Raw genomic sequence first — 144,179 nt, 5'->3', positions numbered from 1 at the left:
CGGAGAGCGGAGAAGATGGAATAAGACTCCCCGGAGAGCGGAGAAGACCCCCGGAGAGTGGAGAAGACCCCCGGAGCTGACTAATAAATTATTTTAAAACCCTGTGTTGTGTGTTTATTTTATTGACATTTTTCTTCCAGGTGAATGGGTACGATGTACCCCATATTCATTCACCTAGGGTGGGGGGCCAGTATCTGGGGGCCCCCTTATTAAAGGGGGCTCCCAGATTCCAATAAGCCCCTCGCCCGCAGACCCTGACAACCAACGGCCAGGGTTGTCGGGAAGAGGCCCTGTCCTTATCAACATGGGGATCGGGCAGGTGTGGTTGTGTGAGCGCTCGCATTATGCAGTGTCAGCGAGCAGAGGGAGGGGGAGGAATCCCCCGCAGAGCTGACTGGGGATGCTCTCTCTCTCAGGAGAGACTGTTACTCCAGCGGCGGCCCAAGCAAAATACAAAAACAAAAAACACATTTTTTTTTTGGTGGGGCACAGCATAATGTTGGGGGTGTCAGTGCCCCCTCTGGCCCCCCCTAGGGACGCCTTTGCTAGCAGCCCTGTTTAGGACAAGTGCAAATGTAAAAAGCAGTCCATGGCTTGTTTTTTTATTTGTTTTGTTTATCAGGGACAACTCCCTCCATAATTATGTACAAACTACTCTTCTTCCTTCCTCCTGCACAAACTTGGTTCTCTTATTTACAGTTCCTACTGGTCGCCCCTGGTGGAACTAACAGTCACTTATTAATTCAGCAATACCCCATTACAGGCTAGGAACGTGCCGTCCCTTTTTGATAAAGTAGTACATATGGAGTGAACAGCATTTCTGCTTCCCAGGTAGACACTGAGCCCAGTTCTACTGGGCTCAGTGTCAGAAAATGTTAGCCCACCTGGCTGCTTTCTCTTCCCAGTCTTCCTGACTGACACAAACATGGAGATTCCCCAGGGCAAGGTTAGATGAAGACTTGGCACACCACTGTCTTCAAGAGAAAGCCCCCCCCCCTCCATGGTGGTCCCACAAGGGCCACCAAAAGCCTCACCTCAGCACTACATCTTCATCCTCCACCGAATCCCCTGCTGGCATGGCTCATGACTATTTAAGGCCTTTTTTTAGTTCCCTAGGGTTACTAGGGTTCAGTGGCATCACTAGGGTTGGTGTCACCCCCCCCCCCCCCCCAGGTCAGGCTAGCGCATCAGCACAGCTCTCCCCCTGTGTAATCCCCCTAATGTAACCCCCCCTGTATTCTCTCTAATGTAACCACCTGTGCAATCCCCCTATTGTAATCGCCTTAATGTAACCCCCCCTGTGCAATCGCCTTAATGTAACCCCCCTGTGCAATCGCCTTAATGTAACCCCCCCTGTGCAATCGCCCTAATGTAACCCCCCCTGTGCAATCCCCCTAATGTAACCCCCCCTGTGCAATCTCCCTAATGTAACCCCCCTAATGTAACCCCCCTCTGTATATCTCCTCTTCCTAGAGTCACAGACCTCAGATGAACGGGCTCTGTCCATATGGATGTTCCTCCTCCTAGGCTCCTCCTCCTGTTGTGGATATGCTGTGTCAGTGTGGAGGAGGAGACTAGGCTCCGTCGTTTTGAGGAATGTATTTGTTTTGATAGGCAGCCAGCACGTCTCCCCACCTGCCTGAGTGTCAATAGGCGATTGCAGTGCCAGTGTTCACGGAGGACATGCAGGCACTGTGCACTGGGCTATGGCACTCCGGAGCTGTCTGCCGCACTAAACAATTCTTACTCCTCCTTCTTTCCCGAACATTGCGGGGAGGGAAGGCGATACTCGAGTGCGCAGGGCAAGAGGGAAGAGGAGAGAGCCTCGGCACCTCTCTCGATCCAGCGCCGTGGCGGGTGTCATGCCTCTGGCGGGTGTCACCCGGGTGCGGCCAGCACCCCGCACACCTGCCTAGCAACGCCACTGCTAGGGTTGGTGTCACTTGGTGTGGTAAACCATGGTTTCACCCCCCTCACCCCTCCTGTCTAGGCTGCCCAGCACCCTGCAGGCATCGCATGGTCACATGGCGCAACCCAAACCGGCCCCTGTAAATAATAGTATAGGGTGGTATAGTGGCAGGTTAGGGTAGTATAGGATGTTATAGTGGCAAGTTGGGGTGGTATAGGGCAGTTTAGGGTGTCATATGGCAGGTTGGAGTGGCATAGGGCAGGTTGAGGTGGTATAGGGCAGGTTGGGGTGGCACGGGGCAGGTTGGGGTGGTATAGGACAGTTTGGAGTGGCATAGGGCAGGTTGGGGTGGTATAGGGCAAGTTAGGGCTGCACAGGGCAGGTTGGGGTGGTATAGGGCAGGTTGGAGTGGCACGGGAAGGTTGGGTGGTATAGGGCAAGTTAGGGTGGCATAGGGCAGGTTGGGGTGACACAGGGCAGGTTGGGTGGTATAGGGCAAGCTAGGGTGGCACAGGACGAGTTGGGGTGGTATAGGGCAAGTTAGGGCGGCACAGGGCAGTTTGTGGTGGTGTAGGGCAAGTTAGGGTGGCACAGGGCAGGCTTGGGTGGTATAGGGCAAGTTAGTGTGGCTTAGGGCAGGTTGGGGTGGTATAGGGCAAGTTAGTGTGGCATACAGCAGGCTGGGGGTGCACAGTGCAGGTTTAGGTTAGGATAGGGCAGGTTAGGACTCTCTGTAGTGACACTGTGCACTGCAGTAACTTACAACATGATTCGTGCCTGCAGATGAACACCCGGGTGGGTGGGCGGGGCTGCTGTGTCATTGCCTCTCATCTCCTTCAGCTGCGGGATCAGCCAAAGTGAAGGAGTCTGTGGGAGGAGTGGAGGAGGCAACCACACCCCCAGCTCTGCCCACCAACTCCGACTCACTCAACGATATTAGCCTGACTGAGTGAGAAGTGTTACAGGCAGCATCCCCCGCACGGCTGAGTGCCCTGCTTGCTCCACTGCAGGCAAAAAGTACAGTGTTTAGAGGCGCAGCCCCAGTGTCACCACTCTGGCGCCCCCCTGTACCCCTATAGCAACGCCACAGCCTGCCAGGCCTCAACCTGTGGATTGGCCAAAGGCCCTCAAATATTCAAGGAAACCACTCCTAGCCTCTGCTCACTATTTTCCAGAACATTCTCCAACATTCCAAAAACAGGGAGAGGCACCAGAGAGCTGCCAGGATGAGTCATCCAGCCCCGGCCTCCAATAACCCTGACCCATTTTCCATGACTCAGGTTTATCTCTGGACTAAACTATAATTTACTTCCTCTCACTTCTAGTAGCACACACTAGAGGATGCTACACTTCTAAAAGTCCAGGGCTAGTCCGAACTAAAAAGGAGCTCCAGGCTCCTTCAGAAAAAAATAAAAGTCAGCAGCTGCAAATACTGTAGCTGCTGACTTTTAATATTAGGACACTTACCTGTTCACGAATCCAGCAGTGTCTTCACCCCAGCCAATTTTTTTAATCGACTCTTGGGTGCCGCCGGCACCATTTTTTGTAAGGGAAACCGGCAGTGAAGCCTTGCGTCCTCACAGTGGGTTCCCTTCTGCACATGTGCGAAGCACGCTGTGCTTTGTGAATGGCCCCGTGGCAGGGGAATGAAGAGGGGGGCTGAACCTACGGGTGACTTTGCCACGATGAGATCAGCCAGAAGTGGATGCGGATACCTGTCAGAACCCGGTACCCCCCCCCCCCCCCAAAAGGTGCCAAATGAGGCAGCGGAGGGGGGGAGGAGGCAAACAAGCGGAGCTTCCCCTATCGGGTGGAACTCCACTTAAGGGATACTGACCAGTGATATCAAATAAGAATATCCTTACCTGGAGACAGCTAACAAGGGGTGACCTGAAACAGACAAAAGGGAGAGCCAGAATCTGCCCAAATCAAAATCTCTAGCCACCATCCTAATGCCGCGTACAGACAGTCGTTTTTTGCGATGAAAAAAAATGACAATTTTGAAAACGTCATTCCAAATGACCGTGTGTGGGGAAAATGTCGTTTTCGGTCTTCTGAAAAACGACAAAAAAAAAAATTTGAACATGCTTGAATTTTTTGTGTCGTTTTTCAAAATGTCGTTTTCTGTGTCAATGAAAATGATAGTGTGTGGGCAAAACGACGTAGAAAATGATGTTTTCAACCCGCGCATGATCAGAAGCAATTTCTGATACGGGAGCGCTTGTTGTGGTAAAACTACTGTTTAGAATGGTTTCAGCACATTCGTTCATTTTAAAAGTAATGAAGAAAAGACTGCGCTGCATTTGACACAATGCATTTAAATGCTACACAAAAATCATAGTTTGTTGTGGCTCATCTTGTTACATAGTTCTGACAACCTTTTTATTTATTTATTTTTTTATTTTGGTTAGTTTGTTTTTTAGTTTATGCACATCTCCATCTCCCTTTTTTTTATTTATTTTTGGGATGTGTAATTTATTTGATGAAATGAATACCATTTTTTATGTTTGTTATTTTGGAGTGTGTGAAGTGACCACAACCACATAATATTTTTTTGTGGAAATGACCCCTTGTTAAAGCGGTTGTAAACCGCATAAACTTTTTTTTTTTCCCCCCAAACCTGCAATGCAAAAGGCATAATAGGCTAGTATGCACCGCATACTAGCCTATTATGAAATACTTACCTCGGAACGAGGTGTGTACCCCTTACCTGGTCCACGCCGAGCAGGATGTCATCTTGCTCCGGCGTGTCTTCCGGGTATCGCCGCTCCAGCGCTGTGATTGGCTGGAGCGGCGATGACGTCACTCCCGCGCGTGCGCGCGGGAGATTTAAAATCGGCAGGGTCCGGCGATGCCGGTCCTTCAGCCGTGGATTCCCCCCTGCGCATGCGCCGCCCGCATTGCGGGGGTAATATCTCCTAAACCGTGCAGGTTTAGGAGATATTATCCTTACCTACAGGTAAGCCATGTTGTAGGCTTACCTGTAGGTAAAAGTCCAAATAGTGGGTTTACAACCACTTTAATGTTTTTCTTTTTTAAATGTGTTTGCCTACTCACTAACGATCTGTAGATATTTTCAAAAATACACATGGTCAATTTTATCCAGAACACAAAAAGACATTTATTCATGTATAAAAGGAATAAAATAAACTTAAACACATCTGGCAAAAAAAAATATAAAATAAATAAAAACAAAGAAGCCAGGAATCAAGCAAAGGAGACTCTGCTTGAATTTTGAAAGCCAAGGGTCCACCAAACAAAGAATCAAGGCTGTCCATCCCAAATTTTGGTTATTAGGGCCACCATCTCCGCACTTCTTCTTCTTTGTTTCATTTTTCCCTGCAGCCTTCCCTGCAGTCTTCCCTGCAGCCTTCCCTGCAGTCTTCCCTGCAGTCTTCCCTGCAGCCTTCTCTGCAGTCTTCCCTGCAGCCTTCCCTGCAGCCTTCCCTGCAGCCTTCCCTGCAGTCTGCCTCCTTGAGGGCTGGGTTTCTGGAGGCAAGGTTGTGGCAGGAGCCAGAGCAGACTCAGGAAGAGGAGGAGAAGGATCAGGAGCAGGAGAAGGAGCAGGAGCAGGAGAAGGAGCAGGAGCAGGAAGAGCAGAAAGGACAGGAGTGGCAATCAGCCCAAGGTCAATGTTGTCATTGAGGTTGCCCAGTGAGGCCATGCTTATGGCCTTGAAGATTATGTATTCGCAGCGCACACGCTGGCCCCGCTCTAGATTCTTCAGCTTGGCTGCGATGAGCGCTCCGAATCCCTCTTCTTCAGTCGGTTGTTCTCTGATGGCCGCAGTTGCTTGACGGAGCATGGCCTGGGTCTCCTCCTCCATTTGCATCAGTCTCCTTGTCCTTTTTCCTGGAGCGCGAAAAGGAGGGATCTGGGAGATGCAATCTCGCCGGCGGGACTCCTGTCTCCCACTGGGGCCTGCCACCTCCTGGCTCCCAGTGGGCTCTGCCTCACCCTGGCTCCTTGTGGGGCCTGCCTCCTCCTGGCTCCCTGTAGGGCCTGCCACCTCCTGGCTCCCAGTGGGCTCTGCCTCACCCTGGCTCCTTGTGGGGCCTGCCTCCTCCTGGCTCCCTGTAGGGCCTGCCTCCTCCTGTCTCCCTGTGGGGCCTGCCTCCCCCTGGCTCCCTGTGGGGCCTGCCTCCTCCTGGCTTTGCTCTGTCTGTGTATAAAAAAAAAAAGGATCATAGTTTATTTGTTGTCTTCATTAATCACACACATTTTTCATCTCATGACATATGCGAAGTGAATGCCAAAATATATTTCAAACAGGGCCGCCATCCCTAATTACGTGGCCCCTTACCCAGCTTCAGATATGTGCCCCCTGGAGCTGTGGGGGGGGGGGGCGGTGTTTGATGCTGACAGAACCTGCTAAGTAGGGTGCCTTTCTCCAAACTAGAAATGTATGGATTTTAATTGTGAGTTTGTCAAAATGTTCATTAACAAAAAAATTGTTAGATATCTGCGACCCCTTCCAGGTGTATTGCGTTTACCCCCCTAATGGCGAACCAGAAAATTACACACAATCATTATGACCTCTGCATTTATGTATGTTGTCCCCATTCTGTTTAGCCAATATTGGCTAGTGATATGTTCCCAATTTTTGCTAAAATCATCGAAAAGTTTCACCACTTGTTACCTAAATTTGACAGCATTATTATACTTTGCATTTCATTAATTAGTATTAAAATGCAATACCTGGATCCATGGGTCACAATCTGGTTCCTCCATGAAGTCTTGATCTTCATCAGATGTTGCCTGCTCTTGGCTGCAACAAAGACTGGACAGATTCCTTGGGGGAAGGGTAGACACGGATGCCCGGGTTTCGAGGTGGTCGTCAAGGAACTGCATCTGACTATAGTACCACAGGTTGGGTTGGTAGATGCTGTCAGCTGCAGCTCCAGATCTCCTCGAGGCCAGGACTAGTGACCGTTGGGTCCTGTAGGTGCCCCTAATAGAATTTATTTTATTTTTGACACTGTCAGTTGTTGCGTTGGGTTGCCTTGGGCTAACAAATGCTAGCAGGGTCTCCAGTGCTTTCTTCCTGGCATTTTTGTTTTTATTTATTTTGTTTTTGGTTTGCCAGAGCACAGGAAGTTCTTTCCATCTTTGGATGAAATCTGTGAAGAATTCTGGGTCCTTGAAGGGGTCCATTATTTCTGTATTTAAAAATTACAAAAAAAAACTAGTGTCAGTGAAGCCACTACTACTACAACAAGCTTTGACACCATATCTTCTAGCCCACAAACTGATCCACTGTTCACTAATATAAATGTAAAAACTACGTACCGTCGTATTATCCAATCGTTTACTTCCGCCTTCTTCCACAGACTGTGAACAGCGCTTACAATGACGTCGGATCCCTTTAAACCCTGCGCACGTGTGACGCCACGCACGATACCCCGCCCCTGACGTTCCGTCTTGTCCTTTACACGCCCCTTTATCTATCTTTTTTTGTGGGTGTGAGTTTTATGGAGGATCAGGACATGCCGAGAAATATGGCAAGCTCAAGCCATGAGGCAGGCCCAGGCAAGAGGAAGATCCAGGCGGAGGTACAAAGCCAAAAACATGGCATTCCAGGAGATGGTAGAGATGGTAACCATCTTCACTAAGGAGGACTATGATGGAAAGCACGGGCCTTACATGCATCCTAATAAGGTGAAGGCGGACATTATGGCTAAAGTTATTAGGAGGCTCCGGCAGAAATTTGGAGAACGCAGGAGTAAAGAACAAATAAGAAAGAGGTGGTCAGACCTGAAGAAAAGAGAGCCAGAGCAACTTCAGCGAATCAAAAGATTGATTTGAGAAAAAAGTAAGTACATTTTATGTGCCCTCATTTTAGGTGTTAAGGGCCAAATTCTCAAAAAGTCTGCGTAACTTAAATTTCAGCAGTTAAGTTACACTGACTTAAAATTTCTACCTAAGTGCCCGATCGTCAAAGCACTTAGGTAGAAATTTCAGGCCGTGTAACTTAAGTGCCGCCGTCGTAAGGCGGTCCTCCTCTCCTGGGGGCGTTTTAAATTTAAATGAGGCGCGCTCCCGCGCCGGCCGTACTGTGCATGCGTGTGACGTAATTTTCCCGACGTGCAGCGCGCGAACGTAATTAACGCCGGGCGGCTTTGAGAATTTCGACGGGACACTAAAGTTGCGACGGGTGAAAAAAAAAGACGCGCCGGGAAAACAAATAATTATAAAAAAAAATGACAGCGTCGCTCAGCATGCATTCCTGAGAGGGAGAACTCCATGCCAATTTTCAAAGAAAAAAACGGCATGGGTTCCCCCCCCAGGAGCATACCAGGCCCTTAGGTCTGGTATGGGTTGTAAGGAGACCCCCCCACGCCGAAAAATTGACGTAGGGGGTCCCCCTACAATCCATACCAGACCCGTATCCAAAGCACGCTACCCGGCCGGTCAGGAATGGGAGTGGGGACGAGCGAGCGTCCCCCCCCTCCTGAGCCGTGCCAGGCCGCATGCCCTCAACATGGGGGGGTTGGGTGCTCTGGGGCAGGGGGGCGCACTGCGGGCCCCCCCACCCCAGAGCACCCTGTCCCCATGTCGATGAGGACAGGACCTCTTCCCGACAACCCTTGCCATTGGTTGTCGGGGTCTGCGGGCGGGGGCTTATCGGAATCTGGGAGTCCCCTTTAATAAGGGGGCCCCCAGATACCGGCCCCCCACCCTAAGTGAATGGATATGGGGTACATCGTACCCCTATCCATTCACCTGGAGGCAAAAATTAAAAGTTAGTAAACACACAACACAAGGCTTTTTAAAATAATTTATTATTCTGCTCCGGATGCCCCCCCTGTCTTCGTTATTAGCTCAATTACCAGGGGGGGCTTCTTCTTCCACTCTCCGGGGGTCTTCTCCCCTCTCCGGGGGGGGTTTCTTCTTCCGCTCTCCGGGGGGGGCTTCTCCGGACTCCTGGGGGCTTCTTCCATCTTCTCCCCTCTTCCGCTGTTGACTCGGCGAACCCCGGTTCTTCTGCAGCTCTCCGGTGCCTTCTTCTTCAGCGCTGGCTGCCTGCTATGTTTGTGTGTTAGCTCAATTAGTAACAGGCAGCCGGCGCGGTCTTCTGTGACGTCAGGGTCTTCTGTTCTTCTCTCTTCCGATGTTGACTCGTCGCCTGTTGTCGCTGTAATGATGGAAGCGCGCCTTGCATCCCATTTATATAGGCATCACCGTCCCATCATGCTCCGGCAGGTACCCACGTGGTGGGTGCCTACCCACATGCACCCACCACGTGGGTACCTGCCGGAGCATGATGGGACGGTGATGCCTATATAAATGGGATGCAAGGCGCGCTTCCATCATTACAGCGACAACAGGCGACGAGTCAACATCGGAAGAGAGAAGAACAGAAGACCCTGACGTCACAGAAGACCGCGCCGGCTGCCTGTTACTAATTGAGCTAACACACAAACATAGCAGGCAGCCAGCGCTGAAGAAGAAGGCACCGGAGAGCTGCAGAAGAACCGGGGTTCGCCGAGTCAACAGCGGAAGAGGGGAGAAGATGGAAGAAGCCCCCCGGAGTCCGGAGAAGCCCCCCCCGGAGAGCGGAAGAAGAAACCCCCCCCGGAGAGCGGAGAAGACCCCCGGAGAGTGGAAGAAGAAGCCCCCCCTGGTAATTGAGCTAATAACGAAGACAGGGGGGGCATCCGGAGCAGAATAATAAATTATTTTAAAAAGCCTTGTGTTGTGTGTTTACTAACTTTTACTTTTTGCCTCCAGGTGAATGGATAGGGTTACGATGTACCCCATATCCATTCACTTAGGGTGGGGGGCCGGTATCTGGGGGCCCCCTTATTAAAGGGGACTCCCAGATTCCGATAAGCCCCCGCCCGCAGACCCCGACAACCAATGGCAAGGGTTGTCGGGAAGAGGTCCTGTCCTCATCGACATGGGGACAGGGTGCTCTGGGGTGGGGGGGGCCCGCAGTGCGCCCCCCTGCCCCAGAGCACCCAACCCCCCCATGTTGAGGGCATGCGGCCTGGCACGGCTCAGGAGGGGGGGGGACGCTCGCTCGTCCCCACTCCCATTCCTGACCGGCCGGGTAGCGTGCTTTGGATACGGGTCTGGTATGGATTGTAGGGGGACCCCCTACGTCAATTTTTCGGCGTGGGGGGGTCTCCTTACAACCCATACCAGACCTAAGGGCCTGGTATGCTCCTGGGGGGGAACCCATGCCGGTTTTGAATTTAAAAATTGCCGTGGAGTTCTCCCTCAGGAATGCATACCAAATGCCGTCGCTGGAACGGGCCTTTACAATGTGTGACTAACTTTCCACATTATAAAACCAGCCCTAGTTTTGCGCAGGCAAATTCGGAACTTACGCAGAAATCACAGTGCTGAAATGCTTTGAAAATCTGCTTAAGTCCTCATTTGCATACGCAAAGCTGCATTTCAATGAGAAATGCCCCCAGTGGCGGATGCGGTACTGCATCCTAAAATCTGACCGTGTAAGTGTCTTACACATGTCAGATTTTCTGCCTAACTTTGGAAAAAGCCTTTTGAGAATCGTTTCCAAAGTTAGGCACAGGGATACGCAGGCTGAACAGCAGTTAAGTCTGCGTATCTCTTTTGAGAATCAGGCCCTAAGTTCTTTGTGCCATGTGCTTTTTCATTCAGGTAGAATTGTATTTGGGTGAGGAAACCGCCGCTCCAGGTGAGCACCTCCAGGCAATCACTGTCTGCTCAGAAACAAAATGGGTGCTGGCAATGCACAGAATATGCGGATAGAGAAGAAGATGGACAGCCGCACTCAAAATAGTCTTAAAAAAGACGTGCTCTTTATTAACGGAAAAATTCACAGCAAACAGTCAGCATACAGCAGGGAAAATGGCTGACGCGTTTCGCATTGATCTCAATGCTTAATCATAGCTCATAGCTATGATTAAGCATTGAGATCAATGCGAAACGCGTCAGACATTTTCCCTGCTGTATGCTGACTGTTTGCTGTGAATTTTTCCGTTAATAAAGAGCACGTCTTTTTTAAGACTATTTGGAGTGCGGCTGTCCATCTTCTTCTCTATCCGCATAGAATTGTATTTGTGTGGGCACAATAATTTGTCGTAGGAGTTGTCGTTCAATCGTTGATTAAGCTAATATTAAACGACGATCTTCGTGAGAAATTGCAACATGCCTAGTTCGCATGGACAAATTGGAGTGCAATCACTGTATCAGCCACAAATAACGTATTTGTCTGATTTATGTTAGAACGAACGACGACTCATACGACCAGTTCCTGTGTTGCAAAATATGAAACTTGAGACATATTTTGTGTTTCATGTGACATCAATTGTTATCTTGTTAGGTATATGTGTACCTAAGTAGATGGTAATAATATATCTTAAAAATAGGTAGCAAAAGGAGAGTGTGCTCAGCAGTGGATTATACACACGTGGACTCTGTAGTTGTGTTTTTGTAAACGTTTCAACCCTCTAAACTTTTACCATTCTGTTTTCCCTTTCTTCAATCTCGTAGGGCGAAAGGAAGCAGCAAGGCAGGACGCAAGTTCTCAAGCCACACCCCCGAGGGATCTCGATGAAGGGGAAGCTGCCACCACATCTGGTAAAGTATCATATACCACAGATACACAGGTAATGTAGATGTAGGATAACATAATTTTAATACATGGTTTGCTTGCACATTTCAGGAGCAAGTCGTGCTGGGTCTTCAGTTGACAAGGACACTGCCCAGCTCCTCATTGCTGAAATCTGGTCCTGCAGGGAACAGAATGAAGACATCCAGATAGCAGCCAAAAAAATTATAAAAAGAGCTAAAAGGGTTGAACTACAGTTAAAAAATCTCCTGGATGTTTTGGGTAGGGTTTGATTTTTTTTTGGCTAATTTTTGGAGGATATTATTGAAAACATTTTTTTGAGAATATGTGTAAAAAAAAAAAGAAAAAATAAGTACCCCCCCCCCCCCAAAAAAAAAATGTGATTTAACCTTGATATTTAATTTTTCAAAAAAAAACAAAAAAAAAATGATTTTACCTTTATATTTAATAAAAAAAAACACCAAAAAATAAAAGTGATTTTACCTTGATATTTAATAAAAAAATACCCAAAAAAATTAAAAAGTGATTTTACCTTGATATTTAATTAAAAAAACACAAAAAAATGAAAAAATTAGATTTTACCTTTATATTTAATAAAAAAAACACAAAAAAATTACAAAAGTGATTTTACCTTGATATTTAATTAAAAAAAAACACAAAAAAATTAAAAATTTGATTTTACCTTGATATTTAATAAAAAAAAACACAAAAAAAAAAAAAAAGTGATTTTACCTTGATATTTAATAAAAAAAAAAAAAGTGATTTTACCTTGATATTTAATAAAAAAAAACACAAAAAAATAACAAAAGATTTTGTACCTGTTTTGAAACAAAAATAACATGTATATATGTGATCCTCAAAAATTTTGAACACAGAAATTTAAAAAAAAAATTATGGAGATTAATAATTGTGTGGCTTGTTATTTTAGATCAATGATGACATTATACCTAAAAATGTTAGATTTATGCTGGTAACGTATAATAAGGAAGGATATTTAGTTCATCCAAAACACATGCAACTATGATAACCTAGGACACAAATAAAAATAAAAAACATTCAAAATACTTCAAAAAAGACATTAGAATGTTTATTGCCTAAAATGTTTATTAGGTTCATTCACCCAAGATCAGGCATTGGAATGGCCCCCCTACCCATAAAATAGTCAACATAGGCCTGGCGCACTGCACGTGCGTTTTGGGGGGCCAAGCCTGGATGGCCTGCCTCATGGGCCGCCTCTGGGACATCAACTGCCTCATCAGGCAATAAGGACAAATAATTTGAAGAATGTCTTCGAAGAAAATTATGTAAAATACAACAACATAAAATAATAGTGTTCCACTTATATTCTGCCATGTTTATGGCGGTTAAAAACAAGCGAAATCGACTGGCCATGATGCCAAACGCATTTTCCACCACTCTTCTGGCTCTGGCCAGCCTATAATTAAACACCCTCCTCTCAGGGGTGAGGGCACGTTGGGGAAATGGCCTCATGAGGTGGGGACCCAAGGCAAACGCCTCATCACCTATAAAAACGAACGGCAGCCCCTCTTCATTATCCTCCGCACGTGGCAATGCAAGGTCCTCCGCCTGAAGCCGTTGGGCAAACTCGGTCTCGGCAAAGACCCCGCCGTCTGACATCCGCCCATTTCTCCCAACATCAACGTAAAGAAAGTCATAATTGGCAGACACCACCTCCATCAGTACGACACTGTGGAACCCTTTGTAATTGAAATAATAGGATCCAGAATGGGGTGGTGGCACGATGCAGACATGCTTGCCATCAATAGCTCCTCCACAGTTAGGAAAATTCCATCGCTGAGAGAAGTCTGCTGCCACAGTCTGCCATTCCTGTGGCGTGGTGGGGAACTGTAGAGAAACCAAAAAAATTGGGACAAAACATTACTAACAGAATATCTCAAAAGATTATTGGATCCTAAAAAAAAAAAAAAAGGTAATTTCAAGTATTAGGGAAAAAACAATAATATTAAGGGATCACTAAGCAGAATAATCACACCCTCTCATGGTCACAAAACTTCAAAAGGGTGAGGGGGGGCCCCCAAGATGAGTTTGTGACCTCTAAAAAAAAATGTGGCTTTGACATCTAATTATGAAAATTAGACAGTTATAAAAATAACATTGGGGGGGGGGGGGGGGGGGGCGTTTCGTTGGGCGTGCACTACAATGCTGGACCAAAATCTAGGGGGATATAGGGACTAGGCTAGGTGGGTTTGCCACTAACAAAATAACACTAAATGAACATGTTGGCTAGATAAAAGATGCATGTAGGACCAAAACAAAAATGAATACAGCATGCATGGAGACAAAGGGAACATTCCTAGCATATTATTACAAACAGGTTAATTAGGGATTGTTTTAAAAAATTAAGTCCAAAAAAAAAAAAAAGGTGCATTTAAGGGTCAGAACTTACCTTAATATAGTCCTCCTGCAAAACCTGGATTATGGCAGAACACGTCTCCGGGATTATGACGCCCATAGACTGGGGGGAGATGCCCGTAGAGAACTTCAAGTCCTGAAGACTTCTCCCTGTTGCAAGGTATCGCAACGTAGCAACTAGCCTCTGCTCAGCAGTTATGGCTTCCTGCATATTGGTGTCCTGCCTGGTGATATATGGCGACACCGAAGCCAAAAGCTGCTGGAATACGGGGTCAGACATCCGATGAAAATTCCTGAAATCATCAGGGTTATTTTCTTGGATCTCCCGCAGCAGAGGCATATGAGAGAACTGGTCCCTGCAAAGAAACCAGTTCTTGGCCCACAAAGTCCTTCTCGCCCTCCTCAAGGAACGGAGCCGGGATGCAGCACACATCCTAACAACATGCACAGCACGATCTCGGCGACGAGAACGTACCCGCAACATGGCTAGAAAACGGTCGTCAAATCAGATCTGACTCAAAATTCCGCCCTGAAGTACAGAAAGGCCTCTGAAGAACGACCTGCAAAACAGCACCGTGCACACAAGAACGCACTGCCAAAACAAATACGTCCTAAATACAAGCACTGTATCACAGATCCGACTACAAATACACAAACTGTACGACAGAAAACGAAATTTCAAACACAAACACTGAAAAGCGCGAATCGTCTCTCACCAAACTTTTACTAACACGCAGCAACACGATATCAGCAAAAGAGGCCGTCTTCCGCATGGAAATGACCCTTTATAGTTCCGTCCTACGTGATGGACGTCACCGCGCATTGCTAGAGAGTTTTCATAAAACGATGGTGTGTATGCTACGTCGTTTTTGAAAATGAAGTTTCAAAAACGTTGTTTTTTTTCATCACATAAAACGTCATTTTTTTCATCGCAAAAAACGACCGTCTGTACGCGGCATAATGCTCCAGACTTTGGAGCATGACTTTTGGTGCGACTTCGATCCAACTTTACACTCAATGGGCCAGATTCAGAACGGAGATACAACGGCCTATCTCCAGATACGCCGTCGTATCTCTGAGTGTGCGTATCTATGCACCTGATTCAGAGAATCAGTTACGCATAGATTTCCCTAAGATCCGACCGGCGTAAGTGTCTTACACCGTCGTATCTTAGGCTGCATATTTACGCTGGCCGCTAGGTGGCGCTTCCGTATAGTTACGCAATGAATATGCTAATTAGGTATTTACGCCGATTCAGAAACGTACATCCGCCCGGCGCATTTTTTTACGTCGTTTACGTTAGGCTTTTTTCGTCGTAAAGTTACCCCTACTATATGAGGCGTAGCTAATGTTAAGTATGGACGTCTTTCCCGCGTCGAGTTTTTAAAATTTCACGTCGTTTGCGTAAGTCGTTCGCGAATAGGGCTGTACGTAAGTTACGCTCATGTTTAAAGCAATGATGACTTGCAGCGTAATTTCGAGCATGAGCACTGGCATTTTTTCACGAACGGCGCTTTCGCCGTTCGTAAAATACGTCAAATACGTGGGGTCACAGTGATTTTACATAAAACACGCCCACATCATCCCCATTTGAATTAGGTGGGCTTACGCCGACAAACATACGTTACGCTGCCGTAAGAAAGGGTGCAAGTTCTTTCTGCATACGGAACTTGCGCCCTAAGTTACGGCGGCGTACCGTATGTGAGATACGTTACGGCGCGCCGACAGATACTGCTATGTATCTGAATCCGGCCCAATGGATCTAAATCACATCAAAAGTCGCACCAAAGTAATGCAGGAACATTTTCAAACAGGTGCCATTGAAAAGAATGGGCTGCGATTTGTAATGCGACTTTCGTATGACAAATTGTACAAGTGTGAATGGAGCCTACAGGATAAGTTCACCTTCGGAACAGGTGACATGTTTCAACCCATATTTAGGGTAGAACATATCACATGTTCCACCTCTCGTTGCCTCTCCTCCATTCCCCCTTCCCCTGTGACAGAGGGCAGAGGTTCTTCTCCATGCACCTGCTGTCACTTTTTGAAAACAGTGCAGCTGTGCAGGACTGTGGCCACCCAGCCATGTCATTCAGTCACAGTTTTCTGTAAATGAACAAACTACAAGTACCATCTTCCTCATCACAGATAGACTTGTATAGCTAGATTCAGTAAGAGTTAGGTTGGCGTATCAGTAGATACGCCGACCTAACTCAGAATCTGCGCCGGCCTAGGTTTAAGTGTATTCTCAAACAGAGATACACTTAAACCTATCTAAGATACGACGGCTTGCGCCGTCCTATCTTAGGGTGCAATATTTTGGCTGGCCGCTAGGTGGCGCTTCCATTGCGGTCGGCGTAGAATATGTAAATCACTAGATACGCCTATTCACGAACGTACGCCCGGCCGACGCAGTACAGATACGCCGTTTACATAACGCTTTATCAGGCCTAAAGTTATTCCATCTTATAGATGGAATAGTAATGTTAAAGTTTGGCCGCCGTTCCCGCTTCGAAATTCGAAAATTTTACGTCGTTTGCGTAAGTTGTCCGTGAATAGGGATTTACGTTGTTTACGTCCACGTCTAAATCAATAGGCCCGTGCGGCGGACTTAGCCACAATGCACACTGGGAAATGTAGGCGCACGGCGCATGCGCAGTTGCAAAAAAACGTCAATCACGTCGGGTCAAGCCTAATTATAATAAAACACGTCCCCTCAGCCGAATTTGAATTAGGCGCGCTTGCGCCCGCTGCATTTACGCTACGTCGCCGTAAGTTAGGAGGCAAGTACTTTGAGAATACAGTACTTGCCTCTCTGACTTAAGGCGGCGTAGCGTAAATACGATACGCTACGCCGCCTTAAAGTTGCGGCCATCTCTCTGAATCTGGCTACTTCAATGAACTGCGGGGATGCTGATGCATGGTCTCGTAGTACATTGACTTCTCCAGCTTACAAATAGAAAGCCTGCACAGAGGTGTGGGCTGGAGGCCAGAGGACATGTCTGCAGGAGTCCTTAGTGCACATGTGATCAACTGATTGCAGGCGCAATGCTTTCAAGGCTTCTGCTGGAAAAAACATGCACATTTTTTTTCTGCCACAATATGTACATGTATTATTTTTTCCATAAAGGTGAATTTATCCTTTAGCCCAGGTTCACACTGGGCTGCGGGAGGGAAGCCGTGCGAGTTCAGCTGAACTCGCACGATTTCACTCCCGCTGGCAGTCCCGATTTCGGCCGCGATTTTAGAGACATCTGTGCAGGTTTCTGCACAGATGTCAATGTAAATCGACGGGTGGAAATTGCAAAAAGTAGTACTAGAACTACTTTTTGAAATCAGTGCAGCGCCGCAGATGCGGCGTCGCACCTATTAGGATAGAAGCAAAAAGGTATGGACAGCCGCACTCCGATAAATGTAAAAAACAATAAAAGCCTTTAATCCAGTAAAAAAACACCGCACAAACAGAGAAACAGCAAACGGTGGGATGATATAGCTGACGTGTTTCACATTGTTATACAATGCTTAGTCACCGTTTGCTGTTTCTCTGTTTGTGCAGTGTTTTTTTACTGGATTAAAGGCTTTGGGGGTTATCCACAAAAGGGATACGCCGGCGTATCTACTGATACGCCGTCGTATCCCTGTTTCTATCTATGGAACTGATCCACAGAATCAGTTTACCATAGATAGGCAGAAGATCCGACATGTGTAATTGAATTACACTGTCGGATCTTAAGGATGCAATTCTAGGCCGGCCGCTAGGTGGCGAGGCCAGGGGCGTACCTAGAGCATTTGGCACCCGGGGCGGATCCAATATCTGGCACCCCCCCCACGTTAAAATGTAAAAACACCCCACTGTGCCCCCTGCATACCTCTGCATCCTTCAATATCTTTTTGTTACTACTGTGTACCCCTCTCCACAACTGCACCTCTGGACCCCTTTACATTACACAGCCCCCTGCATCACTGCACCCCTTTTACATTACACAGCACCCTGCACCTCTGTACCCCTTTACATTACACAGCCCCCTGCATCACTGCACCCCTTTTACATTACACAGCCACCTGCACCTCTGGACCCCTTTACATTACACAGCACCCTGCATCACTGCACCCCTTTTACATTACACAGCACCCTGCCTCACTGGACCCCTTTACATTACACAGCACCCTGCATCACTGCACCCCTTTTACATTACACAACCGCCTGCACCTCTGCACCCCTTTACATCACATAGCCCCCTGCACCTCTGGACCCTTTTACACTACACAGCCCTCTGCACCCCTTTACATTACACAGCACCCTGCACCTCTGGACCCTTTTACATTACACAGCCACCTGCACCTCTGGACCCCTTTACATTACACAGCACCCTGCATCACTGCACCCCTTTTACATTACACAGCACCCTGCATCACTGGCCCCCTTTACATCTCATAGCCCCCTGCACCTCTGGACCCTTTTACAGTACACAACACCCTGCATCACTGCACCCCTTTTACATTACACAGCCACCTGCACCTCTGGTCATGTCAGCTAAAAAAAAAAAAATCGGGATGGTGTCACCCCTCTAGTGGGTGTCACCCGGTGCGGCCCGCACCCCCCGCACCCCCCTAGCAACGCCACTGGGCGAGGCCATTGCGGCCGGCCTAGAATATGCAAATGAACACTTACGGCGATCCATGAACGTTCCGACGGGCCCGTCGCGCTAAATCTACGTCGTTTACGTCGAGTTACGCCGCGTAAAAATAGGGCCGAGTCCTATTTGACTAAGCCCTATTAAGTATGGCCGTCGTTCCCGCGTCAAAATTTTAAACTCTACGTCGTTTGCGTAAGACGTTCGTGAATGGCGCTGGACGCCATTTACGTTAACGTCTAAGCAAATGACGTCGGAGCGACGTCAGTTAGCGCAATGCACGTCGGGTAAGTTACCCAACGGAGCATGTGCAGTACGTCCGGCGCGGGAGCGCGCCTAATTTAAATGGGAATCGCCCATTTGTATTAGGAACGCCTTGCGCCGGACGGAGTTAAGTTACACCGCCGCAAATTTCCAGGTAAGTGCTTTGTGGATCGGCACCTAACTTGGGGGATTTGCGGCAGTGTAACTTAACTCTGAAATGTTAAGTTGCGCTCGGCGGCTGTGGATCTGGCCCTTTTATTGTTTTTTACATTTATCGGAGTGCGGCTGTCCATACCTTTTTGCTTCTATTTATGCTTTGTGCATTGCCTGCACCCACCGGATTTTTCTGAGTCCATACTCACCACCGAGGTGCACTCATCTAAAGCGGCGGTCTCTTTCTCGCACCGATTAGGATGGTGCCATTGCCGGCAATTTGCGGCAAATACCGCCGTTTTTACATGCGATTTGACATGCCAAATCGCATGTCAAAACGCACCAGTGTGAACCAGTACTTAAAGTTTTGGATTGTTTATGTTAATAAAACCCCAATTTGTAATCCCAGATAACTGGCCACCAATGTTGACAGGTGCTGTTTGGGTTCAATACTGGTTCATCAGAAACATCTAAGGCCTTGTACACACGAGCAGACATGTCCGATGAAAACGGTCCATGGACCGTTTTCATCGGACATGTCTGCTGGGAGATTTTGGTCTGATGTGTGTACACACCATCAGACCAAAATCCCCGCGGACAGAGAACGCGGTGACGTAGAAGACACCGACGTTCTCCACTACGGAAGTTCAATGCTTCCACGCATGCGTCGAATCAATTCGACGCATGCGCGGGATTTCGGGCCGCTGGTTAGACGTCATAACCAGCGGACATGTCCGATGAGTCGTACTGACCATCGGACATGTCCGACGGACAGGTTTCCAGCGAACAAGTTTCTTAGCATGCTAAGAAACTTTTGTCCGCTGGAAACCTGTCCGCTAGCCCGGAAAAATGTCCGCTAGGCCCTACACACGGTCGGACATGTCCGCGGAAACTGGTCCGCGGACCAGTTTCAGTGGACATGTTCGGTCGTGTTTATGAGGCCTAAGACTACAAAAAATGGCCATCCGCACACTGCCTTGGAATATAATGATCTACTCTTTGTAAAAAAAATTGCTTTATTCAACTTAGTTTCTGTCAGGTATGTACTCACCGAGGCCGAGATGCCGAGAGCGGCTCACCTTTGCGACTTGGCGCACTCCGCCCCCTGGAGGTGAGACAGAGGGAGGATGGCGCGAAGAGACACCGGTTACCAGCAGGGAAGATTAAGCTTGCTAGCAGATGAGGTGGTGCTGGGCAGAAGAAACAAGCTGGAGGGATGTCACTGAAGATAGGCAGTAGGTCCGGTACCAGAGACAGTTCAATAAGTCCAAATAAGTTCAAGGGCTAAGACTGATAGGCAAATCTGAGGTACAAGCAGAAGGTCAGGGGCTGGAGAGAGTAGCAGGTCCCAGGTGCAGGCCAGAGGTCAGGGGCTGGAGATAAAAAGCAGATACGAGGAGACAAGCCAGGGGGCAGGTCCAGGAGAGAGAGCACAGTCGTCAAGCCAATCCGGGTCAAAACAAGTTTAGGCACAGGTACAGGAAGTCTGGATAAGCAGGAGCTGACAACAAACCAGCAACCCGTCATGGGACTTGGGCTGGTTTAAATAGGCTGGTCAGGATTCTGATTGGTCCGCGCATGCGCGCACGCACATGCGCCGAAGTGCCGTTTCACCGCGCATGCGCGCTGGACGGCAGCTGGTAATATTGATTCTCTGACTGTTTCCTATCCATGGAAAAAACCCTCTAACATGTTTCGCCCAGCAGGGGATTCATTGTTAAAACCACTACTAAGCGAAACATGCTAGAGGGGATTCTCCCATGGGCAGGAGACTAAACTGAAGTCATTTTTCTCATTATATGCCAAGGCAGTGCTCTGATGGGTGCCATTTTGTGGTAGTCCTTGGTTTGGTAATGGTTATTATAGTTTAACCACTTCAATACCGCGCCATACCCGCAAGACAGCTACAACAAGGCTCTGTTGTTCTGGGGAGGCATCCATGGATGTCCTCCCAGAACATGCCTCCCGCCTCCTTCAGACACAGCTGATCACAGATCGAAGTAAAGGGCCAATCACAGCAGGCCTTAACCATCTGATCAGCTGTATCCAATTAAAGCTGATCACATGTAAACAAACTTGCCGGTTATCGGCATTCCTTTTATGCACTGTCACAGTGCAAGGAAAGGAGAGCTGGTAACCGGCAAGTTTGACAGGGCACATTTACACTGATAATCAGGGCACTGATCTTTATTGACCTGACTATTATTGCAGCCCGATCAGTGCTGCCTATCAGTGCCCTTTAGTACTGCCTCAACAGTGCCCCCTCATCAGTGCCCTTCAATGCAGCTTATTAGTGCCCATCAGTGCCCCTCATGGGCGTCCGCTCCATAGGGCAAGGGGGGGCGTTTGACCCCCCCCCCCTAGGATCGTAAGAGAAGACACTTGAAACAGTGAGAGCAGGACAGGCTTGGTAGTGCAGCAGCAATGAAACATACTGACAGCGCAGGGAGAGCTCAGATGGACTGACCCATTGCTGTGTGTCTCACTCTGTTAAATTGTAACATCCCAGTGAGTACAACCACCCCCCTTCCACAGAAATGGAGAGGCTGCATCGGCTCTGCCCCCTCCCTCCCCTCTGTTCCTGGGTACCATAGTCCATGCTCTGTACAGCCTGTGTGCTGCTCTGAAAGGAGTGTGTGGGCAGGAACATTTAAACAAGTAGCTGATAGCTAAAGACCTGATTAAACTACTACTGTGAGCATCCTGACAACATCAAGTGAGTTATCAGCATTGTCACTGTGTACTCTGCCCTCTCTCTCTCCCAAATCTTTCACTCCAGAGTCCCCTCTTTCCTCTCTTGTCCTCCAGCAGTCTTTCATTAACCCTATGCTGATAGTTGGCCCCATCATGTTCCTTTAGCCAGGGTTTTCACTTGTGTGATCATAGACATTGCATGTGATTTGCGCGGCATTGCTGTGCAAATCACATGGGATGTCTGTGCGATGCAAATTCAGCCATACAAACTGTATGGCTGAAATGGCATTTGCACCAAAACTGTGCAGGACCCTTTTTTGGAGTGGATGGGTGTTTACACCTATGCAATCCAATTCCTGCAGCATTTCCCAGTTCTCACTGCAATCTGCAAACCGATATGGGGGTGTCATTAATTTTATATTGACACCCCCGTAACAGTTTGCAAAGGGCTGCGTGAATGGCCGACAAGCAACATGCAATGCAGAAATCGCACTGGAATCGCGCCGATTCCTGCATCGCATATATGTGAACTAGGACTCAAGTGGGTTTACACTGATGTACTTTGGTTCAGTTGCAGTGCCGGTGTATACACCGATTTCCTGCATTTATCTCCATTTTCACTAAAGTCCCACAGACTTCTCTTAGATTACACATTTTTGCAACATTTTCTGAAAGCGCACCAAATGTTCTCTATACTGAATCTTTGCTTTTAGAAAACACAGTAAAATTACACAAGCTAATAGAAGTGGGGATTAAATGCAGAAAAACTGCATATACACTGCGACAAAGTCTAGGACACCAGTGTGAACCCAAAGGCTTCAGGATGCTGTGTAATGTAAAGGTGTCCAGAGGTGCAGGGTGCTGTGTAATGTAAAGGAGTCTAGAGGTGCAGGGTGCTGTGTAATGTAAAGGAGTCCAGAGGTGCAGGGTGCTGTGTAATGTAAATGAGTCCAGAGGTGCAGGGGGTTGTGTAATGTAAAGGGGTCCAGAGCTGTGTAATGTAAAGGAGTCCAGATGTGCAGGGTGCTGTGTAATGTAAAGGAGTCCATAGGTGCAGGGTGCTGTGTAATGTAAAGGGGTCCAGAGGTGCAGGGTGCTGTGTAATGTAAAGGGGTCCAGAGGTGCAGGGTGCTGTGTAATGTAAAGGGGTCCAGTGATGCAGGGGGCTGTGTAATGTAAAGGGGTCCAGAGGTGCAGGGTGCTGTGTAATGTAAAGGGGTCCAGAGGTGCAGGGTGCTGTGTAATGTAAAGGGGTCCAGAGGTGCAGGGGGTTGTGTAATGTAAAGGGGTCCAGAGGTGCAGGGGGTTGTGTAATGTAAAAGAGTCCAGAGGTGCAGGGGGTTGTGTAATGTAAAGGGGTCCAAAGCTGTGTAATGTAAAGGAGTCCAGAGGTGCAGGTGCTGTGTAATGTAAAGGGGTCCAGAGGTGCAGGGGGTTGTGTAATATAAAGGAGTCCAGAGGTGCAGTTGTGGAGAGGGCGTACACAGTAGTGACAAAGACATATTGAAAGATGCAGGGGGCACAGTCGGATGTTTTTACATTTTAACGTGGGGAGCGCGTTTTTAACCCCCCGCTAGTGGAAGAAGAAAGGATTAAATGCGACTGTGTATTGCCGCTGCCGAAGCGCCCCCCTCTTAAAAAATTTCAGCGGACGCCTATGGTGCCCCTCATCAGTGCCTTTTAGTGTACCTCATTATTGCCCATCAGTGCCACCTCATCAGTGCCTCCTCATCAGTACCCATCAGTGCCTCCCCATTAGTACCCATCAGTGCTGCCTCGTCACAGATCAAAGATCACTGCCATTACTAGTAAAAAAAAAAAAATTATAATAAAAATGCCATAATTCTATTCCTCAGTGACGCAGTGCCGAATCGCAAAAAGTGCTCTGGTCTTTGGCCGGCCAAATGGTCCGGGGCTGAAGTGGTTAATTAAAGCGGGAGTTCACCCATTTATTAAATTTTTCCCCTTTTCCCCTTAGATTCCTGCTCGTTTTGTCTAGGGGAATCGGCTATTTGTATTAAAATATGAGCCGTACTTACCGTTTTCGAGATGCATCTTCTCCGTCGCTTCCGGGTATGGGCTGCGGGACTGGGCGTTCCTTCTTGATTGACAGTCTTTCGAGAGGCTTCCGACGGTCGCATCCATCGCGTCACTCGTAGCCGAAAGAAGCCGAACGTCGGTGCGGCTCTATACTGCGCCTGCGCACCGACGTTCGGCTTCTTTCGGAAAATCGTGACGCGATGGATGCGACCGTCGGAAGCCTCTCGGAAGACTGTCAATCAAGAAGGAACGCCCAGTCCCGCAGCCCATACCCGGAAGCGACGGAGAGGATGCATCTTGTAAACTGGTAAGTAATGCTCATATTTTAAAACAACTAGCCGATTCCCCTAGTAAAAACGAGCAGGAATCTAAGGCTAAAAAGTGCCCTCTAAGGGTGAACCACCGCTTTAAGCTTTGAGAAAAAAAAAAACCCTACTGTTTGTTATGAGATTTTGCACTCCCCATCTAAGCTTAGTGTTTGATATCTCTGTACTCCGTTTGAGGAGCAGAGATTTATCAGTCATGGCCGCTAGGGGGCGGCTATCTATCAGGCTTGCGGGCTGTCTGGCAGTCCCCACCCTGTGATGTGACAAGGAGGGGAGGGAAGATACAGGTTAGGAGTCAGTCTCTTTCTACATACATAGATGTGACAATGTTATCGGGCTGCGGGACTACGCCGCTCCTCCTTCCCGAGGACAGAGGATGATGGAATACAGAGCTTTCCATAGATAGACAATAGCTGGATCCCCCACCCTTCCCTGTGTACTGAGGCTGCTGGGAAAAGATCGGAGGAGGCGAGGAAGTGCATGTCCTTTTCTCATCTGCCATTGCTTTGTGATGATCTGTGCTCCGGTGGATGTGTGGACTCGGCTTTATTATTGTGACAGCAGCCTCCTCCTGGTCTGATGGAGGGGGGCACAGTGACATGGCTGGTGAGTGGAGGTGTAGGGATCATCGGGGGTGGCACAATGGCAATCGTTGTTCTCCATCACAGGGAGTGATCTAGGTGGAGGATGATATGTCAGGCTTAGGACTATGATGCACCATCGCTGACACCCCCCCTCCCCACCACCCTCCTCACTGTTGGTCATGATGATGGCATCAGCAGCAGGAAAGGATGGCTACAACAACAGCTGTGACCTGAAGACTGCTAGACTATGGAGGGATGCCGCCCTGCGCTCTAGAAAGCTGAGGAGCAGCCTTAGACAGCTCACCCTAAACTGTGGGGACCAGGACAAGCTCATCCTCCCTGAGGACCTGGACGACGTGGAGGTGCTTAACCTAGGCAACAACTCCCTGGAGGAGGTACCTGATGGCCTGCAGAGCCTGTCTATGGGCAACCTTCATGTCCTCATCCTTCGCAGGAACAAGTTCCTTAATGTGCCCTCTGCTGTGTACGAACTGGGTCGCCTGACCGAGCTGGACATGAGTCACAACCGGTTGGGGTGTCTCACGGAAGCCGTGGGCTTACTGAGCCAGCTGAAGAAGCTGTGCCTGAGCCACAACAAACTGCAGACCCTGCCCAGGCAAATTGGCTCCTTGGTGCACCTAGAGGAGCTGGACGTCAGCTTCAACCGCATCAGCCAGCTACCTGACACTATGCAGGGCCTTCCCCGCCTTAGAGTCCTGGATCTGGACCACAATGACCTGTGCAGCTTCCCTCAACAGCTCCTGCATCTCCCTGCACTGGAGGAGCTGGACTTCTCTGGTAACAAAACGCTTGGCAGCGACTGTGGCGGCTCCTTGCCCCCCGGCATCAGGACCATGAAGTTCTTGAAGGTCTTGTGGTTGAGTAGCACAGGGCTCTGCTTCTTACCTGACTCCTTCTGTAGTTTAGGTAGCTTGGAAAGCCTCATGTTGGACAACAATAACCTCTGTTCGTTGCCCGATGGCTTTGGGGAGCTACAAAAGCTAAGGATGGTCAACCTGTCTTCAAATGTCTTTCAGGAGTTTCCAAAGGACCTACTTCAACTGCAGGACTTGGAGGAGCTGTACATGAGCCGTAACAGGCTGACGGTGGTACCAGAGGGCATCTCTAGCTTGTTTAGGCTGGTCACCCTGTGGTTGGACAACAACAGGATAAGGTATCTGCCGGACACAATAGTGGAGCTGTGCTTGCTGGAGGAGCTTGTGTTGCAAGGTAACCAAATAGCAATTCTTCCAGATAACTTTGGGAAACTGTCCAAAGTCAACATCTGGAAGATCAAAGACAACCCTTTGATTCAGCCTCCTTATGAGGTTTGTATGAAAGGGATCCCTTACATTGCTGCATATCAGAAAGAACTAGCCAATTCACAGCCGGCAGTAAAGCCAAGGTTAAAATTAGTCCTCTCAGGCCATAAGGATGCTGGCAAAACGATGCTTAGGCTTTGTCTCACCGATGGTCAGCAAAGCAGCTGTATCCTGGGAAATACAGGGATTGAGGTGACTAACTGGACAGCCGATGTAGAACGGGGACTTACATTTATTGTGTACGAGTTAGCAGGGGACCAGAGCTATGACATAATCAATCCTTTCTTCCTCTCCCCTGGTGCTCTGTGTATCCTTGTTGTTAATTTAAAGTCTTACGTTTCTACGCATTTTTATACATCTGTAGGTTATTTTCTACATTTTATCAGTGCCAAGGTACCACATGCAGTTGTATGCATAGTAGGGACTCACGCAGACTTGTGCGAGAAAAAGGAGATCGAGGAAAAATGCCTCGATATCCACCACCAGATTTCCCTGCAGGAAAAGAAGGATACGGAGTCCCTACAAAATCTGGCACAGACTGTTGACGAAGCCCTTAGCCAAAATTATGACATGCGCGCGTCGAACCCTCACGCCGCTTTTTATGGTGTTAGTGATAAGAATCTGAGGAGGAAGAAAGCTCAGTTGCAATATTTAATGAACAATCGTCTTCAGATTCTCTCCCCTGTCCTCTGCGTCAGCTGCCATGATTATTCCAACATCAGACGCTTGCGGGACAAACTCCTTTCCGTGGCCGAACACAGGGAGATTTTCCCAAACCTGCATCGAGTTCTTCCCAAATCCTGGCAAATGCTGGAAGAATTGCACTTTAAACCTCAGGAGCTCTGGCTGACTTGGTGGGACTCGGCAAGGCTAGGCCTACAAGCGGGATTGACCGAGGACCGACTGCAGAGCGCCCTGTCTTACTTACACGAGAGCGGGAAGCTGCTCTATTTTGAAGACAATGTGACTCTTAAAGAGTACGTTTTTCATAATCTGACTAAACTTATTGACATTTTGAATGTCTTTTTCCAGAGAGATGCATCTGTCCTGCTCCAAAAGCTAATGAGTGACTCTAAGGTAGATGAGTTGAGGGCCACGCAGCTTCATCATTACGTCGAAGGTTTTCTTCTTCATGGACTTCTGCCCACTCATATCATTAAACTACTGCTTAAACCGCATATCAAAACCCAACAAGACTTGCAGCTAATTCTTGAACTTTTGGAAAAGATGGGCCTGTGTTACTGTATCAATCGATCCAAATGCAAACCATTGAATGGGGCCACGGCTTGGTATAAATTCCCTTGCTATGTGAAGAATGAAGTACCTCATGCGGAAGCCTGGATCAATGGTACCAACATATCGGGGCAATCTCTAGCGGTAGAACAGCTACAGATAGAATACAGCTTTCCATTTATATTCCCTCCTGGTTTGTTTGCCCGCTTTAGCGTTCACATTAATAATCACGTTGTGCATCGCTCAGATGGTAAATTTCAGATCTTCGCCTACAGGGGAAAAGTGCCAGTTGTAGTGAGCTTTCGACCTTCCAGAGGAGCCTTACAGTCAGACGTTTTGTCTATTGCCAGCCATGCTTCATTGCCTAACATATGGACTGCATGGCAAGCTATAACACCCTTGGTTGAAGAACTGAATGCACTATTACAAGAATGGCCCGGCCTTTACTACACAGTACATGTTCTATGTTCCAAGTGCCTTAAAAGGGGGTCACCCAATCCACACACCTTCCCAGGTAAGTTTATTGTCAGCTGTATGTGTGTGTGTATATATGCCTATGTATAGTCCCTGTCTCTCTTGCATTTTGACTATAGTTGTTGATAACATTTTATCAGTTTAATTGTATATGCAGTTACACATTTGTACTGAACAGGCCTCATGCACACTGGACGTTTTTGATGTTACTGTTAGCAGTAGTGTATTTAGGTTTTGTGCTGCCCTAGGCCTGACTAAACTTGTGCACCCCCCTAATTTAAATATGACCCACCCCTTCCTGTCAAGGCCACACCCCTTTCTGTTTAAGACCCACCCTGAAATTATCGAGTGGGACACTAGTTCTTAAAGCGGATGTGCCATGAAAAAAAATTATTAAAAGCCAGCAGCTACAAATACTGCAGCTGCTGACTTTTAATATTAGGACACTTACCTGTCCTGGAGTCCAGCGCCGTCCGCAGCAGCGGACGATCGATCGCTTATCACTCTGCTGCTCCCCCCGCAAACCACGGTGAGGGAACCAGGAAGTGAAGCGCTCCGGCTTCACTGCCCGGTTCCCTACGGCGCATGCGCGAGTCACGCTGCGCCTGCCGATTGGCTCCCGATGTGTACTGGGAGCCGAGTGTTCCCAAAACACAACGGGGGGGGGGCCGCAGGAGGTGACGTCATGCCCGCAGTCTGCCCGAGACTGGTGCCCAGCGTTTTTTTTAGTTTGTTTTCTAATAACACTGAACACTCATCCTTAACAACCAGTAAATTGCAAGCCGGCCACTGCATCCTTAACGGGTGAGTCAACGGCGAACTGAATAGAAACAAAACAAATGCAAAAAAAAACTGTGTGGGCACTCGCTCACCTCCCCCCACCCCTTTCCTGGCCCATCAGGCTACTGATGTAACAAGGGTCTAGTATTGATTTTGGGAAGGGACCCCCCCCCACTCCATTTTTTTTTTCGGCGTGGGGTTGCCCTTAAAATCCATTCCAGACTTGAATGGCCTGGTATGGATTGAGGGAGATTTTTTATTGCCAGAAATTGTTTTGTTTACATTCTGCTGTCAGTGGGGAAGCCTGCTAACAGCTAACGACTCATCCATTGTTTAGGTAGTTCTAAAGCCTATCTGTTTTTTTACCTTATTGCATTCTATGCATTGAGATGAAAAAACCTTCTGTGATGCAGCTTCCCCCCCGCCCCTTTTTCTTACCTGAGCCCGATCTGATCCATCGATGTGCACGAGTGTGGCGGCTCTCGCCGCTGTCTCGCTCCTCATTGGGCAGATTGAAAGCAGCTGGAGCCATTGGCTCCCACTGCTGTCAATGAAATGCTGTGACATGGGAGCAGGGGGTGGGGTTGCGTCCCACTGTCTGTGTCAATGGGAGCGAGCATGCACAGGTGCCCCCATGGAAAGTGGTTTTCCATGGGGACACCCACTGAAGTGGAGGGGCCTGGAGCATTGACGGAGGACCCCAGATGAAGGGGATCGGGCTGCTCTGTGCAAAAGCATTGCACAGAGCAGGCAAGTATGACATATTTGTTATTTTAAGAATTTCCGTAGTTCACATTTGGCACTGTTTGGGGGGGAGTGGGTACCTGATTTTGACAGGTACCTGCTCCCACTTCCAGGTAAGATCACTGTGACAATCTACAAGCATTTCTGGCCCCTCCTCTTACCCCCTGCTGCCTTCTGGGACACGCACAGGTCCCAGAAGGATGGCAGGACCAATCAGAAAGCGCAGAGCGACTCACGCAACTTAACTGCCGGTTTCACATACTTACAATGCGGGTACCTAAACCCAAAGCCGATCGCTGGATTCCAGCACAGGTAAGTGTCCTTTATATTAAGGCCTCATGCACACTGGACGTTAAAATAATGTTATAAAAACGGCAGTAGCTTTGCAGTGAGTTTTTCAACTTTTTTCAACGTTTTTTTCAATAGCGTTTTTTTGCGTTTATTAGCATTTTTTAGCGTTTTTCCGCGTTAGCATTTTTTAGCGTTGTTTGGTTAAAGAATTTTTTTTTTCAACGGATCAAAAAACGTTAAAAAAAACGCTGGCGAGTGATGTTTTTGAGCGTTTATCAGCGTTTATTGACGTTTATCAGCGTTTATCAGCATTATAGTGTTTTTACAGCTGAAAAACGTCTCTCAGAACCCACTAGTTTTTTTTTTTTTTTACTGCTCAAAAACGCCACTGCTGATAACAGCCTATGTGTGCATGGACACATAGGATAACATGATGGAGAGTTTATTGACTATAGAAAAAAATGTCTACTGCCAAAAACAGCTGCTGTAAAAACGTCCAGTGTGCATGAGGCCTAAAAGTCAGAAGCTACAGCATTTGTAGCTGCTGATTTATTTATTTATTTTTTTAACAGACTGGAGCTCCTCTTTAAGGATGCGGCGGCCGGCTTGCCAGTCATTGGTTGTTAAAGCGGTAGTTCACCCCCCCGACACATTTTACCATCGAGACAGGCATTGTAGCGCGAGCTACAGTATGCCTGTCCCGATTTTTTTAACCCCGGACTCACCTTGTAATCCGACATCGTAGATTTCGGCTCCCGCGGGGAATGGGCGTGCCTATGGAGAGGGAGGATGATTGACGGCCGGCCCTGGCACGTCACTCTCCCCGAAGACAGCCGGAGTAGGTCTCGGCTCTTCACGGCGCCTGCGCACAGGCTATGCGCACGCGTCGTGAAGACCAAGCCTATTTCGGCTATTTCCGGAGAAGCGTGACGCGCCAGAGCCGGCCGTCAATCATCCTCCGTCTCCATAGGCACGCCCATTCCCCGGTATCTTCGATCTACGACTACAAGGTGAGTACGGGGGTAAAAAATTCGGGACAGGCATACTGTAGCTCGCGCTACAATGCCTGATTTTAAGGTAAAAGAAAAAAAATATTTTTTTTTTTGGTCGATAGGGTGAACCCCCGCTTTAAGGACGCCAGTGGCCCCACTAATGCTAATGCTACTAAATGTAGCTCACACACTGTGCTAAGCGCTGGAAAAAAATGCTAAAATATTAGGCTTTCTTCTCAAAGATTATCTGTCAATGGTATTGATTGGACATGTATAGCTAGAAGTATTTTCAGGCCTAAACAGATGTATGACTATGCTGCATTTGGGGTATATAAGGCACATGTAACATCTATGGTAAAGTGTGTCTGACGATAGTAAATACTCATGTATTCCTTTTAGGGAAAATTGACTCTACTTATGAACAGCTGCATGTCTTCCTAATAGCATCTCTTGAATGTCTTCGTTCTTTTCAGGTCAATGACCTCCAATGTATACAGTATGTTCTACATAAAACATTGCTGCAGTTCCACAAATAATAGTTTTCCTTTGACACTGTGATTACCAGTGACGCTGTTATCATGCCTGACATTGATAAGGGCTTTCTTAAAAAAAATAAAAATAAATGTCAAGCCATTTTTAAATCTGTAAATCTTTCAATATCTCTTTCATGGTTACATCTAATTGGTATATAAACTTGATAAATATGGACTTTCACGTGACTTGGTTATTCTAGACATCGTGTCGCTAAGCATAATAAACGTTGAAGCGCAGCAGATTAGTGTATGGAACCTATGTATAAATATTTAAGCCGTATACATTTTCCTGAGTGTTTGGAGGGTATGTTCATGTATAGTGCTGCCAATTACATGTAGGGGTAATAAGGTGGTGGTGCCCTACAGACCCTATGCTTTTCTTCCCCCTTCCTCAACCTTTTTACCAGCGAGGAACCCTTCAAATCATTTTTAGGTTTCAGGGAACCCCTACTAAATATATTAGACCTACGGCTCATGGTACAATGATGTGATTAGCATGCTGTAAAGAAATAAAATAATAAATAATGGGATTTACTTCATAATCATGAATTCAAACAAAACAAATTATAAAAGTACTAGTACTAGATAGAAAAGAAACATAGGTAGTGAACATTTTAGTAACCTCTTACATTGGTGGTCAGTGTAGGAGCAAGTCCTTTTGTTGGTGGTCAGTGTGGAATTTACCCCTTACATTGGCAGTCAGTATAAATGTAACCCCTGAGTTTAGAAGTGACCCTTACATTGGTGGTCAGCGTACAAATGACCCCTTACATTGGTGGTCAGTGTAGGAGCAAGTCCTTTCATTGGTGGTCAGTGTGGAAATGACCCCTTACATTGGTGATCAGTGTAGGAGTGAGCCTTTTATTGGTATCAAGTATAGAAATTACCCCTTACATTGGCAATCAGTGTGAATGTAGCCCCTTATAGTGGAAGTAAGTTTCGAAGTGGCCCTTACATCGGTGGTCAGTGTAGGAGTAAGTCCTTTTCATTGGTAGCCAGTTTAGAAATTGTGTAAATGTAACCCCTTACATTGGTGGTCAGTGTAGAATTGACCCTTACATTGGTGGTCAGTGTAGAATTGACCCTTACATTGGTGGTCAGTGTAGAATTGACCCTTATATTGGTGGTCAGTGTAGAAGTGAGCCTTACATTGGTGGTCAGTGTAGAATTGACCCTTACATTGGTGGTCAGTGTAGAATTGACCCTTACATTAGTGGTCAGTGTAGAAGTGACCCTTACATTGGTGGTCAGTGTAGAATTGACCCTTATATTGGTGGTCAGTGTAGAAGTGAGCCTTACATTGGTGGTCAGTGTAGAATTGACCCTAAGGCCCCTTTCAGACGGACGGATAGAATGGTGCTTTTAGCTGCGGATTTTACCGCAGCTAGAAGCACACAATGCTTTCCTATGACATCATTCACACACTACGGTTACCTGCGATGTTTTTCCCCGCGGTTTTGTGCGGATAGAAAAAATAGAACTGGATGCGTCCAGCTGCGAAATCCCGCAGCTATCGGCACATAACCGCAGGTAAGCTCAGTGCACTGTGTCAGCTGCGTTTGGTATGAATCTTGAGGAGGAACTCCACGCCAAATTTCAACTAAAAAACCGGCATGGGTCCCTACTACAGGAGCATACCAGGCTCTTGGGTCTGCTATGGATTTTAAGGAGACACCCCCTGTGCCGAAAAACCGGCGTGGGGGGGTCCCCCCAAAATCCATACCAGACCCGTATCCGAGCAGCAGCCCGGCCGGTCAGGAAAGGGGTGGGGACGGGCGAGCGCCCCCCCTCCTTAACGGTGCCAGGCCGCATTCCCTCAACAACCCCAAAGCACCTGTCCCCATGTTGATGAGGACAGGGCCTCTTCCCTACAACCCTGGCCGTTGGTTTAATAAGGGGGCCCCCAGATGCCGGCCCCCCACCCTAGGTGAATGAGTATGGGGTACATCGTACCCCTACCCATTCACCTGGCGCAAAAAAATATGTAAAAAAAAACACGACACAGGGTTTCTTATAGGCATTATGACTGTAAACATGGGGACCTCTCAGCAGCACAGTACTGTTATGTAGTGCAATGCTGGTCACCACTCTTCTTATAGGTGTTATGACTGTAATCCTGGGGACCTCTCAGCAGCACAGTACTGTTATGTACTGCAATGCTGGTCACCACTCTTCTTATAGGTGTTATGACTGTAATCCTGGGGACCTCTCAGCAGCACAGTACTGTTATGTACTGCAATGCTGGTCACCACTCTTCTTATAGGCATTATGACTGTAAACATGGAAACCTCTCAGCGGTACTGTACTTGTATGTATTGCAATGCTGGTCACCACTCTTCTTATAGGCATTATGACTGTAAACATGGAAACCTCTCAGCGGTACTGTACTTGTATGTATTGCAGTGCTGGTCACCACTCTTCTTATAGGCAATATGACTGTAAACATGGGGACCTCTCAGCAGCACAGTGCTGTTATGTACTGATGTAAAGGTTAAATGTATGGTATCAGACAATCAAATTTCAAAAAATGCTTTTATTTATATCTTTTTCTAAACATGTCTTCTAAATCAAACTATTTTTAAGGTCTTGGTTGCACAATTGCACATCCTGTCCAGAATCCCACTTGAGTAGAACTTGTGTGTAGTCCTTCGATATGTGATTCTAGCTGTATTACTGAGTTGGTCATGAGCCTCGTTTTTTAGCATGGATGATTTACTGCATAGCTTAAGACTAAACATTTTCTCGCTCTGGCAGCAGGCCTTAGAGATTCTTTGAATAACTTAGTGCTGGATTAAAGTCAGCTCCAGTGCAATTGCCATAGATCAGTTTAGGATCTATAAGTTGTTGTTTCCTAAATTGTCAGTGCATCTTAACAAACGCTGGTTGAAAAACTGCAGTCTGTCAAAACAGATTTTAGTTTAAATATAAGGCTCTTTGTGCATGGTATTGACGTTTTTAACACTGGATCTTCATTGAAGAAAGTTCCTGCTAAAAAAGCACTAGTGTGATCTGTATAGTGCTTATGTGCGTTAATGTTTATACCCATATACTGTAAGGGCCAGATCCACGTACCTCTGCGCATTGTTCCGTCCGGCGTAGCGTATCTCAGATACACTTCGCCGCCGTAACTTTCAGTGTATTTTCCGTATCCTGAAATAATTTGCGCCGTAAGTTACGGTGGCGTAGTGTAACTGTGTCGGCGTAAGGGTGCGCAATTCATATGGATGAGATGGGGGCGTGTTTTATGTCAATACGTCTTGACCCGACGTAAATGACGTTTTTTCTGAACGGCGCATTCGCTGTCCGTAGGGGTATCCCAGTGTGCATGCTCCAAATTAACCCGCAACAAGCCAATACTTTCGACGTGAACGTCATTCTACGCAAAGCCCTATTCGCAAACGTTTTACGCAAACAACGTACACAACGGAAAATTCAACGCTGGCCCGACGTCCATACTTAACATTGGCTACGCCTCATATAGCAGGGGTAACGTTACGCCGAAAAAAGCCTTACGGCAACAACGTAAAAAAATGCGCCGGGCGAATGTTTGTGGATTGGCGTATCTAGCTAATTTGCATACTCGATGCGGAAATCGACAGAAGCGCCACCTAGCGGCCAGCGTAAATATGCACCTTAGATCCGACGGCGTACTAAGGCCTCGTACACACGACCGAACATGTCTGCTGAAATTGGTCCGCGGACCAGTTTCCGCGGACATGTTCGGTCGTCTGTACGTCCGACCGGACAATTTCCCGGCGGACAAATGTTTCTTAGCATGCTAAGAAACATGTCCGCGGACCGTTTTCATCAGACATGTCCTGTCGTGTGTACGAGGCCTAAGACGTATGCCAGTTGGATCTAGCCCAGCTTCAGGCGTATCTTGTTTTGTGTATAGTGTGACTTTACGTGTACACGCGTATTCACACAAGTACTGACAGTACAGTAGTACAAGCTGCGTCCACGGGAACATAGAAAAACAAGTGTTTGCATTCAGATCAGTAAAAAATACATTGCCTGAGTGCCGAAATACCTTGCATTTTTGGTCCCCCCCCCCCCCCCCCCCCCGTGCAGTAGTCCCAATGTGGGTTATTTATTTTTCTGAAGAGCAAGCCGTTGGTATGTGTAATGAGCTGGCCTGCTACTTGTGACCTTGGCCAGATACTTTGGCTCATGAGACTTGGGGCAGCTTTACACTGTGGCTATGTTTTACAAAGGAGCATGCAATGAATAAAGAATCACATAATATTTTCTATTGTAGGATAAGGCCTACATGCATGTGTAAACAGCTCGGGATGTTTTTGTAACGCTGCTGATTTTCTGATGATACTGAAAAGCTCTCTTATGAATAGACTTTTTAGTTTGACAAGTAGAGCACAAAGGAATTCCGGCTGTTGGTTCTCTTGAACCTTTGAAAATGCTTTCGAGAGAAAGTTAAATGTGGACCTGTCACTCTGAATTAATGTCAGCTCATCGTGCTATAGGGCATTCTTTTATCTGTGACTGGTACTTTTGTTATGTGGCCATTGGCTATAGGTAACACGCTGTGGATGTGAGTGCATCATTTGTGATACATATTTTCCCAAGTTACCGGTTAATTACCTATAGACATAGCCCTAAACGTATACATTTTTTTTTCCCCCAGTGATATGCCCTGAAAATTACTTCTCATAAGCGTCACGGTTGCTATTTCAAGTTCAGGAAACTGCTGTTTTCTAGAGTAGTAGGTGAGAGGGGCTCCTCGATGGTGTATTTGTGTAAGGCTGGCCATTTATGCAATTTTATTGTACAATTTTTCCTTTAGATTTACCAAAACCATATCATATGAGGTCAAACCTAAACACTCGATTTGTATGCAATTGGGCAGGCCCTTGCACTAGATAGTTTAGGGTAAATCTAATGTAAATTGAATAAGAAAATTGTACAGTGTATAGCCAGCCTAACTTAGTAACACAGGCAAGCCTATTACAGGTGCCTAGGAACCAAGCAATGTGAATCTATCTTTTTATTCATAACAGATATGATTTATGAAAACTTTAGTCTCTCTTTTAAATAGCGGTTGCAAAGGGTAACAGTTCTGCTGGTGTTATAGCTTTTATTAAAGGAGTTGTAAAGGAAAACTTTTTTTTTTTGCTGAAATGACTGTTTACAGGGTATGGAGACATAATAGTTAACCGATTCCTTTTAAAATTGATTAAAAATAGATAAAAATCAATCATATAATGTACCTCTAGTTGCGTTTTTGCATGTTATCCTGCCTCTGTGCATGTACAGAGCCATAGAGCAGTGATGGTTTGGAAAATGAAACTAGAATCTCCCAGTACTATGGTCATCAGGAAACAGACAACCAGGAAGTGTCCAGAACAGAGAAGGATTACAGCAACATCAGAGCAAAAACGAACAATGAGGACATGAAACCAGGACTGCAGTAAGGTAAAGGAAGCTATTTAGCACCCGCGATTGCCGGCAATCACGGCAGGACTATGGATCTGTGTGTGTAAACACACAGATCCATGTTGATAGGGAATTTGGCGGCGGGTTATGTATCAGGTTAATGGGCCACATGCTACCAGATGCAGTGCCGCTTGCCACCCATAGCCTGCCACCAGATGCAGTGCTGCTGTCACTCCCTCTGCATGAGCCCCGTGCATAGAAGGAAAGGAGCGGAGTCACTATCTGGAGAGTGAAGATCACACCAGTCCCTACTGCTTTCCGCTGGGTGCCAGAGAAGGAGGAGGTGACAAGGTGGGTGGGGACAGCAGTGCTGCACTAGGCGCAGGCCTCGCTCCCGGTCTCACTGTCTGAGAGTAAATTGTCACTGGTTGCAAGATGCCAGGCAGCGCCGGCCCTAGCATCCAGTTCCGGAAATGTAGTTATTAGTTAGTAGGGGGTGGCTGTGTCCTCTATTTCATTCCGGGACATTGTATTGTCCGGGACCCAGGACAGACATGTCAATTGTGGGACAGTCCCGGGTAATCCGTGACACTTGGGCACCCTAGTCAGACTGTTCTAGAGTGGCTGCATTCATTATCCATGCCCACCTTATGTATGTGAATGTATCCACCCTTTCCTGCTCACCCCCAAGGAATGCACAGCTTTGTAAAGAGACACTTCAGCTCTATAGTAATTGCAGTATGTATAGAGCGTATCATGTTAACAGAAATAACGACACTAGTGGTGGTGAGATGCATGAATGGAGGATAGGGAGTGTGCACAGGACAATGGTAAGAGACCCTGCTTTGATAAGGAACTCCACCCTATTAGGTGAGTCGGTAACCTGCCACCTGAATTAACCAACGACATTGGTCATCAGGACCCCGCCAATTGCATTTTTTTAATGCGCTTTTCTTCAAGGTTTAATGTATTGTGCATTCAGAGATGATATTCTGCATACCTTGATTGTAACGAGTGGTTATTTGAGTTAATTTCTATCATCTCCAACCAGTCTACCCCATTCTCCCCTTACATCAACAAGGCATTTTCATCCACACAACTGCCACATACTGGATATTTTCACTTTTTCCGGTCATTCTCTGTAAACCCTAGAGATGGTTGTGCGTGGAAATCCCAGTAGATCAGCAGTTTTTGAAATACTCAGATCAGCCTGTCTGGCACCAACAACCATGCCATGGTCAAAGTCACTTAAATCCCCTTTTTTTCCATTCTGATGCTCGGTTTGAACTTCAGCAAGTCACCTTCACCACGTGTGGATGCCTAAATGCTTGAGTTGTGCCATATGATTGGCTGATTTAGCAATTTGTTATGTGTTTTACCAAGCAAGTGAAAAGGTATACCCAATAAAGTGTCCGGTTAGTGCAGTGTTTCTCAACTCCAGTCCTCAAGGCGCCCCAACAGGTCATGTTTTCAGGATTTCCCTCTGATGAAACGGCTGTGGTGATTACTAAGGCAGTTAAACTGATCAAATCCCCTGTGCAAAATAATGGAAAGCCTGAAAACATGACCTGTTGGTGCGCCTTAAGGACTGGAGTTGAAAAACATTGGGTTAGTGTATATGGGGCCTCTAATGCAGATCATGATCTCACCAAAGGGCCACATACAAATTGTATTATATTTAAATGCTACACAATTCTGTCAAAGGCTGAAGACGTACAAAAGGAGAGGGTCTTATACTGTGCTACAGGAGTTGTTGGAGACTGGAGTCAAGCTGTCAGAGACTGGGGACATTTTACAAGAAACTTCTAGCGATCAGCGCTATTGCAGACCCATTATAAATCAATACTCCCACTGCTGACCGATGGGACCGCACTGCAAACATCAAAGGCACTCATGCGGCCCTCGGGCCGCAGGTTGGGCACCAGGGCGCTATGTAAATCTATAGCATGTGTCAGGAGGACTTGCCATTCACTGGTGCATACTGTAATAAATCTACTCTGTTAGTCAGTTAATAGACACAATATTTGTCCATATATCTCACGGCTATGTTGGATATTGGCATAGAGTGAGCAGTTGATAATCCACCAACAATATTGTTTTTAATAAATATATATATTTACACACTGGAAATTTTATATTGCTGATATCTGAAAGTATTGCTAACTTCTACTTTTATGCCGCATACACACCATCACTTTATGTGATGAAAAAAAACTACACTTTCTGTGAAGTAAAAAATGACGTTTTTGAAACTTCAATTTTCAAAGACGAAGTTGCCTACACACCATCGTTTTTCTCACAATGTTCTAGCAAAGCGAGGTTACGTTCCACCACGTTTTACCATTGAAGCTTGCTTCATAAGTAGCTTCTGGGCATGCGTGGATGAAAAAACGTCTTAGAAAACAACGTTTTTTGCTACACACGGTCAATTTCTGTGAAGTAAAAAGTGCACTTTTGAAAAACGACACATAAAATTGAAGCATGCTTCAATTTTTTTTGGTCATTTTTTACAAGACATAAAACGACGTTTTCCCCCCACACACAGTCAATTAAAGTGACGTTTTTAAAAACGTCATTTTTTTTCATCACATAAAGTTATGGTGTGTACGGGGCATTAGTTTGGGTGGAACATCTCTTGCTTTTGTCAATAATACAATTTTCACTTTAAAGTGGATGTAAACCCAATTTTTTTATTTTTTTTATTTCACAATGTACAGTATAAGATTTCCTATCATCTGTGCCCAGTCTTGCCACACAGAGTTAATCCAGCTCTGAGCAATCCTCTTTTATTGTTCAGTGAAATAAAACGGACTTACAGAGAAAAACCTTAGTCAGTTCCGCCCCCTTGCTGTGAGTGACAGGTTATTTACATATCTCATGCAGTAGCCTGGAGACAGGCATTATTTTTTAATTCCCACCTCCACTCCTTTTCTGAAGTCATGTGGTTACTTTTCTGGAGTTTGACTGGATGTTAGTGATCATAGCCGAATTTAGTGTAAGGAATACATAGGAAAAAATGCATGTTGAAAAGGGGAGGGTGGGGAGTCTACTGGCATCACGACTCCACCCACCGAGCTCCAGACAACAGATCCACCCACAGAATCTGCAGGTTTTCCTTTCCTTGTAATAGGCAGAGGGGAAACCTTTGACAGGTAAGGATACATGCAGGAGGCATGTATATCCTTATAGATAACCACTATGGCAGTAGTTTAGAAATGATGAGAGTGGGTTCACATCCACTTTAAGGAGGAAACTTCAATGGTGGAAATACAGATATTTGAAATTGCAGATATTGGAACTTTGTTGTAACTGCTATGTTGTGGGTCCACATGGTACTGCTTCTTTATATATAAGCTTTGTAACTGCTTTTTCAGATGAATAATTCCGCGTATACACGGTCAGAATTTCCGACAACAAATATTCGATGTGAGCTTGTTGTCGGAAAATTAGACTCTGTGTATGGTCCATTGGACATTTGTTGTCGGAATTTCCGACAACAAAAATTTGAGAGCTTGTTCTCAAATTTTCCGACAACAAAAAAATTCCGACTGTGTGTACACAGTTCAAAGCGCAAAAATTCTACGCATGCTTGGAATCATTGAACTTTATTCTCAGCTCGTCGTAGTGTTGTACGTCACCGCGTTCTTGACGTTCGGAACTTTCGCCAAATTTTGTGTGACCGCGTGTATGCAACACAAGTTTGAGCCAACATCCGTTGGAAATGTATCCACGATTTTGTTGTCGGAATGTCGGATCGTCTGTACGTGGCATAATAGTGTGTTTGCACAATCGGATTTCTCATTTCGGTGGATGAAACACAGCAGCAAACGTTATCTTTCTGAGCTCGTACTCCTTTTCTGTTCTTTATTCTTAGTTCCTTTTCTCAAATTATCCATGAAAAATAAGTAGATTGGATCTGATATAGTAAAATATATTTTCTATAGCTATCCAAATATTCTCCCATAATAGGAAGAAATACCTCCCCTAGATTTTAATAGTTCCCCACTCTATTCAGAACTAAAAATAACATTTTGACTTCAGATCTACGTCCACAAGTTGTCAAGAATACAATATACAGGATATGGATGTAGAAATGGAGACAAATTGGAAAACCTAATTCCAGGGAAACAGATAAATACACAGTGGTAAATCTGGCCAGCTATTTTTATTTTTTATTTATACACTTCTAATTCCTAAAAAGCCTGGCAGTTGATGCATGCCCTAGTTAGGCATTGCATTTTCCTACATTACCCACCCATCTACAGCTTAATTGGATGAGAAAACTAGTGCCTTAAAGTGGTTGTAAACACATACACAGTGAAATGACTGGCCTCAGGTGATACACCGAGATGAAACAAATCCTCCTACCTAACTGGAACGTTTGTATCTGTTGTCTTCTCTTCTCTAAATCCAAAGTCCAGAATATTCAAGCTTGTCTGAGCTGTCGGAAAAAAGGTAACGAAGAGCTAAAGTTAGGCCCCGTACACACGACCGAGTTTCTCGGCAGAATTCAGCCAACGTATTCTGCCGAGAAAAACGGTCGTGTGTACACTTTTCGCCGAGGAAACCGACGAGGATCTCGTCGGGCCAAAAAGAGAACATGGGAAAAGTTGGCTCGGCGAGATCCTCGGCGGCTTCACAAGGAACTCGACGAGCAAAACGATGTGTTTTGCCCGTCGAGTTTCTCGGACGTGTGTACGGGGCCTTACACTCTGCTGAGCTCAGTGAGGAGAGCTCTGAGAACTGATTGGAGGGAAGAGACACACCCTCCTTCACACAGCACATAGGAGCAGAGGCTGTCAATCTGCTGGAGCTCCCTCACCTGTCACCATTTTTCGCTTGGTGTCGGAAAAACTTGTCAGAAGTGAAGAAGAGACAGAAATGACACTTGGTGCTCTTTCTTAAAGCGTGAGTTCACCCGAAAAAGTATTTTTAACATGAGGTTGAGTCTTATTTTGTCAAGGGGAATCGGGTGTTTTTTTTTTTTTTTAAATCAAAGCAGTACTTACCGTTTTATAGATAGATCTTCTCCGCCGCTTCCGGGTATGGTATTCGGGACTGGGCGTTCCTATTTGATTAACAGGCTTCCGACAGGCATCCATCGCGTCACGAGTAGCCGAACGTCGGTGCGGCTCTATACGGCGCCTGCGCACCGACGTTCGGCTACTTTTGGAAAATCGTGACGCGATGTATGCGACGGTCGGAAGCCTGTCAATCAAATAGGAACGCCCAGTCCCGCAGCCCATACCCGGAAGTGGCGGAGAAGATCGCTCTCTAAAACGGTAAGTACTGCTTCGATTTAAAAAAACTACCCGATTCCCCTTGACAAAATGAGCATCAATCTAAGGTTAAAAATTAAGTTTTCGGGTGAACCTCCACTTTAAAACAAGTACATGCTATAGTAGAGGGATATGCTCTGTTTATATTTCATGTCTGAGCGACTTTTTAAGTCTAGTCTTCCAGGATCACAAAATGGACAAAGTAATACACTTATTTTCTTCTTGCTCCTAGGCCAACTGCACATCCAAACCCACTACTCTATAATATTGGGCAGCAAACCAGAGTTTCTGGGTGGACAGTTGACCAAGGGGATTAAAGAAAATATTTGTATGCCCATTATGCTAAAAGGAGGAGCAACAATCCTTATATTTGGGATTTGTGTTAGGCCCCTTTCACTCTGGGCTGTTCGCTTTGACGGACTCCGCTTGCTCAGCAGGTATAAATCCGTTGATCCCCACTGAGCTGGTGGATGACAGGTCCGTCTCCACTCACTGTGCAGGGATGGACCTGTCAGAGCCCAGCTGTACTCTAGGGGATCGGATGAAAATGGACCGCCTGTCCGTTTTCATCCGATCTGCCAGATGAATGGAAAATAGGGTTTCCATCCGTCTGGATTTAGCGGATCGGATGTCAGCGGACATGCCACCGCTGACATCCGTCGCTCCATAGACCTGCATGGAGCGTCTGTAAAGCACCTGAAAAGACAGGTGGACCTGAACAGTGTGAAAGAGCCCTTAGACTTAAAGCGGTTGTAAACCCACTTTTTTCACTTTTACCTACAGGTAAGCCTATAATAAGGCTTACCTGTAGGTATAAAGAATATCTCCTAAACCTGCACGGTTTAGGAGATATTCCCCTCACAATGCGCCGCTGCAATTGCAGCGGCGCATGCACAGGGGGGAATCCACGGCGAAAGGACCGGTAGCCGCCGGACCTTGCCGAATTTAAATCTCCCACGCGCGGGAGTGACGTCATCGCTACTCCAGCCAATCACAGCGCTGGAGTGGCGATACCCGGAAGACACGCCCCCCCCCCCCGTTGTCTTCTGGGAAACACACTGGTCCCAGGAGACAGCGGGGACCACTGGGAACGAGCCGCGCTACTCGCGCATGCCCAGTAGGGAACCAGGCAGTGAAGCCGCAACGCTTCACTTCCTGATTCCCTCACCGAGGATGGCGGCGGGGGCAGCAGAGTGACAAAGCGATTGCTCGTCTTCTGCTGCCGACATCGTGGACGTGCTGGACGGGAAGGTGTCCATTTATTAAAAGTCAGCAGCTGCAGTATTTGTAGCTGCTGGCTTTTAATATTTTTTTTTTTTGTAGGACCTCCGCTTTAAGTAACGATTGCCTTTTATCGTTATAAATTATATACTATTTTTTCGTTCGCAAAAAAGCATCTGTAACTACTAATAAGGCAAAGTCTATAGAACTAATTAAACAGTATTAGTGCACCACTCCCAAGGAAAACATCTGTTTTGGTACACTGTATTCTGAACTAAAGACCGACCCATTTGCACAAATAAGAGGCCTCTGACTCCTACAAGAGACATCTCTTCTTTTGCGTAGACATGTTGAAATGAACTGAAGCTCCTGGCATGAGGATCGTCATCTATTTACATCTTAGTATAGCGTTCTAAATCTTTTATTTATATCATGCCTATATCTTTTGTTGGTGCATTGTTGTAGTAATGCAGTCAGTCGCGATCGAAGCAGATGCATTGATTTGGATACTAGCAATTGAAAAGACCAGCTGGAAATCTAGTTCTTCAGATGAGAAACAACAATGAAAATGGTGTCAGAACCTAGGTTATTATCTTCTCTGCATTATTCATTTCCTTCAGGTCTAGTCTTCTGGAGGCTGCCTCTAAAGATCACTTTTAGCGGAGCCTTTTATTTCTGACCTCACTTGGTGTCATGTCAGATAATCAGTCTGTGCATTTAGCTGAGCACAAAAAGAACGAACGCATTAGGAAGGCTTTTACTGTGTGCTGTATGAGTTCCCCGTGATTACAGTAATAGAGGCTGGGATAAAATGACTCATGCTGATGGGCACCACCCTGGATTTTCCCTGCCTCAGTTCCTCTACAGACTCTTTTCTTGTCACACTCATTCAGTTCCTTTCTCACAAACTAAGCTTGCCTCATTATGACTACATTTGGGTAAATGGAAAGTTGATGTAGACGTCTGAAGTGCCACAAATTCAGGTTACAAACGTGAAAAGGCTACCGTATATATTGAAAATGATCGCTGTGTGATTAAATAAGCAGCTAGCACACAAAAGTAAATATACAACCTTCAATAAGCAATAAAACAAAAAATGGTGTGCAGCGCTCAACTGTGATGAACATACAAACAATTATTTGAAAGTGATGAACAAATATAGTCCTAAAATAAATAAATCCATGATGTTATTGAGGAAATTCTTCCGTGTGTTCAAAAAAATTCCAGTGGTAGGTGTGCTGTGTTTGAAACACTCACCAGAAATCAAATAAGATCAAGTATGAAATAAAACGCACTTCACCCAGTGTGTGAAAAGTTAAGGCCCGTACACACAATTGGATATTCCGACAGCAATTGTGTGATGGACGTGTTTCGTCAGATAATCCGTCTGTACGCTCCATCGGACAATTGTTGTCGGAATATCCAACAACAAATGTTGGATGGTCATGCTCAAAAATTTTCCGACAACAAATGTGTTCCGTCGGAATTAGTCCGTCGGACTAAAATCCAAAGTACAAACACGCATGCTCCGAATCAATGCTAACCAGAAGACAACATTAGCAGAAGTTGCCCAAAGGGTGGCGCTAAAGAGCAGAAAAACCACGTTGTTTTGTGAATGTTGGCTAAAAAAGTTCTGCCGTCTGTAAGGCTGCAGGCATCCAGGATACCCAGGACACAGGATTGAAGGTTCTCTGCGCTACTTTCAGACCTGGCTTATAACAACTCTGCACACCCGTACACTCACAAAGACTGCAGGCATCCAGGATACCCAGGACACGGGATTGAAGGTTCTCTGCGCTACTCTCAGACCTGGCTTATAACGACTCTGCACACCCGTGCACTCACAAAGACTGCAGGCATCCAGGATACCCAGGACACGGGATTGAAGGTTCTCTGCGCTACTCTCAGACCTGGCTTATAACGACTCTGCACACCCGTGCACTCACAAAGACTGCAGGCATCCAGGATACCCAGGACACGGGATTGAAGGTTCTCTGCGCTACTCTCAGACCTGGCTTATAACAACTCTGCACACCCGTACACTCACAAAGACTGCAGGCATCCAGGATACCCAGGACACGGGCTTGAAGGTTCTCGGCGCTACTCTCAGACCTGGCTTATAACGACTCTGCACACCCGTGCACTCACAAAGACTGCAGGCATCCAGGATACCCAGGACACGGGATTGAAGGTTCTCGGCGCTACTCTCAGACTTGGCTTATAATGACTCTGCACACCCATGCACTCACAAAGACTGCAGGCATCCAGGATACCCAGGACACAGGTTTGAAGGTTCTGTCCCACCCAAGACACTTTGGAACCTTCAAACTCCAGGCCCCAATTTCAGAATGACAAAACCCAGAGAAAATTGACAACACAGTTTTCACCGCTCACAATAAACATGCCGGAACTTCGCATTAGGCCTTAATGAGAAAAACCTTGATTTCTATCTCCCTTTTTAATCTCACATCGTGGCAGGGCCTCGCACTGTCACACTACATATGAGTGTAGGGATTGACAGACCTAGTGCTTGATCAGATATTCCCTTCTTGTAGGCCAGGGGTGCCCAACCTTTTAAAGAGCAAGGGCCACTTAAAGCGGGTGTTCACCCTAAAACTACTTTCTAGTATTACAATGTCCCGACACATTATACAATAATGCCTATTTTGTTTTATTTTATGCTGTACATACCTCGCTACAGCTAATTCACCCGCGGCTTCCGGGTTGCGAATCCCGCGGGAGTGGGCGTTCCTAACTTGCTGGTGATTGACGTGATGACCAAAAACTAGCTCCCCCGTCGCATAAGCTGCGGCACGATTGCCGAAAGAAGCCGAACGGCGAATCGGCGCTATACTGCGCACCGCCGTTCGGCTCCTTTCAGCAATCGTGACGCAGCTTACGCGACGGGGGGGAGCTCGTTTTTGGTCATCACGTCAATAACCAGCAAGTTAGGAACGCCCACTCCCGCGGGATTCGCAACCCGGAAGCCGCGGGTGAATTAGCTGTACCTAGGTATGTACAGCATAAAAAATAATAATAATAAAAATAGGCATAATTGTATTGTAATGTGTCGGGACATTGTAATACTAGAAAGTAGTTTTAGGGTGAGCCCCCGCTTTAAGCGACTTGGTAACCGGTTGCGGGCCACAATGAGCCGAGCTGGTGGATGGCAGCCCACTCAGCTCTATAGAACCCACTCTACTCACAACACACCAAACTTGCAGGTAATAGAAGTCTATGGCTAAGTGCAGGTAACCCGCAGGTGCACCGCTCTGCACCTGTGGATTAGTTTGAAAGCAGCTCGGTAACCACTGCAGAACAGATATGAACATATATACACTGTGATTTTAGTAATAAACTTACCTTTTATAACAGTATTTTATTCTATTTTATTCCATCCCAGAGCAGGAGTTTGCGGGCCACATCAGAGGGCTCCGCGGGCCACATTTGTCCTCCGGGCCACTGGTTGGGCACTCCTGATGTAGGCCAAATAACAATAAAGCATAGAGAAAAATACATAACATATGATAAGCAGCAATAAATAAATCTGCTAATTAAACCTCACAAATCTACGTTCATATTGCTACAGGGCCAATACAAATCACCAACCTAACCAGAAAAAGTGGTAGTTAGGAAGTGGGAAAGGGTAAACCCCTACAAAGGAAGGAAGTAAAAGAACAGGGGAGGGGAAAATATATATAGCAAAACACATAAAAGGTATTGTGGTGCCCACCACCACCCACTGCTAGGAGATGCCTAGGTAGAGCGAAGGCTTCACTTTAAAGACCGGCTTTGAGGATATTTTTATTTTAAGCACGCGAATGCCGAACACTGTGCAATTGTCAGATCTTTATATGATGGTCCCCTATGAATTTAAATGCTTAATGTGTTTTGTTCAACTAGAAATGCCTTTTTTGTATAGCAAATGTGTACTTTGGGAGAGCCAGACAAAGCACTGCCTGCATGCCGATTATGGAGTGTTCTTGAGACTGGAAGCCTTTATCACTAGATTGACCTGTGATCATTCTGTAAGCCTGCACATACCAATAAACCTGCCCTGCCCCCCTGAGGTTATGCCAATAATAACCATATCTATAACTTTTTATTACCCTTGTCACGTTGCAGTTAAATGCTGTTGTATAACAGACTGATGCACGTTACAAGAGACTGCTGAGTTATAGAGAAACTGTCCAACTGGTCTATAGTTACGGGGGGGGGGGGGGGACTACTACCCAAATTGGTATAGAGGAGCTGTCCAGAGTAATGGAAAGATTTCCGCTACTTGTATTACTGCAGAGCTGTAGCATATGAGGTGAAATTACATTACATTATTACATAACTGTGCATGGAAGCTTGTCAGGGGCTGAACTTAGCAGGAGACGGTATCCACAACTTTTCCTAGGCTTGCTTTTTGATGCATCCTCTATACTAGGTAATGTAGTGATGTAATGGCCAACACTCATGGCCTGTACACACTTGCAGGATTTCCGACGGGAAAAGTTCCCATCGGAAATCCCGAGGGGAAAGCCGAGAACCTGCTTGGTCAGTCTTTCCCCCTACACACAAGAGGTTTTCCCGACAGGAAAACTGCGGTGGAGCTTTGGTCGGGAATCCCGGCCGTGTGTATGCTCCATCGCAGTTTTTCCCATAGGAAAACTGGCAAAAGTCCGCCGGTTTTCCCGGCGGGAAAAAAGTGAGCTAGTTCTCTTCTTCTTTTTTTTTTTTGGTTTTTGGGCAGTTTTCCCGTCGGAAAAACTGCAAGGAGCATACACACGGCCGGGATTCCCGGCCAAAAGCTCTCCTCACAGTTTTCCCGTCGCGAAAACCGGCCGTGTGTACGAGGCTTGAGAATGCATCAATGTGGCTAAATATTGGTGGTAGTGTTTAATTACTATCTCAATCATGGTCCTGTATATGTAATTTAAGTTGACCATACACGTATCACACTCCAGTCATTTACTGCTGAATCAGCCAAATTTCGATCCGTGGGTGACCCTGTCAGCACCAGGCCGGGCAAATATTGTCATCCGAACATTGAGTGCAGCTAATCGGCTGTAGTCATTTAATTTGATTCTCTTTGGATTTCTAGGTCTATCCATTGTTCTTATCCAATGTGCGTTCCATTGTGGTGCAGCTTTGAACAGGTCCTGCAACATATGACTGATCCTGTAGGTACGCTGATATTCAGAGGCAATATGCAACATTAGAGCGGAGTTCCACCCAAAAATGGAACTTCCTTTTTGGAATCCCCGCCCCCCCCTCCAGTGTCACATTTGGCACCTTTCAGGGGGGAGGAGTGGGCAGATACCTGTGTATTACAGGTATTTGCTCCCACTTCCGGGCATAGATCACCGCGGTGATCATGGTAACCTACGCCCCAACTGGTGCCTACTCTGTCCCCTCCGCAGTCTTCTGGGAGACGCACAGGGATCAGTGGGATCGCGCAGCACGATTCGCGGAAGCGCAGTAGGGAACCAGGAAGTGAAGGCTTCACTTCTCGATTCCCTTACCGAAGATGGCGGCAGCAGCACCCGCGAGCCGAAGGAGAGATCGGCCTTGGGTGCCGACATCGCGGGCACCCAGGACAGGTAAGTGTCCATATATTAAAAGTCAGCAGCTTCTGTATTTGTAGCTGCTGACTTTTAATATTTCAATATTATTCCCCAAAAACATTAGAAGTGACAATAAATAATAAAAATAAATGTCAAACATAGTGGTAAGGAGGGTGGATACCTTTCCTCACTTGAGTAACATTAGGTGAATGAATCATTCAATCACATGCAACAAAAAATGTATTATTTATTTTATTTCCTTGTATGTGATTGGGTATATTTTACAAATAGAATTGTCACCACATTTGCTAAGCTGCTGATTTGCCATTTATTTATGCAGTCTGTCATCCACATCCTTGCCTCACTACCATGCCAACTACTGACCTTTAACTAGCAAGCAAAGTAGGAGTGCATCCTTGTTCTAGGTCAAGTGGTCTCCAAATTGTGTCCCTTTGCTTGCCTTTATGTGGGGCCCTTGGGGGCACTATTCCTCCCACTGATGCAAGACACTATTTGCCAACTGATACCAATGATAGGGCACCATTTCTCCCACTGACACCAACAATAGGGCACTATTCCTCTCAATGATACCAATGGTGTGGCACTGTTTCTCCCACTAATACCAAATGTGGCAATGTTTACTCCCACTAATTTGCTTGAAATTTCCACTCCTGCTGGCCACAGTGCGTCCCCCCCCCCCAAAGTTTGAAGGACAATAAACTGGCCCTTTGTTTAGAAAGTCTGGAGACCCCCATTTTAGGTCAATGACCTACTAGGGCAGGCATGTCCAAAGTCCGGCCTGCGGGCCGAATGCGGCCCTTGTTCCGGTTTAATGTGGCCCCCCTGGTAATTTGTATATATATATTTTGCGGCCCCCTGGCTACTAATGATATATACTGTATTTACCGGCACTATCTCAGAGGGGAAAGGGAGGGGGCATAACAAGCGTTTACTCAGTGGCATCTGTACTAGGAAGTTCTGTCTCCTGGGCTGCCATTGGGCGACTGTTCTGTCTATCATAGAAATCAGGACTTGGTATTGAAATTTGTAATGACAGCTACCACAATTCCGTGTTCAATTGCTGTTATGCCAAAAGTAATGCCGCGTACACACGATTGGAAATTCCGACAAGAAAAACATGGATTTTTTTCCGACTGAATTTTGCCTCAAACTTGAGTTGCATACACACGGTCACACAAAATTCCGTCAAGAACACGGTGACGTACAACACTACGACGAGCTGAGAAAAATGAAGTTCAATGCTTCTGAGCATGCCTAGGATTTTTTAGCGTGGGAATTGCATACAAACGAACTTTTCTCGTAAAATTTGAGAACCAGCTCACATGAAACTTTTCTTGTCGGAATTTCCGATCGTGTGTACGAGCTTGTGTTTTAAACACTCTGGACAACCTTCTAAAAAGGAAGAACCTCATATTGGGAAGGTTTCTTGCAATGTCCTATGTGGGCCACTGGAACAGCAGGATGTAAGGGGGGAATCTATCACATTGTTTACTGCTTTTTGTTCCTCCTTACACATGGAAAGTTGTTTTTTTTCATTCAATCCTGCGGCCTGAATGAAAAAAAACATACAGATCGCCATACTTTACACATCCGATGTTAGTGCAGCGATCTTCCCTCTGAGCTATTTTGTTCTGACAGGGGGACTGTCCTCCCCCGCTTTTAACCCAGTGGCCTGAATGAAAGAAAGAGAGAAAACCTACAGATTGCCGTACTAACACATCCGATGTCAGTGCGGCCCCCCCTTTCCCTGAGCGAGGGCTGATTGGATGCTGCTTTTTAGCATGCTTTTTTTGACAGAAGTCAATTGTGAGACCAGCTTCTTTCAGACGAGGAGCTGTACACACGAGCTGAAAGTCTTCAGGTTCCTGTTGAACCTACCGTTTTTGGTCTGTGTGTACCCAGCTTTAGGGTTTTCTCCACACTGTTCTGTGGTTACCAACACAAGATTGGGGGAAAATCTTCCAAACAGAAATATTGTGAATCCTTCTTTAAATAAATTGGCCTTAGCTGAGATTTAGTCGCATCGTATCTATGAACTTTGTCTGATGTACTGTTGTTTTCAGCTTAATGGTTGGTTTGTGGAATGGCGTTGCACCAAAATGTCAGAAATTTTCTGTAAACAGTTTTACTTCCCATAAACTGTGATTATTGAATCATTATGCAGGCTGCCAAATTTCCAGCTAATTACTGAATAGGTCATGCTGTTCTTAAGTGGTCAAAGAACTCGCATTGGTTTTTCCCTTTTTGCTTAGTCAATATGGACATTAATATTTACTGTGTGTCTTGTTTTTAAGATTTTTAATTCTGGGAAAGTCCACGATTTGCTGCCAAATGGTAACAAAAGGTACAACCTACAGTAAAGTTATTTTTTAAACGATGTACAGGGAGTCCCCGAGTTATGAATATCCAACTTGCGAACGACTCCTACTTACGAACGGGAGGCTGCGTGGCCACTTTCCAACGGCGGGCACATTCGACGGAACATCGGAAAAAACGATGTATCTAATTTTCTGCGCATGCTGTTCCGACTTACGAACATATTTGACTTTTAAGTAACAAACATGTCATACTTACCTCCACTGTGCAGCTTGTTTTGCACAGAGTGGCGCCCCGATCCTTGTCTTCTGGGGTCCCTCGACGGCTGTCTCTGGTCCTCCCCGCAAGAACTCCACACATTCATGCAAGCTCCCTCGCATTCTGTGAAGTCCTTGCGGGCATGCTCCTGTGATACAGCGAGCTGCTCACTGTGACACTCGGCCCCGCCCCTCGGCGTGCCGCGTCACTGGATGTGATTGACAGCAGCGCCAGCCAATGGCTGCGCTACTTTCAATCCATCCACTCTAGCCAATCAACGGCCAGGCTGAGCGGCGAAGAGGATGTCGGGGGCCAAGCGCGGGACTTTCGAGAGGTCAGGTATGTATAACAGGGGGGCGGTATAGTCAGAAGTTTTTTCACCTTAATGCATTAAGGTGAAAAAACGTTTACCTTTACAACCCCTTTAAGAACAAACCTACAGTCCCTAACCCGTTTTCGTAACTCGGGGTCTGCCCGTATATGAAAATTAGCAAAGATATTAGCTGAATTCTGGATCTTTTTAGTGTTTCCTAAACTCCAGGAAACTCTGTCTTTGCGGTAGGGCTGTGCCCATACTTTAAGGGGTAACTGCTCATTTAGTCTAGGTGGGTGTAAAAGCACTTTTACTTTCCAAATCCTCTGCTCCCTGGGCAGATGATTCACCATCAGTAGACTGTCTCTCGGCATCATCATGACTATAGGGCTAAGGACCCTATATCAGTCTTGATGACGTCGGGGCCTTGGACCACCAGACACTGCGGCCACAGGATCGGGTAATTAAGGCCGGTCATAGACGAAGTGGATTTTTCAAATGATCAATCAATCAACGTGGGTACATTCAGTCTGCCCGTACAGGGTTCGAATCTCGGATGGTTCCTGCTGAACCAGCCAAAATTTTGAACCGTTTATGGCCGGCTTAAAGCGGATGTGCCACTAAAAACATGTATTAAAAGCCAGCAGCTACAAATACTGCAGCTGCTGACTTTTAATATAAGGACACTTACCTGTCCTGGAGTCCAGCGGTGATCGCAGCAGATGACGAGCGATCGCTCGTCACCCTGCTGCTCCCCCCTCCATCCACGGTGAGGGAACCAGGAAGTGAAGCGCTCCGGCTTCACTGCCCGGTTCCCTACGGCGCATGCGCGAGTCGCGCTGCGCCCGCCGATTGGCTCCCGCTGTGTGCTGGGAGCCGAGTGTTCCCAGCATACAACGGGGGACGGACGGAAGGTAAGGAAAAAACCCGTCCTTTGCCCGTATCGTAGGGCCGGAAGTGGGTGCAGATACCTGTCTGTAGACAGGTATCTGCACCCCCCTCCCCCCTGAAAGGTGTCAAATGTGACACCGGAGGGGGGGAGGGTTCCGATCAGCGGGACTCCACTTTAGAGTGGAGATCCGCTTTAAAGCTTTTCTATGCCCAATGGACCAAAATGTGCAGATAGGTAACACTGGTGTCCATTTACATCTGGCTACCTCTGATCCGATCTGTGAAAAGGGCGCATTCCTCTTCCATTTTTTTTTTTTAAGTCTGACTTTTTTTGCTGCACCTACTGAAAAACCATACTTCATTTTTTTCATTCAAATAAGATGAAGACACTTAACAGTGGTGTGACTGTAGGCATTCCATCCCATATGACTAATGTGGGATGACAGCACGGCTTTTCCAGAGAAATGTGGTAATCAGATTCAGCAAACTCTGAGATTGAATGTGCTTATGCAGCCAACCGTATCCCATGGCTGGATATAGTGATGTCATGTAGCCTTTCACAGGTGCAATGATGTGTTAAAATCTGTACAGTTTACAATCCATTATTGATTTCTTCTGTCTAATGCCCACCAACTAAAGTGGTCTAATTAAAATTATCATGCCGATTAGTTATATGTGATTTAATTTGGTGAATTTGAATGTTTGTGGGGCAGTACACTGTTCAGAAGAAATGTAAAGTGCGTAACAGGATTGTCAAACTCAATTTCATAGTGGGCTGCATCAGCGGTATGGTTGCCTTTCAAAGGGCCAGTTATATCTGGGGAACACTATGTACAAAGTGCAGGGTTCAGGAGTGCATTACGTACAGAGTGCAGATTTCAGGATTACGCTACATACAGAGTGCTGCTTTCAAGAATATGCTAGTTAAAGGGTGCTGAGTTCAGGAGTGCCATACCTACAGAGTGCAGAGTTCAGAAAGTGCGCTACCTACATGTAACTGTAGGGGGGCAGGGCTGGACGTGTGATGTCATTGATCGCCTTTCCCTATATCAGGGAACAGACGATCAATGACAGCACCACAGTGAAGAACGAGGAAGCTGTGCATTACGTACAGCGAGTGCAGCTTTCAAGAATATGCTAGTTACAGGGTGCTGAGTTCAGGAGTGCCATACCTACAGAGTGCCGAGTTCAGGAGTGCGCTACCTACATCGTACAGAGTGTAGAGTTCAGTATAGAGTTCAGTGGTGCGCTATGTGCATAGTGCAGTTTCAGGGGTGTCCTATGCAAAGAGTGCAGGGTTTAGGGCTGCGCCATGTACAGAGTGTGTTCAGTATCCACCTATCACGGAAGCCCTCTCTTAGTGTCTGCCTATCACGGAGGCCCTCTCGTCCTCGGAAGAGAGGGTCTCCGTGATAGGCGAACACTGAACACAGTGCCTCCTGGGAAGCTGAGTGTTTCCGCCTATCACGGAACAGAAGACGTAGAAGGCGCGGCTTTTGAAAAATCGTACGGCCGCGATTCTGCATGTCTTGGGATAAGGTAAGGGCACAGTCTGGCATGTACTGGGGCACAGTCTGGCATGTACTGGGGCACAGTCTGGCATGTAATGGGGCATAGTCTGACATGTAATGGGGCACAGTCTGGCATGTAATGGGGCACAGTCTGGCATGTACTGGGGCACAGTCTAGCATGTACTGGGGCACAGTCTGGCATGTAATGGGGCACAGTCTGGCATGTAATGGGGCACAGTCTGGCATGTAATGGGGCATAGTCTGGTATGTAATGGGGCAGAGTCTGGCATGTAGTGACACAGTCTGGCATGTAATGGTGGCACCGTGAGGCGAGGCATGACTAGTAGGAAGGGGGTAGTCTTATACGGCGAGTATATCCCAAAACCAACATTTTGGCTGGAAAATTAGGGGGTCGTCTTATACGCCGGCAAATACGGTAGGTATATATAGATAGATGGATATATATCTTAACCACGTTGACTTTTTATGTTATGTTTATTCATGAGTTTACAGGGCATGTATGTGAGCATCATCCACCTTAATCCCAAGCATATTAGAGAAGGCATTAAGGCCTTGGAAGCCAGGAAAGAAGTCATTATACGCCCGGCGGATAAAGGGGGTGGAGTGGTAATAATGGATAAAACCTTTTACCATACACAACTCCAAAATATGCTTGACGATGATGTTACATACAGTCACCTACCAAAGGACCCCACAAAAAATTATAGAACAGAACTACGTAATCTGGTGGATTATGGCTACTATATGCGAGTCATCACTAAAAAAGAAAAAGCATTCCTATGTCCCAGCTTTAACCGTATACCAACGATATATACGGTACCAAAAATTCATAAACATGCAGTTACCCCCCCGGCCAGGCCGATAGTTAACGGCATTGAATCAGTCACTTCCCGTGTAGGACAGTACTTAGACTTCTTCCTACAAACTAGCGTACAAAACACCAAGGCCTTTTTGAAAGACACCACGAGTTTTATACGAAAATTGAGAGAGGTCAGTATATCCAAAGACACTGACACTTTCCTCGTCACGGCTGATGTTTCAGCGTTATACACAAACATACAACACGACGATGCGCTGTTGGCGCTCAATTGGGCTATGTGCCAGCGGGAGGACGTACCATACACTCAGAAGAAATTTTTGAAGATGATACTAGAATTTTGCCTGTCAAGAAATTATTTTTGGTACGCAGGAGAATTTTACAGTCAAAAAACCGGTGTCGCTATGGGAGCCAAGTTCGCTCCAAGCCTGGCGAACCTCTTCATGAGTGAGTGGGAGGACAAGTGGATATATAAAAACCGACGGAGTGAACTAATTTTCTACACTAGATATATTGACGATTTATTTATAGTGTGGCAGGGATCTGAAGAGTCACTAAAAGGATTTACGACTTGGCTAAATACTAACAAGAATAATATCAAATTAGAATATAATTGGGATCTACAGCAAATCCATTATCTTGATGTACTTGTTATGAAGGAGGGAGAGAGGCTTACCACCAAAGCATACTTTAAAAGCACAGATAGAAACAGCTATATACCGGTGCAAAGTGGACACCACCCCCACTGGTTGAGGAACATTCCAAAAGGCCAATTTATGCGCATACGTCGTAACTGCACACATGATAAAGATTATGAAATACAATCATCAATTATTGCAGATCGTTTTTTGGAAAAAGGGTATAAGCATGACGCATTGGAACAAGTCAGATCAGTAGTAGGCAGGAACTCTCAGGAGACCCTCTTACAACCAAAAAATAAAAACCCTGACCAAAAGCATGAATGGGGATTCATTTCCCAATATCACGAGCAATATAGAGAAGTGGAGAATATCTTCAGGAAACACTGGAACATCTTAATTACGGATAAAATACTGAAACCAACTTTACCTGAAGTACCTACCTTTATATATAGGAAGACTCCATCATTTGGAGATCAGGTGGTTAAAAAGGTACTTGACCAACCAAAACCGTTACAGATGTTCTGGGACCAGAAAGGTTTCCATGCATGTCGACGTTGTAAAGCATGCCAACAGGTATCCACCCACCTACGAGGCCTTACGAGCTTCACGTCTACGGCAAATGGTAGACAGTTTCAAATTAAGGAATGCATAACCTGTGCGTCCACGCATGTGGTTTATGCTTTGGAGTGCCCGTGTGGCCTTATGTATATTGGCCGCACCAAACGCACTTTGGGAAAACGAGTCTCGGAGCACATATATAATATCAAGATTGGCTATGAGGATCATAGCGTGTCATTGCACTTCCTCAAAAAACATGACCAAAACCCCATAGGCCTTAAATTTTGGGGAGTAGACAAGATACACCCAAAGTGGCGAGGTGCAAATATGGTAAGGGAAATATCAAAGGCTGAAACGAAATGGATATTCCTGACCAATACATTGAGCCCTAGGGGGTTAAACATAGAACTTGACCTCAATTGCTTTATTAGTAACCATTAATAAATAAAAATCAAAGACCCCATATATTACTGTATAGCACTTTAATGTTTTTCTTCTGTTTGGCCTTTTTCCATTGGAAGTTTAAAGGGTTAAGGTCCTATTTCTCATATAAGATACACCTAGTATGAATAGTTAACCTAGTAGGTTATACCTAAGTAGCAAGGAGGTCAATCAGAGAGAATACAATCAAGACCATAGCTACTAAGGGGTAGTGTTGGTAGCCATACTCCCACCCCCCCTTTTATATTTTATATTTATTTTTATTTGGATTATTTTTTCCCCCCCTCCTCTATTTGACAGTCAAAACCGGAGTTATCAATTCTGAGAAATTTTAATTAAAATATATTTTTTGGATATTTTTAATATATTTTTTTATAAGTCAATATACAGGTTGTTTTTATATGTATATATATTTTATATCAGTATACGGGTGGGAAGGAGAATATATAAATATGGATTGAGAACCAATTCCATACTTATGATGTTATGAAAATAATATGTATTTTTGTATTTTAATAGTTTCTATTACTAATTGTTATGCTATAAGAGATAGCTAATACTGTGCACTCTCAGTTAATCTTGATGTCTGTTCTTTAAGGATACTTAGTGAGATCAGAAAGGTACCCAGTAAATTCTGACTTGCTGAGGATCACGTTTGGTGGTAGAACGGATATTTGAGTAGATAAAGAGAGCATGCAATGTGAACATTGACCACTGGGGACGCAGAGAGTTAACAGCAGGCAGAAAACAATACACGCTTAGCGTAGCTGTCAGCTGGGAACGTAACGTCAGTGAAGTCTGCGCACAGCAGCTGACAACACAGGGCTTCCCCAGTATTCAGTGAACATTCAGCCGACGTCATGTAGAGGGCGGGCGGCTTGAATGGACGGCGCTATAAATATGGTTAGTTCACGATACGTGGCCACGCCCTCTGAAGACGTGACATCCAATCACGAAACGCGTCAGGGCGTGACCACGTGATCTAATCGTCCAATCAGGTGCGCGGGATCCCGGGACTCACGGCGACAGGAGGAGGAATCCCCAGGAGCTGTACAAGTGAGACGCCTGCAAGCCGTATGATTGAGACACAGCGCCATATTTGAATTTCATTCTAGTAAGCACAACATTGAAGAGTTTTCTGTATCCTGTATAAATAAACGTTTTTACACTATGCAGAGTCTCTCTCTTATCCTTACATGATTATATGAATCTGAGCACCACCAGAGACTATCCAGTGACAGGAGAAGGACGGAGGAGAGATCCAGCTGCATTTTTGCTGAAAGACAGCCAGCGATCCGTGCCTACTGATATCATCCATCTGGTGAGTGAGGTCCCTTAGGGGATCCCTACGAGTCAAATTCTTATAACAGCACAATCATTGCAGAAGTGTTTCGCTACATTGTATTTTGTAGGACTGATGAAAAATACCCTGCGTTTTGTGCATGCTAACATCTGAGACATCCATCATTGTCTACTGATTTCAGAGCAGACTTTATTTGCATTTAGGACTGTTGTATTTAGAGCAGAACATTTGCATTGAGGACTCTGTTGTTTTTGAAGTTCCACTTAGCTCTTTCATGTGGTAATTCAATTGATATTTGGCACTGAGACTCCAAATATCTTTTTAGCAGGATGTGGTAACACATTATTGGTTTAAGCACGAGGGGCTTAGATCTAGCGCTGTTAATGTTTATTTTAATTGATGCATTAGACCATTGATTTTATAGGCATACTTGAATTTGATGTCTTGGGATAAGGTAAGGGCACAGTCTGGCATGTACTGGGGCACAGTCTGGCATGTACTGGGGCACAGTCTGGCATGTAATGGGGCATAGTCTGACATGTAATGGGGCACAGTCTGGCATGTAATGGGGCACAGTCTGGCATGTACTGGGGCACAGTCTAGCATGTACTGGGGCACAGTCTGGCATGTAATGGGGCACAGTCTGGCATGTAATGGGGCACAGTCTGGCATGTAATGGGGCATAGTCTGGTATGTAATGGGGCAGAGTCTGGCATGTAGTGACACAGTCTGGCATGTAATGGTGGCACCGTGAGGCGAGGCATGACTAGTAGGAAGGGGGTAGTCTTATACGGCGAGTATATCCCAAAACCAACATTTTGGCTGGAAAATTAGGGGGTCGTCTTATACGCCGGCAAATACGGTAGGTATATATAGATAGATGGATATATATCTTAACCACGTTGACTTTTTATGTTATGTTTATTCATGAGTTTACAGGGCATGTATGTGAGCATCATCCACAATTTTTTATTGTTAGGTGCCGCTTTTCACATTTTATTTATGTATGTCGGCGCCATCTTTACATTTTTTATTTTGCAATCTGAGGTAATCTTTGATCCATTGGTTCCTGTGGGTTATGACATATAAAAAAGAGCATTGTTTATTATGGCTATATGTTCTTAATTTTCAGACATGTCATAACGAGTGTAAACTTTGAAGGAAGAGTGATGCGTGCTTTTACAATATACGGTATTTGAACTTGAATTATTGACACAATTAAAATACATGCAGCTTAAAAGAGTGAAAATTTTAGTTCTTACGTGAGTTACCCCACCCAGCCTTACCTGAAATTGCAGCCTGAATTTTTCTCATGGGGGCACTCCCATATTAGACATTCTATGAGGTTGTTGTTTCTTCTGTTCTTGTGTTCATTTTTTTTTTCTTACCACCAATTATTATCGCACATTACCGACAACATAAACCCTTATTTTGAAGTGGCGTTTTGTTTCTTTTGAAGTTTTTTTTGTTCTTAATCCTTTCGAATTCCACCCTGTGTCTGACCTACCATGTCCAAATTGAGAATGTCATTTGTACCTTTGTGCCCCTGCTCTTTGTCTTCTCTTAAACTGTCAGTTAGAGTCGGTTCACACTGCAGCGGCACGACTTCGGGGGCGACTCTGCAAGTCGTCCTGAGGGCGACTTCAGAGGCGATTTGCAAAACGACTTCTGTATAGAAGTCAATGCAGGTCGCCCCTGAGCCGCCCCCAAAGTCGTACAGGAACCTTTTTCTAAGTCGGAGCGACTTGCGTCGCTCCTATTAGAACGGTTCCATTGCATTCAATGGGACGCGACTCGTCAGGCGGCTGAGCGTGTCGCCCCAGTGTGAACCGGGTCTAAGTGTACCGGAATTGGGAGTACAAGCAGCGAGGACGGCAAAGTAGTTGCAACTTTACCCCCTTCCTGCCCAGGTTATTTTCCGCTATCAGCGCTGTTGCACTTTGAATGACAATTGCTCGGTCATGCAACACTGTACCCAAACAACATTTTAATAATTTTTTCATACAAATAGAGCTTTCTTTTGGTGGTATTTAATCACTGCTGGGTTTTTTATTTTTTGCTAAACAAACCCAAAAAGATTGAAAATTTTGAAAAACAAAAAACGTTTTCATAGTTCGTTGTAAAATTTTGCAAACAGGTAATTTTTCCTCTTTCACTGATGTGCGCTGATGAGGCTGCACTGATGGGCAGCACTAATAGGACAGCACTGTTGGATACTGATACAGTAGGTGGTACTGATGGGTGATACTGAAGAGGAAGCACTTATGGTCACTGATGAGGCTACACTGATGGGTGGTGTTTCATCAGATTTGGCGACGCGTCAGAATGTGTAATGGAAGTGACGTTCCGACACCGCCATCTTGCTACAGCCTGCACTCCTTCATAGTAAGGATACACTGAGAAGTGGGAAAGCGGACATCTTGTTACACCCACCGGAGTTTTGCATTTCACACGTATTTTTAACAGTAAGCCCGGGTTCACACTGGGCTGCGGAAGTGATGCCGTGCGAGTTCAGATGAACTCGCACAATTTCACTCCCGCTCATCAGTCCCGATTTCGGCCGCGATTACAGAGACATCTGTGCAGGTTTCTGCATAGATGTCGATCGCGTGCCGAAATCGCAATAAGTAGTACAGAAACTACTTTTTGAAATTGGTGCAGCGGCGCAGATGCGGCGTCACACTGATTTTAGGATGGTGCCATTGTCGTCAAATGCCGCTGATTTGACATGTCATATCATATGTCAAATCACATCGGTATGAACCAGGGCTTAACTGACCTTATATAGTGAAATACAGTACTTGGAACTCCGTCTGACTGGTTACATGTTGAATTTTGAAAGCAGCAAACTTCTGTCAGATTAGCAAACCTGTGAGATCAGCAGGCTTGTCGCTGCATTTCAAATTCAACATCTAAGGCCCCGTACACACGACCAAACATGTATGCTGAAACTGGTCCGCGGGCCAGTTTCAGCATACATGTTTGGTCGTGTGTAGGCGCGAGCGGGCTGAATTCCAGCAAACATTTGCCCGCCGGGCCTTTTCCCAGCTGGCAAATATTCCTGGACGTGTTTTAAAACCGTCCGCTGGAATCCTGCCCGCTCGGACATGTACGGTCGTCAGTACAGACCTACCGTACATGTCCGAGCGCCCGCCGTCCCTCGCATGCGTCGAAGCCTTTAAATGGCAGGCCCGCCCACGTCGCCGCGGCGACGACGCGGACAGGCCCTGCGTAGTGTTTACGCGCGGACTTCTGTACGATGGTTAGTACAACCATCGTACAGAAGCCCTCTGGCAGGCATGTACGGTGAAAACGGTCCGACGGACCGGTTTCACCGTACATGTTTGCTCGTGAGTACCCGGCCTAACCAGTCAAACGGTGTTCTAAATACTGAATTTCTCTATATAAGGTCAGTTTACTGTTAAAAATAAGTGTGAAATGCAAAACTCCGGGGCGTGTAACAAGATGTCCACTTTCCCGTCTCAGTGTATCCTTACTATAGAGGAGTGTAGCAAGATGGCAGTGACGAAACGTCACTTCCGTTACACATTCTGACGGGTCGCCTAATCTGACGAAACACTGGCACTATTGGGCACTGATAGGTGGCACTGGAGGGGACTTATTGGCAGCACTGTTGGGACTGCCTTGATTATCAGTGTACATGTGCCTTTTAGAGAAGCAAGTTATCGGCTCTCTTCTTCTCTCTTGATGCTGTCAGCATGAGGAAAGAAGTGCCAATTACTGGCTTCTATTTACATCCGTGATCAACCTGATCACATGGTAAAGAGCTGATAATTGTCTCTTTACCTCAATCTGTGATCACAGTGTCCCCCGGACACTGTGATCACAGAGCACGCAGCCCACACCCCACAGCGGGCGCAATCATAAGTGGCCATAATCTATCGGCCTCCCAGAACTCGCTGGCTGCGCTGTAGCCGTCATTTGGCTATAGCGTGGTCGGCAAGTGGTTAAAGAAGAACTCAAGCTTTTCTTCCCAAAACAAGAGATACATTATGCATGTAAATGAATCAAAACCCCACTGTAAGTTTGTATGTAACTTGCCTCCTTTGGCTGTATACAGCATGTTTCTTTGCAACGTCCTATTTTCTTTTCATTTCCTGTGTTGCTACTACATCTCCCATGATCCTTTGAGCCTCTGTAGTTTCAGGGCGGGCTATGGCTAGGGTTGCCACCTCATCCCTTTAAAAAGGAACACATATTAATTACACAGGTTCTGTGGCTAATTAAGGTGGTAATTAGACTCATTTGGTGCCTTACCTGCATTAAATTAACCTCAGAACCTGTGTAATTCATATGTGTTCCTTTTTAAAGGGATGAGGTGGCAACTCTAGCTATGGCAGTCACTTGTACCAGTTCTGGGAGTTGATCTGGGTTGGTCATAAGGTTACTGTTGGTGGTGAAAGGTATCCCTCCTCCTGTGTCATTTCTATCTTGAAGTATGCCAAAGAATAATGGCTTACTGCAGTGGAAGGACTAGGAGAGGTTATTCAATTATTAATGTAAATGAATCACTTCACAGAGCAGGGCTCTGAGGGGGTGGTATCTGAGGGGCATATTTAACTGGGCAGGATTGGATTCTAATTGTCTCCATTCAATCCTGCCCAGCAGCAGCACAGCTAGCTTTCAGAACCAGCTGTGTATAAAGGTATTTCCTATTGGAATAATGCTGTGATCTGTGAGGCAGGACATGGGAGGTTTGGACTCTCCGTAAGTGTGACTGGGTGGGATTGAGTGCTAATTAGGATGTATTCAATAATTTTTCCAGCCCAGGTATGGACCTTCAGTTACAGGGCTGGAGGATGTATCATGGGGACTATAGGTGCTGTGATGATGTACTCCATTGAGATCTAATAATCCTACTGCTGCAGTAGCAGATGGGGCTTGTAGTCTTATCATTCACAGATCCCTTGACTGAATGATGCTGCTGTGGGGGATAATATGGGTGCACTATGAAGCATAGTAAGAAAGGTGGACTTGGCCTTTAAAGTGGCTTTTTCACTTTAACCACCAAAAACGCTTCAATGGACAAATGCAGCTTGCTGTAGGCACCAGTTTGAGGAGTTTCTGAGATCGTTCAGAATTTATTGCAAGTACAGTTGACCTGCTTGGGCTGCTTTTGCATCCCCATAGACCTATACACTGAGAAAAGCAAGCAAAGGCCTGGTGTCATTGACCCTAAAGAATAGGCATCTAGACATGCCCTGTTCTGCTCGTAGTGCTTCCATTAGTGCTGAGGCTTGCCCAGTCCTTTCCTCCTGCCATGCATTTCTATTGGCTAGTGAGGAATCATTCATAGTAATGGGCCAGCGCATATGTGTGAGGCAGGAGGAAGTGAGCAAACTCCAACAGTACCAGCTTTACCCAATCAGAACTGCCTTCTATTCAGTGGGAGCACCGACTCTAGGTGCCTGCACTTGTTGGCGTTTATTTTGGTAATTAAAAGGATGTAAAGAAAAAACAGTTTATTCCACTTTCAAGACTGATTCCTGAATGGGAGGGTCTGGCTCATAATAACTGTTGAATGCACTTTTTGTGTTCTGAGGAAGAAAGTTGCAGAGTCTGCATCTCTATAATTATATTTAACCCTTAAGCCTCGTACCAACGGGAATTGTGTGATGCAAAATGAAGGAAAAACATTCTGGACAGCCGCACTCCAAAAATAATTTACTTTCATTATAAAATCAAAAAAAAAAACACAAAAAGCATGCCACAGCAGACGGGGTAAAAACTGACGCGTTTCACACCAAACTTTAGTGCATATTCATAGCTTACCAAGAATTGTGTGATTACAGACTCTTGGCCTAAAATCCGAACGTTTGTACACTCCATCAGACAATTGTTGTCAGACTTTGGGATGACAAATGTTGGATGGCAGGCTTATACATTTTCCACGGAAAATTTTCTTTTATCAGGTTTTCCTTAGCTACGACTAAGGCTATTGCCGAAACGCGTCAGCAATATTGTTTTATTGTCAATCTGATGTACCAATAAATGACACTTCAAGGATTACAGTTTTGCCGGCTTTTCTAACTACTATCAGGTTTTCCTATTGGACAAAAGTCCAAAGTACAAACACGCATGTTCGGAATCAATGCTCACCAAACACGACATTAGCAGAAAGTGCCAAAAGGGTGGCTTTTAAGAGCTGAAATTTCCCGTATTACGTCACTACGTTCGTTTTTTTTTGTGGACAATTGTGTGCCGTTTGTATGCAGGACAAGTTCATGGCCGACGCCCTTCAGACAAATGTCTGACGCTTCGTGGAAAATCCGATTGTGTGTACGAGGCTTTAGGCAGTTTCCTACCAAAATTGAAACGCCTATTGCAAAGGATGCCAAAAAAGTTACTACGGTAGTAATAATGCAGATTTCTGAGAAAATCAATCAGTCAATCAGGAAATTATTTTTCTGGGGGCCTTCTGTACACCAACTGCATACAGAAGGCCTCCAGGTTGCCATTTTATTTTTTATAAAATTAAAGTGGCTTCAGTTAGAAAGGTAATATTTATTAACAATACATTACAAATTGGCTTGTGTAGCAATTCTACAAATGGAATTCCCCTCTAAGCCGGTTCTTGAAATGTTGATAGGGGGAAGTATAAAATATTAGATGGGGATGTTAACATTTAAACAGAGAATTAATGATAACTGAAATGGAACATACTTGCTTACAAACCGAGAAAATTGAATACTTTGTTTGTCTTCTGGAAATTCAATTTGAAATGTACTGAAAGTCTCACCAACAGTCAATGGAAAATCAATATTTTCCTTTTTAAGAACACTGTCCTCATAAATATTCTATTTTTCTCTTGAGCTAGTGTCTGCGGATGAGAATAGACTATTGACCTCTAAAGAACGGTGGTGGTTGATGTACATCTCTCCTATTTTCTCTGTTAAATATACAGTACCAGTTTTTATTATATATTTTTCACAAATACAAAAAAAAAAAATAGTTGTTCATCCAACCAGAAACCTTGTGAGCCGAAAACGTCCTGCACTCTCTGACTCTGAACTGTTATCAGTTAGCATTGTTCCCCGCTATCTCCTCCATGCACTACAAAACACCTCCCCTGTTATGGAGAAGAGAGAGAGAGGTTATGTGGTCCTACTTGGCTCAGTACAGTTGCCCCCCTAGGGCAGGAAGTGGGCAGATAGGATTACCAGGTTAAAACAAAGTGTAAAAAAATAAATAAACAAATGTAGTCGCAAGTTATGAGACGGGAGCGCTCGTTCTGGTAAAACTAGCGTTCGTAATGGAGTAAGCACGTTCATCACGCTGTAACAGACAGAAAAGCGCGAATCGTCTTTTACTAACACGGAATCAGCTAAAGCAGCCCAAAGGGTGGCGTCATCCGCATGGAACTTCCCCTTTATAGTGCCGTTGTACGTCACCGCGCTTTGGCTAGAGCATTTTTTAAAAACGATGGTGTGCAGGCAACATCGTTTTAATGATGAAGTTGGGAAAACTTCGTTTTTTCGACATGCTGAAAAACAACGTTTTTTTTCATGCTGAAAAATGATCGTGTGTACGCGGCATGAGATTCATTTTCTGTATTCTGCAAAAAACCTGGTTGATCCTGCTGTTCTCTATCTCCACCTTCTATTCATGTCCACAATTCAGCTAGAGATTTTGCAGACCAGTGTTGGCAACTCTGCACATGCTCAGTTTTCAGTAAGTTTCTGTTCTGAGAATTTCCTCCATATCACATCTGAACAGCCCATGTGACTATAGAGTCACACAAGTGGGTGTATACATAGTGATAAATGACAGCCCACTCCCTCCCTCCCTCCTCCATGTCCACTAACCAGCTAAACACAATGGTGGTGGGATATCACATTTTGATTAAAGGTGATATAAACCTGATTCATTAAATCTGACCTAGGCACATATACAGTATCTCACAAAAGTGAGTACACCTCTCACAATTTTGTAAATATTTTTTTAAATCTTTTCATGTGACAACACTGAAGAAATTACACTGTAAAATAAGGGGTGTACAGCTTGTATAACAGTTGCTGTCCCCTCAAAATGACTCAACACACAGCCATTAATGTCTAAACCGCTGGCAACAAATTAGCCATTTTTTCTCCCCAGTGTCCTACGACTCATTAGTGTTACAAGGTCTCAGGTGTGAATGGGAAGCAGGTGTGTTAAATTTGGTGTTATTGCTCTCACTCTCTCATACTGGTCACTGGAAGTTCAACATGGCTCCTCATGGCAAAGAACTCTCTGAGGATCTGAAAAAAAGAATCATTGCTCTACATAAAGTTGGCCTAGGCTATAAGAAGATTGCCAAGACCCTGAAACTGAGCTGCAGCACAGTAGCCAAGACCATACAGTGGTTTAACAGGACAGCTTCCACTCAGAACAGGCCTCGCCATGGTCGACCAAAGAGGTTGAGCGCACATGCTCAGCATCATATACAGAGGTTGTCTTTGGGAAATAGACATATGAGTGCTGCCAGCTTTGCTGCAGAGGTTGAAGGGGTGGGGAGTCAGTCAGCTTGTCAGTGCTCTGACCATACGCCGCACACTGCATCAAATTGGTCTGAATGGCTGTTGTCCCACAAGGAAGCCTCTTTTAAAGATGATGCACAAGAAAGCCTGCAAACAGTTTGCCTGTACTTGGCAGAAATCTTTGCCTGTACTTGGCAGAAATCCACCCACACCATGTGATTGCCAAAAAATAAAAAAGATTTGATTTCAAATGTACATTTGTATGACACCTTAAAACAGTTTATTAATAATAATTATTTATTTTTACTCTATTTCAAAGGCTGTTTTATTTTGAACATGTGACCAGGCAGCAGAGGACTAGAATGTCCTCCTGCTTATATCTCCCTGCAGACGGGCTGGGGAAGATCTGGGTCATGTGACAGCTGTATATTGCTTAGGAAAAAAGGTACTTAGATTTTTTTTTTATTATTATTTAAAATAATTACAGTGCCATCATCCATATACAGAAAGAGAAGGGACAATGTAAATTAAACAGTGTGTGTTTTAGTGTCATACATGTTTTTATGCTTTGTATTGCATTTGTGGCTCTGCCATCCTGGGTGGACATCATATGACGTCCTCGGGCCTCCCAGCCGCTAGGCACTCGGGTGCCTGGCGGCCACGATGTCCGCCAGGTACCCGTGATCGGCAGTTACAGAGCCAGGGACGTGGATCTGTGTGTGTAAACACACAGATCCACGTCCTGTTATGGAGAGGAGACCAATGGTGTGTCCCTTGTACATAGGGACACCAATCAGTCACCTCCCCTAGTCAGTCCCCTCCCCCTACAGTTAGAATCACTCCCTAGGGCACACATTTAACCCCTTGATCGCCCCTTAGTGTTAACCCCTTCCATGACAGTCACGTTTATCAGTAATCGGTGCATATTTATAGTAGGCATGTGCATTTCGTTTCGTTCCGAATCGAAATTCGGACGAATTTTTCATTATTCGGACATTCGGATGCATACGAATTCCCGAATTGCAATATTAATGAATTTACCGAATCCGAACGAACGTTTTCGATTCCGAATCGAAAACCCGCGGACGAAATTCGATCGGAATTCGAATTTTTTTTTTTGAATTCCGATCGAATTTCGTCCGCGGGTTTTCGATTTGGAATTCGAAAAAGATTATTTTTTTTTTTTTTTTTTCGAATTCCGATCGAATTTCGAAATTATATTCGAAGAGAGAATTTTCGAATTCGACCGGATTTTTCGAAATTCGGTCGAAAACGAACGATTTCCGAAAACGAATTTAACACATGTAACGAACCTAACTTAACGAAATTAATTAAATAATGAATTAAAACGAAACGAAACAAAATTTTCCCTTTTGCACATGCCTAATTTATAGCACTGTTCGCTGTACAAATCTGAATGGTCCCAAAATAGTTTCAAAAGTGTCCGACCTGTCCCCCGCAATATTGAAGTCCTGACAAAAATCGCAGATAACCGCCATTACTAGTAAAAAAAAAAAAAAATGTCATAAATCTATCCCCTATTTTGTAGGCGCTATAACTTTTGCGCGAAACAATCACTATACGCTTATTGCGAATTTTTTTTTTTCCTTTTTGCCAAAAAAATATGTAGAATTATACATATCGGCCTAAACTGAAAAAAAAATTCGGGATATTTTATTATAGCAAAAAGTAAAAAATATTGCGTTTTTTTTTCAAAATTGTCACTTTTTTTTGTTCATAGCGCAAAAAATAAAAACCGCAGAGATGATCAAATACCACCAAAAGAAAGCTCTATTTGTAGGGGAAAAAGGACGTCAATTTTGTTTGGGTGCCATGTCGCACAGCCACGAAATTGTGATTTAAAGCGTGACAGTGCTGAAAGCTGAAAATTGGCCTGGGCAGGAAGGGGGTGAAAATGCCCGGTATTGAAGTGGCTAAGTACAGTTTACCAGCACAAACTTCCTTTGGCATTTTGCATTAACATTTGACATGTATAAAAGGCTCAGAGTTTAGCAGCAGAAGATAGCTGGTAATAAGGCCAAGAGGGCATAGAGTCTGAGCAGCTGTAGTCTTTATTCACAAGGCAGGGTGAGGGGGCTACTTCATGCTAAAAGTACATTAGATGGTTACAATATGATTATGAGAGCTGTTTGTGTTGTGTTCCAGGTTATGCAGTAACTATAAAATACTGTTTGCAGACGTTGTCCTTCTGTTTGACAATGCTGAAGCAGTGTTCTGTATCAGGGGCCTTTTTGTAATACAGTAGACAGATTGCACATTTAAAAACCGGCTTGGCAACAGTGCTAGTGATACCAGTATAGCAGACTGCAGTACCCACTTACATTATACAGTAAAAGCTGTCAGCTTAGAAGTATACTTTATTTTCTGTCAAGTCATTTTGCTAGCTATCGGAAAGGCTGCAATTAAAGAGGTTTTAAACCCCCGTAAAAAAACAAAAAAAAAAGACCTGCAAGACAAAGTCATAATGAGCTAGTATGCATTGCATGAAATACTTACCTTGGAACACAGCCCTGCAGCGGCACCCGCACACCACCAACATGGCCGACATCTTCCCCAGTCTTTCTTCCAAGTTTGCGGTCTCCGACACTGTGATTGGTCGGAGCTGCGATGACGTCACAACCACGCATGTGCGGCAGCTGCCGGTCACGGCACAGGCCCTGAAGAATTTGCCCTCCAAATCCCCACCCAACACAAATCCCCCCCCCAAATCTCCTTGGTGTCCCCCCCCCCCCCCCCCCCCCAAGCTCACATGATACCACAGTGCCCAGGGCAGCCATGCCTCCTGCCCACCCCTTGTCCTGGTCCTGTTCAGGTCAACTTTGCCAGGGGCATGAAACATTGCAACAGCAGCATGTAAACACCCCTGTCCACTGCCTATTGCAGCTTAAAGGGGTTTTCCACCTTTTTTTAAGTTTATTAAAAGTCAGCAGCTACAAAAAGTGTAACTGCTGGCTTTTAATAAACTGACACTTACCTGCTCCACGGCTCCAGCGACGCGCCGGCCGGGGCTCCGCTCCTCGCCCCCCCTCGCCGGCCGGCATCTTCATTCTTAGTGTGGGCACCCGGCAGTGACAGCTTTCGGCTTCACGGCCGGGCACCCACTGCGCATGCGCGCGCGGCAGTGCACATGCGCGAGAGGCAAGGCGCCCGTCCGATTGGACAGGCGCTCGCCTACAGGGAGGGGCTGTGAAAAGGCGATTAAGCTAATCGCCTTTCCAGACCCTCGGCGGAAGGAGGAAGTGGGACAGGAAGTCCCCTTCTCCTGAAGCCCCCACCCCCCCCCAAAAAATTACATGCCGAATGTGGCATGTAAGGGGGCGAGGAGTGGGTTAAGAGGAAGTTCCATTTTTAGGTGGAACTCCTCTTTAAGAGGGGGCAAATGGCAGGCAGCAAAAACAAGGCCTTCCACTTAAGTTGAGCGTCCTTGATCATTTTACAGACTTTTTTTTAGCGCTTGTACAGGCTTTTTTGTGGGTGTTTTAGGCTTGAGGTGTTTTGGCAGTTGAACTTTATGAAATGTCTTTAGAAATTTTTGGACACATTTTTCAAATACTTTTTCGTTCGAAACTCTATCCATGGCCAGATTAAGTCTTGATCTTCATTAGTGGTTATCAGCGCACCTCACTTTACATCTGTGATGGACAGAGGTCAGTGCTGGGAAAGTGGCATGGCAGTTCAGTGCCACATACTTTGGTCTCTTGATGCCAATGGCTTGCGCTGACCTGCAATATGCCCTTCAGTAACCTCTGCTCATCAAAGTCAGTACAGCTTGGCAATTAAAAACCTTGGATCTTCAGGACTGTTCAAGGACATGCCAATGTCAGCGGTAAATGGGCATATAAAGAATAAACGTATGAGTTGCATGTAGCAATGTTGTCAGTTGCCATAATAATAACTAGGGTTGCAACAATACCACTTTTTTAAGATCGAATACATACAAGTATCAATAGTTTATTTTCAGGTACTCGCCGATACCGATTACGATACTTTTTTTTAAATGTCATGTGGCAGTGGCACTAATATGCAGAATTGATGGGCACTGATAAGGAGTGGACTGTGTTAGTAGTTTTTTTTTTTTTTACAATTTCATTTTTTACAACTTTTTTTTTTATTATTTCTTACAATATATATTTATTTATTTTACAATGCTTTCTTTTTTTTATTTGGTCAAGGGGGTGGGGAGGGGTGTGTGGACAGTGTCAGCGTTTTTCTTTTCTTTTTTTCTTTTTACAATCTTACTTTTAAATATTTATTTATTAAAAACTATTATTTAATCAACCCTGTTGGGGGGGGGGTACTTTGTGAGATATCAGGGGTCTAAACAGACCCCTGACATCTCCCCTTTGAGACAGGGAAAGGGACTGAGGACACTGATTCCCCACTCCCTTTTTCAGCAGCCTCAGCTGCATTGGAAATGAATGGACAGGAGTCAGAAGCTCCTCCCTATTCAAAAAACTGAAGCAGAGTAAACACAGTTTACTATGCTCAGTTATGAATGGACAGAGTCAGTGATTTACTAACTCTGCGCATTCAGAAAGGGAAGGAGTCGGTAAATGTCATATTTACCAGCTCCTTCCTCTGCTCTCCATCCTGACAAATATGGGGCAGGGGGAGCCAGAGAAAGACAGAGGGGTGGAGGAGCACGGAGGGGGGCCTTAGGAGCACAGAGGATGACACGGAGGGGGACTGGAGGACAGTCAGGGGTGATTGGTGCTGTGGTGGGGGGAGTTACAAGCACTGATCTCCCCATATAGATTTCAATAAAGCAGCTGACAGCCGTGGGAGGGAGAGGAGGAGAAGCGGCTGTCAGCTGCTTTATTTAAAGCCTATACAGGGAGATTGGTGCTTGTAACTCCCCCCACCGCCACACCGATTACCCCTGACTGCCCAGGTATCGGATTAGGCATTGGGTCATTTACAAATACTCGGTAATGTCACTGATACCGATACTAATATCTGTATCGGTACAACCAGGGCTTTTTTTCTCAGAGAGTGGGTGCAGGAACTCTCCCTTTTGGAGTTACCCCGCCTTCACCACTACCTAACTCCGAGCACCGTTCCTTGGTCTCACCCCCTACCCACCTCCCAGTACTGCACCTTTAATTTGTTAATGATAACAAGAAAAGCAGTAAAATAGATCCCCTGCAGCCAACAACATTAGATCCCCCGTCAACAAAAGATCCCCCTGCAGAAAGTTTCGATAGGCCATCCAGCAGCCAGCTACAATATAATTCCCCCTCAACAGTAGATCCCTCCAGGCAGCAACTGACTCTCCCAGCAACATAAGACCCACCCCAGCATAGATGCCCCGTCAGCAAAAATATAACCTCCCCAGCAACAATAGACCCTACCTCCTGCAAAAATAGATCCCTTCCATCAACACTAGATCCCCCAGCAGCAATAGACACTGTAGCACAACCCAGCACCTCTTGACATCACATACATTCAGTGCTAGAGGTGCCAGAACTGCGTTCCCACTGAAAAAAAAACCTGGGTACAACCCTAATAACCCCAGAGGAGTGCAGTGAAAGCTTACGCCTTTCTGGCCTAGGTCAGAATGATGTCCCCCCCCCCCCCCCACCCTTGTGGCTGTACATAATTCCAATGCGCATGCTCAGTGCAGCGTCATCAGGAGGCCAGTTGCCAAGACCCATAAGTAGCCTCCTGATCGCAATGCTGGACCTGGTAATGCAGCAGGTTTTGGTGGATGACAGCGAGACAGCACTGGATTCGCTGGGCAGGTGAGTATGTTATTTCACTCCACTTCAGCAAACTAGGTAAGAAGGGGTTAATATAATTAATCTCATGGGAGTAAAGTTGCTCTTTAGGGCCCTCATAGACATGACAGTCATTCAGTCTGGCCAATTTTTTTTTTTTTAACAAGATCACATGACATCATATTAGGTTACCTATCCCACTCTATAGGCCAAATGCTAGCATTAGACAGTGCTAAACGTTGAACTCTAAAAGTGTAGTATAGGAGACATGTAATGTGATATATTTCCTGAATGTCCATCTGTCCTCTTGTGTATGGGCAAGCTGTACTTCACGCCCCATAAATCTGTAACACAATGTAACATTGCCTTCAGCAAGGAGAACAAGATATGACATCACAAACTGTCAGGCACAAAAGCTCTGTAAATAGTGTAAAACTAGCTCCGAAAAGTTCACCTAACATTTCCAATGACGATCATCATATTCAGAAATCTATTGAGACGCTTCGTTTTTTTTTGTCTAGACAGTCCCTTTAAAGACTTCTTTTCCACTGCTCAGTAGATTCATAGAATTCTTTTGAAGTGATTTCACATTTTTTTATGGATTCAGTACCTAAGAATGTTTAAAGTCGCCTAAGAAGAAACCGAAAAGAGTATTGTAATACACTGCTTTTATAGAATAGGGGAAGGGTTACTGCTAAGGGCAGTGACGAGGCAGACTTTTAAGGCAAGACAAAAACCTAGCGTTTAGAAAAATATAAACTTTTAATTACAAAAATACAATAAAATACATAAAAAAAAAAAACATAGAGTATACGTTCAAATGCAAAAATTCCTTTTCGTCTACGCTTTTCGCCTTTTGGCTTCCTCAGGACGAGGTTAGGAGAATTTGACAGTGAGATATTATATATTTCATTAATCGGAATGATCGTTAGCCGTCCAATTGCACCAGGGACATTTAAGATCGCAGACGTACCATCAATATGCAGACTATAGAAGAGCTTAGTACAGCCAATCAAAGAGGAATTCCTCTATGGGACATCAGACCCACGTATATATAGTGTCCGTCAACAAGAGTAGAGTCTGGAGGTAACCAAAACCACACACAGAGAGCCGGGACCAAAAGAGCAGGGGATGAGGCCAAGATGGGGAATGTATCCAAAACGGGCAGCCACACTGCAGTATCCAATATAGGGCAAATCAAAGGGTTCAGGGCCTCTCGTACGGAAGCATATCACATGTCCCGGGGGATAGCCTGTGTATAGATGTATAGATGATGAAATACCACCAAAAGAAAGCTATATCTGTGAGAAAAAATGGACATCAAGTTTGTTTGGGTACAGCGTCGCAATTGTCAGTTAAAACGACTCCCGTATCGCAAAAAATGGCCTGGTCATTAAGGGGGCAAATCTTCCGGTCCTTAAGTGGTTAAACGAAAGAAAAAAAATTGACTTTAGTAATTATTAGGCTCCTGTCTAAATTGGCCCTGGTGTATGAATGCGAGTTAGGGACCTTAGACTGTAAGCTCCTTGAGGTCAGGGACTTATGTGTATATACAGTGGGTACGGAAAGTATTCAGACCCCCCCTTAAATTTTTCACTCTTTGTTATATTGCAGCCATTTTCGAAAATCTTTCAAGTTAATTTTTTCCCCTCATTAATGTACACACAGCACTCCATATTGACAGACAAACACAGCATTGTTGTCATTTTTGCAGATTTATTAAAAAAGAAAAACTGAAATATCACCTGGTCCTAAGTATTTAGACCCTTTGCTCAGTATTTAGTAGAAGCACCCTTTTGATCTAATACTGCCATGAGTCTTTTTGGGAAAGATGCAACAAGTTTTTCACACCTTGATTTGGGGATCCTCTGCTAATCCTCCTTACAGATCCTCTCCAGTTCTGTCAGGTTGGATGGTAAACGTTGGTGGACAGCCATTTTAAGGTCTCTCCAGAGATGCTCAATTGGGTTTAAGTCAGGGCTTTGGCTGGGCTATTAAAGAACAGTCACGAAGTTGTTGTGAAGCCACTCCTTCGTTATTTTAGCTGTGTGCTTAGGGTCATTGTCTTGTTGGAAGGTAAACCTTCGGTCTGAGGTCCTAAGCACTCTGGAGAAGGTTTTCGTCCAGGATATCCCTGTACTTGGCCACATTCATCTTTTACCTTGATTGCAACCAGTCGTCCTGTCCCTGCAGCTGAAAAACACCCCCACAGCATGATGCTGCCACCACCATGCTTCACTGTTTGGACTGTATTGGACAGGTGATGAGCAGTTCCTGGTTTTCTCCACACATACCGCTTATAATTGAGGTCAAAAAGTTCTATCTTGGTCTCATCAGACCAGAGAATCTTATTTCCCACCATCTTGGAATCCTTCAGGTGTTTTTAAGCAAACTCCATGCAGGCTTTCATGTGTCTTGCACTGAGGAGAGACTTCCGTCGGGCCACTCTGCCATAAACCCCCGACTGGTGGAGGGCTGCAGTGATGGTTGACTTTCTACAACTTTCTCCCATCTCCCGACTGCATCTCTGGAGCTCAGCCACAGTAATCTTTGGGTTCTTTACCTCTCTCACCAAGGCTCTTCTCCCCCGATAGCTCAGTTTGGCTGGACGGCCAGCTCTAGGAAGGGTTCTGGTCGTCCCAAACGACTTCCATTTTGGAATTATGAAGGCCTCTGTGCTCTTATGAACCTTAAGTGCAAAAGGATTTTTTTTTGTAACCTTGGTCAGATCTGTGCCTTGCAACAATTCTGTCTCTGAGCTCCTCAGGCAGTTCCTTTTACCTCATGATTCTCATTTGCTCTGACATGCATTGTGAGCTGTAAGGTCTTATATAGACGGGTGTGTGGCTTTCCTAATCAAGTCCAATCAGTATAATCAAACACAGCTGGACTCAAATGAAGGTGTAGAACCATCTCAAGGATGATCAGAAGAAATGGACAGCATCTCAATTAAATATATGAGTGTCACAGCAAAGGGTCTGAATACTTAGAGTCGGTTCACACTGCAGCGGCACGACTTTGGGGGCAACTCTGCAAGTCGTCCTGAGGACGACTTCAGAGGCGATTTGCAGAACGACTTCTGTATAGAAGTCAATGCAGGTCGCCCCGAGCCACCCCCAAAGTCGTACAGGAACCTTTTTCTAAGTCAGAGCGGCTTGCATCGCTCCTATTAGAACGGTTCCATTGCATTGAATGGGACACGACACGTCAGGCGCCTGTCATGTCGCCCCAGTGTGAACCGGGTCTTAGGTCCATGTGATTTCAGTTTTTCTTTTTTAATAAATCTGCAAAAATGTCACCAATTCTGTGTTTTTCTGTCAATATGGGGTGCTGTGTGTACATTAATGAGGAAAAAAAATGAACTTAAATTATTTTAGCAAATGGCTGCAATATAACAACGTGAAAAATTTAAGGGGGTCTGAATGCTTTCCTTACCCACAGTATATAAATCTAAAATATGTAAAGAGCTGCATAAATTGTTGGCCCTATATAAAAGTGCCTATAATAAAGTGTATTTAATTGCTTGTGAAGATCTTACTTGTAAACCAAAGGCCAGTAATGAGTTTCTAAATGTCAGTAGTCTAAGCATAATGAGCGTAAATTAGTAAATTACTCATACCTGCATGCTTCTGATCCACAAATATTTTTTTAAAGTGGTAGTCCCTGCTTTTTTTTTTTAGCCTTCGTTTGCTTTTTTTCCAAGGTGAAGGTTGAATCTCCTGTCATTCAAACCAGGATCTCTTTCAGCAGTAGTGGAGGTCACTGTTATTTCTATTTTCCTAAAAGGTTACAGAATGGGACAGAGAGTGATTTATATGATAAGAAAGTGTAGCGCTCCACTAGAATATTATTAATCAAAACAATAATCGACTAACTAATCGATTATGAAAATAATTGTTAGTTGCAGCCCTAATATAGAGTGTAGCTGTGCAGCCATTGATGTCTATGGGAAGCAATATGTGGCATCTGGGCAGCATTTATGTTGGACGGGCTCAGCTGCCTTTGTGCAAGGCAGTGCAACCCCTAAAGCGGACCTTACACCTGTAGAATTTTGTTGTGTTTAGGACAATTGATTATCTCATGCCTCATACACACGACCAGTTTTCCCGTTGGGAAAACTGCCATGACAGCTTTTGGCCAGGAAAACTGTCCGTGTGTGCTCCATGGCAGTTTTCCCGACAGGAAAACCAGCAGGAATCCTGGCAGGAAAAATTAGAACATGTTCTCTTTTTTCCTGCCGCGATTCCCAGCGGTCTTTTTCCCAGAAGTTTTGCCTATGGGAAACACTGCGGTGGAGCATACACACGGCCGGGATTCTCGGCCAAAGCTCTCACCGCAGTTTTTCCAACGGGAAAACCTCTGATGTGTACAGGGGGAAAGTTAGGTTCTCGGTTTTCCCCCTGGGATTCCCGGCGGACTTTTTACCGCCGGGAATCCCGATCGTGTGTACAGGGCTTAATGCCGCATACACACCATCACTTTATGTGATGAAAAAAAACGACATTTTCTGTGAAGTAAAAAACAACGTTTTTGAAACTTCAATTTTCAAAGACGAAGTTGCCTACACACCATCGTTTTTCTCACAATGTTCTAGCAAAGCGAGGTTACGTTCCACCACGTTTTTCCATTGAAGCTCGCTTCATAAGTAGCTTCTGGGCATGCGCGGATGAAAAAACGTCGTTTTAAACAACGTTTTTGCTACACACGGTCAATTTCTGTGAAGTAAAAGTTGACGTTTTGAAAAACGACACATAAAATTGAAGCATGCTTCAATTTTTTTTGGTCGTTTTTTAGAAGAGATAAAACAAAGTTTTCCCCCACACACGATCAATTAAAGTGACGTTTTTAAAAACGTCATTTTTTTTCATCACATAAAACGACCGTGTGTACGCGGCATAAGAGTTTAAAGGGGAAGATTCATCAAATGCGAACAAAAAAATTGAAAGACAAGGATGGAAATTTTTTGTCAAATCTAATGGGAACAAATACATTTCTGATCATTAGGTTTGCTCCTGGCAGAGAAAAATCAGAACTAGTCTTGTGCACATGCAACATTACATCACTACTGCAAACACCAAATTTTTTCACAAAAATCGAGACATTGATCTGGTACTCGAATGAAAAGGCAACAGAAATTAGTCCATCAAGGCCTCATTGAATGGTTAGATGACCGACTTTTTTTTTATCCAAAAGTTCGAACATAAGACCAGCATAAGACCTCGTTCACATGGGCGTACTACAGCGTACACCCATGCAAGGGCTGTGTTTGCCCTTTTGGGAAGGTGCAGGTGTTCCGTGCGTCCTCGTGAAGGCAGTCCCATTCATGTCCGTAGGTATACAGTGGCTCCTAATTTGAGAGCTGTGTGGGTGGGTGGCCTTGAATGTTCACTTTCTGCGTTCGGGGCTGTGCACCTGCATGACTGTCAAATTTGGAACAGCGGCTGTGTCCCAATTGACATGAATGGGGACTGCCTGCATGGGGATGCACAGAACACCTGTGCATCCCCGTGTGGATAAACGCGGCCCTTGCATGGGTGTATGTTGTAGTACACCTTATGTAAACAAGGCCTAATAGTGACCAAACTTAACTACCCATTTGTTTACATTTTTCACATGTGTATAAGATGGAGACAGGATTTTTTTTCCTTTCAGAAAGGATTGCTGTTTTTCTGAAATGACATTGCTGTTCTGGTTAGTTTGATTGCTAATAGTGCCTTTTGTAGAAGTGACCCATGGAGCACAGAGTCAAAATCTGGCCCCGACTGTGACAAATGAAAATCCAAATCTTTGTATTTGTATTTACATTGTATATGAAAAAGTAAAAAAAGAAAGAGTCAGTTTATTTCAGACTAGAAAAACAGGTTTACAGTAGTACCTTATCGGTTACATTTTGCTGTAGAAGATATCATAGAACAGGAACTAGTTTGGTATCACACATTAAATATTCACCTGTGTAGCTGTAGCAGTATGTTTGCACAGCATCATTACTGTTTGTACCATGTGTCCTTTGTTAACACAATGGTGTGATAGAGGTGCAAGCACAAACAAACATACTGAAGATTATAATGCTCGTAGAGTAGTTTTTTCCTGATGATAGAGGTGCAAGCATATCAAAGCATTGTAGAGGAGGTCTTTTCATGATGATAGAGGTGCGAGCACATCCAAGCATTGTAGAGGAGGTCTTTTCACAATGATGGCGGTGCGAGCACATCCATTCATTATAGAGTAGGTCTTTTCACGATGATGGAGGTGCGAGCACATCCAAGCATTATAGAGGAGGTCTTTTCACGATGATGGAGGTGCGAGCACATCCAAGCATTATAGAGGAGGTCTTTTCACGATGATAGAGGTGCGAGCACATCCAAGCATTGTAGAGGAGGTCTTTTCACAATGATGGAGGTGCGAGCACACCCAAGCATTGTAGAGGAGGTCTTTTCACGATGATGGAGGTGCGAGCACATCCAAGCATTATAGAGTAGGTCTTTTCACGATGATGGAGGTGCGAGCACATCCAAGCATTGTAGAGGAGGTCTTTTCACGATGATGGCGGTGCAAGCACATCCAAGCATTGTAGAGGAGGTCTTTTCACGATGATGGCGGTGCGAGCACATCCAAGCATTATAGAGGAGGTCTTTTCACGATGATGGAGGTGCGAGCATATCCAAGCATTGTAGAGGAGGTCTTTTCACAATGATGGAGGTGTGAGCACATCCAAGCATTGTAGAGGAGGTCTTTTCACAATGATGGCGGTTCGAGCACATCCAAGCATTATAGAGGAGGTGTTTTCACGATGATGGAGGTGCGAGCACATCCAAGCATTGTAGAGGAGGTCTTTTCACGATGATGGCGGTGTAAGCACATCCAAGCATTGTAGAGGTGGTCATTTCACGATGATGGAGGTGTGAGCACATCCAAGCATTGTAGAGGAGGTCTTTTCACGATGATGGAGGTGCGAGCACATCCAAGCATTGTAGAGGAGGTCTTTTTACGATGATGACGGTGCGAGCTCCTCCAAGCATTGTAGAGGAGGTCTTTTCACGATGATGTCGGTGCGAGCACATCCAAGCATTGTAGAGGAGGTCTTTTCACGATGATGGAGGTGCGAGCACATCCAAGCATTGTAGAGGAGGTCTTTTTACGATGATGACGGTGCGAGCTCCTCCAAGCATTGTAGAGGAGGTCTTTTCACGATGATGGAGGTGCGAGCACATCCAAGCATTGTAGATGAGGTATTTTCTCGATGATAGAGGTGCGAGCACATCCAAGCATTGTAGAGGAGGTCTTTTCACGATGATGGAGGTGCGAGCACATCCAAGCATTGTAGAGGAGGTCTTTTCAAGATGATGGAGGTGCAAGCACATCCAAGCATTGTAGAGGAGGTCTTTTCACAATGATGGAGGTGCGAGCACCTCCAAGCATTGTAGAGGAGGTCTTTTCACGATGATGGAGGTGCAATCACATCCATGCGTTGTAGTGGAGGTATTTTCCTGAAGATAGAGGTACAAACACATCCAAGCATTGTAGAGGTGGTCTTTTCCTGATGGTAGAGGTGCAAGCAAATCCAAGCTTTGTAGAGGATGTCTTTTCCTGATGATGGAGGGGTGTGCACAACCAAGCATTGTAGAGGAGGTCTTCACCTCATAAAAGGGGTGCGAGCACATCCATGCCTTGTAGAAGAAGTATTTTCCTGATTATAGAGGTGCGAGCACATCCGAACAATGTAGGTTATAATGCACATAGAGGATGTCTTTTATTATTTTCCTGATTATCGAGGTACGAGCATATTAAAGCAGTGTAGAGGAAGTATTTTCCCGATAACAGAGGTGCAAGTACATCCAAGCATTGTAGAGAAGGTCTTTTCACGATGATAGAGGTGAGAGCACACCCTTGCGTTGTAGAGTAGGTCTTCTACTGATGATGGAGGTGCAAGCACATCCAAGCATCGTAGAGCAGGTCTTCTCCTGATACTATCGGTGTGCGCACATCCAAGCATTGTAAAGGAGATATTTTCCTGATCATAGAGGTGCAAGCATATCTAAGCAATGTAGAAGAGGTATTTTCCTGATCATAGAGGTGCGAGCACATGCAAGAGTTGTAGAGGATGTCTATTCCTGATCATAGAGGTGTGAGCACATACAAGCATTGTAAAAGAGGTATTTTCCTGCCCATATAACTGCCATGAAACAAAATAAAAAACATGCTCACAAAATACGTGCTGGAATTGTTCCATTCAGTGAAGGAAAATACGACTTGTTTTTACAGCCTCTGCTGGACAATGCACTGTGTAGTTCCAAGTAAACATGTTCTGGTATTGTGCTTCATTTTTAGAACACCACAGATAAAAGTGCAGTGCCTGGTATAAAACAACAAGTTTGAATTCTGGGAGCATTTCCTGAAATTTATAAGGCCTCTTTCCTCTGTATTTGTGTGCACCAGGACAGGACTGCTACCTTTTTCCCACAATGTGTAGCAAAGATATTTTTATTAGCCCACTATTGTTATACAGTTGGACTTGCTCGTGTCTCCCCACCAGTGTGCCTTTATCAGTAAGTGAAACAAACACAAGCTCTTAAAGGGGTTGTAAAGGTTCGTGTTTTTTTTTTCACCTTAATGCATCCTATTAAGTTTAAAAAAAAAAAAAATGGCAATGACGGGCCCTCCAGCCCCCCCGTTTTACTTACCTGAGCCCGTTCACCTGCTGCGCTTGCCCCCGACGTCCTCTTCTCCACTCAGTCTGGCCGTTGATTGTCTAGATTGAATGGATTGATAGCAGCACAGCCATTGGCTCGCGCTGCTGTCAATCACATCCAATGATGCAGCGTGCCGGGGGGCGGGCCGCCGGCTGTATCACGAGAGCACGCCCGCAAGAACTAACCCCCATGGAAGAGAGCTCCCATTAAGGGGGTTAGTTCTTGTGGGGAGGAGCGGAGACAGCCGCCGAGGAACCCCAGAAAACCAGAATCGGGACCACTCTGTGAAAAACGAGCTGCACAGTGGAGGTAAGTATAACATGTTTGTTATTTTTTTGAAAAAAAAAAAAAAACGGGAACCTTTAGGCCGCGTACACAAGGTCGGACAAAACCGATGAGAATGGACCGAGGTTCAGTTTCATCGGTCCAAACCGACCGTGTGTATAGCCCATCAGTCTGTTTTCCTTCGGTCCAAAATTTTAAAACATGCAAACCGATGGTTAGTACAGAAAAGCATCGGTTCAAAACCTGCGCATGCTCAGAATCAAGTCGACGCATGCTTGGAAGCATTGAACTTCGTTTTATTCAGCACGTCGTGTGTTTGACGTCACTGCGTTCTGACCCGATCGGTTTTTGGAACGATGGTGTGTACGCACATCAGACCATCAGGCCACTTCAGCGGTGAACCAATGGAAATGGCCCGTCGGACCATTCTCATCGGTTTGGAACGACCGTGTGTACGCGGCCTTAGTGTCCCTTTAAATCAGAATTATAGTTTTGGGGCCCACAGGCGCTCCTGCTATAATGTATCTAGCAAAATCCCCTTCTCATCCAATGGGCATCCACCCTTTCCCCTTATCACCGCCACTGAAATCTTCTCCTGGTCCTCTTCTAGGTTTGCAGTCTTCTCCATTTTTTAGGATAACATAACTCTTGGGTATATTTTGTGGGAATTAACGCCCATTCACTTAATAGAACTCATAAGAGACGAGGCAGCCATCTTGTGTGCTCTCAGTATGTAGGAGGAGACCCTGAGGCCCCGTACACACGACCGAGTTTCTCGGCAGAATTCAGCCAGAAACTCGGTCGGAGCTGGATTCTGGCGAGAAACTCGGTCGGGTGTACACTTTTCAGCGAGGAACCCGTCGAGGAACTCGTCGGGCCGAAAAGAGAACATGTTCTCTATTTCCTCGTTGTTCAATGAGGAAAGTCGGCCCGCCGAGCTCCTCGGCGGCTTCCACCCTGAACTCGGCGAGGAACTCGATGTGTTTGGCACGTCGAGTTCCTCGGTGGTGTGTACGGGGCCTCAGTGAATAGGCAGATCTGGTACGGAGTGGAATGTCCGCTTTAAGATAAGGCTGGCCATACACTAATTAATATATATTTTTTGTTGTTCCGCAATCCATGATAACAGAATAAATCTACGCTGAGGCTGTTGTATTCAGACAGCCGCCGTTGGTGGTTCGCGAAGCTCATCTGAGAATTATCCGCCCAGATTTTGTAGGGTGATAGGGCGCTCACCAGGCCACCCATTGTTCCAGTTTTGTCTGGGTAATCAGAAACTGGAAATTCGATCAGTGCATGGCCAGCTTTAGTCCCTAGGTGCAGTATTAATAGAATGATATAGAACTGGAATATTCACCGTATTACCAATTTTCTGTTTTCATTTCTTTTAGGAATAGTAGAAAATGTTGAGTCTGCGTTGTACAGTATTATCAAATATTATATAATTATTGCATATCTAGCATTTCTTTATCTGTTGCTACCACAAGCTATTCCTTGCTTGAACTTTACCTTACGTGTTGTTGTGTATTCAGGTATGTTTTCTATTGTAAAAACTTGAACTGTGACCTAACTGTTATCTGAACGGTTAGTCACGCCATCTAACACAAGATGTACAGTAGCCTATAATCTATAGGCCTCATTGACACAGGCCATATCTATGCGTGCATACTGTATGTGTTAAGGTCAGTGTTTCCCCGCATGAGGTGCACTGGTGTTACGTTCATCTGCATGCAGGCATTCCTATGCGTATCTTATCGGTCGCTGGTCCCATTTTGGCAGCCATATACGTGCAGCTGTGTCCGTGTCACTATCCGTGTTCAAAGACACGTACCCGCATCTGTACAGGTGTCAAATTGAGATCAGTGGCTGTGTCTGTGCAGCTGCTGCGGCCCAGTAGACATAAAAGGGACTGCCTGCACGCAGATGCGTAGAACACCTGTGCATCTTTCACAGGCAAACAATGAATGGGACTGCCTGCACGCAGATGCGTAGAACACCTGTGCATCTTTCACAGGAAAACAATGAATGGGACTGCCTGCACGCAGATGCGTAGAACACCTGTGCATCTTACGCAGGCAAACAATGAATGGGACTGCCTGCACGCAGATGCATAGAACACCTGTACATCTTTCACAGGCAAACAATGAATGGGACTGCCTGCATGCAGATGCATGGAACACCTGTACATCTTTCACAGGAAAACAATGAATGGGACTGCCTGCATGCAGATGCGTAGAACACCTGTGCATCTTTCACAGGAAAACAATGAATGGGACTGCCTGCACGCAGATGCATAGAACACCTGTGCATCTTTCACAGGCAAACAATGAATGGGACTGCCTGCATGCAGATGCATGGAACACCTGTACATCTTTCACAGGAAAACAATGAATGGGACTGCCTGCATGCAGATGCGTAGAACACCTGTGCATCTTTCACAGGAAAACAATGAATGGGACTGCCTGCACGCAGATGCATAGAACACCTGTGCATCTTTCACAGGCAAACAATGAATGGGACTGCCTGCATGCAGATGCATGGAACACCTGTACATCTTTCACAGGAAAACAATGAATGGGACTGCCTGCATGCAGATGCGTAGAACACCTGTGCATCTTTCACAGGAAAACAATGAATGGGACTGCCTGCACGCAGATGCGTAGAACACCTGTGCATCTTACGCAGGCAAACAATGAATGGGACTGCCTGCACGCAGATGCATAGAACACCTGTACATCTTTCACAGGCAAACAATGAATGGGACTGCCTGCACGCAGATGCATAGAACACCTGTACATCTTTCACAGGCAAACAATGAATGGGACTGCCTGCACGCAGATGCGTAGAACACCTGTGCATCTTACGCAGGCAAACAATGAATGGGACTGCCTGCACGCAGATGCATAGAACACCTGTACATCTTTCACAGGCAAACAATGAATGGGACTGCCTGCACGCAGATGCGTAGAACACCTGTGCATCTTTCGCAGGCAAACACCGCCCTTTACATGGATGTGCATCTAGATATGCCCGCGTGAACTAGGTAATATTGGCACAAAATATTTAAAAAAAGTAAACCAGCATATTCTCTGCCCAGGGAAAGCTCTGCAAAAATCATAGACATAAGAAAAACGGGTACAACCCTTTTTGCAGATTAAGGCCCAGATTCTCAAAGGGCTTACGACGGCGCAACGCAATGTTTGCCGTCGTAAGTCCTAATCTGGGCCGTCGTATCTATATTACGCATAGATAACCATTAGATCCGACAGGCGTAAGGCTCTTACGCTGTCGGATCTTAAATGCAATATTTTTTTTTCGCCGCTAGGTGTTGCCTTCGTCGTTTTCCCCGTCGAGTATGCAGATTAGCAAAATACGCGAATTCCCGAACGTACGCGCGGTCGACGCAGTGAAGTTACGACGTTTACGTTAGATTTGCGACGCGTAAAGTTGCCCCTGCTATATGAGGAGCAACCAATGTTAAGTATGGCCGTCGTTCCCGCGTCGAAATTTAAACATTTACGTCATTTGCGTACGTCATTTGGAGCAATGCACCCTGGGATATTTTCCGGACGGCGCATGCGCAGTACGTTCGGCGCGGGAACGCGCCTAATTTAAATGCTCCACACCCTCAACCCGGCTCATTTGAATTAGGCGGGCTTGCGCCGGGGGATTTACGCTACGCCGCCGCAACTTTACAGGCAAGTTCTTTGTGAATAAAGCACTTGCCTGTAAAACTTGCGGCGGCGTAAAATAAATGACATACGTTACGCCGCCGCAGTTTTACGCCCATCTACGAGAATCTGGGCCTAAATGTATCAGAAAAATTTGCTAAAAGAAGAGGAGGAACAAGGGAATCCTAGGCAATGCCTTTTCAATGGATGACCTTTGAGATAAGGTCATGTAAAACGCGGGGCAAACTGCCAGGGCAGAGTGCCAGCCAAGTAATGAAGCTTGGGTGGTGAGGTTGTAAAGCTTTCAGTTTTTTTTGGCAACGCTTTATTATACAAGCTGAAGTTCGAACCTGATTTGCTACCATGCACGGCTGCACCAGATTTTGCACTCCCGTTTTAGTAAATCAAATGTATGTGTGTAATTCAGATCCAGTAGTACTCAAAGTCCAACTCTGGGCAATGGAAGAGGAGGACCCAGGAATAGAATTGCACAGAGCGCCCCCGATTCTCTTCTTCTCAAGACCCCTGCTGGCGCTCCTGGCTCCTCTATTTCTAGGTGCGCCACATAGGATACCATAGTGGCACACCTGCGGGCTCAGTCCCGAGCTGCGCTGCCTATGTTTATAAACACAGACAGTGCGGCTTGGGCCCGCCCCTCCCCCTGCCTCATCACAGGATTTGATTGACAGCAGTGGGAGCCAATGGCTCCTGCGGCTCCCAGCCAAGCCTGTGAAAGTGGGGAGAAGAGAGAGAGCCATTACAGATACAGTAAGCTTATCACTTTATAGAGTGAAGGCTCACATAAGTATCAGGGGGGTGAGGGCAAATACTGCTACCTAAACGTTTTTTAACCCCAATGAAAAATGTTTGGGCTTTAGAACCACTTTAGGGAGAAAGGTCTTGCTGTTGACGCTGTGTTACTGCATCTTACTTTAACACAGTTTTATTATTGTTTTCCCAAAAAATATATTTTTTTACTTCATTTAACAAAAAGTTTGTGTTTTCTGTGATTTGCACATTGTGTCCTTCAAGGTATAATTGTATGTGCAGCATGTTCCAAAATGCCTCTTGGCTCTCTCTATACGGCAGTAGGCAGCAGAGAAGAAGCAGGACTTGGAGCAAGCATAAGAAAATTGACAGTAGGCCTAGAGTCCTGAGCTCTGGCCTAAGGCGGCTGTCAGATGTTATTGTTGATTTCTATATTATAGGCACCTCTCCTGCAAAATGTGCTGTGGAGAAAGCATGCCACCAGGGCCAAAAAAGCTTAGAGAATAACCTAATTCATTTAGAAGAAATTGTGTAGCGCATAGAGTATGACACATGGCTCTAGCAAAAAAAAATAGTAGTTTCTTAAAGTGGAAGTTCACCAAAAAACAAACTAACTTTAAATCTATTGGCAGCCACATTCTAAAGCCATTCATACACACGATCGGATTTTCATTGGACAAAGCGTAGGACTTTTATCCGAAGGGCGTTGGCCGTGAACTTGTCTTGCATACAAACGGCAAAGAATTGTCGGCCAACAACCCCAAACGACATGTTTTTTCAGATCTTTAACCACTTGCCGCCCGCCAATGACAAATTGACGTTGGCAAAGTGGTTGTAGAATCCTGACTGGACGTCATATGACGTCCTCAGGATTCTAAGCCGCTGCGCGCCCCCGGGGGCGCGCATCGCGGCGGTCGTTGTTGCGGGGTGTCAGTCTGACACCCCGCAACACCGATCTCGGTAAAGAGTCTCTCACGGAGACTCTTTACCACGTGATCAGCCGTGTCCAACCACGGCTGATCACGATGTAAACAGGAAGAGCCGTCGACGGCTCTTCCTCACTCACGTCTGACAGACGCGAGTAGAGGAGAGCCGATCGGCGGCTCTCCTGACAGGGGGGGTTCGCGCTGATTGTTTATCAGCGCAGCCCCCCCTTGGATCGCCACATGGACCACCAGGGAAGCCCACCCTGGACCACCAGGGAAGGGCAACAAACAAAAAAAAAGTCTAAAAAAAAAAAAAAAAAAGTCTCAAAAAAAAAAAGTCTAAAAAAAAACCCATTAAAAATAAAAAAAAGATGCCAATCAGTGCCCACAAATGGGCACTGACTGGCAACATAGGAAAAATAAGTGCCGCCCCACAGTGTCCATCAGTGCCACCCCACAGTGTTCATCAGTGCCACCCACAGTGTTCATCAGTGCCACCCACAGTGTCCATCAGTGCCACCCCACAGTGCCCATCCATGCCCAGTGCCCACCTATCAGTGCCCATCTGTGCCAACCATAAGTATCCATCAGTGCCACCCATAAGTGCCGCCTATGTGTGCCCATCTGTGCCGCCTATGTGTGCCCATCTGTGCCGCCTATGTGTGCCCATCAGTGCCGCCTATGTGCCCATCAGTGCCGCCTATGTGCCCATCAGTGCCGCCTATGTGCCCATCAGTGCCGCCTATGTGTGCCCATCAGTGCCGCATACCAGCGCCACCAATCAGTGCCACCTTATCTGTGCCCGTCAGTGCTACCTCATCGATGTCCATCAGTGCCATCTCATCAGTGCCGCCATATCAGTGCCCGTAATTGAAAGAGAAAACGTACTTATTTACAAAAAAATTAACAGAAAAAAATAAAAACGTAATTTTTTTTCTAAATTTTCAGTATTTTTTTAGTTGTTGCGCAAAAAAAAAATCGCAGAGGTGATCAAATACCACCAAAAGAAAGCTCTATTTGTGGGGAAAAAAGGACGCCAATTTTGTTTGGGTACAGTGTAGCATGACCGCGCAATTGCCATTCAAAGTGCGACAGTGCTGAAAGCTGAAAATTGGCTTGGGCGGGAAGGTGTATACGTGCCCTGTATGGAAGTGGTTAAAGCCACCCTTTGGGCAACTTCTGCTAATGTTGTGTTATGGTTAGCATTGCTTCTGAGCATGCGTGTTTGTACTTTGGAGTTTTGTCCGACGCACTTAAAATGTAAACCCACTCTCATCCTTTCTAAACTACTGCCATAGTGCTGATCTATAAGGATATAGATGCCTCCTGCATGTATCCTTACCTGTCAAATGCTTCCCCTCTGTCTGTTATAAGAACTGAAAAACTGCAGATTCTGTGGGTGGGTCTGTTGTCTGGAACTCTGTGGGTGGAGTCGTGATGTCAGTAGACTCCCCGCCTCTACACTCCCCTTGTCAACATGCATTTTCTCCTGTTTATTCCTTACACTAAATGCTGCGATGATCACCAACATCCAGTCAAAATCCAGAAAATTAACCACATGACTTCAGAAAAGGAGTGGGGGTGGGAATTAAAAAATAATGCCTGTCTCAGGCTAGTGCATGAGATATGTAATATGTAAATAACCTTTCACTCACAGCAAGGGGGAAGAACGGACAAAAGTTTTCTCCCGTTTGTCCGTTTATCTCACTGAAAAAAGAAAAGAGGATTGTTCAGAGCTGGATTAACTCTTTGTGGCAAGACTGGGCACAGATGATAGTAAATCTTATACTCGACATTGCGACAGCAACAACAACAAAAAAAATTCGGGTTTACATCCACTTTAAGTACAATTGTCCGATGGAGCATACAAACGGTCAGATTTTCCAACAACAGCCTGTCCTCACACAATTCCCATAGAATAATCCGATTGTGTGTACGAGGCTTCAGACTAATCTAACACTGTAAATCAGAAATCACTATACATACCTTTTCTGCAGCTGATCCGGTCTGGTCTCCAGTGGTGGATGCTGTGTGGAAGAGAAAGCCGACAACGGCTGGGAAGTGACGTCACCCATAGACTTACAATGGGGTTTCCGTTGTCAGCTGCCTCTCCTACACACTCCTACACAGAAAAGCCGCTTTACAGGGTTTGTGGCCAGCCTTACCCTGCTATTGGGCAGCACAATGGCTTAATGGTTAGCACTTTTGCCTTGCAGTGCCTCAGTTTAAACCCCAACCAGGACACAATCTGCATAGATTTTACATATTCTCCCTGTGCGTGTTCAGCCATCCTACCGCGTTTCCCCGAAAATAAGCCCGGGTCTTATATTAATTTTGGCAACAAAAGACACAGTAGGGCTTATTTTTGGGGTAGGTCTTACCATGTAATGTGCTGTCTTCTCTTCCCCTCTCTCGACCTGCCTGTTAGGAATCCCCAGTGTGAACTGAGTTAAAATGCTTGTAAAATCTTGTAATCCACTCTATTACTGTAGTATATAATGTACAATGTGTGTATTTCTGTAATATAATTGTGCCAAATACCTTCATTATAGCGCCGCTCTGCGCTCTTGTGACCTGCCGGAGCTCTCTTCCCTGCATTTATGTTACAGAAACACACACATTGTACATTGTGTACTACTGTAATAGAGTGGGTTATAGGATTTTAAACTAGGGCTTATTTTCGGGGTAGGGCTTATATTGCAGTCCTCCTGGAAAATTACGCTAGGTCTTATTTTAGAGGTAGGTTTTATTTTCAGGGAAACAGGGTATAGGTACTCTGGTTCCTCCCATGCTTCTAGGCTCCTGTCTAAATCGGCCCTAGTATGTATGTGAGTTAGATGTAAAGCACTGCGCAAGGTGTCGGCACTATATTAAATACCTGTTATAAATACATACATTATTCTATCTATGATTTATATCACAGATAACATGGAGTTTGCATGTTCTCACTGTATGTGTGCATTTCCTCTGGGTTCTCCAGTTTCTTTTCACACTCAAAAGACATGCCGATAGGCTAAATGGATCCTGTCTAAATAGTAAGAATGTGTATGTATAGTATAGTATAGTATGTATGATTGTAAACCTTAGGTTGTTGGCTCCTCAAGGGCAGGGCCAGATGCAAATGTACGATATACAGTACTGTGCAATATAAATACCTGCAATAAATATAATAAAAAATGAACATGACATCCGGTATCTGAATAGTAGTGCTGTGGCACTAGATTGTACCTGCAGGTGGCACTGCAAGTGAAATTATATATACACCAGGGTTTGACAATTTTGCTTGGAATCTAGGAGCCAGCTAGAAAAGTTAGGAGCCAGGAACGTGCCCCGCCCCGCCAAGCTTGCACGCAGAAGCGAGCGCATACGTGAGTAGCGCCCGCATATGTAAACGGTGTTCGAACCACACATGTGAGGTATCACCGCGATTGGTAGAGCGAGAGGAATAATTCTAGCCCTAGACCTCTTCTGTAACTCAAAACATGCAACCTGTAGAATTTTTTAAACGTCGCCTATGGAGATTTTAAAGGGTAAAAGTTTGTCGCCATTCCACGAGCGGACGCAATTTTGAAGCGTAACATTATCTTTCACAATATTAAAAAAAATTGGGCTAACTTTACTGATGTCTTATTTTTTTATTTAAAAAAAGTGTATTTTTTCCCCAAAAAATGCGCTTGTAAGACCGCTGCGCAAATACGGTGTGACAGAAAGTATTGCAATGACCGCCATTTTATTCTCTAGGATGTTAGAATAAATAATATATATAATGTTTGGGGGTTCTAATTAGAGGAAAGGAGATGGCAGTGAAAACAGAAAGGGGAAGCTCCATTAGCATTGCTGGTTGTCTTGTCATACTGACGGCCACCACAAGATGGCACCAGATAACAGAAGGAAGCATAGGCCTGCAGAAGGCCGCAAAGCCGCGGCCTTAATTACCGGCCGGCATGGCCCGACGCGATTGCGCAACGGGGCACACGGAGACACAGGACCCCAGCTGTGCTGCCCCAGGCGCCAGGTCGCTAATTCTAGTCGCAATTGTGACCTGGCTCCCGGTGTTTGTCGAACCCTGATATACACGGTCCTAGTCTAGGTGCAACTGGGGTCATCTGGGAATAGCTCCACTAGAGTGAAATATCCTAGAAAATGACTTTCAAGACACTGGAACACCACCTATATATCCTTTTTTTTTTTGTAAGTGTATAAGTTTGTAGTTGTATATATTTTAATGTGGTATTAAATCCAAAAGCAAACATTTATTATATTACCAATTCTTAGATGTGGTGGCTGCATTAAGTTTTAGACTTTCTCTCTTCTATTTTCATCTGGTGATCTGGTCAGTATGTGTGTTGTTTTTCAAAAGAACAAGCTGTCCTGCAGATGTAGGAGTTATACCATTTACCACTGACAGGGGTGCTTACAATGATCAGCTTTTATTTATGTATGTAAAACCTTTATCCCAAAAGAAAAAAAGCTGTACTGATTATAAAGTGTGAGCTGGAGTTTGGCTTCAATGTGTTATGCCCCGTACACACGATCTGACCTTTGTCCGGCCTAATTCACATCGGAATTCCATCGCAGTAAAATAGAGCATATTCTCTATGTAAACTCCGATGGAATTCATCAGAATTTCCGATGGAATTACTCCGATGGGGCATACACACGTCTGACTTTTTCCATCGGAAATTCCGATCGTGTGTACAGGGCTTTAGTGTATCTAAATCTGCTAGCTCATCTAGCACTCCCCTCCCCCAGAGTGACAATGCTACTGTCCAAAGGTGCCCCTGTGCTCCTTCATACAGAGTTGGGGGCACTCTAATACAGGAGGTGTGTTGCTGGCCAGATCACCAGGTGAAAACAGAGGGGGAAAAAAGAAAAGAAAACAAATGCAGCCACCACATCTAAGGAACTGCAAAGCTGTAATACTTATATATATAAGTGTATATACAAACACGCACATGTGCATGGGTATGTGTCTCTCTTATACTATTGAAAGCCTCATACACACGATCGGACTTCCATCGGACAAATACGTGGAATTTTCTCTAAAGGGCGTTGGCCGTGAACTTGTTCTGCATACAGACGGCAGAACTTTTTCAGCCAACATACACAAAACGATGTTGTTTTTCTGCTCTTTAGTGCCACCCGTTGGGCAACTTCTGCTAATGTTGTCTGATGGTTAGCATTGGTTCAGAGCATGCGTGTTTGTACTTTGGATTTGTACTTCGGACAATTTGAGAGCATGCACAGCCAACGTTTTTTGTCGGAAATTGTGACAACAATTGTCCGACGGAGCGTAAGAACGGTCGGATTATCCGACACACAATTGTCGGAATATCCCATCGCGTGTACGGGCCTTTATGCTTTATAAATCTATTACCTTTGCCTGCAACATGGACACTCGCATTTTATTGCTACTACCCTTATTTGGCCTCGCCAACCGAAACACAGTGAATTTTTTTTGCGCCATGGGACTTCACATACTACAAACACAGAGGAAATTAGAAACCCCTGGAACAAAAATAAACTGAGAGCTGGCGACCCCCTTCACCTTCCCTTTAACCTTTGCATGTTCCAGATCCACAAGCATAGAGGTGCTAAAAATGCTGATTAGGCTCCATGAGTCGAGCAACTAATCCTGTTGCAAATGAAATGCCATTTAAATTTGGCACATGCCATATAGGCTTTCACTGTACTGTACGAGTGAGACTTCTCATCCTCTTTGCTGAGTTAGAAGGTTTCAGAATAGCGTGCAGATTTATTTTACAGTTATTCTCCATCCATGAGAACTGCACCTTTTCCCGCTCAAATCTTTCACACAGCAGCAATACTCTCAGCCATTTTTTTTTTATTTCTATAATAAACATCCCAAAAAAAAAAAAAATTCAAACAAATTTCTTCATCAGTTTAGGCCTATATGTATTCTTCTATATATTTCTGGTAATAAAAATCACAATAAGCGTTTATTGATTGGTTTGTGCAAAAGTTAACAAAATGTATGTCCTTTCCCCCCCCCCCCACAAATAGAGCTTTCTTTTGGTGGTATTCGATCACCCCTGCGGGTTTTTTTTTTGGCGCTATAAACTATTTTTTTTGTATTATTTTTTTTACTAGTGATGGCGGTGATCTGTGATTTTTGCGGCCGATAGATCGGGCAAATTTGACACTTTTTTGGGATCATTGACATGGACTATGAATACTTTTTTAAGGCACTGTATATAATGGAGAGGCTTGGGGAGTTTGTGATGGCAGGGTTGTTGCCAGCCTTTGCATAAAATCTGCTGATCATTTTGATTTGCGTTTTTTTTTCTTCTCTAAGACCTCTTTCACACTGAAGCGTTTTTACAGCGTTTTAGCATTAAAACTAGCGCTCTTAAAAACGCTCATGAAACGCTCTCCATGCATCTCAATGGACACTTTCACACTGAGTCCTGCAAGCAGCATCTTTGGAGCAGCTTTTGGGCGCTGAAAAAAAACGCTCCAAAAACGCCCCTCCTTATTGAAATGAATTGAAAAGCGCTGTAAAAACGCCTTACCCTTTCACACTGAGGCATTGCACTGGCGGGGCCTTGAGAAAAGTCCTGCAAACAGCATCTTTGAAGCAGCTTTTGGGCGCTGAAAAAAACGCTCCAAAAACGCCCCTCTCCATTGAAATGAATTGAAAGCGCTGTAAAAACGCCTTACCCTTTCACACTGAGGCGTTGCACTGGCGGGGCCTTGAGAAAAGTCCCGCAAGCAGCATCTTTGGAGCAGCTTTTGGGCGCTAAAAAAAAAAACGCTCCAAAAACGCCCCTCTCCATTGAAATGAATTGAAAAGCGCTGTAAAAACTCCTTACCCTTTCACACTGAGGCACTGCAAAAACGCCCTAAAACGTTAGGGTCTTAGCGGTGCTTTGCCAGCACATTGGGATTGCAGATGAGGCTTCGCTCGAATAACGCTGTAATAATGTTCGAAAAATGCCCCAGTGTGAAAGGGGCCTAAGGCTGCATTCACACCTGAGCGTTTCAAAGTTGCGCTTTTTTTTTTTTTGCTGCGATTTTGTACAGGTCACCAATGTAAAAAGCAGAAAAACGCCTGTAATCTGCCTCAAAGAAGCTCATGTTCTTTTTTGAGCTTAATGCCGCGTACACACGACCTCTCAAGCCTGCCTTGCATACACACGATCGTGATAAAAAATGCTCTAGCAAAGCGCGGTGACGTACAGCACGTACGACGGCACTATAAAGGGGAAGTTCCATTCGAATGGTGCCACCCTTTGGGCTGATTATGCAAATTTTTTTTCTCATAACTTGCTTCTGAGCATTCACGTTTTTTCCCCCGTCGTTAAAGCCAACCGTTTTTCACGACGAGAAAAGCAACAACGTGAAAAACGATGAGAAAACATAGAGCACGTTCTGAATTTTTAATGGCCATTTTTCTCGTCGAGAAAAATGCTCTGGAGCCTACACACGGTCGTTTTTAATGACCAATTAAAAAAATGGCATTTTTCTTGTTGTGAAAAACGATCGTGTGTACGCGGCATAAGGCTGCATTTACACCTGAGCGTTTCAAAGTCGCACGTTTTTTTTTTTTTTTGCTGCGATTTTGCACCAATGTAAACAGCAGAAAAACGCCTGTAATCTGCCCCAAAGAAGCTCATGTTCTTTTTCGAGCTAAAAGCAGAGTTCTACCCTGACATTTTTTTTTTATAATCAGACTCCTCTAAACCTATAAACATTTGGAGGGAAAAAAAATGTTTTATAATTACCAGAATCACCCTGTTGCTATGTAGTCCTCCTAATCTGCCACTTCCTGGTTCGCGGCGCTCCTCGTCACTTCCTCCCTCGCCTGTGCTCCTGTGCGTCTGTGGGCAGTACTGTGACTGAAAATCGCATTATTTCCTGACAGGAAATTAGGCAATTGAAGGCGGATCACAGCGCCGAGATGTGTTTATGTTGCCATAACAACGGGGCGGGACCTTCCTCCATTGCCGCCTGTTGTTATGGAAACTTTAGAAACAATCGGCGCTACAGCCGCCGGTGATCGAGAGGTGCATGCTGGTTATCCAGCATGCACCTCTCCTAAGCTTATCCTGGAAGAGTTATGGAATGGGCTTCACACACCCACAGTCATGATGGAAACGGCCACACCAGGAGGGACAAACCTGTGAGTGTTAAAATGATCTCTTAGCAATATCGATAATTAACTATATATAATCGTTTTTTTATGTAATAATGAATTATGCTAGGATCAATAATCATTAAAAAAAAATGTGTCCGGAACTCCGCTTTAAGGCGTTTTGCTTCAGGTGCCAAAACGCTCTGATGTGAACAGGTGCCATTAAAATGAATGGGATTTTGCTTGTTGGTTGTTTTTTTAGGCGTTTTACGAGCGTTTTATAAACTGAAAACGCTCAGGTGTGAATGCAGCCGAAAGGTGACCCCTGCTTATCCATTTTTTATCATAAGTTCAGGTGTATTGCCCAGATTTGTAACAGGTTTCAGAAAGTTTCGTTCTTTAGGTAAGCAGTGGAAGGAATACAGTGACAACTTGTGGATTAGCAGTTGTACTAAATCAAAGCGCTATGTCACATACTGTAAGAGGAGCTATGTGCCCTAGTAAGTATCAGTGTACAGTTCTCGGCGATAGCACTGTTTGCAGACGCTCAGCATAAGCTCCCTGTCATGATCTGCAGAAAGCAAAGCTTCAGCGTGATGACTGCTGGTGGAAATGTTTCCTGGCAACTGCTGCTCCACAACTGATTAACCAAAACATACAATAACCCGTGCTTGTAGATAAAAACCTTGAGATGTGTGACGACCATGTCTTGTGCTCTATAGCTATAAAACTTGCATGGTTTGCTTATTACGGAAATACAATATATATTTTTTTTTTTACACAGTAGCAGCAACACTGTATTGTTTGCCTAAAATGGGTGCAACAATTTATAATATTGTTTTTTTAACAGACTAAGCCTGGGCATATTTCTCTGCCCGTGATTGGTCTATCATACAAATAAATTACAAGCTGGCTGAAGCCATTCTGCCTCCTTATTTACTTCATCTTTTGAAGTGGACCTAATTTGAATTTCTTTATTTTTTTTATATATATAAAATTATAAATTAAATAATATTATTATTGAATAATAAATAATGTAAATAATAATAAATAATAAATGTGTATGCTAAGAAACCCGCGCTTGCTCAGATTAAAGTATGAGACGGGAGTAAAAGTAGCATTTGTAATGGAGATAACATATTTTTCAAGCTGTAACAGACTGAAAAGTGCAAATCGTCTCTCACCAAACTTTTATTTAACACGCAAACACATGAGATTAGCAAAAGCAGCCCCAAGAGTTGTGCCAGTGGAATGGAACTTCCCCTGCCGTTGTATGTCACCGCGTTTGAGAACGAGGAGATTTTGTCTTGACAGTGTGTACCTAAAGCAAGCTTGTCGAGTATCTCGACAAGCCTAACAAGGAACTCGACGAGGAAAACTATGTGTTTCGCCCGTCGAGTTTCTCAGTCGTGTGTACGAGGCCTCAGACGGCAGCATGAACAACAACCCCTTGGCCTATTCTCCATAGAACCTAATGGCAAAGCCAAGAGACAGAGTTTCCATTAAAGCAGCGTTCCGCCTAAAAAATTACTGCAGCTTCTGACTTTTAAAATAAGGACACTTACCTGTCCAAGGTGCCCGCGATGTAGGCACCTAAAGCCGATCCGTCCCCTTGGCTGCGGGTGGAGGCGCCGGCATTGCTAGTAAGGGAATCGGGAAGTGGAGCCTTGCGGCTTCACAGCCTAGTTCCCTACTGCGCATTTGCAAGTCGTGCTGTGTGTTCGGAGTGGTCAGTCTGTCTTCTGGGACCTGTGTGATAGCGGGGGGGGGCGGAGGAGGGGCCAGACATGGCATAGATCGCCTCGGATATTGCAGCGATCTTTCGCCCGAAAGTGGGAGCAAATACCTGTATTGTACAGGTATCTGCTCCCCCCTCCCCCCTGAAAGGTGCCAAATGTGACACCAGAAGGGGGGGGGGGGGGGGAGAGGTAGGTCTGGGAAAAAAATCTATTTGAATCTTGAATCGAGTTGCGAGGGCAAATCAATTCCAATTTTGATCAAATCGATTTTTTTTGTTTTTTTTTTGTCCATAGGTCGGTGCTCCGCAGACTAGGCCGAAGCAGGGGCCTCACCTAAAAAATCCTGCTCGCCGCGATCCTGGGAAAAGGCCAATTCTTTTCCCAGAATCGTGGCGAGCGTCGGGCAAGGTTTTTTAGGCGGGGCTTCAGCCGAGGTCGCGGGCTTTTCCCAGGATCGTGGTGGATTAGGCCGAAGCCGCGGCCTCGCCTAAAAACTTAGGACGGTTTCCAAACACCATAAGTAGTCCATAAAGCATACTGTTAATAGAACGGACACACATAGCATTAGCACATATGCTTTGTTGTGTAACTAATACCTTACAAAGATGCAGATATTTCATCGCTATCCATCAAGTTCAGCTGAGTAGTACACATTTGCCATAAATAGCCTAATGCGACCTTTCTGTATATGCTCCACTCGCAGGCCTGTACCTAGCTTGTTATAAGATTTCAGCAGCACATTATTGCCTTATGCACCCCTATGCATGAGACCATATAGTGTAAATTAGGGGTGTATTTACACGTCTGAAAAACACCGCTGCACCACCCATAGTAATGATCAGCTGTACGCTGACTGGTACACTGACTTACGCAGCTATACGCTGTATATTTACATATACATGCCCGGGTGTAAAAGCACACAAGCAGCTGTGTCTACCAGAATATATTCACAAACAAGTAGCTTCTGAAAATAAACCACTTACCTTTGCTTTGAAAGTGGTCACAAGCTGAAGCCAACGTAAACATTGCCGCCTGTCTGTGTCTGCCCAGTAACTGCAGACACAGACTGGGGAGCCACTTGCTCCACATATTTTCTTGATTCTGTGTTTTCAGTGCCAGAAAACTGATTTTCATGCTGTGCTGTAGTCATGTAATCATTGTAGATCACAAACTGCTGGAAGCAAGCTACCCTTTAAGCTGACCATACATGACTGAAATTTCATCAGTATCCTAAACCTCCTCCCATGCTCGTCTACAGGACTTTTCCAGAGCCTCTCCAAGCCTATGGAACTCCTTACCCCAAACTATCCATCTATCTCCTTCTCTATTAGCTTTTAGAGGATCCCTGAAAACCCTCCTCTTCAGAGAAGCCTATCCTACCCACATCTAACAACTGTATTTTAACTTTGCCCACCTGATCACCCCCCACATCTACTACCCTCTGTTCCACTTGACCCTTCCTTCTAGATTGTAAGCTCTAACGAGCAGGGCCCTCTGATCATTCCTGTATTAAATTGTATTGTAACTATAATGTCTTCCCTGATGTTGTAAAGCGCTGCGTAAACTGTTGGCGCTATATAAATCCTGTATAATAATAATAATAATAATATCCTACTGAATGGACAGAAGTTGGAGCCACGGGTGGTCCTGCACCACCTGGCTCCACAATAGTCAAATGATTAATCAAAGGAGCCTAGAAGAGGAGGAAAGTTGTCAGATTCTGTCACTGTTGGGGTATTCAAAGAGCTGTGGGTGCTGTGCCTGAATAGCTGGCAGTGCAGATTCCATCCATGTTGTTTAATGTGGATAGATGAACTATTCATTTCTCTGGTTCAGCCCAACATCTACAGTTAGCTTAGGCCCCTTTCACACTGGGCAGGGGAGGTGCGGTGGCGGTATAGCGGCACGATTTTTAGCACCGCATTGAGTTGCTGCCCTGTGATTGGCTGAGTAGCAATTTGTGTGACCATGCAAATAAACAGGTGTACCTAACGAAGTGGCCAGTGAGTGTATGTATGTAGGACACTTGTTTGCAGTTACTGTGCAGATGCACATAGGATAAAGTCCAGGGATCCCCAAACTACGGCCCTCCAGCTGTTGCGGAACTACACATCTCATGAGGCATTGTAAACCTCTGACATTCACAGACATGACTAGGCATGATGGGAATTGTAGTTCCTGAACAACTGGAGGGCCGTAGTTTGAAGATCCCTGGAAACGATGCAACATTTACCCTAATCTGGTTATAATAGCAAATCTTGTGCTAAAGATAAAATAGACAGTTCCCAGCGGCTGCTATGCTCCTAAATGATTCTTAGCAGATCAGAGAGCCCTTCATTGAAATTGCTGCCTCTCCTGCCTTGCTCATCATTACTTAGGTATGTCATCTCATGCACTCATTTGCACTAAAATAAACAAAGGCACTTTGCAGCACCTGGTGGACAAAGGTGGTATTGCACTAATTACCCCGTAATCGTTTTCTCTAATCGCTCCAAAGGTTGTGCTACGTGTTGATTTATTGTTCTCCGGTTTCTAGAACTGCCTCCTGCTGGTTTCTAATCAAGCAAACATTTAGCTCAATTAGACAAGTAATAGCAATTAAAATTGAATTAGAATATACCGACTTCTTGGTATATGTGAGACAGTAACAACAATTATTTTTAATCTAATGGTATCAAATTTGCGTAAGATTACATTTAGAACTGTAGATCCTTCGTTATTCAGTTCAGGAACAAAGCTTTACATGTCTTAACTGCAACTTTGTGCTAAACTGGTTTTTGAAATGTAGTTAGTTATGACAGGTTAGACCAGGCATATCCAAAGTCCGGCCCGTGGGCCAATCGTGGCCCGCGTTCCAGTTTTAAACGGCCCGTCTGGTTATCTGGACATATATATCTTTTGTGGCCCCTGACGATCTCCCAGCACCGGGGCCACAAAAGATATATATGCTGGCTGCCTTGGAGGGGTCAGGGAGGAGGCGAGACCATGCCGTACATACAGAAGGAGAATTTCCTGTTTACGGGCGGCCTCTGTAATAGGAAGTCCCGTCTGCCATTGGATGACTGTTCTGTCCATCAAAGGGGGCGGGACTTTCTATGAAAGAGGCCGCCGTGTAAACAGGAGATTCTCCTGTAGGTAATCTTTGAAGCTCGTCCCGCTCCCTCCCTGTCCCCTCCAAGGCTGCAGATGGATGGGCATCAATCAGGCTGCACTGATGGCAGTGGTGGGTGCTACATTCCTGGCAATGGTGGGTGCTGCATTCCTGGCAATGGTGGGTGCTGCATTCCTGGAAATGGTGAGTGCTGCATTCCTGGCAATGGTGGGTGCTGCATTCATGGCAATGGTGGGTCTGCAGATGGGCACTTGTGAGGCTGCAGATGGGCACTGACCCTTATTTTGCTTCACAAATTTAAGTTTTTTTCCGGAAACTTCCCTCTTAAAGTGAAATTAATAAATACGGTATATCCAAATAACACGCCTGAGCTCATCTCTTTACTCACACACAGCCACAAAGGCAAGAGAATTCTTGTTGGGCCGTGTATTAGTGCTCGGAGGAACACACTTAGACTGAATTTTAATGGTTCAAAGAATGTCAGGCAAAATGGTCGGCCCTCGAGCATGTTCACTTCATCAAATCTGGCCCTCTTTGAAAAAAGTTTGGACACCCCTGGGTTAGACGCTATGTATATGATTTCCGGGCACTAACGTGGGCATTCATTTGCTTTACTTTCACCCAACATTATTTCAATTTGATTATTTTACCACAATTTTTTTTTTTTTTAAGGTGAACAGTGCTACAGTTTATCCCCATGATGGAAAATGTATGCCATTATCTTTGTTAAAGCAGATTCTAGCCAAATATCGAAATACACAATTGAAACCTTTATATATGGACCGATGTACCTGCAAAAAGTCACACGTACTGCACAGCCAAGATGGTGACATTGCTCATCACTTTTGCAGCTTTGAGCGTCACTTGCCTGCTCATTGGCAAGCAAATGTACATCCTTGTCTTTTTTGTGCTCTTCTCCTTCTGTAAGCTGCCTGAGCATGTCTTCTTCCATCCTACAAAGACTGAAAAAGTCTTAGTAAGGCAGCACAGAGCAAATTAATAGAGCCTGGATGGCTCACCCAATAGCAGGACAGGGTCGGTCAGCACCCAGGGCAAGGATGCAGAATTGAACCCCTCTGTTAATACATGTCTTAGGATGGGTGTACCACCTTGTGTCTGTTCCCTCACAGACAGGGGAGGGCTGGCAGCCTTAGGTCTGGGGGGCAAGTCCAGTCAAGTGGCCCATAGAGCGTGGAAAAGTGATGGATCGAGGAAAACAGTCTAAGATTTTTCATGATCACAAGAGTCCGCACAGAGGCCCCCCTTACATCAGAGTCCGCACAGAGGCCCCCCTTACATCAGAGTCCGCACAGAGGCCCCCCTTACATCAGAGTCCGCGTGTCTGTGCAGAGAGAGAAGGGGATGTCAGCGCTGGTGTGCGCTGAGGCTGAGCTATGTGTGAGACGAGACATAGCTCAGCTCTGCAGCCATCTACCTCGGAGCTGACACAGGCACGGCTGCACAGTGGGAGGTGAGCAGCGGCCATGACCTGTGTTAACAGAGCTCCAGCAGGCATATTCCTGCACTGCAAAAACAGCATTTGGTAGTGGCGGCCAGAGGCTGTGCATAGTGTCACCAGCCCGGGGGGAGATTTCCACCCTGCCCCCCCTGCCAGCCCTCCCCTGCTCACAGATGTCTTTCAAATCGCCACCCTGAAATGCGGGTTTGAAATCCTGCGAGTTGCGCTGAACTTGCACGATTTCAAACCTGCCTCCAATGTGAACGAGGGGTCAAACCTGGGAGCTGATTGGTTTCTATGCAGAGCTTCACCAGATTTTGCACTCTCTAGTTTTAGTAAATCAACTCCAGTGTGTGTCCCGTGCCCATTATGTTGTATTTACCTGCAAACAAAGCCTGCAATATCCCCACTGGTGGAAGCACCCATCTTCACCCCTCTTCCTTTATGGGGCCGTGGACTCTGGCTCTGTGACTGGCCAGAGTCTCGTGACGTCATTCATGTGCATGGAAGCCTCCGGTCATGGCACGATCGTGCCCTTTCTTCAGTACGCATGTGCCGATGACATTGGTGCAAGCATATAAGGTAAATATCTCCTAAACCGTGCAAGTTTAGGAGATATTTCCAGTACCTACAGGTACCCTTATTATAGGCTTATCTGTAGGTAAGAGTGGTGTAATAAGATTTACAAACAACTTTAACACATTAGGCATACCTCCCAACTGTCCTTGATTTCGAGGGACTGACCCTGATTTTGAGCAATGTCCCTCTGTCCCTCATTCTCCTCATTTGTCCCTCATTTTGGTCTGATCTATATAGTTGTATATAAAATGCACTTTTTATCTATCAAAAAGTGTTTCCCAGTGCTAAACCTTTAACCTGATTTCTAAATTGCTGCATTTGTAAATTCTAAAAGCCAATATAAAGGAATAGTAGTGGTAAAAAAAAGCACTTGTGGGTTTAACCAATCTTATTTTTTTGTACAATTCTCCTTTAAGGGGGTGTGGCAAGGGGTGTGTCCTATGCCTGCCTACTTTTGCTGATAGGTGTCCCTCATTCCCATCTCAGAAAGTTGGGAGTTATGCATTAAGTGCAATAAAATAAACATTCCCCTGTAAACTGTTTGGTAAAACTCGTATCTCAGCACCTGTAATTTCCAACTTTCAATGCTTCTGCTCTTGTTCTCCCAGTGCTGCTTATAGGAAAGAGTTAACAGTGCACAGCACAGTCCAGAACCAGTTTATTGGCTTGTGGAAGAGAAAGGAACGGGAGTCATTTGCCATCCTATGCTACGGAGTTGTGTGTTTCTATTGATGCACATAGCATATGGAAACACTAGCCTAGCATGCCAGGGTGGCTCCAAAGGATGCTGCAAGAGATGGGAGCCACCATGAACAGAAAACTTGGGGCAGAGGTCATGACATCAACCTAAACCGAAACATAGGTAAAGATTAAAGGGGTTGTAAAGGTTAGTTTTTTATTTTCTAAATAGGTTCCTTTAAGCTAGTGCATTGTTGGTTCACTTACCTTTTCCTTCAATTTACCTTCTAAAAAATATTTTTCTTTGCTTGAATTTCTCACTTCCTGTTTCTCCTCAGTAAGCTGTTCTGGCTGATTAACCCTCATGGATGATGGTGGAAAGCTTACTGAGGAGAAACAGGAAGTGAGAAATTGAAGGAAAAGGTAAGTGAATCAACAATGCACTAACTTAACCACTTAAGGACCGCCTAACGCCGATATACATCGGCAGAATGGCACGGCTGGGCACAGGCACGTACCTGTACGTCGCCTTTAGGAGCCCAGCCGCGGGTCGCACGCAACCGATCGGTCCTGCGATCGGTCACAGGAGCTGAAGAACAGAGAGAGGTGTGTGTAAACACACCTTCCCCGTTCTTCTCTGTGGCAGTGACTGATATAGGGAACGACGATCGATGACGTCATGCCTACAGCCACACCCCCCTACAGTAAGAATCATTCCCTTAGGGCACACTTAACCCCTTAGCGCCACCTAGTGGTTAACCCCTTCACTGCCATTGTCATTTTCACAGTAATCACAGTGCATTTTTATAGCACTTTTCGCTGTGAAAATGACAATGGTCCCAAAAATGAGTCAAAAGTATCCGATGTGTCCGCCATAATGTCGCAGTCACGAAAAAATCACTGATCGCCACCATTAGTAGTAAAAAAAAAATTATAAATAAAAATGACATAAAACTATCCCATATTTTGTAAATGCTATAACTTTTGCGCAAACCAATCAATAAACCAATCAATAATTTTTTTTTTACCAAAAATAAGTAGAAGAATACGTATCGGCCTAAACTGAGGAAAAACTTTTATTTTTTATATATATTTTTGGGGGATATTTATTATAGCAAAAAGTAAAAAATATTGTATTTTTTTCAAAATTGACGCTCTATTATTGTTTATAGCGCAAAACATAAAAACCGCAGAGGTGATCAAATACCACCAAAAGAAAGCTCTATTTGTGGGAAAAAAAGGACGCAAACTTTGTTTGGGAGCCACGTCGCACGACCGCGCAATTGTCAGTTAAAGCGACACAGTGCGGAATCGCAAAAAGGGGCAAGGTCCTTAACCTGCATAATGGTCCAGGTCTTAAGTGGTTAAAGGAACCTGTTTAGAGAATAAAACACGAACCTTTACAACCCCTTTAAATCGGCTGCTGGTACTGTTTAATATCACTTCAAATAAAATATGTCTGCGTTCCCAAAAAGCAATTAGTTTGAGTCAAACCTGCACTGGGATGAATACACAATATATACTGTAATTGGGCTTTTGTTGTAGTTTGAAGCTGCAATGGGCCTTGAAGAGTTTAAATTTAGCTTGCACAATTTGAGAGGAAATGGCAGTTAAGTGAGCGGCATCATCCAATGACAGGTCTCTTAGTGGAAGCGCAGCCTAACGCCTTGGACCAACTTGAAAGAACGTTTAATCCATGAAAGGAAACAAATCCCAGTGATGGGAAATCATTTATCTTGTGTCACAGGAAATAATGGACTAGAACACTCTGCTTCCTGCACAGACAACTGTTCCAGGTGGCTGGGGAAATAAGGAAAAAATACCGCAAATCCTCCACATCCTTATTGTCTTCCATGGAGAATCCAGCCGGTATCATGTCAGTAAATTGTAAGAAGTTCTTATTTAATCAAGATATGAATTCAGTTGTTGGATGAGGACTAATCTGGTCCGTTTTTGGAACCTCTAAGGTAGGCTCAACCCTACATGTTACAATCTGACCATGCAATCTTTGTACCAAAACTATGTAATAGGAGGACCTACCTACACTATTAGCTAGATTCAGGTAGAGTTAGGTCGGCGTATCAGTAGATACGCCGACCTAACTCTGAATCTGCGCCGACCTAGGTTTAAGTGTATTCTCAAACAGAGATACACTTAAACCTATCTAAGATAGGACGGCTTGCGCCATCCTATCTTAGGGTGCAATATTTTGGCTGGCCGCTAGGTGGCGCTTCCATTGCGGTCGGCGTAGAATAAGTAAATCACTAGTTACGCCTATTCACAAACGTACGCCCGGGCCGACGCAGTACAGATACGCCGTTTCCGTAACGCATTATCAGGCCTAAAGTTATTCCATCAAATAGTTGGAATAGCTTTGAAATTCAGAAATTTTACGTCGTTTGCGTAAGTCGTCCGTGAATAGGGATTTACGTCGTTTACGTCCACGTCGAAATCAATAGGCCCGTGCGGCGGACTTAGCCGCAATGCACATTGGGAAATGTAGGCGCACGGCGCATGCGCAGTTGCAAAAAAACGTCAATCATGTCGGGTCAAAGCATATTGACATAAAACACACCCCCTCAGCCGAATTTGAATTAGGCGCGCTTGCGCCCGCCGCATTTACGCTACGCCGCCGTAAGTTAGGAGGCAAGTACTTTGAGAATACAGTACTTGCCTCTCTGACTTAAGGCGGCGTAGCGTAAATACGCTAAGCTACGCCGCCTTAGGCCCCGTAAACACGACCGAACATGTCCGCTGAAACTGGTCCGCAGACCAGTTTCAGCGGACATGTTCGGTCGTCTGTACGTCCGACCGGACAATTTTCCGGCGGATCGGACAGGTTTCCAGCGGACAAATGTTTCTTAGCATGCTAAGAAACATGTCCGCCGGACATGTTCGGTCGTCTGTACAGACTCACCGGACATGTCCGCTCGGCCGAAAGCCCTCGCATGCGTCGAAGTGATTCGACACATGCGTGGAAGCATTGACCTTTCAGGGCCGCGCACGTCGCCGCGTCATCGTCGCGGCGACGGCGTGGCCACGTCACCGCGTATCGTGTCCGCGCGGATTTCTGTCTGATGGTGTGTACAACCATCAGACAGAAATCTCCGAGCGTACAGTCTGTCCGTGTGTACGAGGCCTTAAAGTTAAGGCAATCTCTCTGAATCTAGCTATATATAATCAGTTTATATCCAGTATAGCGAGCCCTTGTACTATATACTTTGTACATCTACAGGAGATTGAACATTGTAATGTGCACACAGAGCTTTCCAAATTGAATCTAAAGCTAGTCACAGGCATCAGAGAGCCGGTCAACCTTGGATCAGCTGAGCGTGCATGTTTATGCCTATGAAGGAGTGAGAACAGTAGAAAGACTTCCCCAAAAATGTTTTTTTTGGGGGGAAATTAATAGCATTCAGTTACAAAAATCCAAATGAGATCATTATTTTCCCTAGCACTGTTCAGACAGTAGGTTCTGCAGGCTTTTTTCCTTTTGGATAGAGTAAGGGATGCCTATAACCCCTGTCAGTTTTGTTTTTATCCCTGTGTCCCACTTCCTGTCCCACAGCCACAACAGGAAGTCCCTCCAAAGTGAGGGAATCCCTGAGTGTCACCAGAACTATTACCTGCAATGGAAGACGTCCTTTAGTACTGCTCTGGTGAAACCCAAAACCTGGGATTTTCTTTCACTCTCGGTGATAACGGTTACTGGCACAAACAGAGAGAGTAAATCTTCTTAACGGGAACACAGATAGCAATAAAACCCTGACAGGTATTCTAATTCTTCTCCACTATGTCCAAAACTAAAACAAAATAGCTTTCAGTTCTACTCAAATTCAGCTGTCCAAGTCCCTCAGCATTTCTGGGTGCGTAGAGCCAGCAATCCAGCACTGAAGATGTGCCCACCCTGGACAATACCCTGGTGCCCACATCATTGTCTGCAGGCTCTATGGATCCTGAAGACCTGGACTGCCAATAGGAAGTGTCCAGATCATGTAGGCAAGGTAGTAATGTGAATGTGATGGACACCCAAAGAGGGACCCTGCCTCTTGTAATCAGGAACTCGCCAAAAGTGCTGACTATGTCCACCCTACCCAAGCACCCCCCGCTCCACTTATAGCTGTACTATAGCTTCCATCAATGAAAAGTACTTATGAGTGACTGTGGAGGTGATGATTGGAAGGTCTACTTCCTTCATTCATAGAGCGCTTCTCATTATGGAAACTATAGTACACCTTCTATGAGTGGAGCGGGGGGGGGGGGAGTTGGGTCAAAAAAGGCATGCATGATCTGCATACGAACCTGTTACAGGTGGTTCCATGTATATTGGCCCCCAGCCCCCACAACACCAGGAAATCACTTGGAAAGGGGGGGGGGGGGGTGCATAGGATTAAAGCGGGAGTTCACCCGAAGAACAATTTTTAACATTAGATTGAGGCTCATTTTGTGAAGGGGAATAGGGTTTTTTTTTTTAAATCGAAGCAGTACTTACCGTTTTAGAGATAGATCTTCTCCACCGCTTCCGGGTATGGTCTTCGGGACTGGGCATTCCTATTTGATTGACAGGCTTCCGACGGTCGCATACATCGCGTCACGAGTAGCCGAAAGAAGCCGAACGTCGGTGCGGCTCTATACGGCGCCTGCGCACCGACGTTCGGCTACTTTCGGAAAATCGTGACGCGCTGTATGGGACCGTCAGAAGCCTGTCAATCAAATAGGAACGCCCAGTCCCGCAGCCCATACCCGGAAACGGCGGAGAACATCGCTCTCGAAAACGGTAAGTACTGCTTCGATTTAAAAAAAAAAAACACCTGATTTCCCTTCACAAAACGAGCCTCAATCTGTTAAAAATTGTGTTTTTGGGTGTTTGGGTGAACCTCCACTTTAAGAGCCCTTTTTAATGGTGCTTTACTGTCGTTTCAACAACGCTAGCGGGGTTAAAAGCGTTGCTGCAGTGGCGCTTTGCTAACGCTTCGGCTGCACTGCCCATTGATTTCAATGGGCAATGGGCGCTTTAGGAGCAGCGTATACACCGCTCTTAAAGCGCCTCAAAGATGCGGCTAGCAGGACTTTTTGTTGACGTCCTGCCAGCGCACCGCTCCAGTGTGAAAGCCCTCAGGCTTTCACACTGGAGTGACAGGAAAGGCGCTTTGCAGGTGCTATTTTTATAGCGCCTGTAAAACAGGGTCTAAGAACTTCAAGGAACCGATCAGCCACCATATATATAAATACCATCCCTGGTGCCTGGTGCTGATTTTTCTTCTTTTTCTTTTTTTTTTAATCACTGAACTTCAGCCTGAACATATTCCTTCTGACATAGAAAAACCACATCCTAGCACATCTGCAATACATTTGATGCTGCATTATTCTTTACAGTGGCAGTCTGCTATGTGTAATGGAGTTGAATGTAGAGTAGTGTCTCAATCACTTCGGTTTGATTATCTATAACTGTAATTATAATCATATGTGTTTACAGTCTAAAATCATTATATTGTGGTGTACTAGTGGAATGATGCCACACGTTCTTTGCTATTTCTATCTCTTCTTATCCAGTGATGTTAGAATAGCTGGCCCCACTTGGCTTTTTCTACTTTTCCTATAGAGATGTGTGTGTGTATGTATATGTGTATATATAATATATATATGTGTGTGTATGTATATGTGTGTATATATATATATATATATATATATATATATATATATATGTGTGTGTGTGTGTGTGTGTGTGTGTGTGTGTATATATATATATATAATATGTGTGTGTGTGTATATATATATATATATGTGTGTGTGTGTGTGTGTGTGTGTATATATATATATATATATATATAATATGTATGTGTGTGTATATATATATATATATATATATATATATAAAATATATATATATATATATATATACATACAAACACACACACAAGTAAATACTGTTGTGATTTTCCTGAAGGAAGCAAACTGTCACTACGGGGCTACAAAAAAAGGATGCTCAGCATTTTGGGATCTGATAGAGGGTTTCCTAAGGCCACAACACAGCACTTTGTTCCGGAGGCTTTACTGTTCTGTCATAGGCTAACAGGTCATGCTTCAATATAAGCAGAGTCCTATAGTCTGTTGAGAACTGTCACAATGTATAATTTTTTGCTTGGATGCCCAGAGAAAGATTTACAGGAGTACATTTATCAAGCAAATTAGCAACACATAGGGCGGGATTTACTAAAACGGTTGCACACAGAATCTGGTGCAACTGTGCATAGTAACCAATTGGCTTCTAAAACTTCAGCTTGTTCAATTAAGCTTTGGCAATACAACCTCAAAGCTGATTGGTTACATTGCACAGCTGCATCATATTCTGTGTGCACCAGTTTTAGGGCCCTTTCACAATGGCGGACTGACCTCATCAGATCCACCAGTCTCCGTAGAGGGGTGGGTGTCAACAGACACGGGTTGAATCTTGCTGAACCGGCTGAGATTTGATCAATCTATGGCTGTCTTAACACAGACTAAGCCCACGTTCACATCGGGCTGATTGACATGTCAAATCGCATTTCAAATTGCCGGCAATGGCACCGTCTGAATCGGTGACTGTATCACCTGAAATACCTGGCTGATCCTACCTGGTTCTGCCCTCCCCCCTGTAAACTGACCATGGTTTATCATGTCTGCTGAACCCTGACACCGTGGTCAGTTTATGTGCTTCTGTCCTCCTCCCCCCTCCCTCCCTGCCTGTCTGCTCATGACAGTGCCCCTCTGCTTCCCACCCTTCCCCTCCTGCTGCTTTCATAACTGTTATGTATCCAAACAATCCCCTGTGTTTAATAAATATGTGCCCCAGTGTATGTGTTTTTATAAAAAAGAATGACGATTTCAATCTTATTTCACAGTGCCCCCCGGCGTTCACGTGACTCTTCGCCTCTTCCCTCCTCTCCTCCCCGGTTGATGTCAGCGGGAGTTCTCGGCCCCTCGCTCTGTAGTTGTCAGCCTGGGAGAGGAGAGAGGCGAGGAGTCACGTAAGCGCCTGGCGGTGCTGTGAAATAAGATAGAAATCGTCATATTTTTTATAAAGCACATACACTGGGGCACATCTTGTTATTAAACAAGATGTTCCTAACTAAGTGGCTTTACAATCACTTTAAGAGGTATATTTATAAAATTCATCCTGCGAAACTGCATATACGGTGCTATGCGAATGCTGACAAAATCAAATGTTATTAGGCTATTTTCTCTCCGGTTCAGATGTTCTTCATATATGAGAATAGCTCGAATTAATAAATACAACATTGCGGCCACTAGACGAAGCTGATGATCATAGAAAATAAATACATATTTACTAAGATCGTCAGCGTCACCCATTATAAACTGAAACCAGAGACCACCCCCAATGGTCATCAGAGAGCAAAAGAGGAAATGCAATTTTCCGCAAAGCATGTAGAGCAGGGGTGCCCAACCTTTTGAAGAGCGAGGGCCACTTAAGCGACTTGGTAACCGTTCACGGGCCACAATGAGCGGAGAAGGCGGATGACAGGTCCAAGTCCACTCCACATATGCAGAGCTGACACAGCCAGCTCTACTCTATGGGCCCTCCAATTCGATCTGCCCAGATGAAAGGGGACAGATCCGTCCTTCTGTTTTTTTGTTTTTTTTTAGCAGATCGGATTGGAGGTAGGTGAGTGTAAATGACCATAAGTCAGGTTACATCTGTGGTTCAATAGAGGTGAATGAAGGGTCTGATTGGGTCATACCTAAGTTTGCCTTCACACGGACTCGCTGTGGTTTACCAACACCAAGGGTGCAGCACAGAGCACCTGTGGCTTAGCTGTTCTTTGCCATAGACTTTTATTATATCCTGCAGGGGTGATGCACTTTCTGAAGTGCACCAAACCCCCAGGTAATAAGAGAAGTCTATGGCCCATTGCTGGTAACCTGCAGGTGCTCTGCGCTGCACCTGTGGATCAGTTTGAAAGCAGCCCAGTAACCACTGTAGAACAGATACGCCCATATATACACACTGATTTTAGTAATAAACGTACCTTTAATAACAATCTTCGATTCAAGTATCATCCGCTGTTGCTGTCCCAGGTAGAGAGCATTTGGTATCACGCTGACTGTGACAGGAGTTGGCGCTTTACAGGAAGCATCGGCTTATGCGGCTCTACTCCGCCACTTACTTCCTGTATTCACAACACTCTTGCTCTGGGATTGTGGGTCGGCAACCCACAATCTCGGCTTGCCAGAGCAGGAGGTCCTGGGCCACATCAGAAGGCTCCGCGGGCCACATGTGGCCTCCAGGCCACTGGTTGGGCACCCCTGTTGTAGAGGATATTGGTCATAGTATAAGGATCTGTGGGGGTTATTTACGAAACGCAAATCCACTTTTCACTACAAGTGCAAACTACAAGCACAACGTGCACTTGAAATTGCACTGAAAGTGCAGTCGCTGTAGATCCGAGGGGGATATGAAGGAAAATAAAAAACAGCATTTCAGCTTGCACATGATTGGATGATAAAATCAGCAGAGCTTCCCTTCATTTCAGATCTATCCCTCAGATTTACAGTGACTCCACTTTCAGTGCAATTTCAAGTGCACTTTGCACTTGTAGTTTTCATTTGTATTTGGGTGTTTTTATGTGTCACTTGATTTGTTTTGCACACGTGACATATGTCAATTAAATTCTTGCATCTGGATACTACTATTTTTTAAATAATGTATTAATAAAAACATACATTTTTATTTGTTTATTCAGTTTCTGTGTACTGAGATAGTCCATTTCCTCTTTTGCTCTCTGGTGACCATTGGGGGTGGTCAAGGATTTTCAGTTTACTACCATTATCTTCATGGGACAGCAGATGGGAAATAACCTTAATACTTTAATAAATAAATAAATAACAGACAGCAGACTACTGTTGGATGTTAAAGGCCGCGGTTATTTAATATTGGTTTCAAAATATTGTGATAAATAATATCAACAAAATACAAGAATAAATAAGCATAAAAATAATCATTAAAGCTAACCTAGCCACTACGGCTCAGGCTGCCAACACACTACCCAGCTAGAACAATTGTACCAAACTATTAAATAATCATATTTTCTTCATATATAAAGTAAATAAATATGAAATACAAAGCTAGTCCCCCTTTGCTGTTGAATAGTTTTTATATATATATATATATATATATATATATATATATATATATATATATATATAAAGGCAAAGGTGACACCACCACATAAGAAACAACCACGACAAAGATATGTAATAAAATAAAAAAGGGGGGGTGGGGCGAACACCACAGCTCCTAAGTCTTCTGAGGCGAATGAGCCTGGGCTGACGGAACCTGCTTTAAATAGCCTAAAACGGGCTGAAAATTCGCTGGTTCTGACCGGTTTGAACTTACCTTTCCCGGGCTTTCTATCCAGAACCCAGGAAAGGTCACCCAGAGGCCAAGAAGCCCGCTAAAATGCCCCAGGAGAGGTCACCCAAAGGCCAAGTGAGCCAGTTTGAACTGACCTTTCCCGGGCTTTCTACTCAGACCCCAGGAAAGGTCACCAAAAGGCCAAGCACTAAAATAGTCTCCCTCATAGGAGACCTAGAAAGAAAACCCCCCAGGGGAGACCTGAAACTGCCCCACCGTCGCTCTCCCATGAGGAAAAGGGGGGCTAGAATGCCCCTTCTTCCTGTCAATTGAGGCCTCGCAATTTTTTTCAGCCTCATCCATTGGTCCTAATTCAGTGCTTTCCTGATTTATGCTATTCTTATGAATGAGCATCCAACCTGGAGAGAAAACAGCCTATTGACATTATTATTGCCATCATTTGCACATAATGAACGTACCTTCATTTATGCAGATGAATAGCTATGCAATATTTTTTTAAATACACATTTTACTGTAAAGAGAGACTTACATTAAATATGTGAATTTAGGGCAACACCTTCATAGCAAGAAAACATCATTATGACTTGTATGACTGGAAAATGTCTTCAACGAGACACCAAATCACTGAAAGCTATGTGTATAAATCTGTGTCTGCCTTTCATCAAGTTTAAAGATAATATAGTCCATTTAAGAGATTCCCTTTTGTCTTTGCAGACAATCGTAGTTTCCATTATGCCGTTATCTTAAATGGGATTTCTGCCAGACTTCACACTCTTTTAACCCAGATTCTGCAAGGATGTATATAGAATTATTCACTTTAGCAGTCAAAATCGTAGCCTCAAGGATACAAAGCTGACATTGTGAGGACCCAATTATATATCTACTGTAAGGGTCTGTGCACAGTTTGAAAACATTTATTCTCTCCGATTTTCATAGGAGCTTCTTCCTCCATCTCCATTGTGTGGCTCAATAAAGCATTACAAAATTAGGAGCACCAAACGATCTTCTATTTAAAGTACATGTACTACCAATCACTTACATCTCATTTAGGCCCATTTACCCTGATGTGATGCAATTTGACCGCACTGTGGGTGTGGTGTGGGTTACCTGTGTTTTCCCATAGACTTCTATTATGTCCCATATCTTTGGTGCATTTTCAGAAAGTGCACCAAAACCACAGGGCATAAATAAAAGTCTATGAGAAAGTGCGGCTAACCTGCACCAAACCCAAAGGTACACTGCGCTTACACCAAACCACACCGCATCAGTGTGAAATGAGCCATAAGCTTTAATGTGCTATTGTCATTTTCTATCATTTTTAATCTTTAGCTTTCAATAAAGTAACATCTGGTGATCCTGTAATGAAGGTCCTTGTTTGGGCACTTCCTGTTTATAAGGTGACAACACTATGGGGGTTATTTACGAAAGGCAAATCCACTTTGCACTACAAGTGCAAAGTGCACTTGAAATTGCACTGCAAGTGCACTTGGAAGTGCAGTCGCTGCAAATCTGAGGGGTAGATCTGAAATGAGGGGAAGCTCTGCTGATTTTATTATCCAATCATGTGCAAGCTAAAATGCTGTTTTTTATTTACCTTGCACATCCCCCTCAGATTTACAGCGACTGCACTTCTAAGTGCACTTTGCACTTGTAGTTTGCACTTGTAGTGCAAAGTGGATTTGCCTTTAGTAAATAACCCTCTATGTCTCCCGGTTGTTCTCTTGTGTGGGATTCTGATGAAGACAACAAGTGGCCATTTCAACACACATTAATTACACAGGCATGGTGCACTGTTGTCATCGTCAAGAAAACTTACCTGAGGGATGCCATGCAGCCATTGCTGGAGTACATACATGTAGGCAAAGAGGCTACAGTGATTTGAGTCACAGAGGTGAAAACAGGTCAAAAAAGGGCAAACCAAGTATTTTATTAAAAAATCAAATTTTTATTTTTTTAAACACAGTGCTTTAGCAAGCTAAATGTTCAGTTGTACTTTATCAGGCAATACGTGGCCTAGAGCCAGTTTTAGAGCCATCCTAATGACTGCATGGTTTCGAGTTGTGCTCTTGGTACTTATCACATAAAGAATCAACTGTCTGAAGATTACCTCATAGGTATGTGCTGGAACAGTGCTTCTCTGTGTAAATAGATTAGCGATTTCAACATAAGAGGACATCCGCATACCTGTGAGGTGAGATGTAATATTAGACATGAATTGCCAATATGTTCTCTTAAAGGTACACTCCAATAAACTGAACATTTACCCTTCAGTGTTTCTTCAGGACATGGCTGTACATCACTTGTCCACTCAGCTCCTTTGTCTGTCATCTCACCATTGTAGAAACATGCCTGCTTGAAATACTGGAGCAACACTTCTAAATAGGTGCTGTGTGAAAAAAATGCATCTACTCACAACCACCAGTCCCATTCAGAACTACCTTTGGAGGTTTAGGGCCTATGCATGCATTTGCATTCTGGCACAATAAGTTATGGCATGTTGTGGTACAGCAGCCTATTATTATTCCTTTGAATAAACTGCCTACCCACCAGAACAGACCAAAAAATTAACATATACCATTTTTCGCAAAAGCAGTGTACAAAAATGCATGGTAGTGCGTTACCGTGGGTTGTGGTGCCCTACAACGCATGCGCGTTCCCTTCGTGGGATTCCAAAGAAAATGAATGGCACTGTAACATGCTAAAACACATGTATGGTGCACTAACAGCACATCTCCTAGCTGTGAATGGGTCCTCACAGTTCATGTACAGCAGGCTTTCGGAAATAGGTTTCTGCTGCTTCTGATTGGCCAAAGCGGAAATTGCAATGTCATCCGCCATATATTTTCATGGCACATGATTGCTCGTAAACCGAAGTACATTGGTGGCTTAAAGTGGAACTAAAGTCTGCAGATACCTCTCCCTTCCAGCAATACGACCATTGGATCCCTTGCCAGCCGGTAAATTGTCTGCTTCCCGACTTCCTAGTAGGCTAGAGGAGGCTCATGTGACTCCTACGAATGCACACGAAGTCATGCCAGGAATGTCCGCTGCCTCTCCACTGCAAGTGTCCACCTTGAGTAGTGGCATTGTGGGCTACCAGGAGGCACTGTCCTGAGTGGGCCTGAGTATACCTGTACTAAACGTATAACTGCACTGCCATTACTCTTATTCTTAAAATATTAGCTGTCATTGCAGTTTGTTGGCTTATGCTGTATATTTTCTGGGTTACTAACCAAGAACAAGTATGCTGATCAGGAGGTCTGACTGAACTCTGATGCCACTTAATGGAAACCTGTCCTGGGTCAGTAAACATTTTGAAGCCAGAGATGACCAGGCAACTAGTGTATTGAAATGGGCACTGCAGGTATGCTGACCAGGGAAATCAGAACAGTGATGATGGAACCCCTCATAATGGGTACAGCAGGTATGCTGACCAGGGAAATCAGAACAGTGATGATGGAACCCCTCATAATGGGTACAGCAGGTATGCAGTCACACATGGCCTTCTATCACACCCCAGGATTTCTGAAACCTGAACCTGTAAGGATTGTGGGCTCTAGCTTGCCCCATTCTACATCTCATAGCTTACTTATCACTGCAATTGGCACCTACGCTGACTAGTGGTGAAGTACAAGTGTCAGGAGGGCCAAAAAAACTGCGGTTTTAGTAGTTTGGTTACTACTTAAAGAAACAACGCACAATGGATTTTGACACTCCCGTGTAGTCTAGCAGAGGTGACAGGAGAGCACCTGGAGCTTCTAACTATGAAACTTAAATATAATTTAGCTGTTTTTCGCCAACAGTTTTGTTTCCAGGGTTGACTTCATTTTTTATTTTATTTTTGTTCAAGCTGCTTCTGCTTTATTTTCCCCTGGTAATACTACATATAACGCACTTTCTGTTTCTGGGTGGCTACATCACGCCTCTACTGTATCTATGGAGGGAGCCATAGTTGTCAACCTAAGCTGCTCTTCTGATATGGACTACAAACATGTCTGTATAACTTGGTAGTTTGCAAACGATCGCTTGCAAGGAAGATTTTCTTGGGCGCAGCTCACAGGGAGTGACAAGGACGGCATTTATGGCAAGAGCAACAGGTATTTCTGAATTTGCTGTAAATGTTCTTAGCCTGAAACAAAAAAGAAAACTAAGGCAGCCAGCTCATCTAAGGACTGTAAGCTGCAATATATTGCATTGTTGTTCTTGGGTTTAGTTACCCTTTAATATAATAACAGTTGTGCTGTGCATATTATAGTTTAGTGGTTGATCGTGTTAAATACATAGAACTGTGGACAAAGCTTGCACATCTGACAAAGCATTTATCAGTGGTTGAACTGGTCTCTTCAAAGTCTTCTCAATGTAGTAAAGGCTGGAACACAGCTGACCTCATGGACGGTCCACCTGTCCAGTATTAACTGGATGTAACCCAAGAATTAGCTCCCTTGAAACCAACAAAGCTCTTTCTTGGATAATAGCTTTCCTTCTGTAATACCCTGATCCCGAATTAGAATTAACAGCTTAAAGACTGAAACATATCCATCTCATTGAGATAATGCTTAAGTTAGGAGAGTGAATGCCCACAGTGAGTTTAGAAAGTGGTTAGTGTACAGGTTAACTACAAATTGAATTAGTTTAATTCTGAAATACTGTATAAGCAAACATAGCTGGCTACCAGATGGCACTATATGTGGCATGTAGGTACCAATGTCCTGTTACAACTTCCCACCACCACACAGAACAGTGAAACTCGGGGGTGCAAGGCCTGGGGTTAGGCTTTTGCTGTGGGAAAGGGGGCACTGCACAATATCACATGTGGGAGAAAATGTCTGGTAGAAACTTAATCCCAAGACATTGAGCCTAGGTTCACACTGCTGCGAATTCAAAATCGCGGTAAAATGCGCGATTTTACCACGATTTTGTGGCTGCGATTTTGGCCGCAATTTAATGTAAATCGCGGCCCGAAATCGCAAAAAGTAGTACAGGAACTACTTTTTGAAATCGCAGATGCGGCGTCGCACTGATTAGGACAGTGCCATTGCCGACAATTGCTGCCGATTTGAGATGCGATTTGACATGTCAAATCGCATCTCAAATCATTCCAAATCGTACCCAGTGTGAACCAGGGCTGAAAGTCTATTATTGTCACAACAATGAATAGGTGGGTTGTCAAACCTACTTGCATTACATGGAGTAATCGGCAGCTCAACACCATGATCTATACCAGGGATATGCAATTAGCGAACCTCGAGCTGTTGCAAAACTACAAGTCCCATCATGCCTATGCCTCTGGGTGTCATGATGGTGGCTGTCTTGCTATGCCTCATGGGACTTGTAGTTCTGCAACAGCTGGAGATCCGCTAATTGCATATCCCTGATCTATACAGTACACCACCTGTATCAATCACCACTGTCGGTAGATGTGCTGTAGCCTGCAGCACCAATCACCGTTTCCGCACAGCAGTCCCCACAGCTCACCCCAGAAGCATGACGAAGTCCCGACATGCTTTACCTCCCAGCCTCTACCATGTCGTGCTGTAAACGTGCCCTGTATGTAAACGTGAAAGTTAGCCAGGTACTGTGAATGCATGTGTGTGCATGTCTGTATGTGTACATGTGTGTAAGTTTATAAGTATATGTGTGTTCACAGGGCTGTACATTACTTTTACTCCTTACCCCTGCACCATGTATGTTACACACTGCTGACCCCTACACTATGTATGGTACACACTGCTGACCCCTACACTATGTATGTTACACACTGCTGACCCCTGCACCATGTATGTTACACACTGCTGACCCCTACACTATGTATGTTACACACTGCTGACCCCTGCACTATGTATGTTACACACTGCTGACCCCTGCACTATGTATGTTAAACACTGCTGACCCCTGCACTATGTATGTTACACACTGCTGACCCTGCACTATGTATGTTACACACTGCTGACCCTGCACTATGTATGTTACACACTGCTGACCCCTGCACTATGTATGTTACACACTGCTGACCCCTGCACTATGTATGTTACACACTGCTGACCCCTGCACTATGTATGTTACACACTGCTGACCCTGCACTATGTATGTTACACACTGCTGACCCTGCACTATGTATGTTACACACTGCTGACCCTGCACTATGTATGTTACACACTGCCAACCCCTGCAATCTGTATGTTACACACTGCTGACCCCTGCACTATGTATGTTACACACTGCTGACCCTGCACTATGTATGTTACACACTGCTGACCCTGCACTATGTATGTTACACACTTCTGACCCCTGCACTATGTATGTTACACACTGCTGACCCTGCACTATGTATGTTACACACTTCTGACCCCTGCACTATGTATGTTACACACTGCTGACCCTGCACTATGTATGTTACACACTGCCAACCCCTGCAATCTGTATGTTACACACTGCTGACCCCTGCACTATGTATGTTACACACTGCTGACCCCTGCACTATGTATGTTACACACTGCTGACCCCTGCACTATGTATGTTACACACTGCTGACCCTGCACTATGTATGTTACACACTGCTGACCCTGCACTATGTATGTTACACACTGCTGACCCCTGCACTATGTATGTTACACACTGCTGACCCCTACACTATGTATGTTACACACTGCTGACCCCTGCACTATGTATGTTACACACTGCTGACCCCTGCACTATGTATGTTACACTATGCTGACCCCTGCACTATGTATGTTACACACTGCTGACCCCTGCACTATGTATGTTACACACTGCTGACCCCTGCACTATGTATGTTACACACTGCTGACCCCAACACTATGTATGTTACACACTGCTGACCCCTGCAATCTGTATGTTACACACTGCTGACCCCTGCACTATGTATGTTACACACTGCTGACCCCTACACTATGTATGTTACACACTGCCAACCCCTGCACTATGTATGTTACACACTGCCAACCCCTGCAATCTGTATGTTACACACTGCTGACCCCTACACTATGTATGTTACACACTGCTGACCCCTGCACTATGTATGTTACACACTGCTGACCCCTACACTATGTATGTTACACACTGCCAACCCCTGCAATCTGTATGTTACACACTGCTGACCCCTGCACTATGTATGTTACACACTGCTGACCCCTACACTATGTATGTTACACACTGCCAACCCCTGCACTATGTATGTTACACCCTGCTGACCCCTGCACTATGTATGTTACACACTGCTGACCCCTACACTATGTATGTTACACACTGCCAACCCCTACACTATGTATGTTACACACTGCTGACCCCTGCACTATGTATGTTACACACTGCTGACCCCTACACTATGTATGTTACACACTGCCAACCCCTGCACTATGTATGTTACACACTGCCAACCCCTGCAATCTGTATGTTACACACTGCTGACCCCTACACTATGTATGTTACACACTGCTGACCCCTGCACTATGTATGTTACACACTGCTGACCCCTACACTATGTATGTTACACACTGCCAACCCCTGCAATCTGTATGTTACACACTGCTGACCCCTGCACTATGTATGTTACACACTGCTGACCCCTACACTATGTATGTTACACACTGCCAACCCCTGCACTATGTATGTTACACACTGCTGACCCCTGCACTATGTATGTTACACACTGCTGACCCCTGCACTATGTATGTTACACACTGCTGACCCCTACACTATGTATGTTACACACTGCTGACCCCTGCACTATGTATGTTACACACTGCTGACCCCTACACTATGTATGTTACACCCTGCTGACCCCTGCACTATGTATGTTACACACTGCTGACCCCTGCAATCTGTATGTTACACACTGCTGACCCCTGCAATCTGTATGTTACACACTGCTGACCCCTGCACTATGTATGTTACACACTGCTGACCCCTACACTATGTATGTTACACACTGCCAACCCCTGCAATCTGTATGTTACATGCTATCCAGAGAGTGTTGCTGGGCCCTTTCCTGGGATTGCTTTGTGATTAACTGTCAGAAGTGACTCCTCCAGATACCAGAGGAATGGCAGAGCAGTCAGAAACCACACTGGGTGCTTTGGCGTAGGCAAGTACACACTATAAAAATATGTGCTTTGTTCATTTTAGAGCTTTAAATCCACTTTAAATGATCTGTATCATAGGTATTGCAGTAACATAGTTTTATGTGCCACTCTCCCATAAGCACTATGTAGCAATGCGCATAATTTTTTATTATATGAAAGATTTGTTTGTGCAAGTAGAATTCCTTTACAGATTGAACAAGTGGTGTCTTTGATAAATTGTTGCTGGATATCTAATCTAGGCCTTGTGCCTCCAACGTGGCTTTAGGAAATAACTAGCTTTTACTGTCTGAAAAATTGATTATGATTTCACTCACAAGCCAAGAGAGAGTCAATGTTTTTTGATCTGTGCTAGGACCTTTTTTGGGGCTATAGTAGATTTCCTCAAGGCTTTTGATAAAAATGCTCGGTCCCTCTTTGGCTCTCCTGGCCCCTCTGTTGTGTTGAGTGCCCCCACAGCAAGCAGCTTGCTATGGGGGCAAGCAAGCCGAGTCATCGCTCCCTGTGTCTATTTAGACACGAAGCCCCGTTTCTGCCTGCCCCCTCTATTTCCTGATTGGCTAAGTGACTTTGATTGACTGCAGCAGGAGCCAGTGGCGCCACTGCTGTGTCTCATCCAATCAGGAGGAGAGTCCCAGACAGCTGAGGAACTTGTGGACATCGCTGGAGGAAGATGGGGCTCAGGCAAGTATTAGGGGGTGCTGGAGGGCGGCTGCTGCACACAAAAAGTGTTTTTAAAAAAAAAAAAAATTCTGACTTTACAACCATTTTATATTATATGTGAACCCTTACTTTGTAAAACAACCCATTTAGGTTGAAATAGAAGTAAATACGTGATTAGATGACCTCTGTTTTAAGCTACATAAGAGACTTCGAGAGCTGGGGGTGAAGAAGCAGCAAAACACTGATCTACTCAGTGGATGGATGTGCAGGGGAGTATGTCAGCAGAAGTGTTATCCATTAGGACAGACAGGGTGAGCTCCCAGCACAGCCAGAAAACTGACCACACTGGGATGGATGTGCTCTCATACCTGCCGTGGTCAGTTTGAAATAGGAACGCATGGGGACTGGCAGGAATACCAGGGATTTCACACAAGGGAAAAAATACAAGGAGAACAGGATACTTTCTAACACAAGTACATGGTAAAACTTACACATATCAGGATTATGAAATGTTGGGGGTAACACATGCTTTAACACAAATATCTAGATCTAACTTGGATATTATCAATGATGTTTCTTCAGCTTCTGATTGATGGAGGTTCAAGTACCTAAAATATTGTATGCAATCTTAAATTCTTCCATAACCACTTGCTGACCGCCTCACGTATGAGTACGGCGGATGAGCGGCTCTCCTGTGCCGGATAACGTATCTAGCATGTGATCTAGTACTTCCAGGTGTAGGGTGTGCACCAGCTGTGCTGTGATTAGTCACAACACAAGCCGATCAGCGGGTGCACAGTTCGAACGTCTCCTCATTCTATTGCTACAAATATTGTTTACATTACAGTAGTACCTTGGATTACAAGCAGAATTTGTTCCAGAAGCATGCTTGTAATCCAAAGCACTCTTATTTCAAAGCAAATTTCCCCATAGGAATCAATGGAAACTCAGATAATTTATTCCAGTGTCACTGCTAGTGTATGCAGTACCTCATGTGGCCAGAGGTGGGGGGGGGGCGCCAAGATGCTCAGAGAAGAGATGTTTAGAGACCGGGGGGCAGATTCATCAAGGGGATACGACGGCAGATCTCCTGATCCGCCGTCGTATCTCTGAGATCCGACGGTCGGATCTATGCGACTGATTCATAAGAATCAGTTCTGCATAGATCTCCCTTAGATCCGACTGGTGTAAGTGACTTACACCAGTCGGATCTTAGGCTGCAATCTACCGCCGGCCGCTAGGTGTCGTCGCAGTTTTTTACGCGTCGGATATGCAAATGAGGAGAACCGCCGATTCAAGACTGAACGCCCGCCCGTCGCTTTTTTTTTACGTCGTTTGCGTTCGGCTTTTTCCGGCAGGTAGTTACCCCTGCTATATGAGGGGTAGCTAATGTTAAGTATGGCCGTCGTTCCCGCGCCAAGATTAAAATTTTTACTTCGTTTGCGTAAGTCGATCGGGAATACGGATGGCCGGAATTTACGTAGCCGCCGAACGCGCCTGATTTAAATTGTACACTCCCCCTAGTCGCGGAATTTGAATTCCGCCCGGGGAGTTACGATCCGACGGTGCAATTTTCGAGGTAAGTGCTTGGTGAATCATGCACTAGCTTTGCAAAATTGGACCGGCGGATCGTAAATCAGATAGATTACGCGGATCTAAAGATCCGCTAATCTATCTGAATCTGGCCCCGGGTGTCTCCGGCGCACCCCCACCTCTGGCCACATGCGGTACTGCACACCCCAGAGGCTTGAATCCAACGCTCGCAAATCAAGTCAGGATTTTTTTAATAAAAACAGTTTGTATTGCGAAACGCTTGTAAACCATGTTACTCGCGATACAAGGTTTTACTGTACTCTAAACTGAAGAGATTAACCACTAGTCATCCGCCCGCCGTCAAAAGACGGCGGGAGGAAGACTCTGTTATCCTGGGTGGACGTCATATGACATCACACCTTTAAAAACCACTAGGGGGCGCGTCACCGAGGACCCGGTGCGTGTGCCCGGCAGCCGCGATGCCCGTTGGGCACCCGCGATTGCTCAGAAACTGAGCAGGAAAGTGGATCTGTGTGTGTGTAAACACACAGATCCACGTCCTGCCAGGGACAGGGGACCAATGGTGTGTCCCTTGTATATAGGGACAACCATCGGTCACCTCCCACAGTCACTCCCCTCCCCCCACAGTAAGAATCACGAATTAGGGAATACATTAACCCCTTCCTCGCCCCTAGTGTTAACCCCTTCCCTGCCAGTCACATTTATACAGTAAGCAATGCATTTTTATAGCAGGGATCGCTGTATAAATGTGAATGGTCTCAAAAGTGTCCGATGTGTCCGCCGCAATATCGCAGTCACGATAAAAATCGCAGATCGCCGCCATTACTAGTAAAAAAAAATAATAATACAAATGCGATCAATCTATCCCCTATTTTGTAGACCATAACTTTTACGCAAACCAATCAATATACGCTTATTGCGATTTTTTTACCAAAACAATTTAGAAGAATACGTATCGAGGGAAAAATTTTGTTTTAAAAAAAAAAATATGGATTTTTATTATAGCTAAAATAAAAAATATTGTGTTTTATTTCAAACTTGTCCCTCTTCTTTTGTTTATAGCGCAAGAAATAAAAACCGCAGAGGTGATCAAATACCACCAAAAGAAAGCTCTATTTGTGGGGGGAAAATGATATAAGTGTTGCATGACCGCGCAATTGTCAAAGTGTGACAGCGCTAAAAGCTGAAAATTGGTCTGGGCAGGAAGAGGGTGAAAGTCCCCTGTAGGCAAGTGGTTAAACACCAGCTGTCACTGGGAAATCATGTAGGGGAAATCTCTTCACCGGGCATACAGCTATAAAAACCCAACAGAGGTCAAAACCTTTTTCCATCCACCCTATACAAAATTGGTTAAAAACTAAGGCTGTCAACTGAATGGGGCCATGCCGCTGCCACAATTGATTGGTTGCAGTGTGATGGTGCAAATTCAGGGGTTTAAACGTATGGAGCAGTCTTGCTGCTGTAGTACCTGGAGATGAAAGAAGCAAGCATTCCACCAATAACTCTGGGTTGAACAACAAAAAAAACAATAATTATAATGGCAATAATAAACTACCCCTCCCATTGAGAAATTAAGCATAATAATTACAACATACTAGGCTTCTGCATTTTACTAGAATAAAATACCAATAATTGCTGTAGTTGTCTTGCTATGGTTTCTAAAATAAAAAAAAATTGCCCCTAAACTAAGGTGACCAGATTTTTAAAATGAAATCCGGGGACATATTTATTTTTTACTAGTATTGGCGGCAATCAGCGACTCTCAGCCCGCCGCCCGCATCGCAGCCTGTCAAGTCTTACTCTCCGGGCCCCGGCTACTACTGGGTGGGGAGCGGAGGAAGATCACTCTGCCAGGGAAGGCAAGGAGATATGCAGGCAGGCGGCTGGCCGGGACTTGAGCCAAGGAAGAAGAACATGCGCGCGGAGGTGAATGGGCATGCACCCGAAACTGAAGAAATATTCCCTCCGCTCCGACCAGCACATGATCATCAGATAGGGGCACAGATAATGGGAAAAAGATACCCCCCCCCCCCCTAAGCTAGTAGGAGCAGGGGGGGTGTAATTCAGATTTTTTTTATTAATTATGCACTGACTGTCCTTGAAATTGCCCCAGCCCCTGTTCAAATCCAATCCGGGGACAAAACTGGGGACAGTCCTCAATCCAGGGACTGTCCCCGGAAGCCGGGGATGTCTGGTCACCCTACCCTAAACCCACAAAGTTTATTTTTACATAGATCTATGTGCATTTCAATAGGAATAGATTTTCAATAAAGAAATATAATCTCTATTCCTTATGTCCTTAAAGGGGTTGTAAAGGTAAAAATATTTTTTTCCTGAATAGTTTCCTTTACCCTAGTGTAGTCCTCCTTTACTTACCTCATCCTTCCATTTTGCTTTTAAATGACCTTATTTCTTCTGAGAAATCCTCACTTCCTGATCTTCTGTCTGTAACTCCACACAGTAATGCAAGGCTTTCTCCCTGGTGTGGAGAAAGCCTCTTGAGGGGGGAGGGGGCGAGCAAGATGCCCACTAACACACAGCTCCTTTCTCTATCTGCAAAGTAGACCCTCCTGCTCGCCCCCTCACCCCTCACTTTCTTCACACCAGGGAGAAAGCCTTGCATTACTGTGTGGAGTTACAGACAGAAGAACAGGAAGTGAGGATTTCTCAGAAGAAATAAGGACATTTAAAAGCAAAATGGAAGGATGAGGTAAGTGAAGGAGGACTGAACTAAGGTAAAGGAAGCTATTTAGGGGATTTTTTTTACCTTTACAACCCCTTTAGTTTTGAAAATGATTGAAGAAGGTAGTCACTAATCAGAAAGCAGGCAATCATTATATCATAATTTTTCGCAGCAAAAGTAAATGGCTTAGGAGATGAGCAAGCTACATAAAAGGGAATATTAGAAAGGGCTATTGAGTTTCACTATTTGTAAGAAAATAGGCAGTTTACATGGCAACCACTGTTTACATGGTGATCAGGGTTCAGCAACATAGAAGAGTCCCTGGCCCCCACAGCCACATAGTAAAGGACAGGGATCAGTGGGACAGAGTTTAACCATTTATAAATCATAGTCTTTATGCATCTATGTTTGAGTTATAGTATCAGATCCACCGGTGTGTCATGTGGAATCTGTCAATACAGATCTCAACAGAGACGACCCGTCCATTAAGGGCACACGGGCGACGCCTCCCCTATCCTTGCCGCCGTCATACCCTATGCATGCGTCCGCCCCCTTTTAAGACACCGGGCGCATGAATTACAGCGGCGGTTGTGTTTTTTTCTGAAGCACTGATTAGAGCCAGAGGCTCTAATAATCTTCAAAATAGGGTGGACTTCGGTCTCAGAGCATTGCACTCAGAACCCACCCAAGTTTGTTAGAATAGCAAGTTAATATTCACTATTCTCACACTGAATCGCCTCTCCGTGAATCAGGAAGCGCAAGTCTGAGACACGTTTCCAGATTGGCCGAAAGGAGAAGCATTCCAATTGGCCTAGGAGGAGGAGGGAGAAGATGCACGGCGGAAGTTGCCGTGATACAGAGAAGGAGAGCCGTGGAAGGGGAAGAAGCCACAAGTCAGGAAGCGCTGCCCGCCATAGAGGGGAAGAAGAGGCCGCAGTTATGCGGAGGAGGAGAACAGGGGAAGGGAAAGCTGTTGCCTGTCAGGAAGCGCTGTCTGCCATAGAGTAAGGGCCAGGCCCCTAACCGTCCTAACTGGGGGGGTGTTTTCACGTCGAGAAAAAGGCTGGCGGAAAACACCACGGGAAAAAATAGAGCAGGTTCTAATTTTTTTGCTGTCAATTTTCTCGTCGGGAAAACTGCTATGGAGCATACACACGACCGGTTTTCCCAACCAATCTAAAAAAATGGCAGTTTTCTCGCCGGGAAAACCGTTCGTGTGTACGAGGCATACTGCTTAATGCACAAGGCCACAAGAGGACGAATAGCATGCATGGGGCGTAAATAGCTGGCGTTAGAGAGTCACAAGTTCAGCATTCAATATCCTATTGAAACAAATGAGTGTATGCTACTGTGTGAGGGTTCATGCCGCTACTTGCGTAAACCTGCAAATGCATACGGAACCCCCTGGATGCAAATTGTATACATCCAGGTTTGTATGCCCATGTGCAACTGCCAGTGTAAACCTTGGTATAAAAGCATACAGCCGTTTATTGTGGAGTAGCAGGCTGAACGTTGTACCAGTGGCTCCCTTACGCTGTGCTCTCTAGCTGTGTGCCCTCTTGCGGCCGTGCCCAAGAAGCCTGAAAAATGAGACCTGAAGAATGGAGATTCAGGCCTCGTACACACGACCAAGGAACTCGTCGTAAATTAAACATCGTTTTCCTCGACAAGTTCCTTGTTAGGCTTGTCGAGAATCTTGTCAAGCTTTCTTTGCGTACACACTGTCAAGACAAAATCTCGTCGTTCTCAAACGTGGTGACGTAAAACACGTACGACGGCACTATAAAGGGGAAGTTTGATTCCACTGGCACCACCTTTCTGAGCATGTGCGGGTTTCTAAGCATACACACGAACGTGTTTCTCGTCGAAAACCAGCCCGACGAGGAAATTGAGACTCCCGACGAGGAAAAAGAGAACTAGTTCCTCGACAGTTTTCTCGATGAAAAACACGACCGTTTTCCTCGGCAAAAAAGCTCTGCCACCAAGTTTCTTGATGGATTCTGTCGAGGAAAACGGTCGTGTGTACGAGGCCTCACTTTAATTATGAATGAACACAACCAGCTTTTTAACTTTTCAAGGACTAAATGAAATCTCCAGATGGAGTTCCTAGCTTTACGCTCCTCTGTGGAGTCCCACTGCTGCCTCATTCCACATAATGGAAAGGGATATAAAAACCCAACGTGAAGAATGGTGGTCACAGCAGGTGTGTGTACACAGGAATTCAGAGACTCTGAATTCCACAGCAGACCTTAAAGCTGAACTCCGGGCAAAAAAGCTTTCATTTAAATTTATTGTAAAATAGCCACAAAGGATACAAGTCTACTTTGTGTGCACCCAATGCCTTTGCAAACCCAGCTACAACTTGTAAAAATAGCAGTGATGTCATTACTGTGCTGTACATAACCTGTTCAGAGAGCAGAGTTGTGGAAAGGATCCAGCAGGTCCATCCACTACAGCAGTGTTCCTTAAACTGTGTGCTGGGGCAGATTTGCGGGTGTGCCGTGGGATATTTCGGGGGAGCCGTCACTGTAACAGCAGTCAGACTCCGTCAGAGTGACCGTCAGACCCCACGGGCCAGGGTGGGAGGACACGCAACGCCAGACGAAAAGTGGATCACAGGGAGCAAGTGTTTTTAGAGCATGAGGGATAGCCCAGAGACGCTCCTTTTTCAAGCTCTCCGAGCCCTGTATCTCCTGGTACCTGTGTACCAACCTCTGTGCCAGCACCACAGAAGCACCTGTGCACCTATGATTTGCCTGTATACTTCCTCACTTAAATCTTTTAAATATTATTACTGTAGATACAACTACTAACTATACTGAGTTAAAGAGGAAGTAATACGCAGAAGTGACGTCATCGCGGCTACAGCTTATCACATCGCCGGAGCCCGCGAACCCGGAAGTAACTCTGGGAAATATGTCCGCCCTGTCAGCGATGTGCTGGCACCGATTCAGGGCATCGTTCTAAGGTAAGTATTTCATAATGAGCTAGTATGCGATGCATACTAGCTCCTTATGCCTTTGTCTTGCAGTTTTTTTTTTTAGGTTTACAGCCTCTTTGAGAGTCTTAGACTTAGAAGTGTCTGTCCCCTTCTCGCTCATGACTACAGTGGGGGATTCTCTTCCCCCACACAAAAACTGTAAAATCTTTTCAGGTGTGCCGCCAAAATGTCATGGTCTTTTTGGTTGCGCCGCAAAACAAAAAAGTTTGAGAAACACTGCACTACAGGCTTCCTGCAGAAAACCACAAGAGGGGGCGGAGACAAGACCAGTCACCCTGCATAAGGAGATAGATCAGCGCAGCAGTGACCGGTCTTTATTACAGGAAACTTTTGCACAGAGACAACGTTTTACTGGATTACTCCACTGAAATGGAAGAAATACACAAAGAATATACAGACCTCTTGTATTTGGACAACATTTGCTTATCCTGGAGTTTTAAGAGAACCAAGAAGCTTGCATGCTTTCCTGCCAACAGGAAAAGTCAGTTTTAGGTGGACTGGTTAGTACAGAAGATCAGTAGTGCATATCTTATTAAATACTACAATTAAAATTCGAACTATGCTATGAAAAGTTAACATTGGCATGGGGAAGTTACTCTGAAGATTGTGAGAGTGTGCACATGAAATAATATTCACCACTAGTGAAACAATGAATAACTGTGTTACTGTAGCATATATTATAAATATGTCTTCAGTGAGCTGTCCCTCACGGGCTGTGTTCTGACCCTCCATTGCTAACTGGAATGCCAGGCTGTGGGGTGGGGGCAGAGTAGCGTGCTAAGAGGCTGGGCCAGCTGCCGGTCAGGCATCTGGGTGGATCCCGACATTATTGTTGGGAACGCTGCAGAGCCTGAACCGGCTCTGTAATGTCAGCCGGCAGCAGGCTTTAGCCCAGTACTGGCTGAATCTGGGTCACAGGCGTGCAGAACTAAGTGCACTCCTGTGACCCACAGGAGAGGTTTGGCCAAAAGAGCGTACTTCTTTTATATCCACAGTGTGGGCACAGGTGCACTTTGTCTAAGGCTAGGTTCACACTGACTGCCTTGCCCCCTGAAATGCAGGGAAAAAGGTCCTTGCTCCATTTTTGGAATCGCAGCCCGCACGGGAACTGCAATTGCAGTGGGATTAGGATTAATGGCACTCGCACCTGCGGTTTTCTGAATGGGAGGTTGATGTTGCAGGAACAGGAACCACCTGCACAGATGTGAACCTAGTCTAAAATTAGGCAGATGAAGAGATTAGTGTCCTCAGGCCTAGTCCCACATTGCTATGTGGGCACTTGGTGGGGGGAGAGCTAGGAACACCTGTGGGGGACCTGAGAAGAGGCGGATTGGGGCTGCTCTGTGCAAAATCATTACACAGAGCAGGTAAGTATAACAAAAAGTGCTGAGTACCACTTGTGAGATGAGTTCCCTAGAAGATGACACTGGGGTAGATTCAGGTAGGGGAGCGCACTGCTACGGCGGCGCAGCGTACCGTTTTTACGCTACGCCTACGTAAATTACTGGAGCTACGCTTCATTCACGAAGCATTTGCTCCGTAATTTGCGGCGGCGTTTTGTAAAAGGGGCCGGCATAAGCGCGCGTAATTTAAATGATCCCGTAGGGGGCGTGGATCATTTAAATTAGGCGCGTTCCCGTGCCGAACGTACTGCGCATGCTCCGTCGGGAAAATTTCCCGACGTGCATTGCGGTAAATGACGTCGCAAGGACGTCATTTGCTTCGACGTGAACGTAAATGGCGTCCAGCGCCATTCACGATTTACTTACGCAAACAACGTAAATTTCGAAAATCGCGACGCGGGAACGACGTGTATACTTACCATTGGCTGCGCCTCCTAATAGCAGGAGCAGCCTTACGACGAAAGCGACGAACGCAAACGACGTAAAACACGACCGCCGGGCGTGCGTACGTTTGTGAATCGGCGTGAGTATGCAATTTGCATACTCTACGCTGACAACTACGGGAACGCCACCTAGCGGCCAGCGTCAGAATGCAGCCTAAGATACGACGGCATAAGAGCCTTATGCCAGTGATATCTTAGGCTGCAGTCGGCGTATCGAGCTTTCTGAATACAGAAAGTCGATACGCCGGTGCTACTTAGCAATTACGCCTGCGTATCTATGGATACGCAGGCGTAATTGCTTCCTGAATCTACCCCACTGTTATGGACTTTTTTTTAGTTAAATGTAATTAGAGTACACTACCGCTTCACTTCTGTAATTTGTTTGGGGACCCTGAACAAAATTATTGTGCTCAAAAAGCTACTAAATAACCCATTTGTGATAAGCACAGAGTATATATACAGTATATATGTATATAATATTTATGTATGTATGGGGGTATGCATATATAATGTGCGTTTTATGTGTATATCGAGATTAAAGGACTGTGTTGGAAACGTTGCTCTGTGAAGGCAATACACCAAAAGCTGCTTTATATGCAGGAATCTATTTAAAGTTAGTGTGTTGGTGAGGGCACAGTTTAATGACATCATTCCACAATACCCAATGATGTCATTCTTACATTGATGTAGGAATATGACTGCATAGGCAGTCCTGACAAAGTCAAGGTATACTCCTGTACAAGCCGAGAAAAGTGACTTACAGTGACTAGTTATCATTTGAATTATACTCGCCTGGGAGCTGAGCTTAAGGTGTATGTAAACTCTAACAATACATTTCTAATGATTTCTCCCTTTGGGTCTGTAAAATATACAGTTGGAAGTGTTTTATTCTACACTATATTGTCAAAAGTATTGGGACGCCTGCCTTTACACACACATGCACTTTAATGGCATCTCAGTCCATAGGGTTTAATATTGAGTTGGCCCACCCTTTGCAGCTATAACAGCTTCCACTCCTCTGGGAAGGCTGCCCACAAGGTTTAGGAGTGTGTCTATGGGAATGTTTGACCTTTCTTCCAGAAGCGCATTTGTGAGGTCAGGCACTGATGTTGGACGAGAAGGCCTGGCTCGCAGTCTCTGCTCTAATTCATCCCAAAGGTGTTCTTTCAGGTTATGTTCAGGACTCTGTGCAGGCCAGTCAAGTTCCTCTACTCCAAACTCTCTCGTCCATGTCTTTATGGACGTTGATTGTGCACTGGTGCGCAGTCATGTTGGAACAAGAAGGGGTCATCCCCGAACTGCCAGAAAGTTGAGAGCATGAAATTGTCCAAAATGGTTTGCTATGCTGACACCGTGTTCCCCTCACTGGAACTAAGGGGCCAAGCCCAACCCCTGAAAAACAACCCCAACCCATAATCCCCCTCCACTAAATGATTTGGACCAATGCACAACGCAAGATCCATAAAGACATAATGAGTGAGTTTGGGGTGGAAAAACCTGACTGGTCCTAACCTCAACCCAAAAGAACACCTTTGGGAGGAATTAGAGTGTAGATTTCGAGCCAGGCCTTCTCATCAACATCAATGCCTGACCTCACAAATGCGCATCTGGAAGAAAGGTCAAATATTCCCGTAGACACTCCTAAACCTTGTGGACAACCTTCCCAGAAGAGTTGAAGCTGTTATAGCTGCAAAGGGTGGGCCAACTCAATATTGAACCCTACGGACTAAGACTGGGATGCCATTAAAGTTCCCGATACTTTTGACAATATAGTGTATCTGTTCCAGAGGTGCAAAAAAAGCTGTTTATCCAGGCAGAAATCTTGTGAGCTGAAAACTTCCTGTGGTCTCTACCTCAGCTGGAATCGTTCCCTACTGTACCTGTGAACTACAATACACTTCCCCCAGTTATGGATAAGAGAGGGAGGTGTTATTTAGTCCTAACACAGTGTTCTATAGTTATAACACTTGATAGGTTGGCAACGCTGCTCAGTATGATGTCACCACCCTAGGACAGGAAGTGGGTTAATGGCAGGATTACCAGTTAAAATACAAGGGAGTGAAAACTAATGCGGCCACCGCATCTAAGGACCATTAAGCTACAACACTGTCAAATTGTATTCTTGGTTTGAGATATGCTTTCATATTTAAATGACCTTTGGTTTTCCTTTATCTTTACAGGGGAGTTACTCACCCAGCCAAGGCCGGAAGGGATACCCGAAATGATGTGCCCCAAAAATGGTACCGAGAGAGTGAATGTAGCTCTGGTTTTCCCCCCTACACCAACAGTGCTCAGCCCTTGCTCGAAATGACCCCCCAGCACCCCACTTCTGCTTTGCAGTATTTGGAGAACAGAATCAAGGAACGAGAATTTGGAACTAAGACAATCGCAGAGTCCCCAAACATTTTTCAAGAACTCTGACCACTGACCATGTGGTATATTACAATGCAGCAAAAGGCACAATTCTAATTAACTGGGAGGCACTGTGTCATTTCAGAGCTTTAAGGTATGTGTGTTATACATAGCCAATGAATAGGACCTCTCTAAAGGGGATGGATGATGATTTTATACACATTTTCTTTACCTAAGTTTTTTTTTTTGTTTGTTTAATCACATTTTATTAACCACTTCAGCCCCGGACCATTTGGCTAGTCAATGTCCGGGCCACTTTTTGCGATTCGGCACTGCGTCGCTTTAACTGACAATTGCGCCGTCGTGCGACGTGGCTCCCAAACAAAATTGGCGTCCTTTTTTTCCCACAAATAGAGCTTTCTTTTGGTGGTATTTGATCACCTCTGCGGTTTTTATTTTTTGCGCCATAAACAAAAATAGAGGCGACAATTTTGAAAAAAATTCTATATTTTTTACTTTTTGCTATAATAAATATCCCCAAAAGAGATTTTATATATATATATATATATATATATATATATATATAAACATTTTTTTCCTCGATTTAGCCCGATTACTTATTTCTCTACATATTTTTGGTAAAAAAAAACACAATGGGCCAGATTCAGATAGATCAGCGGATCTTTAGATCAGCGGATCTTTAGATCCGCGTAATCTATCTGATTTAAGATCCGCCGCCGCAAGTTTTAGTGGCAAGTGGGTAATTCACTAAACACTTACCTCCAAACTTGCGGCGGCGTATCTTAAATCCCCCGGCGGAATTCAAATTCCGCGGCTAGGGGGGAGTATAGCATTTAAATCAGGCGCGTCTCCGCAAATTTTCCCGGCGTGCATTGCTCCCAATGACGTCGCTAAGACGTCACTGGTTTCGGCGTGAGCGGAACTTGCGACGAGCGGTTTTGTGAATCGGCGTACGCAAACAACGTAAAAAAAAAATTTTTACGCGGGAACGACGGCCATACTTAACATTGGCTGCGCCTCATAGAAGCAGGGGTAAGTATACGCCGGGAAAACGCTTACGTAAACGACGTAAAGTGACTGCGTCGGGCCCGCGTACGTTTGTGAATTGGCGTATCTCGCTGATTTACATATCGTCGCCGTAAATCAGCGAGAACGCCCCCAGCGGCCATTTTAAAATTGCAGTTAAGATCGGACGGTGTAACACAGTTACACCTGTCGGATCTTAGGCATATCTATGCGTAACTGATTCTATGAATCAGGCGCATAGATACGACCAGCCTAACTCTGAGATACAACGGTGTATCAGGAGATACACCGTTGTATCTCTCTCTGAATCTGGCCCAATAAGCGTATATTGATTGGTTTGCACAAAAGCTATAGCATCTACAAAATAGGGGATAGTTTTATGGCATTTTTAATAATAATTTTACTAGCAATGGCGGCGATCAGCGATTTTTATCGTGGACACTTTTGACACCATTTTGGGACAATTGTAATTTTTACAGCGATCAGTGCTATAAAAATGCACTGGTTACTGTAAAAATGACACTTGCAGTGAATGGGTTAACCACTAGGTGGCGCTGTAGGGGTTAAGTGTGACCTGGTGAGTGATATTGTAGGGGGGAATGGGCTGTGTGTGACACGTCACTGATCTCTGCTCCGATTACACGGCGCGGAGATCAGTGTCATTGTCACTAGGCAGAGCGGGGAGATGCTTACATTTACATACTTTACATTAACATCTCCCTGCTCTATCTCTCCGTGAGACGATCGCGGGTATCCCCGCAGCAATCGAGCCCGCAGGACCCACAGTCGGGGTCGCGAGCGCGCCACCGGCAGCGCACGACCACACAGCAGCATCTTAAAAGGGACGTACCTGTACGTCCCTATGCCTGTCCGTAGCATTCTGCCGACGTAAATAGGCGTGCTGCGGTCCTTAAGCGGTTAAGTATTTTATATTTACACAAGTTCCACTCACAGCACGTAAATAGCGTGTTCACATATACCTATTATAAAATGATTCCTAGTACATGTACTTATTAAGATTAAGACTTAAACTATTTTTTTTCAGGCAGATAAAATAGGAAATCGTGCATATTATAATCTTGATTTTCTTTATGATCCTCTGACTTGAGGACTTGCTTTTTTTTTTTACGTGTTTTCCAATTTCTCTTTATCTCCTAATGAAAAAGTCTACTGTTTACACAGCTCAATAGCCCAAATTGAGTGTGAAATTTACAAGCACAGGGACTTAAAAGCAACTGAATGGATGGGTCAAAGGTTTTAATGAGTCCTTGCTGAGAGCAGATTATTACTTCCATGGTGTCCTTTTAGCTTAAGAGGCTCAAAACTTTCTAAACAAAGAGCCAGTTTACCGCCCTTCAGACTGGGGGGGCGGGGGGAGTGGTAATTGTGGACAGTGGGGCTGGAAATTTCTAGCGTCAGGGAGAGCAAACAATGCCTCAAGCTTTAGTGATCAGTGGGAGTAAAGCCTCGTACACACCAACCCCCTGGGTTGAACGGAGAAAAAACTGACAGGTCAGAGCCACTGAACTAACAATCTGATGTTAGTACATCCATCTCCCCTGCTGTTCTATTGTGTTTTGACAGGGGGTTGGCTGTTTTTTTGGTCGGCTTCTGTCGGACCGGCTGCCATAGACACGGGCCAAATGTCGCCATTTTATATTGAACCAGCTGATGTCATCCGTCTATTAATAATAGTTATTTTTAGAACTGACATTTGCATAAGTGGACATAAACATAATCTAATATTAATGAGACTGAGAGTAGTCCATAGAGAAGTATATACAAATGTGATTATCCTAATCCTGTGATCTGGATATCTAATCGGTCTGCACTGTGCGCTTACTTATCCTAATCTTCCTGATGCCTACTGGGCTATGTCAAAGGTTTACCTGTAGATCTCATTGTGCAAGGCCTTCCAAAACAAGCTGGCAGCAGTCCATATGAGCACTTGCATGTGGAAATGATACAGTATATGCAAATACCTTAGATCTTAGAAAACATTAAAGGGGTTGTAAAGGTAATTTTTTTCCTAGATAGCTTCCTTTACCTTAGTGCAGTCCTCCTTCACTTACCTCACCCTTCCGTTTTGCTTTTAAATGTCCTTATTTCACTTCCTGTTCTTCTGTCTGTAACTCCACACAGTAATGCAAGGCTTTCTCCCTGGTGTGGAGTGTCGTGCTCGCCTCCTCCCTTGGACTACAGAGAAGTCAGGATGCTCTCTATGTTGCAGATAGAGAAAGGAGCTGTGTGTTAGTGGGCGTCCTGACTCTCCTGTAGCCCAAGGGAGGGGGCGAGCACGACACTCCACACCAGGGAGAAAGCCTTGCATTACTGTGTGTAGTTACAGACAGAAGAACAGGATGTGAGGATTTCTCAGAAGAAATAAGGACATTTAAAAGCAAAATGGAAGGATGAGGTAAGTGAAGGAGGACTGCACTAAGGTAAAGGAAGCCATTTAGGAGAAAAAAAAAATGTTCCTTTACAACCCCTATCACACCTGAGAATACCGAAATCACGGGCGAATTCGCACATTTCTGCCCACGATTCCAGAATCACGGCAAACACAAGATTCGTTTGCAATGCCATTATTTCTTAGTGCCAACCCAAACGTGGTATGATTGACATGCAAAAAAACAAATGCTCCTGGCTCTGTGCAAAAATGTGGTACATGAGCTTCTTTGGAGCGGAGGGGGGCCCATTCAAATGTATGGCGCCACTCTAAAAACACACAAAGACGCTAAAAAAACAGTGTTGCTGCACTACGCGTAGGTGGGAATTCGAAAAACGGACGACAGATCGTCCAACTTTTTTTTCGCTTACTAGTCGCAAGTAGAAGTTGAATAGGTTACTAAAGTCACGAAAATTCGGAATGTCGTGTGTTGTAATGTATTTGTATTGTATTTTCGGAATGACAACTGTACTGACTAAACGAAAATCGTACGATCTGCTATGGTATGAGGAGAATTTTTCGTGCTTGTCCGCTCGAATAATATCGAATAAGCTGTCGTGATCGGCTCTGGAAAGCTCTGTAGTACGATCCGATTATCGTACGATCGCGTTGTTTTTCAGATCGTGTGTATGGGCCATTAGGCTATCATTGATAAGCTCTCTTTTTGAAAATGCTAGATGCCTGCGCCTGTTCTGCTGTGTGACTTCAACGCTTTGAATGACTAAATTGGAATAAGTGGCAAAGCAGGATTGAATGAAAAATATTGAATCCAGTAGATTAGTAGGACATCCAGGCAGTTGGCATCTTCAGAAGGCGGGGGAAAAATGGCAGGTTCCTTTGGCCAGATTCACGTACGGCAGCTTAAAGATGTGCGGGCGTAGCTTATGTAATTTACGTTACGCCGCCGCAAGTTAGAGAGGCAAGTGCCTTATTCACAAAGCACTTGCGTCCTAAGTTACGGCGGCGTATCGTAAATGTGCCGGAGTAAGCGCCCCTAATTCAAATTGAGGTGGGCGTGTTTTATGTAAATAACGCATGACCCCACGGAAATGACGTTTTGAACGAACGGCGCATGCGCCGTCCGCGGTCGTATCCCAGTGCGCATGCTCCAAATCACGTCGCAAATAGTCAATGCTTTCGACGTGAACGTAACCTACTCCCAGCCCTATTCTGAATCGACTTACGCAAACGACGTGAAATTTGACGGCGGTTCCGACGTCCATACTTAACATTCTTTTTGGTGGTTTATCTTTATGCCTGAAAACGCCTTACGTAAACGGCGTATCTTTACTGCGACGGGCGAGCGTACGTTCGCGAATAAGCGTATCTCGCTGATTTACATATTCGAGGCGTAAATCAGCGTACACGCCCCTAGCGGCCAGCGTAAATAGACAGCTAAGATACGACGGCGTAGGAAGACTTACGCCACTCGTATCTTAGCAACATTTAAGCGTATATCAGTTTGAGCATACGCTTAAATGTAGGACGGCGCGGATTCAGGGTTACGACGGCGTATCTACTGATACGCCGGCGTAACTATACCTGAATCTGGCTATTTGTTTTTAAAATGACAGGTTTTCTTTAAATGAAGATCTACTTTACTATGAAGACAACTCCTACCGTGTTTCCCCGAAAATGAGCCCGGGTCCTATATTAATTATGCCAACAAAAGACACAGTAGGGCTTATTTTCGGGGTAGGTCTTACCATGTAATGTGATGTCTTCTCTCCCCCTCTCCCTCCCTGCCTGTCAGGAATCCCCAGTGTAAACTGAGTTAAAATGCTTGTACAATTCTATAATCCACTCTATTACAGTAGTATATAATGTACAATGTGTGCGTTTCTGTAATATAATTGTGCCAAATACCTTTGTTATAGTGCCGCTCTGCACTTCTGTTACCCGCCAGAGCTCTCTGCCCCGCAATTATATTACAGAAACACACACATTGCACATTATAAACTACTGTAATATAGTAGATTATAGGATTTTACAAGCATTTTTAACTAGGGCTTATTTTCAGGGTAGGGCTTATATTGCAGCCCTCCTGGAAAATAACGCTAGGTCTTATTTTCAGGGTAGGTCTTATTTTTGGGGAAACAGGGTAGTAGTAGTAGTTTGAGAGATGCTTGGTTTTGTGTTCGTATTTCATTTGCCTAAAACGTTTGTTTTTTTTCTTTTTCAGGAAACATGTACTTGTTGAAGAATATATCACATGGAGAAAATGGGTGCATTGCATCCATGGACAAGTAAACCGTGCCCTTTACACGCATTTTTTTTTTTTAATGACCGAGAAGGACATTTTTATTGACGATAAAGTGTGTTATTGGAATGGGATCATATGTTAACTCCACTGTAAAGTAATGTTGCACCCGTTATGTATCACAAAAGGATTGTGGGAATTAAATGACTGTGTTATTGATTTCTCAGGGATTTTGCTTGCCATGAAAATACAAGCCATACTGTGTAAACATGGTTGTATTGTAAAAAAAATATAAGCTCTTTAAAATGTGTAAAAAAAAAAAAAATCAGATACACCCAACTAAATTTCATTGCTATTTAACGTCAGCAAAATGATACGTATGTTTTGTTTTTTAGAACTTTCAGAACAAAAAAGCACATTAAATGTTATGCATCTCACAGTATTTAGTCCGCATGGATCTGATGTTTTTCTCCTTCATTGTAAAACACAACCTAATACTGCAAGGATTAGAAAAGCTGTTATTAAAGTGGAACTATGGGCGAAATAAAAAAAATTACCTATATTCTGCAATCACTAGCATTAAAACAGCAGGTTTCATTTTTCTGACCCCCCCCCCCCCAACATAGTTTTGTCATCAACGGGCAGATCTGGTATTTTTCTACTTCCTGCAACAGGGTGGAAACCAGAGCCCTGGGCGATATCACACTTTGCCAACCCCAAAAACCTTTTTGGGTTTACAGTGTGACATTGTTCAGGGCTTCCAAGTCTCTGAGGTACCACCATAACCTGCACAATCTATGACTATCTATGACAATCTATGGCTATGACAGAGCAATGCGTGGTCAGGTCAGAGCTGTTAAGCCTCATACACATGCTCTGTTTACTCTGCAAGAACCAGCAAGAAAACTGCTGGCAGAGCTTTTTTGCCGAGTATACCGTGCGTGTGCATGAGGCTTTCAGGTTTCTCGTCAAGAAAACTGCCTAAAATCTTGACGAGAAAAATAGAGAACCCGCTCTCTATTTTCTTGTCGTGATTCTCGGCAGTGTTTACCTGCCGAGAAACCCGAAAGTGTGTAAACGTACCTGTCGCCATGGAAACCCGCGCATGCTCGAAATGACATTGACGCATGTCCGGTAGCTTCCTAGGCATAGGTAGGGTGCAGCAAGATGGCGGCGACGGCATCAAATGTGACGAGCGCAGGCTCGTCGTACGCGATGACGTCACCACGTTCTTGCCTTCCAAAAGAACCGCGGTTCTTTTGAATGGAGTGTCTGTACGCTCGGGCGGCAAGAGATTCTTGCCAAGAATCTCGTCAGGAAAAACTACAGATTCTAGCCGTGTGTACAGGGCTTGACAGTCAGCAGCCCCCGAGAGACCCGGGTACGGGAGATGAGGGTGCAAGGTGTCACAGCTCCAGTTCCTCTGCGGTTGACAATTGATGTGATCTAAGCCCTGGTTCACACTGATGCTATATGAACGCACGGAATCGCATAACAAGTGAAATAATATTACTACAAAATAAGGCTGTTAATGATGTACCACATCCCTGGATTGGATCAAACCTAAACCAAATGTAATTGTAATACTGGTACAAAGAGGAGAAATACATATATAAAAAAAAGTTGCAAAGTTTATTACAAATTTAAAAACACATTATAAAACTTTCCACATCCAGGTGCCATAGAAATTGGACCCGGCAAAGCCAGAAAAAAAGCTACTCCGTTATTATTGTGCTCATACTTACACCAAGAGATCAAAAGGTCGACGCGTTTCACAATCTTTGCTTCCTCAGGACCTTTCATTCTTGGACATAACTATGAGTAGCCTGGCTAAAAAATATACATTGTAAATACATGTTCTTATATATAAGTATATTACAAAGCACAACAGTAAGATGAATATCAAAAATTTTGGATATACATATATTGGCAAGATCAGGCAACTTACATGTTGCTCCTGAGTGGAAAGAGATGGCAGCAGATAAACAGTGGGCAATGGCAGCCAGGAAGGGTAAAGTACTAAATCGCGCTTAGACTGATCCCAGAAAATAATTTCTCCAAAAAAATAAATAACGCAAAATAGACAACAAGAAAACGCATGTGGGATATTGGGGGAGGAGCCACTGGGCACATGTGAGACAACCAGTAATGATGAAACATTGCTCAAATGACTTACTTTGGGTACCAGATGACATTGCCATTAGGAAAACCTATACAGGGAGGCCCCTTAAGGGAGACATAGCAGATTCCAATGTATCCCCTAGTTGTAGATCCGTCTATGGGATACATTCTATTTGCTATGCCGTACGTTCCATATTCCAGACCTCCTCATTCAATATGTCATGCTGTAAATTCCATACCACCTCATTCGTTATGTCATGCTGTACGCTCCATATTCCTGACTGCTTCCTTCTATATGCCATGCTGTACATTCCATATTCCAGACTGCTTCCTTCTATATGCCATACTGTACATTCCATATTCCTGGCTGCTTCCTTCTATATGCCATGCTGTACATTTCATATTCCAGACTGCTTCCTTCTATATGCCATGCTGTAAATTCCATACCACCTCATTCGTTATGTCATGCTGTACGCTCCATATTCCTGACTGCTTCCTTCTATATGCCATGATGTACATTCCATATTCCTGACTGCTTCCTTCTATATGCCATACTGTACATTCCATATTCCAGACTGCTTCCTTCTATATGCCATACTGTACATTACATATTCCTGATTGCTTCCTTCTATATGCCATACTGTACATTCCATATTCCAGACTGCTTCCTTCTATATGTCATGCTGTACAGTCCATATTCCAGACTGCTTCCTTCTATATGCCATACTGTACATTCCATATTCCAGACTGCTTCCTTCTATATGTCATGCTGTACAGTCCATATTCCAGACTGCTTCCTTCTATATGCCATGCTGTACAGTCCATATTCCAGACTGCTTCCTTCTATATGCCATGCTGTACAGTCCATACTCTAGACTGCTTCCTTCTATATGCCATGCTGTACAGTCCATACTCTAGACTGCTTCCTTCTATATGCCATACTGTACATTCCATATTCCAGACTGCTTCCTTCTATATGCCATGCTGTACAGTCCATACTCTAGACTGCTTCCTTCTATATGCCATGCTGTACATTCCATATTCCAGACTGCTTCCTTCTATATGCCATACTGTACATTACATATTCCTGACTGCTTCCTTCTATATGCCATGCTGTACATTCCATATTCCTGACTGCTTCCTTCTATATGCCATACTGTACATTCCATATTCCTGACTGCTTCCTTCTATATGCCATACTGTACATTCCATATTCCTGACTGCTTCCTTCTATATGCCATACTGTACATTCCATATTCCTGACTGCTTCCTTCTATATGTCATGCGGTACATTCCATATTCCAGACTGCTTCCTTCTATATGCCATGCTGTATATTCCATATTCCTGACTGCTTCCTTCTATATGCCATGCGGTACATTCCATATTCCAGACTGCTTCCTTCTATATGCCATACTGTACATTCCATATTCCAGACTGCTTCCTTCTATATGCCATACTGTACATTAGATATTGCTGACTGCTTCCTTCTATATGTCATGCTGTACATTCCATATTCCAGACTGCTTCCTTCTATATGCCATACTGTACATTACATATTCCTGATTGCTTCCTTCTATATGCCATACTGTACATTCCATATTCCTGATTGCTTCCTTCTATATGTCATGCTGTACAGTCCATATTCCAGACTGCTTCCTTCTATATGCCATGCTGTACAGTCCATATTCCAGACTGCTTCCTTCTATATGCCATGCTGTACAGTCCATACTCTAGACTGCTTCCTTCTATATGCCATGCTGTACAGTCCATATTCCAGACTGCTTCCTTCTATATGCCATGCTGTACAGTCCATATTCCAGACTGCTTCCTTCTATATGCCATGCTGTACAGCCCATACTCTAGACTGCTTCCTTCTATATGCCATGCTGTACAGTCCATACTCTAGACTGCTTCCTTCTATATGCCATGCTGTACAGTCCATATTCCAGACTGCTTCCTTCTATATGCCATGCTGTACAGTCCATATTCCAGACTGCTTCCTTCTATATGCCATGCTGTACAGCCCATACTCTAGACTGCTTCCTTCTATATGCCATGCTGTACAGTCCATACTCTAGACTGCTTCCTTCTATATGCCATACTGTACATTCCATATTCCAGACTGCTTCCTTCTATATGCCATGCTGTACAGTCCATACTCCTGACTGCTTCCTTCTATATGCCATGCTGTACATTCCATATTCCAGACTGCCTCCTTCTATATGCCATGCTGTACATTCCATATTCCTGACTGCTTCCTTCTATATGCCATACTGTACATTCCATATTCCTGACTGCTTCCTTCTATATGCCATGCTGTACATTCCATATTCCAGACTGCTTCCTTCTATATGCCATACTGTACATTACATATTCCTGACTGCTTCCTTCTATATGCCATGCTGTACATTCCATATTCCAGACTGCTTCCTTCTATATGCCATGCTGTACATTCCATATTCCAGACTGCTTCCTTCTATATGCCATGCTGTACATTCCATATTCCAGACTGCTTCCTTCTATATGCCATGCTGTATATTCCATATTCCAGACCTCCTCATTCCATTCGCTATACTGTACATTCCATATTCCGGAACGCTTAATTCAATATGCCATGCTGTACATTCAATATTCTGGACCACCTCATTCTGTATGCCATGCTGTATATATATTCCATTTTCCTGACGGTCTCATTTAAGAAGCCATGTTGTTCATTCCAATTTCTAGACCAATTCATTCTATGTGCCATGTTGTGCATTCCATATCCTGTACTGCCTCATTCTGTATGTCATGCTGTAACGCCATGCTGCACTATCCATATTTTGGGCTGCCTTAAAGTGGTTCCAGAGGCAAAATAATAATAAATACAAAAATGACATATATGATGCAGTCTGTCGCTAACATTACAACGCAGTCTTTGTTTTTAGAGTCCCCCCTGTAAGAGCCCACTTGCTGCAGTCATTGTGAGATTGACTCTCTTGCTAATTGATTTTCTTTATGCTGCATTATTTAGAATCCATTGTGTGTGCAATCGCAGAGAAGCAGCAGAGCTGGGAACTGCAGTAGAAAGATGTTGCTGCTGAGCGATACTGTATACGAGTCCTGTATGAGGTTTAGTCCACATACACACCTTAATAATAAAAACTGTCCTTGGGCTGCGGTCAGGTGACTTTGCTAATAGGCTGAAATGATTTCATCAATCTCCTTCAGCTAGAAGTCTCTCCTCCCATACCATCAGCCACCCCATCCCCAATCCCAATCAGACTGCAACTTTGTAACATATGACATGGTGAAAGGTAGCAGCAGGGGGCTGATCTGTGTAAGAAATGTTTACTACAGTCAAGAACTGCACAAGCACCAAGATTTACATGGTTAAGCTTGCACTCAGTTCGGAACATAGACTCTAGTTGCTCAGACTTGGGTGGTAAAACACCAGATCTGAACACTGTCACATACAGGTAGGTGGCCTGAGGGCTCTTTCACACGGGCGGACCGTTCAGGTCCGCCTGCCAGTTTTTTAGGCGGACATGCCCGCTGACATTCGACCCACTCCAATGCGCCAAAGTGTGACGGAGGAAAAAACCTACTTTTCCATCCGTCTATCGGATCGGTTGAACGTGGACAGACGGTCCGTGTTCACCCGATCCCCCCCATAGGAGAGAGCGGAGAAAAGACAGGGCGGTCCCTGCACAGTGTGCGGGGACCGCCCTGTCATCCGCCGGCTCGGCAGGGATCAACGGAGCGATCCCCGCTGAGCAAGCAGAGGTTCACGGGGCGGATCATCACTGATCCGCCCCATGTGAAAGGGGCCTAAGGCTTAAAGAATATGTTACCCCAACATTTCATATTCCTAATATTTATCTGTTGTACTATATACTGTACCTGTGTTAAAAAGTATCCTGCTCTCTTTGTGTTGCTTTTGTGGGAAATACCTGGTGATCCTGACAGTCTTTCTGCTTTCCTATTTTAAACTGATCATGCTAGACATAGAAGCACATCCATCTTAACATGGTTAGGTTTTGGCTGTGCTGGGAGAACACCCTGCCTGTCTTTCACTGATCAGCTAACACACTACCCCCTCCCCTCCGCGCAGCCACTCACTGGGCAGACCAGTGTCCTGCTGTTTCTCCACCTCATTCTCTCTAAGCCCTTAATGCAGATGAGAACAGAGGTCATGTGATCATTTATAGGAAAAAAAATATTTATAATGTGTGTGTATATATATATATACACACACACAGTATGTCTCACATTTTTGTAATATTTTATTATATCTTTTCATGTGACAACACTGAAGAAATGACACTTTGCTACAATGTAAAGTAGTGAGTGTACAACTTGTATAACAGTGTAAATATGCTGTCCCCTCAAAATAACTCAACACACAGCCATTAATGTCTGAACCGCTTGCAACAAAAGTGAGTATACCCCTAAGTGGAAATGTCCAAATTGGGCCCAATTACCTATTTTCCCTTCCCGGTGTCATGTGACTCGGTAGAGTTACAAGGTCTCAGGTGTGAATGGGGAGTAGGGATGAGCCGAACACCCCCCCCCCCCCCCCCCGTTCGGTTTGCACCAGAACCTGCGAACAGACCAAAGGTTTGTGTGAACTTTAGAACCCCGTTAAAGTCTATGGGACTCGAACGTTTGAAATCTAAAGTGCTAATTTTAAAGGCTAATATGCAAGTTATCCTAAAAAGTGTTTGGGGACCCGGGTCCTGCCCCAGGGGACATGTATCAATGCAAAAAAAAGTTGACGTTAAGTTGTAAAAAAAATAAAACACACACACACCGTTGGGAATGTCCTTTATTAAAAAAATTCCAGCCGTGGTAATCCACTCTCGGTCTCTGCTCCAACGCTGTCGGTATCCTGCGATGGATGCTCTCCTTTCGGGGGCCATCGATGAGAAGATCTCCTTTTCATCCAGGTCCAGGATCCAGCGATGAGATGTCCATCCAGCACAGCGCATCACCTGTCTCCACCGGAGACAGCCCGGGAATGACGCGGCTTCAGCAGTGACATCTCTTATGTAGGTGACGCAAGAGAAAACCCAGGCTTCCCCAGTGACGTGCGGGTGACCCCGCCCCCCCTCTGATGTAACGGAGGTTT

General features: G+C 45.0%; 1 protein-coding gene across 1 annotated transcript; it reads left to right on the top strand.

Annotated features, from left to right (window-relative positions):
* Window positions 1–24,225: 24,225 nt before the first annotated feature.
* MFHAS1 (malignant fibrous histiocytoma amplified sequence 1) lies at window positions 24,226–137,509 on the top strand. Its single transcript, XM_040325397.1, has 3 exons — window positions 24,226–27,629; window positions 131,080–131,405; window positions 136,930–137,509. Exons 1-2 carry the CDS (start codon window positions 24,740–24,742, stop codon window positions 131,208–131,210), a joined length of 3,021 nt encoding a protein of 1,006 aa, XP_040181331.1. The 5' UTR covers window positions 24,226–24,739; the 3' UTR covers window positions 131,211–131,405; window positions 136,930–137,509.
* The last annotated feature ends 6,670 nt before the right edge of the window (window positions 137,510–144,179 follow it).

The sequence above is a fragment of the Rana temporaria genome, chromosome 1, assembly GCF_905171775.1.
Source record: "Rana temporaria chromosome 1, aRanTem1.1, whole genome shotgun sequence".
Taxonomy (NCBI): domain Eukaryota; kingdom Metazoa; phylum Chordata; class Amphibia; order Anura; family Ranidae; genus Rana; species Rana temporaria.
Note: the sequence above shows the minus strand (reverse complement) of the source record. Positions and strands in the feature narration are given on the sequence as shown.

Bases quoted from the DNA above. Each gene is read 5' to 3' on its own strand.
- MFHAS1 (XM_040325397.1), top strand. From the start codon at position 24,740: ATGATGATGGCATCAGCAGCAGGAAAGGATGGCTACAACAACAGCTGT. The intron at 27,630-131,079 runs GTAAGTTTATTG...TTATCTTTACAG, and splicing joins CAATCCACACACCTTCCCAG to GGGAGTTACTCACCCAGCCA.